General features: G+C 33.2%; 4 protein-coding genes, 3 long non-coding RNA genes, 1 other non-coding gene and 1 pseudogene across 15 annotated transcripts; 3 read left to right on the plus strand and 6 right to left on the minus strand.

Moving 5' to 3' along the window:
• Positions 1-21,479: 21,479 nt before the first annotated feature.
• On the plus strand, positions 21,480-24,557 carry LOC128295423 (uncharacterized; annotated as a pseudogene).
• A 4,467-nt stretch (positions 24,558-29,024) lies between these two features.
• Positions 29,025-33,524, minus strand: LOC108459720 (myosin-binding protein 2-like). Of its 4 annotated transcripts, none has more exons than XR_008286091.1 (4): positions 32,538-33,524; positions 31,123-32,318; positions 29,688-29,794; positions 29,025-29,173 (listed from the first exon to the last, which is right to left on the minus strand). XR_008286091.1 is itself a non-coding variant. In XM_017759134.2 (3 exons), the coding sequence occupies exons 1-3, from the start codon at positions 33,121-33,123 to the stop codon at positions 29,786-29,788; spliced, it is 1,791 nt and encodes a 596-aa protein (XP_017614623.1). In that variant the 5' UTR covers positions 33,124-33,524; the 3' UTR covers positions 29,025-29,785. The 4 variants fall into 4 exon arrangements, 2 of the variants coding, with proteins under 2 accessions (XP_017614623.1, XP_017614615.1); XR_008286090.1 differs by having other exon boundaries at positions 29,688-29,799; XM_017759134.2 differs by having other exon boundaries at positions 29,025-29,794.
• A 975-nt stretch (positions 33,525-34,499) lies between these two features.
• LOC108470564 (probable LRR receptor-like serine/threonine-protein kinase At5g48740) lies at positions 34,500-39,918 on the minus strand. 2 transcript variants are annotated; one of them, XM_017771924.2, is made up of 16 exons: positions 39,261-39,895; positions 38,497-39,040; positions 37,961-38,412; positions 37,768-37,885; positions 37,619-37,687; positions 37,454-37,522; positions 37,306-37,374; positions 37,137-37,208; positions 36,980-37,048; positions 36,655-36,890; positions 36,371-36,576; positions 36,006-36,132; positions 35,840-35,908; positions 35,455-35,644; positions 35,254-35,386; positions 34,500-35,061 (listed from the first exon to the last, which is right to left on the minus strand). In XM_017771924.2, exons 1-16 carry the CDS (start codon positions 39,334-39,336, stop codon positions 34,843-34,845), a joined length of 2,718 nt encoding a protein of 905 aa, XP_017627413.1. In that variant the 5' UTR covers positions 39,337-39,895; the 3' UTR covers positions 34,500-34,842. The 2 variants fall into 2 exon arrangements, 1 of the variants encoding a protein (XP_017627413.1); XR_008285921.1 differs by having other exon boundaries at positions 34,928-35,061; positions 35,550-35,644; positions 39,261-39,918.
• Positions 39,919-41,598: 1,680 nt separating this feature from the next.
• Positions 41,599-41,680, plus strand: TRNAS-UGA (transfer RNA serine (anticodon UGA)). The gene has a single exon. It is a non-coding gene; the product is annotated as a tRNA-Ser (tRNA).
• A 1,124-nt stretch (positions 41,681-42,804) lies between these two features.
• Positions 42,805-44,652, minus strand: LOC108466893 (60S ribosomal protein L13a-4). Its single transcript, XM_017767250.2, has 4 exons — positions 44,209-44,652; positions 43,861-43,977; positions 43,671-43,758; positions 42,805-43,093 (listed from the first exon to the last, which is right to left on the minus strand). Exons 1-4 carry the CDS (start codon positions 44,478-44,480, stop codon positions 42,950-42,952), a joined length of 621 nt encoding a protein of 206 aa, XP_017622739.1. The 5' UTR covers positions 44,481-44,652; the 3' UTR covers positions 42,805-42,949.
• Positions 44,653-59,561: 14,909 nt separating this feature from the next.
• LOC108470215 (uncharacterized) lies at positions 59,562-70,497 on the minus strand. 3 transcript variants are annotated; one of them, XM_053031289.1, is made up of 8 exons: positions 70,007-70,497; positions 69,558-69,785; positions 69,212-69,303; positions 67,630-67,653; positions 67,397-67,492; positions 67,122-67,279; positions 65,307-65,489; positions 59,562-59,889 (listed from the first exon to the last, which is right to left on the minus strand). In XM_053031289.1, the coding sequence occupies exons 3-8, from the start codon at positions 69,214-69,216 to the stop codon at positions 59,882-59,884; spliced, it is 474 nt and encodes a 157-aa protein (XP_052887249.1). In that variant the 5' UTR covers positions 69,217-69,303; positions 69,558-69,785; positions 70,007-70,497; the 3' UTR covers positions 59,562-59,881. The 3 variants fall into 3 exon arrangements, 2 of the variants coding, with proteins under 2 accessions (XP_052887249.1, XP_052887248.1); XR_008286139.1 differs by lacking the exon at positions 59,562-59,889 and adding an exon at positions 65,749-66,574 and having other exon boundaries at positions 65,120-65,489; XM_053031288.1 differs by lacking the exon at positions 59,562-59,889 and having other exon boundaries at positions 65,120-65,489.
• A 6,731-nt stretch (positions 70,498-77,228) lies between these two features.
• Positions 77,229-83,853, minus strand: LOC128295169 (uncharacterized). The gene is made up of 3 exons (XR_008285497.1): positions 82,314-83,853; positions 78,169-78,241; positions 77,229-77,480 (listed from the first exon to the last, which is right to left on the minus strand). It is a non-coding gene; the product is annotated as an uncharacterized LOC128295169 (long non-coding RNA).
• A 12,477-nt stretch (positions 83,854-96,330) lies between these two features.
• Positions 96,331-97,434, plus strand: LOC108481240 (uncharacterized). The gene is made up of 2 exons (XR_001870746.2): positions 96,331-96,807; positions 97,127-97,434. It is a non-coding gene; the product is annotated as an uncharacterized LOC108481240 (long non-coding RNA).
• A 2,057-nt stretch (positions 97,435-99,491) lies between these two features.
• Positions 99,492-101,220, minus strand: LOC128295546 (uncharacterized). Of its 2 annotated transcripts, none has more exons than XR_008286048.1 (2): positions 101,014-101,220; positions 99,492-99,969 (listed from the first exon to the last, which is right to left on the minus strand). It is a non-coding gene; the product is annotated as an uncharacterized LOC128295546 (long non-coding RNA). The 2 variants fall into 2 exon arrangements; XR_008286047.1 differs by having other exon boundaries at positions 100,924-101,220.
• Between the last annotated feature and the right edge of the window lie 42,959 nt (positions 101,221-144,179).

Below are 144,179 nucleotides of genomic sequence, written 5' to 3' on the forward strand. Positions count from 1 at the left end.
TTGCCTTTGTCGTGATTTTAGTTTGTTTAATAACCATTAGAAGGAAACATTTGAGGTAATAAAAGGATGCACCAATTAGTTGGACTCGATGAAAGAGCAGCTTAAGGAATATGTGGTAGAGGATCTCAATTCCAATATGGATATGATGAAAAAGGCCATCAATGTTGCTATGGATAATCAAATTGAGAAGAATGATGCTCGAAGCCATGGTAACAACATTAAAAGAACAGATTGCGAAGCTCAAGAGAGAACTAACTATCTACAAGGTTGCTTTTGGTAATTAGGTGTTGGTTGTGTCACCCAAGTTTATGGTAGATCTCTCAAAGCCAAAAGAGTTTACAGGGACGAGGTCTACAAGGGATGTGAATAACTTCTTGTGGGGAATAGAGTAATACTTTCGTTCCATATGCATCATGGATGATACTACTAAGGTAAATATTGTTATTATGTATTTCACTAATATCATTCTCTTATGGTGGTGTCGTAGGTCCACGGATGAGAAACAAGGTTGAGCTACCATTGGGACTTGGGATGAGTTCCAAAAGCAACTCAAGGGGCAATTTGACCCAAAGTATGTTAAGGATGAGCCTCGGACTAAGTTCTATTGACTTACGAAACAATACATAATTAGGGAGTATATGAAAAAGTTCAGTAAAATGATGCTCCAGATTTTTTTATTTGGGTTAGAAGGTATTTTTCTCCTTTATGGATGGGTTGAATCCTTGGGAAAAGCAAGAGTTGAAACATCGAGGGGTCAAAGAACTTACCAAATCCATGACCATAAAGACAAGTTCGAGTCTTCCAAGCCCAATGAGAAGGGTAATAGTGGGGGAGATAAAGAATGATAGGTTAAAAACAACAATGGTGGCAATAGTGGTAACAGGAAACCACATAATCAGAAATGGAATCCCAACAACAAACTGAAGGAGCCAATGAAATGCTTCTTACGTAGTAGTCTGCATAGGATGCCCACAGTGATCCAAGCTATCCGCTATCAATAAGAAGATGAAACGAAGCCTGATAAGGAAAGGGCATTAAAGCTTAGGTCAATGATACTCAATTCTGTAAAGTGAAGAGGGATCGGTTTTGATCTTTGTGGACATCAACATCACAGGCTAAAGGAGGAGTGCTCTCGTAGATCTGATTTGTTCATATTGAAAAAAGCCAAGGGTATCCCGGTTAGAAAATTGACTAAGAATATCAAGACAGTAAATTCAGAAAAAGTCTCCACTTTGGAAGTAGCACAATTAGTTAAGCTACGAATTGGTCAATGGAAAGGCAAGGAAGACTTCGAGGTAATTCATTTTGATGATTACGACTTCATTCTTGGCTTGAATTTTCTTAACAAGATTAATGCTCTATTGGTTCCTTTTGTTGATTGCATATGTATTTTGGATACTCATCAACAATAATGCATTGTGACAGTGAGTTGTGATGAGAAAGATGGAACCAAGGTATTGTCAACAATCCAATTAGCCGAGGATGTTCATTGTGTCAAGAACATTGAGTTGGTAGATCAAAGTGCTACAAAGACCCCCTTGGAAATGTTAGATGTGTAAAAAACCGATATGAAGTCTGTTGAGTTATTAGTGGAGCTATCACCTATGAGAGAAGTGCGTTGAGCATCAAACTTTGGGGGAAACTTAGGGATACAAACTGATTAGTTAAATAGATTAAACACTATGAGTGAGATACATCTCAAACTCTTTTTTAGTGTTTTTTTATTATGACTTACCATTGGCTAAGCAAAGATATAGGGGCCCTTTCAGAGTTCTGAAGTGGCTAAGCTGAGGGGCCTATAAGCCAGAGTTGGCAGCAATACTCAATTAGGTGTGTTGAAGCCTATTTGTAAGGATCAAGGAAATTCCAATCAAGGTGAGTCACAATGGGAGAATTTAAGAGTGGTGGCCTCTTACAATCAAGATGTATAAAAGAGAGGAACAATTCAAGTTAGATGATACAAAGACATAAGCTGAGACAAATGTTTTGAAGGGAGAAACTACCCAACATAGAGAATGGTTGGGAATCGGCCGAGGCATCATGGCAGTTTTGAGACAAGTTGAACCAGTGTCATTATGAGGACACGACGAGGGCGTCGCAAGAAAAGGTAGGGGAGAATATCACAGTCTATAGATCGAAGCCCGTGACTAATGCACACATATTGGATCTAGTGCCCTAAGTGTAGTATTTTCGTCTAAGTACAATTGTAATTTTTCAAATAGATTGGTTAATAAAATTATTAATGAATTACATTAATACTTTGTATACTGACCTCACATGGTTTTTACATGCAAAGCAAAATGAAAGAAAATGAAAGAAAATGTTGCTTACTAGTTGTCTAATGTTTAACTAATACTAAGCGGTATTACGTGGTTAGATCGTAATATAGAAATACAATTTATATTAATAGATGAACCTAAACATATTCTTCGTATAACAAAAATGAGAAAACATGTAACATTCTATACCCGGCCTCGTCACCTGACCTGAGATATAAGGTATTAAAACTGTTAAACATCTATATCATTCAATAAATTGACATAAACAATCAACTATTCCATATTAGTATATTACAATATAAATACAAATATCCAATGATATTCAATCAAAGCCAAGTCTTAATTGAGCTTACGAAGCTCTTAAAATAACCCAGGAACAAATTAGGACTAATCTAAAAATTTTATGAAAAGATAGGTAAAAAGTGAAAACAGGGGTCACACTGCCATGTGACACGGCTGAGACCATGTGGTTCTATGACTTGGCCATGTTGCCTAACCATGTAACAAGCTGATGCCGTGTAAGCTAGGGTCACATGGCCATGACATCAAGCCATGTAACAGACTGTGGTCATGTAGATCAAACTGTACCTAAATTCAATAGACCATATGGTTATGCCCTGCAACCGTGTATGGCACACAGTTGTGTGGTAGATTGTGCACACCTAATCATACCTTCTAAACCAAGCAATCAAACTTATAAACACTTAAGCCACAAGTTATGCAATGTCAACCATTAAAACTATAAAAAAATACATCAAAAACCTGTCAAAATGTACCAAATAACAAACATCCTACGTGTCTAACCAGTATGCCACAATTGGCACCACAATTCAAGCATTTACGATTAACATTCAATACCATTCATACCATAAAGGTAAAACCTAACTAATCATATAACACATTGTTTCCATTGCTAGCTAAACACCAACCAAAGTTCATCATGTTACCTAAAATATATATAGAAATTCAACAATCACTTATGCATTTAGATGCCAAAATATGCCTATGCCATCAAACACTTCAACCAGCCAAAGTAACCATCAAAGATTACATCCAAATACATATTTCTTACTCAAGATGGCATAAAATTTAACTTAAGTTTTTCTATACATACATTACCACAACCCCATTTACATGCCACTTATAACTGGGCCAAAATAAGTAAATAGCTACCAAAAGAGTTGAAGGGTAGTGTGATCTCCAAAAACAATCCAATCTACAGCTCAAATCTGACAATCTACAATGAAGAAAATGAAACGAGGTAAGCTTACTTAAATCTTAGTAAGGTCGTATAATTAAACATCACACACCTGTCACTTAAAACATAGTAATTGAAACTAACATAACATAGTAATTGAAACTAACATACAACTTAATATTCCTTGCCAAGTTTCACTTTTCCTTACCATATCAAATGGTTAGTCTTGAATGTATAACATTATCATGATCTCAGGATAACATAATTCACATACCAATTCATAATCAATAAGTGCATAACCTTTCATGCTATTAAATTCCATTTCTATTCATTTCATTAAATATTTTTCCTATGGAACTATAGTAAATTAACTTTGGTACGTGGGAAAATAATGGTCATACAAGTTGATAATTGGGACATTAACCATTACATGATACTGCTAACACAAGCTGACGAGAGTCTGCAACAAATGCTAGATTCTAGCCATCGGTATGGTATCCACGACTGGAACATAGTACCTGATAAAATAAAACCGACATAGAGTGCCTGAAAATTGTAACATCAGTACAAAACACCTGATAACTATAACCACCGAAACATAGTCCCTGGAACACCCTAGCGACATGTCGTTTGAACCTTAATCATTTACTTAGCTCACATGAGCCTTAACTTATTTCCCATAGCTTTTCTCATCTTTATAACATAATACCATGTTCATCTTAATCACATACATTCCATAGGATATCGTAATTTAATTCAAACATGAACAATTGTCATACTTTACAAATCAATCATTCATTTCCATTTGCAAAACTTACCTCAATTAACCATTTAACTATAAACACATACATATACACATATATATTAGAATTCAAACCATCAACAAACATAAAAAAACCTAATACGGACTTACCTAAACAAAGCAGCTACCAACACCACAACGAGGACTACTCGACAACTTTTCCTTTTCCATGGTTATCGATTGGTTGATCCATTTCTTGATCTATATATAATAACTTAGCTCAATTAACCAATTCAATAACTTAAAATATCTAAATTCATGTATTTGACCTTTTAATGACATTTTATCTCCTATTCAATTTAGTCTCTAAAATCAAAACTTACATATCTATCACAATTAAACCAAAACCAAGCTAGTCAAGTTCTCTTATATACATTTACAACCCATAATCATTGAAATTTCCTAAGAATTTTATGCTAAATTTATTATTTTATCATTTTAGTCCCTAAACTTAAAACTAACCAAAATTTCTTTACAGAATAGTCTTAATTAACAACCAAACTTATAAATCTCTCATTTAACTTCATAAACACCTAAAAACCATCTATGTTAAATTTCAAAATCTTTAACAGTTTTACGAATTAGTCTTTGGGTTAGCTAAATTAAGCTATAATGATCTCGAAAATATAAAAATTACTAAAAATGAGCTTGAATTTCATATCATGAAAGAAGAAATTACTTGGACGAACCTTGATGTTCTTCAACTATGGATTTTTGGTGGAAATAGGTTGAAGATGATGAAAAATAAAATGGCTATTAACATTGGTTTTTTTATTACAAATTAAAATTATTTTAATATATAATAACATATAATTTTATGCAAAAAATCATTCAATAACCGTCCACCATACTTGACTAAGGGTTAATTTCGTTTTAAGCCCTTATACTTTAACTCGTTAAACCATTTAACTAATAATAATATATAGCAATTGACTTTTTCCACTTTTATGATTTAGTCCTAATTAACTATCCAAACATCTAAATTATTGAATCAAATTATTGGAATTGTGGTCCCAAAACCACTATTTTCGACACCACTGAAAAATGGGTTGTTACAAAATCGATTGAAAGACTAATATGTCATCTATCAAGTCCAATTTGGGGGATGTTTTGTCTTGGGCATCAAAGCGGATGACTCCCAGAAGATAGAGACATAGATGTGACTGCTCAGACTGACAAAACATCATACTGGACCTAAGAAGAATAGATCTTAAATTCATTTATAGATTTGTTCACTTGTGACAGTCATAGTGTGGCATACCTAAATCCTGAGTGGATGGCAGACTATGTATACATGACTCGTACACTTTGATGTAAGTAAAAGCCTAAGTTCAAATATATATATAAGAAATTGAAAGCTAGTGCGTAGGGTGTACGACTCCTATAGTATGTAGCGTCATTCACAAATTTGGAGTTCATAGCCCGAAACGTGGCTAAATAATATCCTCTCATTGGAATTACATGGTCGTTGAAAAGTAAACATGGTCACGGGTCATTCGTCTTTGTTATGGATGACTTCATCATTATTTGATGGTGATTGACTTTTCATGAAGGAAGATGTAATGGTTACCAAGAGATAAACTAGGATCATATTCGGAGAACGAATATTATCTCAAAGAGATTAGAGATATCCTATAAGGACAATACATTATGACAAGGTCACTAGACGGGCACTAATCGAGTTGCTTTCATAATGGTATGGCGTTGGGGAGAGCTCAGTCATGATACTGTAGTGGAATGATTTCGTGACTAAATTAGTTTATAATTAATAAGTGAAAAGCTGGAACTTAATTATAAATAATTTGCGAATAAATTGCATATGTCCAACCAGCCCCTCGTTAGCTCGTTAAAACCAGAAATGAATTGAATGTTTAAATAAAAATGAATAGAAATAATGAAATGAAAAACATTCAAAAATTATTATGGTTTTCTCTTAAATAGAGAAATGGACTTGTTAGAATTAAGTGACCCAAATTCTTATTTAAATAAAATACGATGGAAAATAAAATAAAAGTAAAATCCATATAGAACTAGACTTCTTTTATTTTATTTTAGAATAAGGTTTTTAAACCTTATTAAACTCCATCTATTTTATATTGATTAGGATAAGGTGTTTCAATCCTACTAGAATATGGCTTTGCAAGCCTATAAATAGACATAGTCTATTCCTCTTGTATTTGTGTAAAAATTTTTTCGACATAGTGAATTTTCTTCTCTCTCGCCTCGTGGTTTTTTTCCGAAAGGGTTTCACGTAAAATTTATGTGTTCTTTATTTTTATTTATTTTATTCTATTTTATTTTTCACAAATTGGTATCAGAGCTTCCGGGTTATTCATCTCGATCACGGTAATGGCGTCTTTGAAGTATGAAATTCGCTGTTGGATCGCAACACCGATTTGCGTTGTGGCAAATTAAGATGCAAGCGATTCTTGCAGATGGATCTAGAGGATGCCCCGCTAGGATAGATAAGATGCCTTCGACATTAACAGATGAAGAGAAGAAGCGTAAGGATCGAAGGCATTAACACAATTACATCGCATTTGTCCAACGAAATTTTGCAGGATGTGATGAAAGAAAAGCGCCATTGCATTATGGAAGAGGCTAGAACAAATATGTATGTCGAAAACTCTAACAAGCAAGTTGCATATGAAGCGGCGTCTTTATGCTCATCGTTTGGAGGAAGGTGCGTCAGACACGAACACTTAACAAAGTGTTTAAAGAAATTCTCTCAAACTTGGAGGCCATGGAGGTTCAAGATGATAAGGAAGATCTAGGGTTGATTCTACTTTGTTCGTTGCCCCGTCTTATTCAACCTTTAGAGACACGATTTTATATAGCCGCGAGTCTCTCACAGTTGATGAGGTTTATGATTCTTTAACCTCGTATGATAAGATGAAGCATCTTGTGGTTAAACCCAACTCTCGTGGAGAGGGTCTCATTGTTCGTGGGAGACAAGACCGGAATGTTGATGATGATCGTGGTAGAACACAGGAACGGAATCCTCGTAGTAAATCTAAGGGTAGATCGAAATCTTCAAACAGAGGTAAAACTTGCAACTTCTGCAAGAAGAAAGGGCACATTAAATCTGAGTGCTATAAGCTACAAAATAAGATTAAAAGGAGGCTGCGAATCAAAAGGAAAACAGACCGGAAAATTCGGTGAAGTCGATGTTGTAGAAGACTACGGCGATGGTGAACTTCTAGTTGCTTCATCAATGATTCTAAAGTAAGCGAGGAGTGGATACTTGATTCAAGCTGCACCTTCCACATGAGTCCCAATCGGGATTGGTTTACAACTTATGAAACAGTATCTGAAGGTGTTGTTTTGATGGGAAATAATGCTTCATGTAAAATCGCAGTGTTGGAACAATTAAAGTTAAGATGTTTGATGGAGTTGTCGAACACTTAGTGACGTGCGGCATGTTCCGAATTGAAAAGAAATTTAATTTCGTTGAGTACTCTTGATTCAAAAGGCAGATATACACAGTGAAAGTGGGGTTTTAAAGATTTCAAAGGGCCCTTGTTGTGATGAAAGGGCAAAGAAAGATTGCCAAGTTATATGTTTCTGTGGTTCTCTCATATCTTGGTGATGCAATTGTCGCTTCCTCTTCCTTGTCGATGATGATATTACTAAACTTTGGCATATCGCCTAGGGCATATGAGTGAGAATGGCATGGCGAATTAAGCAAAGAGGACTTCTTAATGGGCAAGGAATTTGCAAACCGAATTTCGTGAGCACCTGTGTTTTGGGAAGCAAAGAGAGTTCGATTCACTAGAGGAATCCATAACACGAAGAAAACGTTGGAGTATATCCATTCGATCCGTGGGGCCGTCGAGTGCCTTCGAGAGGTGGAGCTAATTATATGCTAACCTTTATTGATGATTTTTCCGAAAAGTTTGGGCGTTCTTCCCAAGCGAAAAGCGATGTGTTTTCCACATTTAAGTCTTGGAAAATTATGATTGAAAAACAGACGGAAAACAGATAAAATACCTCCGCATGCACAATGGCTTAGAGTTCGCTCGATGAGTTTAATAGATTGTGCAAGTCGAAGGGATCATGAGACACTTGACGATTCGTCATACTCCACAAAAAACGGCGTTGCGAGCGAATGAACGAACGATCATGGAGAAGGTTCGATGTATGTTGTCAAATGCCAACTTACCGAAGTCATTTTGGGCGTAGCGACCTCATCGCATGTTTTTGATCAACCGATCTCCATCCGCTGCCATTGAGAAAAGACTCCACAAGAGGTATGGTCCGTAATCCCGCTAATTATTCGATTTAAAGATTTTTGGGTGTCCTGCGTATGCTCATGTTGATAATGGAAAATTGGAACCGAGATCCATTAAATGCGTTTTCTTGGTTATAAAGTGGTGTAAAAGGCTATAAGTTATGGTGTCCGAAAATAGAAAAGTTGTGATTAGCAGAGATGTTGTTTTTGATGAAACCGCTATGCTACCTAACTTATCTCTTAAAGACTCTTCCAATAAAGAAAACCAAAAGCGGTGGAGCATCGATTAATACAGAATCAACTCCTCAAGCCAATACAAAATTGAGAATAGAGTTGCTTCTTCACCGCAATACTCTATCGCCAAAAACAGGACAAGAAGAGAAATTAAACCTCCAAAGAAGTATGCCGAGGTTGATCTAGTTGCTTATGCTTTAAATGTGGTGAAGATATAGATGCGAATCAAGAGCCATTTAATTATTTCGAGGCGATTAGTGTGAAGACTCGAGAAAAGTGGATGTTTGCAATGCAAGAGGAGATGGAATCACTCCACAAAAGCGAACATGGGATCTTGTAAAACTTCCTAAAGGTAAAAAGGTCATTCGTTGTAAATGGGTGTTTAAAAGAAAGAAGGGACTCGGGAGTTGAAGAACCTAGATATAAAGCAAGGCTTGTTGCAAAGGGTTACTGATCAAATTCGAGTGGACTTCATGATGTGTTCTCTCCGGTTGTTAAGCATAGTTCGATTCGAGCTTTGCTTGGTATTGTTGTCATGCATGATTTGGAGCTTGAGCGGTTAGATGTAAAACGCATTTTGCATGGAGAACTTGAGAAAGATATTTACATGCAACAACCGGAGGGTTTTATAGTCTCAGAAAAAGAGGACTATGTTTGCTTGTTGAAAAAGTCCCTTTACGGTTTGAAACAGTCACCAAGACAGTGGTACAAGAGGTTTGATTCCTTTATGACTTCTCATGATTTCAAAAGAAGTAGTTTTGACAGTTGTGTCTACTTTAAGAAAAACAGTGATGGTTCTTTTGTGTATCTACTTCTTTATGTTGATGACATGTTGATAGCAGCAAAAGATAAAAGAGAGATAAGAAAGGTTAAAGCCCAACTAAGTGAAGAATTTGAGATGAAAGATTTAGGACCAGCAAAGAAGATACTTGGTATGGAGATTCTCAGAGATAGAAAAGCAAGTAAATTGTACCTAAGTCGGAAGGGTACATTGAGAAAGTTCTTTGAGTTCAATATGCAGAGTGCTAAGCTCGTTAGTACTCCTTTAGCGACCCATTTCGGACTTTCATCGGCCTTATCTCCTCAATCGATAATAAGATTGAGTACATGTCACATGTTCCATACTCTAGTGCGAGAGGATCTCTCATGTATGCTATGGTTTGTTCACGCCCGATTTATCATATGCGATCGGTGCGGTTAGCGATACATGGCGAATCTGGTAAAGAACACCGGAAAGCGATTCGATGGATTTTAAGATACTTACGAGGCACTACTAATGTTTGCTTACGTTTGGAAGAACTAAAGATGGAGTTATAGGGTATGTTGATGCTGATTTTTTGGAGACCTTGATAGAAGAAGATCTCTCACGAGTTACGTCTTTACAATCGGAGGTTGTGCAATTAGTTGGAAAGCCACTTTGCAAACTACGGTCGCTTTGTCTACCAATGAAGTTGAGTACATGGCGATTATTGAGGCTTGTAAAGAAGCTATTTGGTTGAAGGGACTATTTAGTGAACTCAATGAAGACCTTCAAATCAGCACGATATTTTGTGACAATGAGTGCCATCTTTCTTACAAAAGATCAAATGTTTCATGAGAGAACAAAACACATTGATATTCGGTATCATTTTGTTCGTGATATTATTGCTCGTGGTGATATTATTGTGAGCAAAATTAGCACTCATGAAAATCCTGCAGATATGATGACTAAGTCACTTCCTATAACCAAGTTTGAGCATTGCTTAGACTTGGTTGGTGTTCATTGTTGAAGTTAAACCCTTAAGGGGTTTTTTGGAAGAGGTGAAGAACTTGTTTATTGAAAGTTCGCGATTAAGAACTTGTTCATTGAGAATTTGTGTCAAGGTGGAGATTGTTAGAATTAAGTGACCCAAATTCTTATTTAAATAAAATACGATGGAAAATAAAATAAAAGTAAAATCCATATAGAACTAGACTTCTTTTATTTTATTTTAGAATAAGGTTTTAAACCTTATTAAACTCCATCTATTTTATATTGATTAGGATAAGGTGTTTCAATCCTACTAGAATATGGCTTTGCAAGCCTATAAATAGACATAGTCTATTCCTCTTGTATTTGTGTAAAAATTTTTCGACATAGTGAATTTTCTTCTCCTCTGCTGTGGTTTTTTTCCGAAAGGGTTTCACGTAAAATTTATGTGTTCTTTATTTTTATTTATTTTATTCTATTTTATTTTTCACAGGACTTATTTGAAAATGAATGTAATTTTCTCAAAATGGAAATGAAAATGAGAAATTATTCATTTGCAAATGAACATGAATTACTTAGAAATCATCGGAAGAATGAGTTTAGGTTTTTTAGCTATTTTAAAGCGTGAAAATGAAAATAAACCATCCAGTCATAGTGAATAAGTTGAGTAGTGAAATATTAAATATATTTTATCAAAAGTTTTACTAGAGGTAAAATCTTTATAATTTTACTGGGATAAAATTGAGATGAGAAAATTATTTAATATAAATATTAAAGTTTATTTTTTAGAAATAGAAAAATAAATATTGGGTTGGATCAAATGATAAAGTATTGGGTTAAAAGCTCGAAAAGTACTTGTAATTGGACCTGATATGGAACAGGCCCAAAAGATGTTGTCGTCATCTATACTCCTAATTAGACAAGGAGTTCATTTTTCTAATTGAAATAAACATCTTTAATTCAACAAGGATTTTACCTTCTCTCTCTATAAATAGATGACATCGATAAGGCTATTAACACAACTTTAAGATATTGTTACCCTGTCGAAAAATAGAGAGAATTTAATCTCAAATATTAAATATATTTTCCTGAAATAACAATTCTACCGATTTCTAATTGAGAAGAGAATTTTTCTTTCCACATAAAAGAAAAGAATTTCTAGTTCCATATTTTGATTCAATTGGTTCGAGCCCACACTTGAAGCAGTTCGTGGTATGAGAATAGTAGAAAAGATTGTTTGGTTGAAATTCAAGAATGAAAAATATCTATCTATCCATCTATCCGAAAAAACAGGTACGATTTTTGTCTAGGGTTTATTGCTATAAATATCACAAATCAGGTCGATTTTCAAAACTTTTATTTTCCGTCGTGTAAGAAAACCATTTTCAAACCAGATTGTTTCCAATACACAAAACATCCTATGGGATCAACTAATTAAATGGGGCTCATTTGACTCACTTAAACTAGTCTAATTCGTGAAGCACATGGAGAAGCTCATCTACTTGAAGTCTTGGTAGCCTAATGAAACACTTCGGTAAAACTAGAGTTACCGTGGACAATATTGTAAGTCCTAAGTGATAAGATTGTATAGATTTTAAATCCCTTAAGACTCCCATCTTGTAGATAGGTATTAATCTCAACTATTGATGTAACTCAATTTGTATTGTTGGATGTAGGAGAGCTAAACTATAAATAGAGTCTTCTCTCTTCATTGTAATCACTTCATCTCAAACATTTAGTGTGCGTATGTAACACTATATACTCGGTCTGGTCACCAACCAGAGCTATATAGTATTACAGCTATAAAATTGTAAAATTATTCATAATTTAATCAAACATAACCAAAATAAATCATATGCAATCATTTCCATGCTATTTATCAAATTACAACCTAAATACATCTGAAATTAATTATGGGTTAAAATGAAACTTTTACAAAATTTCGAGAACAAAGTGTAAACAGGGGTCACACGGCCATGTGGCAAAGCCGTGTGAAAGAGACCAGCCCGTGTGGCCCCAAGCATAGCCATGTGGCTACACCACACACTCGTGTTCTCAAATTGTGTACCATTCGAATTTAGGGTCACACGGTCGTGTCGCCAGGCCGTGTAACTCTTTAAGACCATGTGGACAATTCAAGCACCAAAAATTAAAAGATGTGGGGCATAAATTTGTGTGACACCCCATGTCACCAGCCATCTGTGCCCAAAACAACCTTCAAAATGAAACCATTTCATATCCAAATGCTTGGGCTCTAAGCTATGCAATAACCAACAATCAAACCTATCCAAAATGTGCCTAAACAAGCCAAAACATACCAATTCACAACCAACCTATGTGCCTAACCAATATTCCCTCATTGGCACCACAAGTTAAACATATATACAACAATCACTCAATCAAAACATGTGCACAATTGGGTTTCATTCAAACATCCTTTAAACTTTAGATAGCAAACATCAAAGTTCATCCACAAAAAAAAAACCTTTAAATATTCAAATACCTTATTCCAAATGCATAACATAGCATAACCAATTTGACCATTCATCAAGCTTCAAACATTCCAAATTGCATATAAACCTAAACATACCAAAACAACCACTTCAAACATTCCAAATTGCATATAAACCTAAACATACGAAAATAACCACTTGTATGCATCTAGTGTAACAGCCTGTTTTAAGTGAAATCGAAACAGTGGTTTTGGGACCACGAATCCGATGAGTAAATTTTTATTTTTTTATTATTGTAATGTCTATGAGATATTAGTAAGGTAGTATCAAAATTTTGTTAAGAAATTTTGATGTTTGTATGATTAATTAAGTGAAAAGGACTAAATCGTAAAAAGTATAAAAGTAGAGCTCCATTAGTTAAAAGGGTCAAATGGCTATGGAACTTTAAAGTGAGTGGACTTAAATGGCTATTAGACCATTTCTATAGTTAATGGATATTCATGGCAAGGTTTTACTGAAATTTTAATGATTTTAAAAGGTTATTTTGGTAAATGGACAATTAAGTTAAAATGTTAAGTAAATTAAAGACCAAAAGATATCATCTTCTTGCTTTCTTTATGTCAAAATCAAAAATCACCATTGAAGATAGTTAGGGTTCAGCCAAGCTTAGTTTCACTTGCATGGTATGTAATTTTACCCTGTTTTTATTGATTTTTATGTTTTTGAAGTCGTTTTAGCTTAATCTAGCTAGCCTGTGGATCAACTTGCGAAATTGTTACAGGTTAAAGGTTATTCCATGAATGTTCTTGTATAATTCTTGATGTTAAATGGTAGATCATGGATCCTTGTTGATAAATAAACAAGTTTTGTAAAGTGATTTTTTATGAAATTTACATATAATGATTAATTTGTAAAAATAGTAAAAGTTCATGTTAAATTTATGAAATGATGGTTTCTATGGGTTGATATAAGTCCCTAATAAATTTTATTAGTTCGAATGGGGGATTAAAATGCTTAAATTTCAATTTATGAGCTTAAAGACTAAATTGTGAAAAGTTAAAATGTTACGGGCAAAATAGTAGCTTTTGCATAAATATGAAATGTGGACTAAATTGAATACTAGTGGTTTTAAATGGATTGAATTTTTCTATTTAGATCAAGATAGACACGTACAGACCTAGATCGAAGCAAAACAAAAGCTTGGGAATAACTCGTTTAACTTCTACACCCTCGTTGTCGAGTTAAGTTCGTATAAATGATTATCGAATTAATGTTGTTTAGTTTGAATGTTTACTATGTTATTTTTAATGTAAATGGATTAATGTATAATTGTATCAACGTTATGAAGAAATGACGGATGCTAAGTCCCGGTTGAACCTTAGTAATTCGTAGGATACAAATGACATATCATTAGGGATTTCATATTTCGGGTGCTGGTCTTAAATGTCCTACCAATGGCTAAGGTCCTACATTTGTTGCGGATACTCCACAGCTCATGTGAGTAGCATCGTGTAGCTTACATTCCAACTCACAGCTCGTGTGAGCAGGCCCATTTCACAGCTCATGTAAGCAATGATGTAAAGGAAATGTTATGGTTATATGTTTAAGCATAATTCGTGTGGCCTTTCTCGAGTATCTGATGATATTCTAGATGGTTCATCGGGTATGAAAAGGAAAGGAAATGGTAAGTGTTCAAATGGAATGTACTATGTACTTATGAAAAGGAAATGGTGACCTAAATGAGATGAACAAATGAGCAAGTTAGTTGTTATTGATAATGCTCTAGAAAAACGTATTTTTATGTATTAATCATGTGTTTATTCTGAGCTTGATCCTACTAATTTGAGCTATTTATGTCTTTTTATCTTTTAGGGACTGATTTGGAGGCAAAAGAAAAATTAAGGGACAAAAGTGCGAATTTGGAGACACATTGGGCTGATATGCGACACGGAAAAAGATTGTGCCAAAAGTGCGGCGTGGAAGACACAAGGACTAAAAAGCAAAAGAAGAGATTTTATTCTATAAGACTCCATTTTATTTATATTAGGATAATTAATATTAAGATAATTATTAGGATTATTCAAATTTAGGATTTTATTTTAATTATCTTTATTTATCTTTAATTAAATGTATTTATCTTTTTAGAATTTAAGTTCAATTAGACTATCTCCCTAGCACTATAAGTAGGGGGTGAAATAACTCTATTTGGGGTTCATCCTTTTCTGTAAACACTCTCCCCCTGAAAGTCTAGGCTTTTGTTTCTTCATATTTTCTTTCAATAAAATCATCTTTTCCATTTTTATATTTATTTCCTTTTCCACCATTATCATGAGCCACTAAATCCTATCTAGCCGAAAGTTGTCAATATTCTCCAAAAAGGGTTCTTGAGGCCTAGAATCCATACTTAGCCTTCTCACCAAGTATTCATCGTTTCTCCGCACTATGGGCTGACGCTTCTGTCCATGGCCGTTAAGAATTAAGCTTTTCAGCATATGCAAAGGCAGCCGCTTCGTATGTTTTGGAAGGATTACACAGTCAGTTCGTTAACTTACTACGTCAGAGGTTGGCAAGCCAAAGAGACAAAATGGCGTGGGATTCGGCATTGAGAAGCGTTGATCTAGCATAGATTACTGGCTAGAGTCAGGTTCCCTAAAAATCGTAACTCTAATCTTTGGAGCTGGTGGTCGCAGGCGTCCTCTTCCACTATAACTGGCTTACTTGAGTTGAAGGGTTATTTAAAATCCGAGGATTGAACCCAATGCGGAATGAGACAACTGGAGGCTGGAATCTACCAATAAGAATTTCTTTTCCTTTAACTCTCTTTATTATTTTTATATATTCTCCATATCAATTTATGTCATTTATTTAATTTTGCAATTTCAATTTAATTTAAATACTATTTTTATTTTTCCAAATCAAAATTCTTAGTTCCGTTTTTTTTTTTGTTTTCAGGAATGCAAGTTTCTTGGCCAAGAAAATGTCCAAGATTTCAAGAAACGAGCATTCGTACAATCCGGTACTTGAGGATTCGACCTTACTTCCCCTTTACTATTATTTTTATTATTTTTCAGGGAATAGGATATTTTTGGTGCTCTCAACAACCGCATCAAATTTTGGCGCCGTTGTTAGGGATCGGTAACGTACTAATCTTGTTTTTTGTTTCTTATGACCAGATCTGTAACACCCCAATCCCGTGACCGTTACCGGAAATCGAATACGAGGTGTTACCGAGCTTACTTCATTTATTTCCCCTATTTATTTTTTTTTTTTGTTCCAGGCAAGCTGGCTAACTGTATCGTAGTCGCTTTAAAAATCATATCTTGAGTGCTGAAACTCGAAATCCAATTCCGTAAATTTTCTCCGAAACTAGACTCATATATCTATATGGGGGAATTTTTTTAGAATTTTTGGTTGGGCAAATTAGTACAGTTTATTCATTAAAGTCTCCCCTGTTTCAAGGTTCGACTACACTGACCTCTGTACCTTACGATTTAAATATCTCCCTGTAAAGGGCTTCAATGCCTATTCCGTTTGTCTCTAATGAAACTAGACTCGACGAATCTGTACATATAAGGCACGACCTCTAATTATCTCGATAAAATTTACGGTGAATTTTCTAAGTCGAAACAGGGGATCCAGAAATCGCTCTGGCCCTGTTTCATAAGAATTTAATTATCTCCTATCATACAGCTCATATGGTAGTTTCGTTTCTTCCATATAGAAATAGACTCATCAAGCTTCGATTACATAATTTATTCACTATTTAATTCCATTTCTACTATTTTTAGTGATTTTTCAATCTCACACCATCTTCTTTGTCAAGATCATTACTAAAGCAAACTATGCCTATTTTAGGATTTTTCCTTGATCTAACTAATAATTCATCATACATATTACAAATTATGACCATGACTAGCCATGCCAAAGGTTAATCATCACCGAGCATCTCCCTACTACACTATTACCAAATCATGAATTTAACACCGAAAATAATCAGCCATGACATATGGCATAATAATCGAGTAGGCCTCAACTAATACTCAACCAAAACCGAATTACCAAGACTTGTGTCCAAACATCATAGAACCAAATCCAACCGAACATTATGCCATTTTCGCATGGCTAAAGTTTACATACCAAATTTCAACAAAACATAATAGCCTATACATGCCGAAATGTTCTCCTAGACCAACTAAAAAGAAGATACCAAAAGTTGCTAGCCGGTGTGATGACTTAGATGACGGTCCGAGCACGCAAAAAGACGAGTCCAAGGAACCTAAAATAGGTGACAAGCAAACACCGAATGAGTATATAACTCAGTAAGTCATAAGCAATGCACTACCATCCATTAATAACATTATCACAAGAGGAAACAAAATGGAACGAGGCTAATTACTCCATCCAAACCGAACTATACCATAGTTCCTTAGACCTTTCGATTCAATCTCATACCAAGTTACACATTCACATTCCATATACTAATCAATAGGATATTTGAGGCATTTTTATACATCATTTTGTTTTCGTTACAATCATACAACTAAATGACCTTTCACTTATTCCACGATAATTCTTATGTACGTGACTTCAATTAAAATTGTCACATAGGTTCAAAACTTACCAAGCTCAACTCCAAATATAAACATAGCGCCTATTGGCCATGAACTCAAGGTACTTACCCGATCCGTTGTCCGTGATCAACTCAATAATGTCACACACTTAGTGTCAATAGTGATTCAAAAGCATATAGTGAGTCCGCACACTTAGTGCTATATAATCAACTCGCACACTTAGTGTTATATAATCAAACTCGCACACTTAGTGCTGTACAAATTTTAAACCCGCACACTTAGTGCCAATCTCATGATCATAAATGTTTATACCCGCACACTTAGTGCCGAAATCAACAACTCAATACATCTCACCTCTTTTCTTTTCATTCAATACTTTCATCACCACATACATACATGTATATAAATTTATCATTCCTTTCGGCATAATTACATAGACATTATGTCTATTTAAATCAATACAAAATATATGCTTAGTGACCTACCTTGTGTTGGGTAAAATAGTTCCAAGTCGGCTACTCGATGACCTTCGTCTTTCCCTTGCTTGATTCTCCTCCTTTAACTCCTTGAGCTTAATCAATAAATCAACTAGTTTAACCATCTTGCTAGACATTCATAATTCAATTACACATGCATATGTATGTTTGTATATTCGGCAACCATCCTCACTAATTACCCATTTAGTCGATTATACACATAATTAAAGGTAACATCACGAACGGGCATACTTATGTATATTTATATATATATATATATATATATACACTTCCAAATGGGCATCACAATTAGATTTAACACCACCTTCATACTCAATTAGATGGCCGAATGTATGTATATATATACAATGTCAACTATAACATCTTTTAAACACCTAATTTCATCTCATGAACACTTAATCAAATTTTCCTAATCTAGCATATATTTTCACATCTATTTGTAACATCATGTAAATTCACATATAACTACATTTCTTAAGTTCTACATCTTAATGCCCATTATAGCCACTCCCATGGTCTAAATCTAACAATCGGCAACACCTACCTTTTCACTATGTTAGTTGAATACTCATTCTCTTCTTAGTCCTAAATTCGCACTTCCAACAAATTAGCTTAACAATTCCAACTTTCATGCTAACATCCCAAGCAACTTAACACATCCATATAACTAGCATGCTAATAACATCAAGGTATCAACCAAAATTTTAGGCTCCTTAGCCAAATTCTAACTCTCCATCAACCCCAAATCCAACCATGAGATAGATAGAATTTAGACTCATCACCCAAAGGTTGTATATACTTCCAAAGATACCCTTGAACATACCTTAATCTAGAGGACCACCTTGGCGAATCTTCCTTCTTCCCTTCCTCTAGTCACGGCAATTGCAAAAGAAAGAAAACATGAACACTCCTTCTTCTTCTCAAGTCACGGCAATGGAGAAGAGAGATGAGCATTTTTTCTTTTTCCTTCTTTACTAACATTATTTTATTTCCAATAACCCAATTTCTTATTATAATATCTAATTAAACATATGTATTGCCCATCAACATTCCATCTTGGCCGCCACTATAAAGAAATTGGGCAACTTGACATGCAAGTCCACCTTTGTGTTAACATGCACTAATAAGCCATTTAAAATTAGCCTATCATATTTCACTATGTCTCATATTGATCCCTATTTAATAATTTCTCATGCAATTGGCAAAATTAGAGAATGAAACTTCCACATACTCATGTACACACATAATAAGCATAGAATATAGCAATTAATTATTTTTATGACTCGGTTTTGTGGTCCCGAAACCACTTCCCGACTAGGGTCACACTAGGGCTGTCACAAGATCTGCTCCAGGAACTCTTGCGTTTGATTCGGAGATTGAAAAGACTGCGAGAGCTAATCGCAAGGAAACAAAGCTAAGAAAAAAGCAGTCAACGATGGTTAGAACTCAAAGCAATCCACCGCCAGAAATCAGAATCGACGACGAAGCAGAGTCTAGGGTTAACAAAAACCCTACTCAAACTTTTGAAAGCGAAAAAGTCAAAGTCGATTCCCCTGAAGAAGTGTTTAACACTAGGGTTGACGAAAACCCTAATTTAGCACCTCAACCTATGGCTCAGACAATTCAGCAACTGGCTGAAACGCCGACAGAACAACCGCCACTATGCATCACGTATCCTACTATGGATACTGATTTTGAATTAAAGTCAGGCTTGATTCAGCTACTGACAACTTTCCGTGGATTACAAAATGAAAACTGCCACAAGCATTTAAAAGAATTCCATATGGTTTGTTTGAGCATGAAACCACAGGGGGTAACTGAGGATCAAATTAAATTACGTGTTTTCCCTTTTTCCTTAGAAGATTCAGCTAGGGAATGGTTATTTTATTTACCTCCTAGATCCATTACAACTTGGGCTGATCTATCTCGCTTATTTTTTAACAGGTTTTTCCTTGCATCACGAGCGGCTGAGTTAAGAAGAGAAATCGTGGGCATAAGGCAAAAAGACGCAGAGACTTTGTACGACTATTGGGAGCGATTTAAGAAGTTGTGTGCAAGTTGCCCACAACACGGTATAATGGAACAGTCTTTGCTCCAGTACTTTTATGAAGGCCTAAAACCCATGGAAATGAATATGGTAGACGCCGCAAGTGGAGGAGCGTTGGTCAATATGACTCCACAACAAGCAAGAGACTTGATCTCCACGATGGCTGCAAATTCTCAGCAATTCTAAGCTAATCCTGAACCCCCTAGAAGGGTTCATCAGCTAAGTAATCCAACCTTAGAAGACAAAGTTGATAGAATTGCTAATATTTTAAATTCTCTTGTTGCAGAAAAAGCAAAGACAGCCCAGTTATGCGGAATATGTGCTACCCCTGAACATACAACTGATGCATGTCCCAATTTGGATGATGATACTATGGCCCATTTAGATACTGTGGGAAATTTTCTTGGGCCACCACAAAGGCGATACGACCCTTACGCAAATACCTACAACCCAAGATGGAGGGATCAACCTAACTTAAGTTATGGGGCCAACCCACGATATAACCAACCATACCAGAACCAAGTTCCACAATAGCCATGAGATTCAGGTAATTTTCTAGAAACTTTGGTCAATAAATTAGCAGCTAACATGCTTGATTTTTAACAGAAAATCGAAGCGTCTATAAGAGAATTGACCACGTCAATTGAGAAGATAAACTCTCAAGGGAAGCTGCCATCGCAAACAGAACCAAACCCCAAGCAAAATGCAAATGTAGTAACGCTGAGAAGTGGAAAGGTGCTAGAACCAATTCCTGGCAGAAATCTTGGCCAAGAAAGTGCCTAGGAAAAACCCGAAAATGATGAACAGGTCCCAGCGAAACCCCCACTGCCGAAAATCCAACCTCCATTCCTAGGACAATTAAATCAGTGTCGAAAAAGTAAGGAAGACAAGGAGATCCTCGAAACATTCAGAAATGTCGAGATCAATTTACCACTATTAGATGCCATCAGACAGATTCCGCGGTATGCCAAATTCCTCAAAGAGCTTTGCACCAACAAACGAAAACTAACAGGTAATGAAAAGGTAAGTGTTGGTGAGAATGTTTCCATGAAGCTACTGTGAGAAAATACCGGTTAAATGCAAAGATAGGGGTATGTTCGCTATTCCATGCAAAATTGGCCATTTAGGAATTAAAAAGGCTATGTGTGATTTAGGGGCCTCCATAAATGTAATGCCTTATTCTATTTATGAATCACTTAACGCAGGTTTTTTGACAAAGACAGGTGTTATTATTCAATTGGCGGATAGGTCTATTGTGCATCCCGAAGGAGTCCTCGAAGACGTCTTGGTAAAAGTTAATGAACTTATTTTCCCTGTAAATTTCTACGTAACAAAGATGGAGGAGGACAACACTACTAAATCTTCAGGCCTCCTGTTGGGCGGACCCTTCCTTAGTACTGCTAGCACCAAAATCGATGTCTGAAGCGGCACTCTTGCGATGGAATTTAATGGGGAAATCGTGAAATTTAATGTTTACGATGCCATTAGCCATCCAAGCGAAATCTTGAGCGTAAACCGTGTCGACATGATTGACTCATTAGTAGACGAGACTTTTGAGTCAACTTATGAAGACAAATCTGAATATAGATCTGATGATTATGAATTTGTTAATACATTATTTTCCCTATTAGAAACTAAACTTCTACCTTCTGTTGTGCAGGCTCCAGATTTGGAATTGAAACCACTTCCCGCGCATCTTAAATATGTATTTTTAGGAAAAGGTAATACCTTACCCATTATAATTTCAAATAAACTCTCTAAACCCGAGGATGAAAGTTTGATCCAGGTACTAAAGAGTCATAAGGAGGCGATTGGCTGGACCATTGCTGACTTGAAAGGGATAAGCCCTTTAACATGCACCCATAAGATTTACTTGGAGGAGAACACGAAACCAAGGAGAGAGGCACAAAGACGTTTAAACCTAATATGATGGAGGTGGTAAAAAAAAATAATTAATTTGCTGGATGCTGACATCATCTTCCTCATTTCTGACAGTAGATAGGTAAGTCTGGTACAAGTCGTGCCCAAGAAAACAGGCGTGACAGTAAAGAAAAATGTTGAGGGTGACTTAGTACCGATCCGAGTGCAGAACGGGTGGCGTGTCTGCATCAATTACAGGAAGTTGAACGTTTATACTAGAAAAGATCATTTCCCTCTTCCTTTTATAGATCAAATGCTTGAACGTTTAGCTGGTAAAACTCATTTTTGTTGTCTTGATGGATATTCAGGTTTCTTCCAAATCCCTGTTGCGCCAGAGGACCAGGAAAAGACCACTTTTACATGCCCTTTTGGTACATTTGCATACAGAAGGATGCCATTTGGACTTTGCAACGCACCAGCTACTTTCTAGAGATGCATGATGAGTATATTTTTCGAATATGTAGAAAAAATTATTGAAGGTTTTATGGATGATTTTACCGTGTATGGAAACTGTTTTACTGAATGCCTTGAAAACCTTACGATAATTTTGAACAGGTGCATAGAATTTAATCTTGTCTTGAACTATGAAAAATGTCATTTTATGGTAGACAAAGGTTTGATTCAAGGTCATATAGTCTCATCTAAGGGAATTGAGGTTGATAAGGCCAAAATTGACATTATAAATTCTCTACCATATCCCACTACTGTTAGAGAGATACGTTATTTTCTTGGCCATGCAGGATTTTACAGGCGTTTTATAAAAAACTTCTCAAAAATAGTTGAACCATTGTGCGAGCTGTTGCAGAAAGACAAGAAATTTGAGTTTGACCCAAAATGCAAAGAGGCTTTTGATACACTTAAGCAAAAGTTGGTAACCGCCCCTATAGTACAAGCACCAGACTGGAACTATCCCTTTGAAATTATGTGTGATGCAAGCGAACGCAGTGTGGGAGCCGTATTGGGACAAAAGATAGCCAAGGAGACTCATGTCATCTGCTACGCCTCAAAGACCCTAGATGCTGCACAAAGTAATTACACAACCACAGAAAAAGAACTTTTAGCTATTGTGTTTGCTTTAGATAAATTTCGATCATATTTATTGGGATCTAAGGTGATTATTTTTTCTGACCATGCAGCTCTTAGGTACTTGATCGCAAAGAAGGAAGCAAAGCCAATGCTCATTAGGTGGATTTTACTGCTTCAAGAATTTGACATCGAGATTCGTGACAAAAAGGGGTGTGAAAACCTGGTGGCCGACCACTTGAGTAGGATAAAAACTCCATTTGATGATGTTCCCATAAAAGATGAGTTTCCTGACGAAAGCTTATTCTCAACCGAGGTTCACTATCCGTGGTATGCAGACATAGTTAATCTCTTAACCACAGGATCGTTGTCCACTGAGTTAGCTCAATCCGTAAAAAACAAGCTTAGACGCGAAGCTCGGAATTACATATGGGACGACCCATACTTGTGGAAACATTGCTCAGATCAGATAATACGACGATGTGTTCCAGAAACTGAGGTAACCTCTATCCTTGCTTTTTGTCATACAGAATCTTGTGGAGGTCACTTTGGCCCTAAGCGGACAGCTCACAAGGTATTGGAGTGTGGGCTATATTGGCCCACAATCTTTCGCGACGCGTTTAACTTTTGTAAGTCTTGCGATAAATGCCAGCGTACAGGTAATATCACTAAACGAAATCAAATGCCCCTATCCCCGATTTATGTATGTAAGATTTTTTATGTATGGGGCATTGATTTCATGGGCCCCTTTATTTCTTCGTTTGGAAACGTATATATACTTCTTGCAGTAGACTATGTTTCTAAGTGGATAGAAGCAAAGCCTACTCGCAATGATAATGCTAAAACTATTGTGGAGTTTCTAAAACAAACTATTTTTTCTAGGTTTGGCACACCTCGAGCTTTGATAAGTGATCGTGGTACCCACTTTTGCAACAAGGTCATGGAGGCATTATTCTCAAAATATGGAGTTCATCATCGTATAGCAACAGCCTACCATCCCCAAACGAATGGCCTAGTAGAGGTTTCAAACAGGGAGATCAAGTCAATTTTAGAAAAAACAGTTCGACCCAACCGTAAGGATTGGAGTCTTCGGCTCAATAACGCGCTTTGGGCCTATCGGACGGTGTATAAGGGACCAATTGGCATGACCCCGTATCGACTTATTTTTGGCAAAGCGTGTCATCTACCATTAGAGTTGGAGCATAAAGCTTATTGGGCTATTCGACAATGTAACATGGAGTTAGAGCCCGCAGGGTAGGCAAGGAAATTGGACATTCAAGAATTGGAGGAAATTCGCAATGATGCCTACGAGAATGCTCGAATTTATAAAGACAAAACAAAGCTGTTTCATGACAAAAATATAGTTCAGAAGAATTTCTCGGTAGGACAAAGAGTTTTGCTTTATAACTCCATATTAAAGCTATTCTCAGGTAAGCTTCGATCTCGATGGCAAGGACCTTTTATTGTGACTAAAGTATTTACGCATGGTGCAGTTGAAATAGAAAGTGAAGAATCAGGGAAGCGGTTCACAGTCAATGGTCAACGGGTGAAGCAATTTTACAAGAATTTCTAGGCCCACACGGTCGAGGTCAGTTAGAACCATCTTTCAAGGCATCGAGCTAATGACGTTAAACAAGCGCTTGTTGGGAGGCAACCCAATTTTTTTTTTTTTATTTTATCTTATTATTTTATTATTTATTATTTTCAGATATTAATAAAATTCTCTTCTTTTGTCTAGGTAAACCGAAGCAACAATAAGGAGAACTCATTACCATAATGCGCGAATGACAGTAACTACACGAGGAGTTCTTCTAAACGTTTCTTCTACCTATTTATTTATTTATTCCACATCGAGGACTATGTGGTTTAAGTAGGGGGGAGGTAGTTGTTCATGTTGTTTTAGCTGCTGAATTTTTATTGTTGCTGCTGGTTTGGTTGTTGCTATTGTTGTTGGCTCACTATTTTTTTGGAATATCTTGCCTCTTTTCATGCCCAAGAATTTAACCATGACTTTGCCACTGTTTGACTTTCATGCATGATTCTTGCCTTCTAGGGAAGTTATGATTTTTCCTATAATTGATGCCATCTCCACTGTTTTATTTTTATTAGGCTAAAAAAAATTATGATTAATGGAGTTAACTCTATCTTGCTTTTTGTAAAATTAATCAAGTTTAATCTAAAGTGAACACTTAAAATGATTGCATGCTTAATTAATGTTCATGGCTATTAGGTGATTATTGAAACTTGTTATTGACACTTAAATTGTTTTTCCCGAAGTTCTCAAAATTTTAATTTCATTGTTAATAAATTTTCCGTGGTTATGAGTACAACTTAGAACGTGACTGACTGGGTAACCGGGGTAGGGTGCTTGGGTTGTCATTCTACTTCGCGTCAAAAGGTTGTGTGACGTGATAGTTAAAGCTCCGCTAATCGAAATTAATTCTTAAGAATGCGTTGGGCTGAGTAACCGGGGTTTGGTGCTTGGGTTGTCATCACTCTTCGCGTCAAAAGGTTCGACATGTTCTTAGGAAAAATAAAAAATAAAAAGTATGTTGGGCTAAGTAATTGGGGTTTGGTGCTTGGCTGTCATCACTCTTCGCATCAAAAAGTTCAACATACATACACACATACATAAATAAAATAAAATAAAAAGTAAAAAAAAAAAGAAAAAAAGAGAAAATATATGTAAATAAATAAAGTTTGGGACTAAGGAAGAAACAAAGAGGGTGTCTTGGTAGGTTTAGTAATTCACCTAACTTCCATGAAATAATTAAAATCGATTTTAATTTTTGTGTGTATTAATTGGAAAACTTTTTCTATTTTACCTAAAGCAAGCTTAGGGTTCTCTTTATTTTTTATATGCATTTTTAACTATTTCTTATAAAACTTTGGAGTGGTATTTCTTTTATGGCAGAATCTAACTTTCACTGTGGATAGGAACCATACTTGAGGGCAAGCATGAGCTAAGTAGGGGGAATTTGATAATGCTCTAGATAACATATTTTTATGTATTAATCATGTGTTTATTCTAAGCTTGATCCTACTAATTTGAGCTATTTATGCCTTTTTATCTTTTAGGGACTGATTTGGAGGCAAAAGAAAAATTAAGGGACAAAAGTGCGAATTTGGAGACACATTGGGCTAATATGCGACACAGGAAAAAGATTGTGCCAAAAGTGCGAGCGTGGAAGACACAAGGACTAAAAACGCAAAAAGAAGAGATTTTATTCTATAAGACTCCATTTTATTTATATTAGGATAATTAATATTAAGATAATTATTAGGATTATTCAAATTTAAGATTTTATTTTAATTATCTTTATTTATCTTTAATTAAATGTATTTATCTTTTTAGAATTTAAGTTCAATTAGACTATCTCCCTAGCACTATAAATAGGGGGTGAAGTGACTCTATTTGGGGTTCATCCTTTTCTGTAAACACTCTCCCCCTGAAAGTCTAGGCTTTTGTTTCTTCATATTTTCTTTCAATAAAATCATCTTTTCCATTTTTATATTTATTTCCTTTTCCACCATTATCATAAGCCACTAAAACCTATCTAGCCGAAAGTTGTCAATATTTCCCAAAAAGGGTTCTTGAGGCCTAGAATCAGACTTAGCTTTCTGCCAAGTATTCATCATTTCATCAAGACTACTGGCCGATTTGCCCGTCCATGGCCCTTAAGAAGTAAGATTTTCAGCATATGCAAAGGCGGTCGCTTTGTATGTTTTGGAAGGATTACACAGTCGGTTCGTTAACTTACTGCGTCAAAGGTTGGTAAGCCAAAGAGACAAAATGGCGTGGGATTCGCCATTGAGAAGCGTTGATCTAGCATAGATTACTGGCTAGAGTCAGGTTCCTTAAAAATCGTAAGTCTGATTTTTGGAGCTGGTGGTCGTAGGCATCCTCTTCTAATATAACTGGCTTACTTGAGTTGAGAAAGGTTATTTAAAAGCCGAGGATTGAACCCAAGGCGGAATGAGACAACTGGAGGCTGGAATCTACCAATAAGGTTCAAGGCGGAATGAGACAATTGGAGGCTGGAATCTACCAATAAGAATTTCTTTTCCTTTAACTCTCTTTATTATTTTTATATATTCTCCATCTCAATTTTCGTCATTTATTTAATTTCGCAATTTCAATTTAATTTAAATACTATTTTTATTTTTCTAATTCGAAATTCTTAATTCTGTTTTTTTTATTTTTTCAGGAACGCAAGTTTCTTGGCCAAGAAATTGTCCAAGATTTCAAGAAACGAGCATTCGTACAATCCAGTACCTGAGGATTCAACCCTACTTCCCCTTTACTGTTATTTTTATTATTTTACAGGGAATAAGATATTTTTGGTGCTCTCAACGACCACATCAGTTATAAATGAAATCATTTGAACCATGTATAAATGCACTAACTTGAGTATTTGGTGATGTTTGGTGATGTTGTATAGGCATTGTGCCAAGCTTATGGTATTAGTTGGTGTTATAATTATGCTATTTACATTATGCAAATGAAATGGTAAGTTGTGTTTATGTTATACGAACTTACTAAGCATTAAGTGCTTACGTAGTTTCTTTCCTATGTTTTATAGATTATCGGTAGCTCGATCGATTTGGAAGCTCGTCAAAGATCTATCACACTATCCAACATAAATATCGGTAGTTTTTAAATGTTTTAGTCAAGGTTATAATGGCATGTATAGGTGGACTTTTAATGTTATTTTGGTGAATTTTTAGTTGGGATTTGTCGTGTATAAGTTATGGATGTTATCTTGGTTTGACAACATTTGATGCCTACTAGATTGTGTTGTTGTAGTTATCTTATTATACATGTTTTCGAATGGCTCATATAGTATGTTTTGAAGTAGCTTGATCATGTTTAAACTATGGCATGTTTTGAAAGGTATTGAACTAGTAGTTGATGAATGGAAAGTGGTAAAATATGCATGTTTAGGTAAGTCTTGATGATTGCGTTTGAGGTGCCTTGAATGGCATATTGGTTAGTTGATTTAGGACTCTTGAATTGGTCATTATATGTATGTTTTGATAGGGTTTTGGTGCCTTGATTATGTGTACAAAAGGCTTAAAGGATTATGCATGAATTGGTGTTATGAATGGCTTGATTTCAGGCAAATTTTAGATCCACGCGGCCTGAGACACAGGCGTGTGACTCAGCCGTGTGTGGCACACGGTCTGGTGACACGACTGTGTGTCTCCTATAAGTTCCTTTGTATGCAAGTCAATGAGTTACACGACCTGGCACGCGGCCGTGTGACCCCTGAATCCAAATTTTTGCAACTTTTTCCTAGACTTACCAAATGTTTCTAATTTGGTCTCGAATTGTTTCTAAATTACTTCTAGGGCCTCGAGGGCTCAATTTAGGAACTATATGTATGTGAATGGTTAATAAAAATATTAAAATACTTGAATATTATCTCTTAATTAATAAAATGAAATTCGGTAAATTATGATATCATCCCATCCCACCAAAGTAAACTTAATTTTCTCAAGATTTCAATCATTAATTTTCAAAACATATCAACTTTCCCATCAAAGAACGATATTCTATTAGAATCATATAATACAAAAGCACCAAAAGTAGCGCCTAAATTCGGATGAAATCTCAAAACTTGTTTTTTTTTTTTTCAAACATGTATTCTTATATTAACTTTTATAAAAGTTTACAAATAATTCTAAATAATTTTTTTATCAAATTAATAATAATGATCTCGAATTTAAAAAAAAATAGGTCATAAAATAAATCTACCGTTACTTGGGTACAAAACATTGCATTCACTTTTTGGTGAGCATAATATTTCCAGCTAAGGTCCCATTGCTAAGGGTGGGTTGGTAAAGGCCGAAAGCAAAAAGCTAAGAACTTTAAGGCTAAGACATCCTGGTGCGCGGTTGGGTGCGTGGCAAGCAAAGGACATTGATTCATGTCTTGGTTTTCAGGCACATGAATGATGAAAAGATATGGATCAAGAAGAGCCATTCAACCATAATAATTACCTAAACTTGGGCACACATATGCATCCAATTCCCTTACTTTCGACTAATAAATAAATAAACTATAATTTTAACATTTATCATTACAGTTTAGGATTCAAAGTCACAAATTTTAATCATTATGACTGCTATAGTATTAGAATCAATGAACTACATCTTCACCTATGGTGGAATACTTCACTTCTAATCCTGAAATTACAAGGTAAAAGCTTAAGTCGACGTGATCCATCGGGGCTCAGGCAAATAAACAAAGTCAACCATGGAATATAGTCCTAGCTCCCAACTACATTCTTCTAATCATAAAGATTGCATCGAGAAGATGGTGACCACATAATGTCAACTTTTCTTGTCCTTTTCTGTTTGTACATTTTCCTTTTCAAAGTATAATTAAATCCATAGGCAGCTCCTTGGCCTAACCCGTTGTACTCGAAGCCAAGAAAGATGACAAACCAGTGATCAAAGTTGGCCTTTGATTATTTATTTATAGGTGGGACCAACATTTGAGGGGTCAACCAGAGACAACTTTGAAGCTACCCTAATTCAATTGAAAGTAACATAATATTTAAAGGTTTACATACATTTTTTTCAGCAGGCAAGGCATCAAACACCCAACTAAATCAACTACCTTCCACACGCTAACTTCTATGTTTTACGGATTTTACCGACAACTTACGAACTAACTCAAAAAGGACTGAAGGCAAACCTTGGAGCAATTGGGATGATTTTTCCGAGCTGTGATAGCAACTGTACCTGGCTTAGGCACTATCATCGATTTTGACCAATGCATTTCACCTGCGTCTTTTAGTGGAGCTGAGCTGATAGTACACGAATGGTTGTTAGCAACTATGAAAGAAATGGCTGAAAAAACATGACACAATTCTGACAACAAGATTCATGCAAGGATTACAGTTGTTCTCATTTTCTGCAGAAGATTGAATACTAATTAAACCCGGTTCTAACGACCTATATAAAAGTCCACCAACATTCAAGGCAACAAAATCATTTAAACTCTTTCCCCTTAGTTGGAAGTTCACATATAAATAACAAGAAAAATCTCAATTTGAACATATTAAATAGGTAAGCTACATGAATCCACCTAGAATCCAAATTTCTAGTCCTCTGCCAGTTGTAAGATATAAAAATTATCAACAAACTTGTTATTATATTACTCCCATTGTATTAACTTCATATGGTTGGTCCCTTTTAATTCACCAAAGCAACAGCTTTCTTATGGATGATTTTTAAATGAAAAAAACAGCCTTAACATCATCCTGACAGCACACAATTTAGGTGACTTTGGAGGTGTTTTGACAATAAAAACCAGATATTATCTCGAAAACAACCCGAATAATGGAAGGTTAAAATATTCGCATAAGAAGCTCCCCATAGAGAAGGACCCTACACTTAATGATATTGGTATTAGACCTCAAACAACATCCATACTACCTAAACAGAAGCAACTGAAGTAAGTCCTAAGCAAGGAATGATGTATAGACACCTAAGTAGTCAATAAGTTCTGTAAGAAAATAGTAGTGGAAAAATGAAAAACAACATTCTTCAAGATATATTTTCCGATCATCATCATCATGCAATTGACCAACAGAATTATACTTGAAGGAAGAAATGACTCTTTGGGATCACACAATATTGATTTTCAAAGAGTATTTTTTTCACTCCAACCCCATGAAAGCAAAAAAAACACTCTTGAAATGCGTTCACAGATATGCTACTAAGGAAATAATAATAAATATGGCAGTATCATGCAACTGATGTTACGGAAAATTGCAACAGTCATTTCTCAATATTTTTATGCTTAATAAGTAGGGTTACATCTGAAAACTATGGTCAGTTTTGTCTTACACATACACTACGTTTACTCGGTTGACATTCACTCACTTGAGTTGTCCACTTTTCATGCAGATATGGAACAATGATTTTACAAAGATTCTGTATCGACACAAATTATCATGTTTTTGTTGATTGTATAGAAGAAAAACTGGATTCTTGATTTCTCCCTGTCAGGAGCTCAAAAATGGAAATTTGATGCAAGCATAAGAGCAGATAGCTAACAAGCATGCAAACAAAAGTTACCCTTGGTTTATAAAATGATAAACTGTCAAATTGAAATGTAACACTACCTTAGAGGATGGAGATAAAGGAGGTAAAGAAGTCTGTTGAACAGGCTCCTTTAGCCGCTGAAATTCTCGAAGCTGCTTCACCTGTTCCTTGATGAGTTTCAATAGGATATCTATCCTTTCCCTCTGATCGGCAGAGGAAGTCAGCTTCTCTTTTTCTCCTCCAACTATTTGTAGCCTCTCTGTAAGGTGTTCAATTTCAGCATCAATCTCCAGCCTCTCGTTACTGACTGCAGAAGAACTCCTCTCTAAGTCATATAGAAAGGTTTTGTGGTCTGATGCAGAACCAATTGGCAGTTTACTTTTTTTACTATTCTCCTCCTTAGGACTTTCTTTGTTATCATCAATAACATGGACATCATAAACAGTTGGTTCCATATCAAATGTGGAATTGTGTAGATTTCTGCCTAGTGGCTCACCAAAGTCTGAATTTCTCTCAAGCTCATCTACACTTAAAGAAGTGCCACCAGAACTTGGGGCAGTTTTTCTTGTTATTGCTTGGCATACTATGGCATCATCATCATCATCATCTTGTCCCTTTCCTTTCCCAGTTAAATTAACAACCACAGTATGACTTAATTTCTCAGATGATGAAGTCTGAAATTCCGAAGGCCAACTAGAACCTTTTCCCACTTCATTCTTCCTGGTGGATCCACTGTTTCCCATCAGCAACGGATCTTCACCTAATCCAAGTGAAACTGAAGGAATTTGTCCCCCTTTATTTGCATCATGTCGAAAAAAATCACACTCCTCTGGCTCATCTCTACGTGTATCCATCTGCCTGTAAGCTTCAACTTCTTTCTCCAAAAGGTGATTCTCCTTCTCCCTCCCGACAAGGGCCTCTTTTAGAAGGTTCATCTCTTCTTCATCATAAGCAAATTTTTCTTCTATTATCCTTTGATATTGCATTGCTTCCATTTCTATCGATGCCTTATCCTCTTGAAGACGCAAAATCATTGCCATAGCTTCATCAGCAGCAGAAGCAGAAGCGGCCCTTTCTTTCTCCAACTCCAAATATAAAGCAGCACATGCAGCTTTTTCTTCTTTTATAGCTTGTTCCAATATTTTGATCCGATTTTCCCCATCTCCAGTAACCTCAAATTTTTCATTAGTGTTACCTTTTCCCTCTCCACTGCTCAGTTCAAAACCATGCCAGGTTGCCTCACTCAAATCATTGCCAGATTGAGTGTTCTTATCATCTAAAATGGCAGGTTTCACATAGGTCAATACAAATGTAATGCTAATAAGAGAAGATCATCATTTAATAGTTCAATATTCAATAAAAACTTCATGTCAATGAATGATTCCTTAACTTACTAAAATGGTTAAAAAATAATCATAGAACCTCAACCAGTTTCAGAAGCAGCAGTTAAACTTCCCATAATGCAAAGATATCACATTAGATACGTTTTACTTACCAGGAAAACAATCTTCTATTCCACTAACTAGACCCCAATTTTCAATCATTGTTTCACCTCCATCAACAGAAGAAGCATCTGCAACTGAGAAATTAGCAGACTTTCGATAGCCAAAAGCAGCTATCCTACCTCGTTGAACTTTAGATTTATGCTTCAGATATATACTTTTCTTTCCCTTGGTATCAGAATCACTCTTTTTTTTATTCACTATAGTTTGCAATCTTAAACCTGAAGGTGAAGTAGGGCATGCTTCACCCAGCAATTCAATGGACTTGGCATCCAAATCCCAGTCTTGATCGTTGAACCAAAGTAAGTTAAGAGGGAGCCTATTGAAAGGCAGTTTAAGAGCAGAATGAATGTTTGTTACTGGGAATTGAATGAGAAGGTTATGCCAGCACAGGTTGCTATTTTGGTACCCAAGAAACCCAGAACAAGGACAAGGCAAGTAAAGTCCAAAAACATGATAAAGTTTCCAAGTGAAAAACCCCAAGGTTGATCCACAGAGAAGGACAAAAGCTAAAGCAAGGCCGAGAAAGGCTCTTATAAGACCAATTAAGGTCCACGAAGTAAGTGTAGGGGAAACCATTACAACATGAAGAGCTCAAGAAAGGCAGAGAAATGGAACTCAAGTAGTAAAAGAAATACAATAACAACACGGAATTGATCAAACATCATGAAAGATAATAGTGAAGTTCAAACTCAATGAAAATTTCCAGCTGGAATTTTCTCGGCCCTGGGTTTTCCTGGAATGGGAAAGTGGTTGACTGTCTTGAAGAAAAAGTTGAAATTGGAAACCATCGCCGCCTTTCACTTCTTGTCTGATGTTTCGGACAAAGATTACAGCTGTGTTTTTTGGAGAGTCCGTTGAGACAATATCAACATTTTCTTTTTGTTGAATCTCAAGACTTGTGTTAATGTATTAACATTTTTCAGTTTTCGGTACAATTTGCGTGTATTCAATATCAAATCAATTCTGCTATTATGCTCAACTTTAATTCTTGTTTTTGGAATATCAGTTTTAACTTCAATTATAATTGTAATTATGCTATTAATTTTGTATCATACATTTATTTTTGATATTTTTTGAAACATTAATTTCATCATTTTTTAAAAATTGATATAATGTTATATATGTAATCATATATGTTTACCGTATATTTTGTAAATAGTAAAAATCAATAATATTATTTAAATCTGGACTAAAATTTTAAACTTTTATAAAAATCAAGTTAAAATGACATATAAAAATATAAAATTAAGATTAAAATTTTAAAATTTATAAAAATTAAGTTAGAAATGACAAATAAAAAGTATAAAGATTAAATTCAGGGAGGAATGAAGGGTAACATTCTTATGATAAGTCTCCCTGAAGAAGGAGGAGGTACGGAGGGGTAACAGTCACAATTACTTAAAGCATTGAAGTTAACAGTAAAATTTAACTTTTTTTAATATAGATATTCAAATATAAATGTTAGTATATAACTTTTCAAATATATAAAAGATTAAGAATTAAATATTATCATATGTTTATATTCAACAATAAAATAAACTAATTCCAACAATATAATATAGTAGAAATCAATACTGACGAATCTTAGTATTAAGTTTTGAGTATTTAATTAAAATATTTAAAAAAAGAATTGATAGATCTAATTAAAACTTTTTATAACAAAAAAATGTTTGGAGCATTTTAATTAGAATTTTAAAAATTTTAAAGATTTAATCAGAATTTTCATAAGGAATAATTATTTTTAAAATTTTAAAACATAATTAAAATTTTCAAAAGCTGGCCTCTGAAACCAACAATCATCATTCAACATCTTCTTTGTCGGCTATGCTCTAATTAACTATTGAATAGTCAAAATTTCTTTTCTTGAATGAATAATAAGTCTATTACTCTAATAATGTCATCTGAAAGCAAATAAATTATTTTTTTTCTTTCTTTTTGCAAGAACAACAGCATTTTTCCGCAGGAGAAATAATATAGCAGTCATTTTTTATTATTGGATGGTTGCTTCAAAATCCAGTATTTAGTTGAATACCAAGCCCCACTCACTGCTTTCAATTGATTTGCACATGTTGCAGGGACAGAAACATGTATGAAACATTGTGTCCGAACATGTTGGATGGTTTGGCAAGTTTACCCAAAAACACTACACGACACTATTATTGCTTGCCATTGACAGAATAGATACATATAAGCAGTCTTATACGATGTCTGTTTTTGAAACAACTATATATACCTCATCTCGTTTTAAATAGTGGGCAGGAAAAGTTTTCAAAGTTGGAATAGGGTTGATGTTGGTTAACCTGAGTGTCCCAAAGATGCAAGATATGCAAGCTGAAGACTGTAGGCTTCTTTCAGCTCACCCAACACTTGTGCAATAGTGGGTCTCCGTGATGCATCTCTTTCCACACACCGTACGGTGACTAAGGCTGTTTTTCTCATGCTTTCGACATCGAAGGTTCCCTTTAAGTTGTCATCCACTATCTCCAATGCACCTGCCTGCAAGTACGGCTTTGCCTGCGTTTAAGTCAAATATGATCCAGTTGCTTAGAGCTATGTTTCAGGATATTGTATTAACATGCTTAAACTAATTAGCCTTCTTCAATCCATGACTCTCCAGTTAGTTGACAAATGCAACAACATCACACCTTCATGCTCCTTTTCATACACAAGAATAAGAAATTAAAAGGAAAAGGAAATTTTGGTTACCCATAGCGCTAAATTGAAGGAATCTGGAGTTCCGGAATGAGTCAGTGGTTCTCTTCCGCATATGAGCTCTAAAAGAACAACCCCAAAACTATAGACATCACTTTTCTCAGTCAGTTGTTGGGTGGAATAATACCTGCAGTTAATAAACGACATCAATGATGGTGTGCGGTGCCGTAAAGGCACAATTTAAGGAAGACATACTCAGGATCTAGATAGCCAGCAGTGCCCTTGACAACAGTGGTCACATGAGTTGCATCTGCCAGAGTTACTTGCTTAGAGAGGCCGAAATCGCAGACCTTCGCATTCATCTCACAATCCAAAAGGATGTTACTGCACTTGACATCACGGTGTATGATTCTTGGATCGCTCCCATTATGCAAATAGTCCAGCCCTTCCAAACAATCAAGGCTCAATGATCAGAAGCAATAAAATGATAATAGCATTTATTATGCCAAAAACATTGGACCTCCTGCTGTTTCCACTTATAAATGTGAAAGTGAAACTATACCATTTCCGCAAACAAATATGGCATAAACTCTACACATTCCCTTAAGGGATTCCTTTAATGCTAGACAATTAGACATACCTTTTGCAGCATCAACAGCTATTTTCAGTCTCCGAATCCAGCTTAAAGAAACTTTTTGACTATTCGGACCTGAAACAAACATCAAGAACAAGCTATAACGGTTTAAAGGACATGTAGCTAAAATTACAAAATGAAAATGTTAAATCTTTTATTCAGGAAAACATACCATACAGGTGATCTGCCAGAGATCCACCTGGTAGATACTCATAGACAAGTATCTGATGCTTCAATTCATGACAAAATCCTTCCAAGCTCACAAGATTTTGATGGTGAATTTGTGATAAGAGATGAACCTGCATGCAACCCTACGAACAATGAGGCAACTTTTGCAGGACCGATGTGACTGAAAATTAGATGTAGCAAGAAGCCAAACATCATACATAAACTAAAGAATCAAGCTCCAAAACATTAGATATAATAGACTGCATAGAGTCCTCCATTAAGATCACAAATAGAATACTAAAAAAATTAACGAGCTCCTACTGCTTTATGGTTAAAGAAGAAAATCATAGAGAATTTTAGATGATAAACCTCGTTAATAAAAGAATCAGCTCCCAATTGAGTTTTATCAAACCGCACTTTTACAGCAACCGGTTTGCCATCCGATAGCTTTCCGAGGTAGACGGATCCAAAGCTACCGTGGCCTATAACTTCCTTAAAGTTATTTGTAGCTGCTTTTATTTCTTTGTAGGAGAAGATTCTTGCTGCATTCCAATTTCGCATATCAATTGCTGCACCTGATATAAGAAAAATGCGTGTATAAGAACCATGTTGCTGATTTCACGGTAACAACAATGTGAATAACTAGTACATACTTGTGGTATATGTGGCTTCAGTTTTCCTCTTATTTATGTACAATAATACTAAAAGAGAAGTAAGGAGTAGAGCAAATAAGGTTCCCCCAGCTGCACCAAGTATAATTGCTAAATGCCTATGCCCCCTGTGCTTCCTATTGGTAACAACAGTAACTTGTGGTGTCTCAATTGAAGGATTTGACGAGACATCATTGCATGCCATTGTCGAGAAGGAAAGACACAAGTTTCCTGATGTTCTGTATGGAAGTTTATCTATCACGAACGATACATGAATAAATAGCTAGAGCCTAGAGAATAAAAGGAGAATATTATATGAGTGCCATACCTAACTTCCAAACTTTCTCGATTCAAAGATAGGGGAAGGGTACCTTGAAGTTTGTTGTTCTCCAGATTCCTGGAGAACAGAGAACACAGTTTTTCATCAGGTGAAACACAAGGCTGCGCTACGACAAACAAACTGCATATTTATCAAAGTCACTTACAGTAGATGTAGATTTTTTAACTCTCCCAAGCTGTCTGGAACAATTCCTTGTAATCTGTTATTATGCAAGTCCCTTACATGTAGAAAAATAATAACAATAACAATAATGCAGCATTAGTTCAATTATCGTTTATCATATAAAGAAATAACAACATAGGAAAACAGCTTACAGAACTCGAAGGTTAACCAAGCTGCTTATATCAGAACCAAAGGATGTAAGCTGATTGAAACTCAGATTCCTGAGAATTTAGTCAAGATTATATTATTAGTCCTGCTAGAAGATACGGTAACGGGTGAGTACTTTTTGACAGACATTACAGTTTCTCAAGGTGCTGCAGGCTGCCCAGATTTTGTGTTGCTCCTGAAAGTGATGTGTTATGCAAATTCCTGAAAACCAAATCACAACATTTAGCAAGTGTTTATTTTGAGGATACCAGCGATATTAATAGTAAAAGAAACATGTTGCACAGCAAAAGGCATTACAGTATTTTAAGATCCAACAAGTCACCAAACGTTGGACTAATTGACCTCAAGTTGATGTCCGAAAGGTCCCTAAGATGATAACCCGGTATGAGTAGTTCTCTATGGTAAGACTAAGAAAATTACAAAGTAACAGTTTAATAGATACATACAATGATGTTACTGTACTTCCTTCACATTCAATATGATCCCATGGGGTTGGGAAGCATGGATCATCTTGCCACCCAAGATCAAAACCGGTAGCCTGCTCAATAACTTGAAGTGCTGAAACTGTAAGTTCAGGAAGAATGGAATCAGCACTAGACAGCAGAAAAAAACCATCAGATATACAAAAGAAAATGTTACCTGTAGTTGAGGAAGTCTCAGGTGGGATATCAACAATTTCGTAAACCTCAAGCGCATTAATTTGAGGGTAGAATATGATGCTTCTAAGTGCAATATCCAGATTTATGATTCCCTTCTGCTTAAAATATAGAGTACTGGCTTCTGAGGATCTTATAGTGAATTCTGATAGCTCAACGTCCCCGTTGATTAATATATCAAAAGAAGCAGACACAGGAAGGATGCTGGCAAAGTAGAGTACAATGTAGTAGTCCCCCAACTTATCTAGAGGTAAGTTATAATGTAACACATCCTGTCGTGCGAGAACTCGAGCAGTCTGCAACACATCCAAAGGAGGGCTCTCTTTTAGACTTGACAAATTGAAGCTAAGAGGAATGTTGAATCCAGGCGAGGCATGGAAGGGTGTATAACTTTGGTCAGCATCCCAAATGCGGTCAAATGGGTCTACAGGGTACCTGTTTAATTCAAGTTAAATCACAGATATCCTGATACACAAAACAGAATCCTTATATGGATAAGGAATAATGAAATGCTTTTACCTCAAGGACCCGTTAGTGTAACCACTATTAATTCGATAACTTTTACGAAGTGACTTATTGGTAATATCATCCATGCCACTTTGGTAAGCGCCTCGAGGAAGTGGTCGAACTTCCAGTGATGAAATAACAGGAGCTCCACCATCTGGAATAGCTTGCAAGCAAAATGAGAGTGTATCCTTACTCACTGGCCATAAGAACTCGTCGATCCATGGATCTTTGTGGGTTAGGTTCACTGTGTTAACTATAGCTCTGCCAAGAGACACCGAGAAAGCTGGAGGTTTCTCAAGTCCATCGTAGTTCTTATACACAAATTGAGCCCTCACAAGAACAATGGAGGACATATTCTCTACCGGTAACCTATAGCAATTGCGGCCTCGAGGTTCCGGGAAAAATCGAAGTGCAATGCTGGACGAGGAGGAGGTACCTTCAGCATACTCAACGGTAGTTGTGTTGCCTGTGGTTATGAATGTATCATCTGACACCCATTTTATCTTAGATGAATCTACATAACTCTTTGCTCCACCACAAGATAAGCTCAAGAAACCTGTCTCACAGAAAATCAAATGTAAATCCAACAAATTCAAAGCTTCAGCATTCTGTTTCTAACATTTTGTTAGATCATGCTGTTCCATGGTGATATGAAGGTCAGAGCTTTACAAGCAACAAGAAAATGATGTTGCAAATTAAGAACTAAAGCAAATGTAGCAAAAACAGGCCATTATAATGAGAGAAAGAATCCAAAAATCGAAACAAATTATGCATACCATCTTGATCACAGAAAGCAACAACCCAAAAGCCGAAGAATAACGTGAAGCTGACCCAGAAGAGCTTCAGGGCCATAGAATCCACTAGCGTCCTGAAATGAAGGAAATTTCTTAGTCCCTTAAACCCTTAATGGAAGGTTAATGGAATGGGATTAAAGGGTAATGATTGAATTTTGTCTCAGAAAGAAAGTTAAGGCATGCAAGTAATGGAGGGGATTAAAGAGACAGGTGATAATGATAAAGGGGGTGGCAACACTGGCATTCATTATTATGGTTCTGGTTTGGTGATGATTTCTTGGTATGGTATATAATATATAGGCACTCCAACGCCACTGACAGTAGCAGTAGTTGAAAGCAAAGCAGCTGAAAGAGCAAGGGAAAAAAATGGCAGCTGCTTCCTCTCTCTCTTTTTTCCTTGTGGACCAAAGTCGTTAAAATTTCAACTGGAAGTGGAAACCATGAATCATGTTATATCTTCTTGGCTTTTCGTATAATTTCGTTTTGGGCATTGCATTGAAAGGAGAGGGGGGAACAAAAGAGTTACAGAAGATGCCACATACATATTGTGTAGTGAATGTGGAATTAAATTGAAATAGGTGGAAATGTAATGCAAAGGATGGTTAGCGGACCCGCCTGAGTGCAATTATCACCTTTGCTTGCAAATTAATTTCCCACTCCCACAAATGTATCTTCTTCTTAAAGAAAACCAACCTGCTTTTTTACTTTCATAACCCAAAAACTCAAATATTGGTTTGGAGGAACCTAAAGCAAAATGCACCAATGCCATGCATTTAGAAACTCTTTTTTTTTTTTTTTTAATTTTGAGTATACTGTGTGATTGATAAAAAAAGATTAGATTTGAAGCAGCTATGATGAAATGTTTGAAGTTCTAATTTACTTTTAGATTAAGCCATGTAGAGGAAAATGCCTTTTACTTTCCCTTTTTGGTTAGAAACCACATTCATCTCCTTGTAAACTAATTGATATCACTTTACCCTCTTTCTTCCTTTCTTTTTTCTTTCGACTTACATCTTACAAAATTCATAAAAACGTAAAATAAAATAAAATTATAAAAAAATAATAGTTACACGTGACAACTTTCAATTTAATTTAATATTTTTCTCATAAAGAAAAGATAAAAATCATAAAAGAAATTTATTAAAATATGAAAATATTAAATATTAAAAAATATAAAATTGATATAAAAATATAAAAATATAATAAATTTTAATAAATTATAAAAAAATCATTAAATTAATAAAACATATTTAAAACATTATAAAAGCTTATTAAAATTCTATAAAAATCATAAAAAATTAAAATTTATATAAACTTATAAAATTTATAAAAAATCATAAAATTTGAACTGGATTAGATCAATTGGTTGAAATGATTAGACTGAAATCGACAAGGGTATCATTTCGGATAAAGCCATTAGATTAGTTGACTTGAGAATAGGACAATTGAACTAATTTTTTTTTTTTAATGTTTTATTTAATTGAACTGAACTGATCAGTCGAATAGACAAATCGATGGTCTGACTGATTCGACCACCTGTCCGATTCTAAAAATCTTGATTAGAATATTTCATTTTGACATAAATTAATAATTAGATAATAATATTTTGGTTTGATAAAACTATTAAAAAATAAAAAAAAATTGATTCAACCGCTCAGTTCCCAAGTCAACTAGTCTAATGACTTTCCTTGGCCAATATCCTTGCCGATTTCGAACTAACCGGTTCGGTTCAAGTTTTATAATTTTTATAATTTTTATAAGTTTATATCATTTTAATTTTTTAATTTTTTCTATTAAGTTTTATTAATTTTATAATTTTATAAGTTTTATGATTTTAATAAGTTTATATCAGTTTTAATATTTTTGTAATTTTTCTTATATTTTATAACTTTTCTTTTTTTATAATTTTTATTTTTAATTTTTAAAAGAAAATTATTAGATTAAACCAAAAGTTACCACTTGTCAATATCTAATTAGCTATCAATTTATTTTAAAGGTCAACTTAATTAAGAGAAAAGCTTAATTGGATAGTATTAATCGATTTTTTACATTTTATTTAATTCAAACATTAGAAGATGTTGTTGACATTTTCCATCTGGTCATACTATATTATTATTAGTAAAGGTTTCATCTTCTCCCGTTTCCATTTTTATTTCGTCTTGTCGGCCAACTCCCAAAGATGTATGTAAATCAACCAACCCTTTCTGCTCTGCCCAACTGGTGACAACACAAATTTTATTTTGGCAGTTATCTACACTCCTCTCTTTAGGGTTGGAACTTATGATTAAGTAAATTTTAAATGAAGCCATTCCTAATCAAGGTCGATATGTCCGAGTGGTTAAGGAGACAGACTTGAAATCTGTTGGGCACTGCCCGCGCAGGTTCGAACCCTGCTGTCGACGGTTTTCTTTTTCATTTACATTGTTGGTCACTCAATGTTATTGTAGTCATTTTAGTAGCCCAATTTTAATAAGTTTTCATTTTATCTTTTTAAAATGTAATTTGTTTTTTTCTTTTTTTATAATTAATTTGAATTATTTTCCGATAAAAAGGAAAACTTGGGATTTTCTGAGTTTTTATAGGAAAATTTTGGATTTTTACTGGAAAAAACTATGAATTATTATCCTATATATTGTTAATGGAGTCTAAAAATTGATTGGTTGTGTGCGAATATTTTCTCATAATAAAATAATAATTAAATAATTAAAAAGACACTTGGTATCATTTTATATATGTTTGTGGAGTTTTTACTCCATTGTACCGAATAATTATCCAAAAACTAATTTATCTTTTTAATTTATTTTATTTTTAAAAATTAATTTTAGTTTTCTCCCATAAAAGGAAAACATGATATTTTATATTGAATTATCTGGGCAAAATGGAAACATTTTATCTTTTTAATTTTCGATATTTTTTGGAATTAATTTTTAAATTGTCTTTCTAGTTAAAAGGGAAAAACCGGGTTACATAATAAAGAAAAGTTGGATTTTTACAACGAGTTGAGTTACAAGGAAAACATGGGTTCAGTCTCCACAACTAAATAGCTCAAATTTCCTACAAAATCTCAGGATTTTTTTTTTTTAAGAAATAAATAAAATTCTAAAATATAAATGAGTGAGCAAAATGAAAACTTATTAAAATTAGGGTGATTAAATGAGTGTACAACAATATTGAATTAACGGGAGTGACTAAAATGAAGACTTATTAAAGTCAGATGACTACAATAAAAAAAATTGACTAACGATAATACCTACTTTGTATTTTCGACCCACTCTTTTTTTTCTTTTTTTTCTTTTTGTAAAGCAAAGCAAACATATCAACAATGTTGATCAGCTACCGTCCAACCAAACCTAGTCCAAGTACAAGGATTTGTGGAAATCGAACCCAGAAGATTGTCTTTCTAATAAAACAATCACAAACTTTCAACTTCGGGCCACTGTCTAATCTCCTCTTTCATGTTTTGTAGCCATTGGAGATAGAACATATGTTTTGTAGCAATCTAAATAATAGGAATTTAATGCACTCATTGGAGATAGAATATATGTGAAATATATTGAGAGGATTACTGTCAAAATTCAACAATCCCGTACAGAATAAAACAGTGAAACCAAATCCCATACAGAGAGAACTTGAACAAAATTGTAAGAAAAAACTAGCTATCCACTACAAATTCAGTACTTAACGGGGTCAAGCACGTCTAGTTGTGAACCAAGTTTCTCCTCAGCCGTCTTCTCAGCCTTTACCCTAAGCTTGTTCAGCTGCTTCTTCCTCTCATATGCAACCTGAGCCCTCTCCTTCCTCTTCTTCTCCAGCTCCTGAAGTCAAATCTTATTATTAGACAGTAGAAACATAATCTAAACACAATTTTATAATTTCAAGAAATAACCCTTAGTATAATACTGGGGGCATTTCCCATTAGATATATATTGACAATTCATTATGCACCAGATAGCCTAGTGTTGTTTGTGCATTGATACCAGTACTCGCAAGACTTACATATCAGAAGGATGATAAAACCAAAGCCCAATTAGACCCACTAAAATGACAAAATGTATAACAATATGCGCATGATCTTTTTCCTTGGTGCCTAAGAAAATTCATACAGCTCTTAGTCGATAACATCCTATCCTAAGAAGGTACTAATTCCTCTGCAGTTGTTTCATATTATCGTAGTTCCTAAAATCACTAAGAAAAAAGAACATTCATGCCCAAGTTGATGGATGTTTTTCCTCAACAACTAAACAAGCAAATATAAAGTTAAATAAACAACTTAAGCCACAGTTAAACCCCCCCCCCCAAATAGTTCCAAAAGGTGCTTATCACAAAAAATAAGGGCATAGATTGATTAAAGGACAGTCAAGGGCAAAGCAGCGAATGATAAGATAAACTCACCCTGATGGTGTCGTAGTGGTTCCATCCAACCTCTGATGACAAGCGGCCCAACAAGCAATGCTTGTGCCCTTTCTGAAGCCTCAAGACCCTAATCAAAAGTTATAAGAAAAGATTAGAACAGAATCACGGGAATTGCAATAGCAATAGCAATAGCAATAAAAATCAAAGAGAGTGTAAAACATAAACTTACTTAAGTGCATCAGGGATGACCATCCTCTTAATCTTGTCAAATGGGGCAGGAATACCCTCATAAGCCTTCAAACGAGCGAGGGCAGCCGCTCCACGCTTAGTCTTATGGGGTATCATTCTACAAAATTCATTAACCTTAAATCTCATCAAACTCAAACATTCTTCTAACTAATGCTCAAAATGCAAGCAATTTACTATTTGGGTTTAGCCTCATTGCTTCGAAGATATAAACAAAACATAAATTTCGACAAACCCATTTCACTTGAGCTCCTCATTTTACAAAATCAGACCCAAAATAAAAAAAAATATGTATATAATGTAGATTAGACTGAGAAAATTAAAGACTGACCCACGAACGGTGCGCCAGAAGATCTTGGCGGGGGCACGGAAATGGATGGGACCATGAGAAGGCTTGGTGTTCATACGTTTGCGAAGGAACCGCATGTACTTCATCTTCTGGCGAACGAGTCCGCCCGACATGCAGATTTCCTCGCATCTGACAACGACAACCTTTTGGCCGTTGAGCAGCTCCTTGGCCACGATCGAAGCCAACCGTCCCAGCATGTGGTGGCGGGCATCCACCACCACTTTCTTTGCGCATATCCCTGATCCCGACACCATCGTCTTTACCTTAAACGTGCTTCCTTCTCTCTCCGAAAGAGCCGCTAAGCGAATAAGAAAGATGATTTATACACCAATCACGACAACTTTGCTAGGGTTTATTAGTAAGAAGAGTTATCCTTTGTTTGTTTTGTGATTCAGCGCGGTCAGATGTATTGGGTCTTGGCTACAGCCTACAATAAGGATAATTGCCGGTACGCTTAATGTCAGATTTGGTACCTAAACTTTATCAAATCTTTTAATGTGGTACTTTTACTTTTAAAATGTCTATTTTGATACCTATAATTTTCTATTGTTTATCAATATAGAACCTCTGACTTAGACGTGCAAAGGTCAGCCCAAAATTTGAGAGGATTTGGGTAAAAATATTAGGCCCAAAAAATAGACTTGGACAAAAAAAATTAAGCTCGTTTAAAATACATTTAAGGCCCAAGCCTGGCCCATTTTAAGTTTATAATATTTTATCTTATATTTTTATATATTATGTAATTTAGAACATATTAAAAAATAAATCTATACTAAATATATAATACTATTCTAATGTAAACATTAAAATAATATTAAGATAATTATATAAAAAATTTCAATAAATAAAAATGTATAAAATTATTAAATATTAAAATAATATAATATAAATATTTTTTAAAAATTTAAAAATAATAATATGACTGGCCTAAATGGATTTAGATTAGTTTTTAGAAAATATGGGCGAGTTTTGATAAAATTTTAAGCTTATATTTTGGGTTGGGCCAGACTTGGGCAATCATAAAATATGTTAATATCATGTTTAGGCTCGGCCCACGAGCACCTCTACCCTAACTAATGGTGTTAATTTATGACTTGTCAGGACACATGGACTAATAGTAAGTGTTGTAGGCCAATTTTAGCCCATTTACATCAAAACCCAATTTAGCCTTACCTAACCCACCAAAATTAAACCCAAAACCCAAAATATTAACTACCCAAAGCCCAATTTACATCAAAACCCCAATGGCCCAAACCCTAAGCCCAAATCAAAATAAAAAAACCCTAGCCCACAACCTAAACTTTTCTCAACTAAATCTTAGCCTTTTCCACCACCAACTCCATTAGCCACTCTTTTTCCACCACCAACTCCACTAGCCACACCTTTTCCACCACCAAATCCACTAGCCACACTTGCTCCATTACCTACTCCACTAACCACACTTGCTCCACCACCACTTGTACCTACAAATGAAGACATAAATAATAAAAAAATATTTTGTAAATGGCTATATAAGCCTTCTCATATTTTGTATATGGGGGGAGGTTTTTTGGGAGAGTTTTTGGGAGAGAAAGTTATTGTAAATGATTTTTGAAGAGGTTTCTTTTTAAAGTAATCAAGGAGAAGAGTTATTGTAAAGGCTAGTTTTTGGAGAAGCTAGTTTTTTTTGGAGATTAATCAAAGATCAAAGCAAAAGAGGTTTCTTTGTCTATTCTCGTTTAAGTTCTTTGTTTGCTTATCGTTTTTCTTTCAATCTTATTTTGTTTCTTTTATCCAAAGTAAAAATAAAAGGAGGAAGCTTATCCATTTTTACCGAAAAAGTTTTTGAGGTCCCATTTTAGTGTCTGGTAATGAGGTTTACGGCAATGGCAGAATGGTCCCATGACCGGACGGTGGTCGACCTTGTGGTTGAAATCACCCACCCTCTCCTCTCTCTCCTTTTTGTTATTATTATATTTCTTAATATTATATTATATATATTCTTTTAATATATTAGGTATATTTTAAATTCTATATTACGTATATATATTATACTATTTTATGTATATATCTTTAATATTATATTATTTATATTTTTTTTCTACATGTTATCTTATGTATATATCTTAACTATATTATGTATGTATTTTTAACACTATATTATGTACATATTTTTAATATTATCACTTATTTATTTTTATATATGTACATATTTATGTAGTATTATTAATAGTATTGTTTTTTAAACATCATTATTATTTCTAATATATATATATTATGTACATTTTTTATTTCTATTTTATTTTTATTTGTCAATATTAATTATTATTATTCTAATATTTTGATATTTTAATATTTTATATTTTATATATTTTATTATTCACATCATTATTCGCATTTTTTACAATAATATTCTTGGATTTTTTACTATCATTTTAAAACTTTTTACATTTTAATTTTAAGAATAAGGCAATGTACCGATTTTAACATTAAGTCATCGATTTCATCGCTATGTTGGGTGAAATTAACTGCTCGTGTTAAAAGCGGACGTCCTTCTAAAAACAAAAAACTTGCAACTTCTCATTTCCTTCTATCGGATCACACTTAAATGTCAAATTGAATTCATATTTTTGAAAATCAAGACAACATGGTTTAATAAGATACCAATTTTGGGCGTCGCGAGAGGTGCTAATACCTTCCTCGCAAGATAACCGACTCGAACCCTAAATTTTCTCGGATTTTAACGTAGACCTAAACTCACCTTTTATTTGTTTTAATAAGAGATCTAATAGGTGTCCGATCACACCTAGAAAAAAGGATCGGTGGCGACTCCCTGTTTATTTCAAAAATCAAACGTCAAATTTCAAACTTTTTTCCAATAAATCGCCACAATTAGCGACCAAGCTAAGCTAAAATTTTTATGTCGCTACAGCTGGCGACTCCACTGGGGACCCTTTTTGAGAGTCGAGTCGAGTTAAGCATGTGTTGTTAAAATTTGCAAAAATTCCTTGTTCAAAAACATATTTAGTCGTGATCCTTAAAATTTTAAATTTCGAAGAATCATTTGTATCGTGTTGTAAATATTTTTCTAACTTGTTTATCATCCATTTTTCAGCTCTAAGTTTTTACGATTCTAGTTTTTAGTTTTAAATAAAGAGAAAAGGTTTGCGAGTTTCTCCCCACACACCGTGCACGTGCATTTTTTTTTGCATAACATGAGCTCTATACCCGAGCTCCATCCCTTTTAAGTGAAAGTAAACGCTACGCCTTCGTGAGTTAACTCGTTCCTCCGCACAAGCTAGTGAATACTTTCGGATTATATATAACTTATGCTTTCGTGAGTTAACTTGTCCCTCCGCATAGGCATAAGTAAATGTAATCCCTCGAATTGATCTCGTAAGCCTATGATGGGCCATGACCGAGGCTCTGTACTAATCTTAGTAGATGACAGTACGGACAATTTGAGTACCTATCTAGAACCAAAACTGCATATAGTGAACCGTACGAGCCACTTAACTAGAGTCATGCCAAACCTCTGTCCGTTTACTAGTCACCAAAATAAGTACACGGGAAAAAACACATCTTACCTTCTATTTCTTTTACATTTATGCTTTCTATGTAAGGGAATCGAGTCCATTGGACCAAGTAGCTTAATTTGTTAGATTTTCCACAGTTTTTCTCTATTCATATGTGTTGTGCTAACCAAGGTTGTTTGTCTGTATTTTTATTTTTCATCATGCATTAAGGCATCTTGTTAAGAAGGTGTTGATTAGAGATTGGTTGCCAAAAACGGGTTTCTGATGGAGGAGTCAATTATACGAGTGACCGAAATGTTATGTAATAGACTCTTTTGATTAAGGAAATGCCTAAATAGGGGCTATCTTGAAATTAACACCAAATTTTTGCATATTCATGACTGACATTCATCTGCCATTTATTCATTCATCAATTCATTGCATGTACATGTCCCTTAATCATTCACTGAGGCTGAAACTGTATGATCTACAGTTGTGACGCTACGAGTCTGGAATCACGCCATTCATATAAGACGCGGCTAAGAGCTAGAACTATGGAGGCTGAATTCAATGAGAGAATTGAAAGAATGGAAAAGGCCCAAAGAGAATTGCAAGAACAGTTGGATAAATCACAGCAGGAAACAAGAGATCTGATGGTAAGGTCTCGAGAGGAATCACTCAAGCAAAGGGATCAAATGGCCAAAATGATGGAGATGATGTCAGCTTTTGTTAAAGGGAATGGACTTATGCAGAGTCCTGATGTTATAGAACCTTAGTCAAGAGTTAATCATGATCAGGATCCGTTTTATCCCCCAAGATTCACCCCGCCTCACGTTCGTGTAACGCAAAGAGGATGTCCTCAAAAGGAGCCTGTAGGCTTGAAGCAACGACCTGTACCACCTACTCATTTAGGGCAAGGTATATCTGTATCAAACCCCGGAGTTAATCCTGTTGATCCCAATATTCCAGATTGGGATGACCCAGTAGAGATAGCCAAGTTGAAATTAGATGATCATGATGTTTGGGGTAAGTATAGGAGCTTAGAGGAAAGACTTAAATCAATAGAAGGCACCGAAGTCTTCTTTTTACTAGGTGTTAAAGAACTCAGTTTGGTACCCGATCTAATTCTGCCTCCGAAGTTCAAGGTGCCTGATTTTGAAAAGTACGATGGGACAAGATGCCCAAAAGCGCATCTCATCATGTTTTTCCGGAAGATGACCGGCTATGTGAATGAAGATAAGCTACTCATACATTGTTTTCAAGATAGTCTAGTGGGATCGGCTCTTCGGTGGTACAACCAGCTTAGTAAGGAAAAGATCCGATCCTGGAAAGACTTGGCGTCAGAATTCTGTGAGTAGTACAAGCATGTATTGGATATGGTGCCTGATCGAATGACTCTACAAAGGATGGAAAAGAAACCAGCAGAAACCTTTAGGCAATATGCTCAAAGGTGGAGAGATATCTCGGCTCAAGTGGAACCACCATTGACTAAGACTGAGATAATAGTCATTTTCATCAATACTCTGAGAGCACCATTCTATGACAAGTTGGTAGGAAGTGCTACGAAAGACTTTGCGAACATTGTGATATCCGGGGAACTTATAGAGAATGCCATCAAAAATGGAAGGATGGAATGCCCTGAGAGCTCAAAAGGGTAGCACCCATGAAGAAAAAAAGAGCCAGAAACCCATGTGGTGGGAATAGGAAGCCACTATGCTTCTAATTCGTACCCAACTCAACCATGACCTCGATATCACCCACCTCCAAATTTCACATACTTGGGAGTGTTTTGAACAATGGGATAGTGGAAGAGATCCGTGTACTTTTAAAGCTAATCTAGAGTAATATTCAAAACATACTTATCGCCTTAAGACCTAGAGGTGATAAGTCTTCTTTTGGGAAATAGGTTCCGGTCCAAGATTTTTATTTCAATGAAATGCATCTTTTTGAGTAAATTTTATTCTATTTATAGATTCTTTTATTATTTGGATTTTTATTCTTTTATTTTACATTCATGATCATCCTATACAAATAATCATCCTTAGAATCATTTATTCTCTGGAATTTGCCTTCACACCCACAGCAGGTCCCCAAATATCAATGTCACGAGCGACGCTGTTACCAACTCCCTTTGGAGCAAGATATGTGTCTAGAAGGATCTCTGGACTTTGAAGATGACAGAGATTGTGTCTATCTTACGATCGTGAAGATGATGAGAATGAGACAAAAGACAGACCCTAACTTACAAAGGGTCGCTGACATTGTGAGCTTAGGAAAGAGATCGAAACCTAGCCCACCGCAGAAATAAGGCAAGACTATTGAGTTATTTTCAAGAATTCAAGGATGTTTTCGCACGATCATATTAAGACGCACTTAGGAACATCTTGAAAGAGGTCCATAAGGGTGTCTAAGGAACACATGATGATGGTTACGCAATAGCCAGTGATCAATGAGGATCGGATCATGTTGGTCCACCATGGGAAGGGAATGGCATCAGTTATGACATCAAGACTCACGTGCTTCTTTCATCTCTTCACAAACTTTTCAATAGGTGGGGCATAGATGTTCTGGGGATGATCTCGTTAAAAGCTTCCAGTCGACATCATCGTCGTGGCCGTCAATTGCTTCACTAAGAAGATGAATGTAGCTTCATATGCCAATATTATAAAGTCGACAGTCATGAAAAGAAAAAGAAAAAAACAAAAAAAACAAAAAGAAAAAAAAACAAAAGAGAGAGATCAAATGCCAGAAAGAATCATGTTTTAATGCGTAACTGTACAATGTCATATCACAATGCAACAAAGGCTGCCAAAAGAAAAATACAAAAATCAAGAAAAGTTATAGAATGTGACCGAGACTTGTAAATATTGGCATAAGAAGCTACCTTTTACTCTTTGTGCTTATTAAAGTTGACCAGGACCTTCACTGGGGCATTAGAGGTGGTTCTGTCCATGGAAATTAAGATTCTTTTTCTCCAAGCTTTGATTTAATCAAGAATTGGATGAAGTAAAATGTCTTCATTAAACTTGACTGCAAAAAAGGGTTTGAAGGTTAAACGCGTATGATGCTGAGTTATGACGGAAATGGTTCACCCAAAGGAATTTCATAGTAGGAACTTGGTATTGCAGAAGATCCTTTCTATACGAAAGGATTTCAAAGGGAAATGGATTCTTAAGAACTTTATAAGGTAAAGGAGGCTTTCCCCGAAAGAACACTGATCCAATCCTAAATTCGGATTCAGTCCAGAAATACTTGAAAAGGAGTGGCCAAGGTGAAAGCCCGCAAAGGGCGCCTTGTGACCTTCATTCATTCAAAAGCAAAAAAAAGAAAAAAAGAAAAAAAAATGGAGAGGTCAAGGTGAAAACCCGCAAAGGGCACCTTCAGACCAAAAGGGTTTTGAGTTGAAAACCTGAAAAAGGCAGCTCAAATTTTGTTCAAAGGTGGGGCATATGGTAGTCTTGCTATACTTGAATTGACAGTGAAGAAGTATGCTACGTCTTGGGGCATCGACAAAGTACTCTGAATCCCTTAAACACATGTTGAACTCAAAATGGTCTCAAAGGAGTTTGTACAGAGAAGCTCAGGCTGCGATATTTGGGGCACTTAGCTTTCCATTTTACCCATTTCTGAATTTATCTTTTATTATCTTATTCTTTTCAAAATGGACTTCCAATAAACTTGCATTTACTCTCATTGTTCAACTTGTTTGTTTCGAGCTATGCTCTTAACCAATTTTCTTCTTGTCCATCAGTTCGATCCTTTTCAAGCATTTCGCATTGAAATAATGATTAATGGACTAATCATACTTTTATAAAAGGAATTTTGCATATTACTCTGAAAGCTTCTAAATAGTACAGGAACCTGAAACCAGTCGGTTGTTCAAGAGCTTACCAAGTGTAAGGGTTGGAAATATTTGAGCTCAAATTGAGTTTATCTCCTCAGATTTTCTATCAAAAAATATCAGCCAATGGAACAAGTTACGATCATACACCCTTGAGTTACTGAGAGATCTGATCCTCTGACCGAGAATTGCAGTGGAATGGTTTAAGGATAGTGCCAACCTTGTATCCCCAAATTACAGTGGAATGGACCCTGAAGTTACGGTAGGGCAAGTTGGTTGAGCAAAAAACGATTATTTCTTCAAATTTTGGGTCAAAATACCAAACGAGCAATAGGGTAGCGTACTACGTCAGTAATAGAGCCCTGATGGGCAATGAGTGATGACGCATTAAAAAAAAAAGAAGAAGATCGAGATGAAAACCTGAAAAGGGCGTCTTGATAAACAAAAATTAGGATGAAAACCCGAAAGGGCGTCCTAATGAAGCAGGTTTGGGCCCAAGGAGTAAAAAGATTCAAGAAGTGAGTCAAGCAGCAAGACTACAATATTTGAAGGATTTTTAGCAGCTCGAAAATTTATACGCAAGAAGACATACTCAAAAAGATTCTTGATTAAGAAATGTGGAAGAGTTCATGCGTTGAAGATCTAGATTATTTTGAAATGACATGCTCCAAACAAAAGAAATGTTGAGCATTACCTGGATGAGAATTTGATAAGTACAAGAGCCTCAACGTAAGGACAAAGTTCAACCAGGGGCAAGAGAGTGATAACTGAGAAACGCAGATTACTCGTGAAGCTAGAGGACGGGTACAGGGCCTGAAGAGAAAGTCAATAGTCAAATCAATGAACACAAATCATCAAAAATCATGACGGAAAGGGACATACGACAAACATGCCTAAGGCGCATAGCATAATCATGTAGGCATAAAGGCATTTAAGATAAACATGTGCACATCATGATAACATCATGCATGACATATACAGGTACTCCAATAGAGCAAGAGTATGTGATGATAGCTGTATTGAATCAAAGGAAAAGACACCTGAGTTCCACCAAATGACAGGTTTTGGTATTTTGATGTTTCAATTTCTGTTTGTCAAAAATCAACTCATATTGTGAGAGGTGAGTTGAGCCTCAGGGCACGCTGAGGTATTTTTAATTTATTTTTCAAAAATCAACTCATATTGCGAGAGGTGAGTTGAGCCTCAAGACACGGTGAGGTATTTTCAATTTCTGTCTTTCAAAATAAAAATAAAAAAAATCAACTCATATTGCGAAAGGTGAGTTGAGCCTCAAGTCACATTGAGGTATTTTCTATTTATCATCAAAAAATCTACTCATATGGCGAGAGGTGAGTTGAGCCTCAAGACATGTTGAGGTATTTTCGATTTCTGTTCAATTTATGTTTTTTTAAAAAATCAACTCATATTGCGAGAGGTGAGTTGAGCCTCGGGGCACGCTAAGGTATTGTCAAATTTCGTGTTTTAATTTATTTTTCAAAAATCAACTCATATTGCGAAAGGTGAGTTGAGCCTCAAGTCACATTGAGGTATTTTCAATTTATCATAAAAAAATCAACTCATATTGCGAGAAGTGAGTTGAGCCTTGGCTCACGTGCTGAGCTATTTTCAATTTCTATTTTTAATGTCTAGTTTTAAAGAGTCAACTCATATTGCGAGAGGTGAGTTGAGCCTCGGGGCACGCTGAGGTATTGTCAATTTTTGTGTTTTAATTTATTTTTCAAAAAAATCAACTCATATTGCGAAAGGTGAGTTGAGCCTCAAGTCACATTGAGGTATTTTCAATTTATCATCAAAAAATCAACTCATATTGCGAGAGGTGAGTTGAGCCTCAAGACACGTTGAGGTATTTTCAATTTCTGTTTTTCAAAAAAATCAACTCATATTGCGATAGGTGAGTTGAGCCTCAGGACACGCTGAGGTAATTTCAATTTTTGTTTGTCAAAAATCAACTCATATTGCGAGAGGTGAGTTGAGCCTCAAGACACGTTAAGGTATTTTCAATTTCTGTCTTTAAAAAAAAATCAGCTCATATTGCGAGAGGTGAGTTGAGCCTCAAGACACGTTGAGGTATTTTCAATTTCTGTCTTTCAAAAAAATCAGCTCATATTGCGAGAGGTGGGTTGAACCTCAAGACACGCTGAGGTAATTTCAATTTTTGTTTGTCAAAAATCAGCTCATATTGCGAGAGGTGAGTTGAACCTCAAGACGCTGAGGTGTTTTCCATTTCTGTTCTTCAATTTCTGTGTTTCAAAAAAAAATCAGCTCATATTGCGAGTGGTGAGTTGAGCCTTGACTCACACGCTGAGGTATTTTCAAATTCTGTTTTTCAAATATTATTTTTCCAAAAAAATTAACTCATATTGCGAGAGGTGAGTTCAGCCTCAGAACACGCTGAGATATTTTCAATTTCTTTTTTTTCAATTTATGTTTGTCAAAAAAATCAACTCATATTGCGAGAGGTGAGTTGAGCCTCAGGTCACGCGCCGAGGTATTTTCAATTGATGTTTTTTTTTAATTAATGCTTTGCAAAAATCAACTCATATTACGAGAGGTAAGTTGAGCCTTGGCTCACGTGCTGAGCTATTTTCAATTTCTGTTTTTAATGTCTAGTTTTAAAGAGTCAATTCATATTGCGAGAAATGAGTTAAGCTCAGGATCACATGCTGAGTAAAGAATAAAGACTGGAATTAATCGAAGACACAAATTTTATATCCCTGAAGTTACAGTGAAGCTAATTGAAGTTGCAGTGGAGCTGATCGAGGATATCAGATCTTGCCTTTCTAAAAGTTGCAGAAGAGAAGACCACAAACTTTATCTGACTAAAGCGATGGAAGAGCAGATTGAAGCTGTAAATCTTATCTTTTTGAAGTCACATTAGAGTAGATCGAAGCTACAAGGCATATATCAGAAGATGCAGTGGATTTGATCAAGAAAACAAGATACAGCGGTTTGGAAAGAGACTACCTGGATGAGAAGAGCACCAAAGAAGTCCATACTTAGTAAGACCGGGCAAAATTGGCCTTTCTTTGTGTCTTTGCTTTATTCTCGTTACACGATAATAAGCAAAGAGGGGTAGCTGTTGTAGGCCAATTTTAGCCCATTTACATCAAAACCCAATTTAGCCTTACCTAACCCACCAAAATTAAACCCAAAACCCAAAATATTAACTACCCAAAGCCCAATTTACATCAAAACCCCAATGGCCCAAACCCTAAGCCCAAATCAAAATAAAAAAACCCTAGCCCACAACCTAAACTGTTCTCAACTAAATCTTAGCCTTTTCCACCACTAACTCCACTAGCCGCTCTATTTCCACCACCAACTCCACTAGCCACACCTTTTCCACCACCAAATCCACTAGCCACACTTGCTCCATTACCTACTCCACTAACCACACTTGCTCCACCACCACTTGTACCTATAAATGAAGACATAAACAATAAAAAAATATTTTGTAAATGGCTATATAAGCCTTCTCATATTTTGTCTATGGGGGGAGGTTTTTTGGGAGAGTTTTTGGGAGAGAAAGTTATTGTAAAGGATTTTTGGAGAGGTTTCTTTTTAAAGTAATCAAGGAGAAGAGTTATTGTAAAGGCTAGTTTTTGGAGAAGCTAGTTTTTTTTTGGAGATTAATCAAAGATCAAAACAAAAGAGGTTTCTTTGTCTATTCTCGTTTTAAGTTCTTTGTTTGCTTATCGTTTTTTCTTTCAATCTTATTTTGTTTCTTTTATCCGAAAGTAAAAATAAAAGGAGGAAGCTTATCCATTTTTACCGAAAAAGTTTTTGAGGTCCGGTTACCGTGTATGGTGGGGCCGTAGGGGTAATAATGGTCCCATGACCGGACGATGATGGTCGACCTTGTGGTAGGAAATCACCCACCCTCTCCCTCTCTCTCCTTTTTGTTATTATTATATTTCTTAATATTATATTATATATATTCTTTTAATATATTAGGTATATTTTAAATTCTATATTACGTATATATATTATACTATTTTATGTATATATCTTTAATATCATATTATTTATATTTTTTTTCTACATGTTATCTTATGTATATATCTTAACTATATTATGTATGTATTTTTAACACTATATTATGTACATATTTTTAATATTATCACGTATTTATTTTTATATATGTACATATTTATGTAGTATTATTAATAGTATTGTTTTTTAAACATCATTATTATTTCTAATATATATATATTATGTACATTTTTTTATTTCTATTTTATTTTTATTTGTCAATATTAATTATTATTATTCTAATATTTTGATATTTTAATATTTTATATTTTATATTTTATATATTTTATTATTCACATCATTATTCGCATTTTTTTACAATAATATTCTTGGATTTTTTTACTATCATTTTAAAAACTTTTTACATTTTAATTTTAAGAATAAGGCAATGTATCGATTTTAACATTAAGTCATCGATTTCATCGCTATGTTGGGTGAAATTAATCGCTCGTGTTAAAAGCGGACGTCCTTCTAAAAACAAAAAACTTGCAACTTCTCATTTCCTTCAATCGGATCACACTTAAATGTCAAATTGAATTCGTATTTTTGAAAATCAAGACAACATGTGTTTAATAAGATACCAAATTTGGGCGTCGAGGGTGCTAATACCTTCCTCGCAGAATCGACTCGAACCCTAAATTTTTCTCTGGATTTTAACGTAGACCTAAACTCACCTTTTATTTGTTTTAATAAGAGATCTAATAGGTGTCCGATCACACCTAGGAAAAGGGATCGTGGCGACTCCTGTTTATTTCAAAAATCAAACGTCAAATTTCAAACTTTTTTCCAATAAATCGCCACAATTAGCGACCAAGCTAAGCTAAAATTTTTACGTCGCTACAGTAAGATGCCACGTGCAAGTGTTTGTAAGAAAAGGGTCAAGTCAAGGGACCTAAAAATAAATAAAATAATAATAAATCTTAAATATATTATTTTTATTTTAAAGGTAAAAAAATAAAATAATAATAAACCTTTAAATATCATATAAAATATACTTAATTTAACATAACTAATAATATTTTTTAAAAATAATTAAAAAAATGAAAACCCAATTTTTTCCTTTCTTTTTCATTTTTTTTTCTCCAATCCTCGTTTTCTTTCTTTTTCCCTTGAATTTCCTTTAATTTCTCTCTATTGTCTATTCTTTGTTGTTCATGTTCATCCTTAACTAAGGAAGAAAAATCCAAAATTTATGTTTAAACATTTAAATTTTCCATTGAGATTTGCAATCAATGAGATCAAATTTCAAATGAAAAATTATTTTCATGACATTATTTATTAATCATTTATTAATAAAATTATCAAAACTAAAACAAAATTTTCATAAAACACTAAACCCAAAAAAAATCATAAAACACTTAAATGAATTTCTAAACCCTAACAAACATATACAAACAAACACCATCTATATTTGATAATGAGAAAAACCTCCTTAGGGATCCTAAATAAAAGAAATACAATTGCTCAAGCCCTAAGAAAAGATACATGTGTTTGGAATTTTCACACACAAAAAAGGGAAAATTGCTTAAACTCTAGCACAGAGTTTTCAAGTCAAGGAAATAAGGGAAGTGTATGGGTCACTTTGAAACATTGCCCTAACACCTTTTCCATCAAACTTCTTGGGCTTGTACCTTTTCAATTCTAAAAAATGTCAACATTGGAGAAATGGTGACAATCGAGGAAAAGGACTAACTCGACGATAGTGAAACAAAGGACCGTAGGCTCAACAAACTTGATGGGACAACTATTGATCTTGATCAAAACAGTTAGATAAGACTAATCGAAGGCTGTACATCAGTTGAATGACAATGACAGCTCAAGTTATTCATGAAAGAAACAAGAGGGGAAAAAAGAACAAAAGAAGAGAAAGAGAATATAAAAACTTTTAATTTAACTGCTTTAATAAAAATAGATTTCACAATTTTTTATCAACTCATTCTTTAAATTGTCATTAGTTTTTTTATTGTTTGTTATTGTTTCTTGGGCTTAGGAATTTAATTTATCAATAGCCTTGAGAATGAAATCCTCAATTCTAACCAACAAATTCACAACCAGAGTTTATTTAAGTTAGATCGCATGCCAACACTACACCAATAATCATGCAGTCGTCACAAATAATAGAAATCAATCGATCGACTAATTATCTAATTAAGAAAACAATTATTCTAAGTTATAAAATACCGACTCAATATTTAACAAACCTGAACAACTGTAATTAATCCATAATACATGCGAATATTAAATAACAAATAAAAAATTAAGAGTAATTATTAGATCTCACAAATTTTAAAGAATCAAGCTTCAATAACCTTCGACTAGAAAAGAAGGTTTAAAAACTCATAAAAAAAAATAAAACACAAAACCAAGATAAAAACTAAGAACGGTTATTCCCCTCTTTCAACCTAATAATATCTATTTATAGGGGAAAAATAATATAATGGAGAAAATACAAAAGTGCCCTTGATTACATAAACTAGAATTTTTCTTCGCGTCAAACTTTAGGCTATTTTTAGGTGCCTTCTTGACATTTTTTTTGCTAGAATCATGAAATCACTTTAGCTAGATATTTCAATTCTATTCAAATCATTATATTATGGACCCAAAAAATGGAGGTTTGTAGCTCAAGATATGGCCAAAATACTAAAACTACACTATGTTGAAAATCCAAACCACAAAAACTACCAAAAAATAAACTTTAAGCTCATTTTTCTTCAATTATTCCCTAAATTGATAATAAATATAATATAATTAATATAATTAAGAACATAAATAGCATAATTTGATGAGAGAAATATCACAAACAATTAGGAAATTATGCACTTATTAAATTCCCCCACACTTGAACCATGCTTGTCCTCAAGCATGAAACTAATGCGAATGAAAATTCAAATGTAACATCTCTCACCCGGTCCAATCACCGGACTCAAGTTTCAGATGCTACTACAGTTATTGAAACATTTACATGCAAATCATAACATTGAATTCAATTTAAATCATCAAGTTGCTCTAAATACATACATAATAGAAGTTATGAACCAAACAGAGGCTAATTTGAGCATACAAACATAGTTTAATAGATTTAAGCATGATTAAGGACCAATCTAAAATTTTCAATATTTGAAACTAGGTATTGATACAAAGGGAACAAGTATTGGTATTTTTATCAAATGTATCGATACCAAAAATTAGTATCGATACTATTTTGGCATTATGCCATTTTCAAAACACTGTTCATTTTGGTCAAATATCGATACTTTGGTATCTAGTATCGATACTTTTACCTAGATGGTCAAAATTATAAGTTTAATAGTTCATTTCATACCCAAATCAACTACCACATTAAGAATGCATACAAACACACACACAACAACTACATGAACTTATTTAATACATCCGAAACAAACATAATTCAACCATTCAAACATATTCCTTCAATGATACTTTAACATACACACTCGTCTATACATGCTATACCAAAGTGTTAAGCATAAGTTTAATATATATATATATATATATATATATATATTCATCCTTACTAACCAATGAGCACCAAACAAGTTGTCCAAAGCGTTTCATTATGGACATCTATACTCACATACAATTTTCATCAATTGCAAAACATACACTTTCCAAAATTCAAATGAATACATGCACCTATCAAGGGCTAAGTGCATACTATGCCCCATTCAACATATATATACATTTCATTCCATCATCAATCCAACATCCACTTCCACCAAACAAAACACATACATACACACGCACATGCGCGCGCACACACACACATACACATATATATGTGTGAACATGTCCTTAAACATATTAAAAGTAAATGATTAATTTCATATGGATCAAGACCATTTACATTCAAGAGAAGTTTTTGTTTAACATTCAACCTATATGCATTTATAACTCTTTATGCATGCCAAAATATCATTTATCTCCCCTTTAAAAAAACTAATTCAACATTTCAACAATTTGGTATTTTTCAATCAGGTAACCAATATGCCTCAATAGGCACCAGAACATACCAAAATCACTAATTCAAACTATGTCTATACTTTCATACTTTCAAACCATTCCACATCAACATATACCATAATTCAAATATTATCCAAATGCAAACCAAACTATGCAACCAAGGTAAACATATATAAGTACACCTATACACATGCCACAAAACCAAGCTTTGAACGATAAAAAGACTACTGAATCAATACCGAGATAGTGTGAGCTTCTTGATGATCTGCCTAACATGTTCTGCAGGTTAGCGATCTACAAGAGAAAGGAAACAACAAGGTAAACATATCAAATGCTTAGTAAGTCCATATGAAAATAACTAAACATACTTTTCCATTTCAACTAGTTAAAGTAATTTGAAACACAATTGTACAAAATATGACACTCTTTTAGCATCCTTATGCATACATATACAACTTCAAAAATTCACCACAAGGTTAGTTTATTTATAAAATAAGATCATATTGTCCAATTCATATGCAAGTACAATCATGCCATTCAACTTTGCTTATTTATAAACATAGCAATCTCATAACTTGGTACAATTTAGCTTAACATCGCATTTTACAATATTAAAATTAGTTCAACGTATAAAAGTTTAATATAGCCTTATAACATGTAATATATTATTCAATATTTTACCATTATTATCATTTCTTCATCATAAAACCAATTGAGTGTATGACTCGTATTATTTCATAGTCATTTCTCTTTTTTATTATTCTGGTAGCCCGATGAACTATAATAAACAACTCAGATACACAGGTAGCTACACCACACCAGAATGCTTGTAAGAGCTTAAACTACAACACACTAGAACACCTAAATGCAAAGCCCGTGCATTACATAATCAGTATCAATACATTCCTTCGCCACACCAGTATAACTCGGTAATCCACAACAAATGCTACAGTCCGTTATAATCAGTAATATCTCTATATCAACACATGTATCCCATACAACATGCAATAACCCTATTGCCATGCCAATTGTATCCTATCCTTTAATATGTTCACTTGGGCATTTTTACCATATATAGTTCATTACGATCTCAATAGCCATATACACACTTTTCACTTTTCAAATAGAAATTCGTTTACAATTTTAACCTTGTAACATCAATATAAACATACTCTCCAATCATATAGCAATGTCACATTCATTCGATGTCATGTATTTATCCATATTTGCCATTTAATTTATATTTTACGATTTAGTCCATTTGATGCCAAAAGACAATAATTACATAACAATTCAAACTATAAGTAAAACAATATAATATAAACATATTATGAATTAAGAAAGTAGGTCTCATATGAACTTACCTAACCAAAACAGCCACAAACACGACTTTGAGGACTAATTCACTATTTTTCCTTTTTCGTGCTTATCTACTGATTAGTTCAAATCTCAATCTATAATATAATGTAATTTAACTTATCAATTTCAAACATCTCAAAATAACCTGTTGTATCGTATAATAATTAAATTTCATTTTTCAAATGTGCCCTAAAATTTTACATTTTATTCAATTTATCCCCTAAAATCAAACTTATTATATCTTCCAAAATTGAACTTCAAATTTTAAGCCCACTTCAATTATGTTCATATACAACCTCCTATTATCACAACTTACAAAAATTCATACCAATTTCAATATATTCACAATTTAGTCCCTAACTCAAAACTAACAAAATTTATTTAATAAATTAATCCTAATTAATTTCTAAGCTTCAAAATATACCATAAACATTCAAAACTTCAAATAAAATCAATGAAAACTTTTTAAATCTTTAACACTTTTAAAAATAAAAATACGAGTTAACTGGACCTAATTGTAATGATCTAAAAAATATAAAATTTACTAAAAATGGATTAAAACTCACTCACCTTGCAAAGATGAGAGCTTAAATGAATTCATGGCTTCCATTCAGTGGTGAGAATGAAAGAGATGAAGTGAAAATGGCCATCTTTTACTCTTTTTTTTTTTATGTTTTAACTTATTTTAATCTTATTTTTATATTAATTTTAACATATAATATGATAATGAATCATGCATTATACCCTCCACTATAATTAATATGGGCTAATTGCATCATATACCCTCCAACTATAATTTTATAATCCTTTAGTATATATAAACAAATAGTGATTAATTTTTGCATTTTTTACGATTTAGTCATTTTTCCTTAATTAGCTAACTAAATGCCAAAATTGCCAGACCAAACTTCAATCTACTTATATAATAACTTCATAAATATTCAATAATAATATTTATGAGTTGGGTTTATGGAAAAAGGCTCTGATACCTCATTTTTCAAAATTACTGACTTTCGATACACACCATTTGTACCTTGACTAACTGTCCAATTATCAAAATTATCATATCAAAATTCAATAAAACATTATAATAGACTCATAAATATTATTAAATAATATTTACTAACTCGATCATCGAATACGAGGTTTTGAAACATTGTTTCTAGTACCACTAAAAAACGAGTTGTTACAACAAATGCATATGTGACCTAAGAAAATACTCAACTTAAATTAACAATTAAAAATATCGTTATATACTAATGGAACAAGCAAACATGCTTTCATGAGCACATTCAAAATTCTATATGCTAAACAAAATATAGCAATAACAATAATTTATACAATTAGGAAGAATTAGAAAAAAATAGACCTTCATGCTCGTGTGTGGTTATCTTCCCTAATAATATGCCATGTATAAGAGATATTAGAAAAATCAAGAAAATATTTTCAAACTTCATCATGCTTTCAAAAGTCATTAGGTTTCCAGAATCCACAATTTCAATTGAGCATAAAGTATCGAATTTCTTTTCCTTCAACTTCATCATAGAATTTTTTTTATTAGCATGAGATAGAAGAATAATTCAAGTAATAATATAATTAATCTCAAATTTCTTTTCTTATCTCTCTCGTCTTCTTTTTTTTTTTTTTTTGAATTTAGGATGATTACCTTTGAACGCGAGTGCAAATGACAACCCAAGCACCTAACCTAAATTACCTAGTTAATCGAATCTAAATAGTCTTCGACTTTACTCATATCTACATCAACGAAGTATACTAAGAAACACCAAACCTTTTGACATGAAGGTAAATGAAAATCAAGCAGCTATCTCTGGTTAGTCAGTCGGGTCACTAGTTCTTTTTTAAGCTCGTGAAGTAGATAGCAAAGTAATCAATTCTCATGATTATTATCAAAATCCAATTAAGCACATCCATGAATAGTCAATCCAATACTCAAGCTTGAAACATATCAAAAATTCACCTAGATCATTCTTTGCAAGCATGTTTCAATCCATATAATTCTCTTGAAAATTCTAAATTCGATTATAAAAAACGTGTCAATAGAAAATAACAATGAATTAAGACCATATGGAGCATCTATTGTTCTAACAAACATCCTAAAAACATCAATCAATGTTGCAAATTCTATATAAAATCAACATTTAGGTTTCAAATATATTCATTACGACAAGTTTCCAAATCTCAAAGGCATATAAAAATAATTCAACATCTCATCAAGTTAAGATTTCATGCAAATTGCATGCATCACATAAAAATCGAAGAAATAAAATATGCAAAAAAAAATCATGCAAACTAAATTAACTCGATTCTCCCACACTTTAATCGAACATTGTTCTCTATGTTCCAAAAGTAAGCAAAGAAATAGGAAACTTCTCCGTTTATGCGCTCAAAAAATATATTGAAGTAGACCTATTCTTTGTTCCTCTCGAAGCATCAATGACTTGTTCTATTAAGTGGAGTGATATTGAGTGTAGTTCAAGAATTAATTTTGTAGTCACTTATATCTCTATTGTCCATGTGTTCAAACAAATAAGTCTAACAACAACGAGAATTTAATGAGAGAAAAAAAGAAGAAGCAAATAACAAATTAAAACGACTCACCAAATTTTGTCTTTAATTAATTTTTTTAAAAATTTCAAAATATTTTTTATATTATATATATTTAATAGTTTTAATGTTGGTGTGTCATTCACACAGTAATCCGCATGTATGTCATGTCAGGAAAGTTAAAAAAACAAACTTTTCCATCCATTTTGAGGTGTTTCAACCTTAGAAAAGAAAATTTTAATTATCAATCCCCTTCTGGTAAATTCGATTTATCAAAGCTTTTCAATCTTATTATATGATTTTATTACTAGGACTTCCATTTATGTCAAGTGATTTCTCAACAAACACAATAAATTTAATGGATTGATTTTTATTTTGAAATTACAACTATATTAATAGTTTCAATTTAATTTTTTATTATAAATACCGAATTAAATAATTACCTTTTAACTCTAATTTTTCATTGGAAAAGTACTCAACTCAAACAATAAAATTTTAACTTGGAATTCTCAATACTTATATAAGGAAGATGAATATGAGCATGGCTACTACAAAGGTAAATTAGTGTGCTTTTGGATGGTGGTAAAGTTAAAAATAAAGATGGTAATAAAATTAATTACTATTAAGTAAGAGATTTCACCGCATCACAGCTACCATGACTTAATTCCTTAGCCCATAATTCACTTACACTCACTAGCTAACTTATTATTATCCTGCTTGCCAACCAGTTGCAATTTATGTGTTTTGGACTTAAAATACTCAACATGGTGTATGATAGGAGAAGTAATAATATTGCAGACCCTACAAATTAGAACAAAATCTTGGCATCATTTGCATCTTAAATAATATCTCTTTTTACGATATAAGGATACATATTTATCCCATCTTAAATATATTTGCACAATTCAATCACTACAGCAAAATTGACTTTTAGCGGCGTTTTTTCAGGCCTTTAGCGGCGCTTTTAAGTGCCGCTAAAACTATTTGCGGCGTTTTTACAAGCGCCGCAAAAAACGCCGCTAAAGTTTGCGGCGTGTATTTGAAAAAATGCCGCTAAATGTCGTGAAATTCAAAAAAAAATATTATAAAATATTATAAAGGTCATGAAAATATAAAATTTAAAATTTATTATCAAAATATTGAGAAGAATAATATCCATGATATAAATATAAAATTTTCTATTAAAATTTTAACTTTAAAACTAAATATAAAAATTAATGAATTTAAATTTAGATTTAAAATAATAAATTAATAACACAATTAAAATCCAAAAGTTAGAACTCAAGTTATCTTAAATATTAAAATAAAATAAAAATTTAGAATCAAAACTAAAATAAATAATAAAAACTAGATTAAATATAAAAATATCAATAAAATAATATATTATAATGAAGTTACTTAAATTAAATAATGACTTAAATCATAGCCATATAAAATATAAGATTTGAATATCCATTCCCAAGTGAAATATCAATATTGATTATTTAAGTGGTAATGAATATTCTATTTTCTAAGTCAAAATTACAATTCATGTTTTTCTTCTTTAAACTCAAATAAAAAATTGTTGAAAACAAAACAATTAAATTAAAAAATAGAATAATTAGTTGACATGAGATTATTATTAAATATATGCAAATATGCAAGTAGACTATTACAAAACTGGGTGTAGTTTTTGATCAACTAATTAGTTGATCCTACTACAGGTTCTAACTATAATCTACTTAACTAACATACAAACATATGGCACTCTAATACTTTTTTGCACATAAAATATCTGAAACTCACACCTGAATTCGGATTCAAAGCACATACGGTGTCAACTGCATGTTGATCAATATCATTCTTATTCGCTGCTGCAATGCCTCCCATATGCATTTGTAGAGGTAAGAGCGAGCCAACCATTATGTGCCTTCTGCAAATTGTTCTTGGACTGCAATCTAGTGTAATACATCCAAGAACAGGAAGCTGACCTGTAAAGGAAGCATTGCTCAGTCCTGCATTAATTAAAGATAGAATGGAAATGTCACAAGAACTAATAACAACCGAAGTTTTGAGGTAAGCACGTAAGATACAAGCAGCTCCTGTCAAGTTAGAATCTAACAAAAATCCCCTGCAATTATACCAGAGATATGACAGTTGCCACAAGCATTCACTTCATCAACATTCATACCAAAAAAAAACCTGGTTCCATAAACTAGAAAATCTACAAGTCTGGAAAGATGTACAAACCTTAACCAGACCATCGTAGTCATTTGAAGCCAGATAGTTCTTGATATAGTTATTCCAGCAAACACAACTAAGCTTTGATTTGTTTAACATCTCAATGACTGGATAATGAATATCAACAGAGTCATTAAAAAGTGTATTAAATTAAAATATCTTTATTTTATTAGAGATACCAGCAACAGCAAAATAATCCTCATCATGATCAAAACTTAAAGAACAGATTACATTCGCAGAGTTGTTGAACTCCCCACTTCTCATTATCCCACGGACTTCAAACTTGCTATATCGAGCATACTTACACAAACCATCAAAGAATACTCCAAGGCTATCAGGAGGACTCGATATTTCTTCATTGTTTTGTGTCAAATGCCCATTGTCATGATTTTTCAGTAAATCCTTATCTGGCCGTCTCATAGAATCGGTCTCATGAAAAGGGACTCTTGACCTCATAGAGAAATAAGTAGATTCAAGCTGATTGATATTTCTCATTAACCTCATTTCATTGTCACTGGAAAACAGGTATAAACTTGAATGCATCTCTGAGATTGGAGGTTCTTTACTATGGTGCCTACATTCCCTCGCATTGATGGAAGAGTAAGTTAAAGGTTTTCTAGAAAAGTGCCTTCTTTTCTCAACCTCTTTAATATCTGCTTCCAAGCAAGCAATATCTTCCATTAATTTCGAGGCATGCTTCTGCTTTTTCTCTTTTGATAAACCAAGGAAATGCAATAATAATTTTGATTCAGTATCATCTCGGTTAATGGATGACTACAGTTCTTCTGCAAATACTTCCTGGAATCCATTAAGTACTTCAAATTGTAGGATATCCCTGATAAATATCAACAACTATAAACTTAGAATCCTATATTGAATTATAAATGGACATCAGGGTCCTAAGATTTACAAATACAAGCACAAAGAAAGCAAGTTTGTACTAACGTAAGCATTAATGCTTAAGACTTAGTCATAAAATAATAAAGCCGAAAATGGTTTCATCAACATACCGTTACCTGAAATTTAATTCCATGCAGATCTCCAAGATGTGCCTTACCTGGTGCATTTTAACTACTTCCACATTTTTGTTTTTTATAGTTTGTTAATTTTCTATTCTTATTCTTTCCACCAATAATAAATGGAATATAATTCTCCAATCAATTCATCATCTGATTCACTGATGCTTTTTGCAAGATACATAGGTTATCATAGAGATATAGCTTACTAGATATATATATATATAATTATCATAGTCTAATCACTAAGGCATTTAAAATTCTAGCCTACACATTGGCATGCTACTTTTTCAAAGTCTCCATATCCAACGTCAGTTATAAGATTCTAGAGCTTCACATTTAGCACCGATGAACAATTTGTAGTACCTGGTTGTTGGGCGCAAAGAAGGTTCTGGGTGAAGTAGTCTAAGACAAAATCCAGCTTCCTTGAGATTTTCTGATAGAAAAGTTGGAGGAAAAATCCTATGGCGTAGATCCAACATTGCAGCAGCATGTGCTCTCTCAGATTCAAATTGACAAAGCAACTGAAAGAAACAATCAAATTGCTTTTTAGAACGAATACAAATATCCACTCTCTTCCACGCAGATCAAAAATAGATAAGAAAACAAATAAAAGATAGAAGAACAATTGGTTTTTGTACCTCAAAAAGCAGCATACCCAAACTGTATATATTAGATAAAATTGTGCAAACACCTTCATTGATTTCCTCTGGACTAGCATACCACTTCTCTTATAACTGCTCATTCACAGAGATTGACTGATGCTGAGCTGAATTAGAAGAATGAGAGCTTCCAAAATTGCTAAATTGTGTATGGGAGGCATTGCTCAGTCCTGTAATTACATCCATCCATGACAAAGAAACAGGAAACTGACCTGTAAACGAAGCATTGCTCAGTCCTGCATTAATTAAAGATAGAACCATAAAATTAGCTTAATTCTGCTGGGCAAAATTGCCAAAGATCAGATAATTAACATTTCCAAATACCCAATTGCCATCTTTAATAAAAATGGAAACTTGGAACTTTGCAGAGCAAGTAGCACAGAGAATGCTAATACAAAGCAACAAACATAATAGAAAGAAAGGCTAACAACAGCTTGCCATGCATGTAAGCATTCATTAAACAGGCATGAGTTTCAACTTTCAATAAATAGCTGCATAACTACCAAGCAAAACCCCATAGCCAAGGATATGGTGTTCTATTAATTGACAACAGAAACAACATTGATAAAAATGCTAAGTGAAAATAGTATGCCTTTGGGGGAAAATTATGTGATTAAAGTGTAACAAGAAAGAAAATTAATTTAATATGATTAATTAGTAGATATTGAACTTTTATGATAAAAAAATTAAATTGAAAAGTTATGAAAATTTATTAAAAAAATATTTGATAAGTGAAGAATGTAGTAGAGAATGTAGCATCTTAATGTTTTGATCCGATGTTCGGGTCAAGTATGAAGATATTACAGTGGATATAATCTTAGCAGTTTGAAAAATATCTTACGAAAAAATATTTGATAAAATATTTTACAGGAATAAAGAGGTAATTTCACATTAACTGAAAAATCTTTTACCTTGACCATCCTATTTTACTTTAAACAAACATTCAAAAAGACATTGAAAAAGACAGAATATTTTCCCTAAGCATAAATGTTGAAACCACCTATAACTAATGAAAAACCTTATTTAATAGACAAAAGTGGATAATAAGGGTAGTGGCTCTGTATACTTTTATATAAGCGCTTAGCGTGAAACAAGATCGAACATGGCTCAATCCGTTACATCATTTTTTTCCTCCTAAACAGAGAGTGGTTCAAAGATGAAAAAAATCAGTTGTCTGTAGAATTTATCAGATGAACTTAACTAGGATGCAGAATGCAGGAGAATTGATAAGACCGACATTTTGGATATAGAATAACAATTAACAAGGAATCACTTCCACACATGCATAAAAAATATATTCAATAATAATAATAGAAATTCTATTTTGCATGTTCACAAGAAAATGTGGTTGATGTATAAATATTAGTAGTAAATGACACAAATAATTTTCATAATGAATCCAATACAGAAGTTTGTCCAGTATTGTTTTTCAACAAGATTCTCTAAGAAGAAAAAATCAAGAAGATGAGTGAGAGATATTGAGATCCTGTCAAGCAGACATCCAGAGATAAACTTTTTACTTCTAATGAAAAAATATATATCATAACTGAATAACAAGTATCAAATAGGCAAGACCATGAAAGATTATTGAATTCTTAGCCCAAAGCCTATGGACTATTTGTTAGGATATGTGAAAAGCTTTAAGTGGCTACAGTAATTGTCTAAAATGGGGATGATATCCAGAAGAGTCTGGAAATTGGTGTTTAAGAAAAACTCATAAAGTCAATTCCTAAAAGGAACGAAGAATTTGATACAAAAAACAAAGAAAAAAATATATAAGAAACCAGACATTACCTCATCTTGAAGCAAAGTTGGGAGACAGTCTGTAGATGTAAGACCTTTCATCTCTGCCTGTAGCTTCTCCTCTTTAAGGCCCAACCAGGTATCTTGAGGCAGTGCAAAAAGAAGTACTGTCAGACCATCCCCTATTGATGGAGGTATACCAGAACAACTATTTTGGTCAAAATCAAATGAACAATTATTCTTTCTATTACTTTCTCTTCCAAGTCATGGAAAGAAATCAGAAAAAGAAATATTTGAACAAATGAAGCTGCAATTGAAATTCACTCTTTGAAAGGAGGAATTAACTAAAAAGATAAATGGTAGTTGACTGAAAGATAAACAAATATGCCCATCATACCTTGAGTGCAACCCTTCCTTTCTCATCTTCACTTAAAACGGTACTGCCATCATCTTATCTCCGAATCTCTGTAATCCACTTGATGAAATCCCTCAAACTAGAAGGTGCTGATCTAAATACCATACATAATACATCATTAACATCTTTTAGATTCTTGGAAGTGAGCAAAAGGGGAAGATCTTCCGTTAAGTACTTAGCGACTACATTCCAATTCTCATATTTACAGCTCTGCATTTGATACACAATAGCAGTATCGGTTATCACCTCTTTGAACAATAAAGCTCTGGCAAACATAAAGAACATAGAAAAAATAAATCCGAAACAAATAACTTTTTATGATCAACAACAAACCCTAGAAACAAATAGCTAAGTCCGAAAGCCAAAATCGTAAAAACTCGAAACCAAAGTAAAAGGAGAAAGATAAAAGAGTGTCAGAATCGTAAAATTACATCATAAGCATCATCGACGTTTTATTCATGGACGGCTCCATCATCTTTGTCGGAGGCGTCGGCGGAACAAGCAACAGCTTCAATCTCTTCCTCATCATCTTCTTCGCCGTTGACATGAGCGTTCATTCGCTCCTCTTCGATGAACTCGAAGCATTGTACAGTTCTTCATCAGAGGACGCTGGCTTCAACGATTTTACCATCTCTTCTTCAAGTTTATCAAAACTTTTTTTTTCCTCTTTTATTTTCTTTCAATGATAAATGAAAATGAAAATGAAAAAAAAAAAAAATCAAAGGGACTTCGGCGAAAATCAAAGGTATTTTGATTTGGGGATTTTGGGAAACCGATTTGAGGATATCAAATTGGGGAAAATTTTAGGGGATTTGGAGATTCAAAGTTTGGGGCACCAGACGTTTGGGGATAATCTGAATTAGGGAAAGTAAAGGGAGATGTTTGTGGCGTTTTTTTGAAAACGACGGTAATTCATATCTTTTGCGGCGTTTTTAAAAAACGCCACTAAGTATGCAGCCCAATAATTTTTTATTTCTTTTTTTCCTCTTTATTATTATTATTATTATTATTATTATTATTATTATTTACTAAAATGGTTAAATTTTAATTTGGTCTCTAATATATTTAAATTTGATTTTTTCATATACTTTAATTTTTAATATCATTTAGTCTATATATTTTATAATATTATTAATTAATCCAAATAGTTAATATTATTAACTTTTTGATTAAAACATTACATGATAATATATAATTGGATAACATGAACTCAACCTATAATTTTACGTACAATACCAAGACTAATAGCGAATTTAACCAAACATATATAATTGCTATCATTTGAGTGATCATGACTAAAATTTTAAATTTTGAAAAGTACAAAAGATAAAATTGATCGATTTGAAAAATACAGAGACTAAAACTAATCAAATTAAAATATAAGGACTAAATTTTAAGTTTTAATTTCACTTAAATAAATTAAGTGTAGAGGAATTAATTTGAATTGAATTATTTTTAATATATCAAAATATTTTTAGATTAAATCTTAAACCATAATATATATATAAAGTTTATCTATTATCTCTTAAATAATTTAAACTATAATCATAAGTTTAATATATTCAAATTAATATTATCCCTTTTACAATTATATAAGAAATCGTTTAATATATAAATAAATAAAAACTAATTAATCTAAACCTTAAACCTCTTAACCCCTATCCTATAAACACTAAACCCTAACCCCCTAAACCCTTAACCCCAAACCCTTACACCTTAAACTCAAACCCTAACCCTTAAACCCTAAATCATAATCCCTAAACCCATAATTCATCATAAACCTTCAAATACTAGTTAACTCCTAAACCTTAAACCCTAAACCATATATCTTAAACCATAGTTAACTCATAAACCTTAAACCCTAAACCATCTTAAACCATAAACCTTAAACTATAATGATAATTAATTTAGTATTTTAAATTCAATACTATCTCTTTTACAATTATATAAGAAAATATTTAATATATTGTATAACCATAAATTTTAATAATTATTGCTTTAGGGGTTATAGATTAGTGTTTATAATTTTTCTGGGGTTTAGGGGTTATATGACTTTTAGCGGTGTTTTACCAAAAGCGTCGCTAATGCTCTAGATTTTAGCGTTGTTTTACCAAAAGCGCCGCTAATGCTCTGGTTTTTAGCGGCGTATTTCCAAAAGCGCCGCTAATGCTCTGGTTTTTAGCGGCGTTTTTCCAAAAGCGCCGCTAATGCTATGTTTTTAGTGGCGTTTTTTACTAAAATGCGGCTATTGCTCTGTTTTTAGCAACGCCGCTATTGCTCTATGTTTTACAATTTTTGCAGTGTTTTTTGATAAAACGCCGCTAAAAACGCCTCTAAAGCCCTATTTTCCTGTAGTGAATGATTTTATTATTTTCTTAGGCATCTTCTCTTTCTTCTCTTTCCCATGCACCTATCCCTACACATTACTAACATACCTTCCTTTATTTTCTCTCCAAATAATTCTTACTTTCACTAAATTTATATTTATATTTCATTCAGTCAAGTTATTAAAATATTATATTTTGGTCACTCTTTCATTAATTTCCATTAATGTAAATAGATAATAACCAATTTAACCCTTAAACTATTAATTTCATACTTTTAAATTTTTAATAATTCTATAAAATTTAAAGGGTAAACTACTCAGATAGTCACCCAAGTTTTAATGTGTTCCTATTTTGGTCATCAAATTATTTTTTCATTAATTTAGTTACTTCCATTAGATTAATTTTCATTTTCGGTCACTCTACTATTAAAATACCTTAGTCATGAGCGAATCTTGACATGGCGTCTTTCGATTTGTATAATAATGAATTTAACCCTTAACATTTTACACATTCTATAAAGTTTGTCCTAATTCTAGAAAAATTCAACAAATTTAAGCCTCAAAGTTTGCACATTTTGTCAATTTAGTCCAAATTCAAAAAATAAAAAAACTATAATTTTAAAAACTTGAAAATATTTAATTTATTATAAAAGACATAAAATATATATAACTTTACATAAAGACTTAATTGTCATTTGGTCCTAATTCTAAAAATTCAACAAATTTAACCCTTAATGTTTACACATTTTGTCAATTTAGTCCAAATTCTAAAAATTCAAAAAAATAAAATATTAAAAATATAAAACATTCAAAAAAAAGTCAATCAAAACCCATAATCGAAATAAGTAAAATTTTCTTAGTTATAATTCAAAATCATTAGAAACCCACAAAACGCTCCTACATTTGACATATGCAACTGCATAACACCGCGATTAAAAAACTACAAGAGAAAAAGTTCAAAATTTTCTTTCCTATTACCAGATTTTCTAGTCAACCAAACAAAAGAGAGAAACTTTGAAAAACAATATTCTTCCCTTTATCTCCTTCCCTGTTCATCTTCAAAATTCCTATTGTTCTCATACTCTTGCCTAAACCTCACAATATCAAATACCATACCAAATCCATAGCCAAATTTACTAAACCCAAACTCCATCATCACTTCATCATCGCACTCACCATTAAACCCACACCCGAAGTCCGTTTTTTTTTTTACAGATACATCCAAACTTAGTTTTGTGTTTTCTTTTAATGAGGAAAAATTGATCAGTGAAGCTTCACTTAGACGTAAGCATTTGAATCTCTCACAACCCTACACTTTGCTGTTGAAATAGAGCTAGAGATGTTTATATAAGTAAAGGCTTTCCAATTTGAATCCCTCAACCAACTGTTTGATCATGGTGTTGATTGGATTTGGTAGTGATTAGTTTAAAAAGTTAATTCAAAGGTCTTTTTTAGCTCGTTGGGTTTAAAGAAAAAAGTGGAAATATTGGTTCAAAAAATTCAAGAGAAATTGAGGGTTAAAATTTGTTGAATCCCTAAAAGATTTTGTTAAAATTCAAGAAATATTGATTTGAATTCCTCTACCAAATTAATATTTAAGTCTTTATTTAATCTTATTTTTAATATTTTATATTTTTATGTCTTTTATAATAAATTTTATATATTTTCAAGTTTTTAACATTATATTTTTTGAATTTGGACTAAATTGACAAAATCCACAATTATTGAGGGTTAGAGTTGTTGAATTTTTAGAATTAGGAACAAATTGATGAATGTGTAAAGTGTTAAGGTCTAAATTTGTTATTTAACCTTTAAATTTTTAGAAATATTATTAAGAAAAATTTTAAAAGTATCAAATTGATATTTTATAGTTATATTTTAGGGCTAAATTGGTTATTAACCTTTTAAATTAACATGCCATATTAACGAATGAGTGAACAAAATGTAACATTTTGATAAGTTTAGTGATAATTATGTAACTTTTAAAAGTTGAGTGATTAAAATTTAATTTTAATCAAAGTTTAGATGCAATTAATATAATTTACCCAAGAAGTCTAAAAGAATACTTGGATTCAAACATATTTATATTGAACTAAAGCGGGCCTTTGAAAATCTCACACAAAAGATTAGGTATAATAGGCTTGACTTTTAAGAAAATATATATCAAACGATTTTAAAATATTAATATTAGTATTTTTTAAAATTAAAATTTCCTTATGTTTTAGGATAACTATTACGTTCAAAATTTTAAACCAAAATATGTGAATTTAGGAGGTTATAATGTGATATTTTTATTTTGTTATAAGCACACAATAAAATATTTTTGAACCTACTCGTGGAGGGTATATTTTTATTTCTATAAGTCAACAAAATAATTATCTTTATTTTTTAAGCATAATTTTTTTTGACTTTCTAACTTTACATAGAAAATCATTTTAGCCCGCTATTTAATTTTTCGTTTCTTTAGCTCTTGAATTTGCATTTGTTAAATCACCCTAAAATGGATGAAAAAGTTAATGTCGATTAACTTTGCTGACGTGGCATCCACGTGGAAGTGTCACGGGAATAGAACTTTAGTTTGACAAACAGCACGACGTTATGCAATTTCTTTGCTTCAAAATTTTCAAAGTCAGCCTAATTCTCGAAAATAAGAATTCACAAAGAAAATTCTCTAAGGCGCCGAAATAAAACAGAAGCAACTCAAAGACAAAGGAACTCGAATCAAACAGAAAAGCCATAACAAAATAATAACACACTAATTGTTTGAATAAATGCTCTCAAAAATATTCTATTACTCAAGAATGAAGTGATTACAAATGAAGGGGGAGGACTCTATTTATGGTTGATCTCCCCTAGACCCAACGGTAGAAATTGAGTTACATCAATTGCTGAGATTAGTGCCCATCTACAGGATGAGAGTTCTAAGGGATTTAAATTTTATACCTTCTTATTTTTTAGGATTTACAATAATTATCTTGGTAAAAATATAAGTTATTAGAGTGTTTACATTTTAACTAGGATCCAAGAAGATGGAACTTGAGTCTTTTCCAAGCAATGGGCCAGTCTTGTCGGGCCGAATGACCCCAAATAAACATGAAGGGTCTAAAATGTGTGCATTAGTTACAGGCTCCTTTGCGTGGCCCGCGACATTAAGGCTGTGCTTATCAGAAAACATAAATCCGTATTCAGTTAAGGTTTATTGCTATAAATATCACAAACTGATTTAGTTTTTAGTAATTTTTTTGCTAAGTAAGAAAACTGTTCAATCTGGATATTTTTCTAACAACTCTCTCATGCGAATTCTGGAATAGGCAAAGGCTATAATAAACCAGTTGGACTTTTTAACTTTACCTTGTCTTGTTGGCACACTAGACAATTTTTCACATAGGTCTCAATACCATCACCCATGTGAGGCCAATAATAACGGTACTTCAAAAAAGCCAGTGTGTGGTACATTTCGAGATGGCCAACCCATCTCATATCATGACACTCTTTCATGATTTCCTTACGCAATATTACATATTTAGGCACATAAATAAGATGCCTCTAAGTATACAACAAATCTCTTTCAAGCCAAAATCGTCTTATTTTCCCTTTTTTGTCAAGTTCAATCAAAGTTTTGGTTGTGGGACCATGAGACAATACCTCTCTAATGCACTCTAATAGAAACTATTAGGTTGATTAATTTTTACAAACTTTATTTTTCGGCTCAGTGCATTAACCACTACGTTGGCTTTCCCTAACTTATATTTCAAGCTAAAATCAAATTTTACTAAGAAAACTTGCCAATGAGCCTGCTTGGAAGATAAATTTTGCTAAGTTAGAAAATGACTATTTGCAATATTATTCCTAAATACCACGAACCTAAAGCCCAACAGATAGTGTCCCAATGTGTGCAACTAATACACCATTTTGGTCACCTTTTTCTCTTGAAACTTATACCTCCGCTTAGTATCATTAAGCTTTCAACATTTGAAAGCTATAAAATGCCCATCCTACATCAGTGTTCCTTTGATTACATAGTATGATGTGTCCGTATGCACCTAATACAGTTTAGTATAATCCGACCAGACAAGCACGGTCTATTTGGTTATTACTTGTTTCATTTGATCAAAGGCTTTCTGCACTGTTCGTTCCAATCCCACACAGTACCCTTCTTCAATAAATCTGTCAAGGGTGTGGTGATTTTGAAGTAGCCTTCAATGAAGCATGGGTAATAATTTGCCAACCCAAGGAAAGATAGCAACCTTGTTACCTTGGTTGGTGGCTCTCAATCAACAATAGCCCAAATTTTGTCACCTCCCACAATATGACCTAAGAATGGTATCTCACATTTAGCAAATGAACATTTTTCCTCCTTGAAATAAATCTTATTCTTTTGTAAGGTTTGGAAAACTTCTCTCAAATACTCCATATGCTTCTCAAGTGACTTGTACACCATAATGCTGTTAAGATAAACAACCAAAGAATGATTTGAGAAAGGCTGAAGTATCTTATTCATCAGTGTGCAAAATGTCGTTAGAGCATTAGTCAATCCAAAAGGCATAATAAGGAACTCATACAAGCCATAGCGTGTCACACAAGCTATCTTTGGCTCATCCCATTTGACTGTTTTGACTTAATGGCACCCCGATCGCAAATCTAACTTGGTAAACCAACTTGCGCTACCAAGTTGATCAAATAAATATGCAATAAGTGGAATTGTGTATCTGTTCTTCACAGTGGTCTTGTTCAATGCCCGATAGCTGATGCACAATCTCAATGACAATATTGTTGTACCATATAGGGCTTTATATGGTGTAATGAACCCAAAATTTAAGAGCTCCTTCAATTATTTTCGTAGTTCCTCCAATTCTGGCGGTGATATTCAGTATAGGGACCTGGTTGACGGTTTAACATTGGGTATTAACTCAACCCTGTGATCCACCTCCCTTTTAGGAGGCAACTTCTTGGGTAGCTCGATAGCCATTACACCCCGAAAATATTATAACAACTGAATCACCACTTTCGAGATCTCATTAATAGGCTTATGAGTCTCTTTAACCTTCAAACTTGCTAAGTAAAAAACTTCATGTAACATCCATTAGCCCGTCAAGAATACATGATGTGTATCATTCAGCCAGACAAAATACCCTAACGGACTGGAGCATTACAGACAGGTTCAAATCTTTAGGCTTAACTTCAATATTTGTTAAGACAGTTATGAAGGCTTCCTTTTTAGTTAAAAACTAATATTTTTCTTTTGTTTTGTAATGTATTATTAAATAAAGTAATAGGAACTATCTAAGAAAAGTCTTATTATCCAACCATTGCCAAACTATGGTGTATGCATATAAAAGATAAGTTCATTAACTACAATTCAAGGGAGTTTGGTGTACACTTTCATAGTAAAGGGTAATCTTCTTTTTAAGACAAAATAATACAAATTACAAAGATAATTTCAAAAGTAGATACAAAACGTATGTATACTTCGTTCACCAAATAGCCATGCATGATACAAAATAAACAAGTGGCTTACTCGTAACTACAGCTCTAGCATAGTCCCCATTCAACTGATTCTTCTTCTATTAGAAATACACCTGAGGAAGGATAAGTAATGGAGTAAGTTCAATTGAACTTATTGAGTTCCAAAAATGGATGCAATAATTTACAGAAATATCACTATTAAATAAGCATTGATACCCATAAGAAAAATAGGCTTATTCATGAGATTCTATCGTACAAACACAATACATCAATAATATTATCTAGTTCACTAGCGAAAACAGTTTGCCAATTTAAATATAACACACACAGTACATGGGCTTTTATTGTCCGCCGGCTCATGCGTACCTTTCATAATCATGCATGTTTACAAATGACCCTTTCTTATGCTAACCTTGAACCCATAATTTAGGATTTAGAATCACAAATTAGTCATATTCATATTCATATTCATATCATTCCTGTTAAGTTGAACAAGTGTTCTCCTATAAGGTCGGGCCGTGATCTGTCAATCCGATTTGCAATATAACTGCCCTACCGGAGGCATTACAAACAAATTTCCTTCCCGTATTTTCACATATCACAATTTGTTTGGTACTAGGTTCGTGCAACAAGGAGAGTGTTTTTATATCGACAATGGTCATACTCACACATATAATACTAGTTTATTACACACGCAACTAGACACAACACGTTGACTTATTTACAGTAGAGACAACTTACCATACACAAGCCACATATTACGGAAGCATCATAACTCAAAGGAAGTAAGAAGAAACTCACCAGCAAGTTTTTTAAAAAATCTACTCTACTGGCCCTTTGCCTCAATTGCTCAGACCTTCACTAGCTTCTTGAGCTAAATAAGAAACAATTATAACCATCAAACCATTTATCTAATTTAATCATGCATGCACTAATGCAAAAACGTAAATCCCTTCAACAATAATTGATATGTCACTGAACTAACTAAAAATTACAACTAAGACAATCGCACCTATCGAACAATAGTATAGCTATGATGAGTAAAGATATTGTATACACGAGGACTAAAAGTATTAGTATTTATTGTTTTTTTATTATTTAGCTGACAAATTGGAGTGATGAGTTTTAAGCTAAAATTACTAAACTAATTTAACTAAGAACTCAACAGAAAAGGAATCAAGGAAATAATCGAACGATAACCAATGAGAGAGACAATACCCAGGAAAGAATCCACCTAGACTTTATTTATTATTATGAATATGATTTAAACGATTTATTCACTTGGTGTCTTGATCCATAGAAATCCCTAAATTTTGCTAATATTTATTTCGAGAGTAAGAACTACTAACCCTAGGTTGATTAATTGAAATATCTTTCTCATTAAAACCCCTATTATTGTATTAATTCGATCTATGAATTCCGCTATTAGATTTGACTCTAATCCTGTAGATTTATATCGTCCTATTTCTAGGATTGCATGCAACTCCACCTAATTATGCTAGATCTACTCTTGAACAAAGACTTTTGCTCCTTTGATTAAGCACATTAAACATGAATTAATATCTCAAAAATATTAAAATAAGAAATAAGCACACATACTTGAGAATAAGAATCAAGTATTTATCGTATAAAACAGAAATTAAATAATAGAATTCATCATAGGTTTTCTCCTCCCTAGGTATCTAGGGAATTAGTTCATAATTGTGTATAAAAATATCTCAAAGTCAGAAAAAACACAAGGAACGAAGAAACTCATAAAAACTTCAAGAGAAATTAAAAAGAGATCTTCAATCTTGATGGAGATTCACTTCACAGTTGGCTTCTAATAATGTTCTTTAAGTGTTTTCTTTGATATTCTCTGATGGCTCCCTTTTTTCTTCTTCTAATTAGTATTTATATACTTTAGAATGCCTAGAAAGCTTAAAAAATGCATTTTTCAGTGCATTTGGGATACGAGTTGCGAAATTGACATGGCTTGACACATGGCCATGTGCCCAGCTTGTGTGAAAAAGGTCCAGGACATGTGGCTATTGAAAACAGCTCTATTTGTCCGATTTTGACTCATTTTAGCTCCTTTCACTCCCAAATGTTATCCTAATTATAGAAATATGAATTTAAAGGATTATGAGCATCGAATTTTCCAATTTGCATAAATAATCATCCAAAACCAAATTAAGAATGAGATTAAAATACGTTACTTTTATAACTTATCAATAACCTAAGAGCTTTCCAGAAATTACCAGTAAGCTGGTACTTAATAGTGGTGTTTTGACTAGCTACTGAAACCTCCTTCTTCTTCTCAAATGAAGATACCTTAAAAATTTCCAGAGACTCAAAAAAGAACATAGAGAAAAACAAATGTGAAACATGTCGGCTATCGACATCTTTATATAGCGCAGGCAACAAGGACAAAGCTTAGTGGGAGGGTTAGAAAATCTCACTATAGCCCTTGAAACTTGATAATATACTTGCTTAAAATTTTTTAACCTAATCATCTACCAAACATAACTACTACCACTAATTAGCTTAATGAGTAGTAAAACGTTACTTGCATACTAAAATAAGTCAACTAAACAAATAATTCAGCTACCTAAACACATCAAGTTGTATTCTATAATACTCTAGTTCAATCCCAACTAGGTCTCAACCAAACTCTAATGATACTCGCCAAGTTATCATTTTTATGCTAAAACACACAAAAAAAAATTATCAATCCACAAACTAACTAGTTCACCCCAAAATATTTAGGGTTGACGGATTATCTCCCAAAATAATTTGTCAAATGGTGAATTCCAGTGAGACGTTCCGCAAATGGGTGCATTGTCGAATCCACGCAATACACCACCCCAACATTTAACAGATAATTCACCAATCTCATCCCCTAGAGAAAATTTTCTACATCCCTCACAAACCTCATCCCTTTAAACTTTTTCAGCTTGGGGATATCCATTTTACACTACTTAGTGACCAAACTAGCATCTATTTACTCACATCTGCACACAATGAGCACCCCTCGAGCTCCTCAATTCTCGATATCATGACTTCAGTTTGCTCCTTCAAAGCTAAGATCATAGCTTTAAAAGCATTATTCCTCTTAGTTAACTTCTCTATCTGATTATCCATAGCAATATTGAGGGCCCCTTTCATTGCATCCGAATTGGAACTAAGAGTCTGTGCCACATATTCCCTAAACTGCTCTTTCATCGAGTCTAGCTCATCGATGCGTCCCTTAACTACCTCGAGTGTTTCATTTACACCACTCATAAATTTTTCCAAAGTGGTCACCCGACCTTCTAAACCTGGCAGAGTATCCCTCGATCTACTAGTTTTTCTTCCCTTCCTATGGGTCTCCTTAGACCCAATCTGCTCATTTATTCCTTTCGCCATCTCAACTGGTGCCTTTGAACCTTGGCTTGGGTACCAACTGTAACAAAGCTGAAGCTTTTGTTTGGCAAACTGCGCGGTTTTAGGTGATTTCTTTACAGTTAGCCTAACTCTTGATAATTAGAATTCACAATGAAAATTCTCTAAGATGCCGAAATAAAACAAAAGTAACTCAAAGACAAATATGAACTCGAACCGAACAGAAAAACTACAAGAAAACAATAACACACCAAGTGTTTGAGTAAATGATCTTAAAAATATTCTATTACTTAAGAATGGAGTTATTACAAATGAAAGGGAAGGGCTTTATTTATAGTTGAGCTCTCGCAAATCCAACGGTACGATTGAGTTACATCAGTGATTGAGATTAGTGTCTATCTATTATTATATGAGAGTTTTAAGGGATTTAAACTCTATACGTTCTTATTCTTTAGGATTTACAATAATTATCCTGATAAAAGTACAAGTTATTGGAGTGCTTACATTTTAACCAGGATCCAAGTAAATGAGCCTTGAGTCTCATCTAAGCAATAGGCAGTCTTGTCAGGTCAAATGACCCCAAGTGAACATGAAAAGTCTAAAATGTCCACATTAGTTGCAGGCTCATTTGCGCTGCCTGTGACATTACTCTATGCATATGTCACATTAGCAAGTAATTATTTTTTTAAAATTGAATTTTTTTGTACTTTTTATACTTCTTTGAATTTTTTATATTAAAAAAATAATTAATTATTATTGTGGCATCCACATGATAATATGTGACTATGTCACATCAACAAAGTCAATATATATTAACATTTTCACCCATTTTGGAGTTATTTGATAAATGGAACAAATTTTAATGCTAAAAAAGGTGAAAAATTAGATGGATGATTAAAATGATTCTTTTTTTTTTGTTAAGTTAAAGAGCAAAATAAATTAGATATTTTAAAAATATTTTTTAGCGGAATATCATCTGATGCTGAATAAAGTCTACGAAGCTTCATTATTCGAAACGTTTCCATTTCCATCTATTAATTACTCATTTCATTTATTTATTAATGTTTTCTTAACCATCCCGATTTATTCAAATTTTAATTAAGTTGTTGCCATTTTGCTTAAATCTGTAAATCTTATCCTATTAATATAAAAATATATATTAATAATCAATTTACAAGGTCTTGCGAGTGTTTATCGGCTAAACTCCCATTCATCCTTCAATTAAGAAACTAAAGCAATTTATTAATTCTTTTTTCATTGCACTTAAATGTTCTTTTTTATTGTGAAGAGCGTAAAATGGGTTCACTTAAATGTTTTCTTTCATTCTATAAATACAAAAAAAAAAAATTAGTAAAAGACAATGTAATTACATACGCGATGCCTTAAAGAAATGAAAGAAGAAGTCATTTGCAACTACAAAAGTTATAAATATCTAATATATAAATTTGGAATAATATATATAATATATATTATAAAAAAATTTGTGTGCAATTTAAATATTAAAATTATGGTTAAAATAGAGCAAGACAAAGTGAGTAAAACAAATTTCTTTGAATTTGACAGCCATAATTACAAGTACTAACCTCTCAGTTTTCACTTTTCACTATAAGTTGACCAGTCTCTGAATTAAAACGCTTCAAAGCAACCCCAGAAAATGGTTGAAATGAAGATGTTTTAGAGCCAAAAAAAGAAAAAAAGCATAATAATTAGTTGCATCAGAAAAAGCATAAGATTGGGTAACATTTTATTCAACAACAGAGGCCAGAAAAATGATACAGTAATAATTATCAAATCATGACTTTGGCATCTCTATTTTCTCGATTTATGTGCAAAGCAGGAAGACAAAAGCTATGTCCCAATTTACTGACCCGATAAAATTTCTTTTCAGACAAAACAAAACAAAAGATGTTGTGGTCATCTCTTCTTCTCTGCTGCTCCCATTTTGGCCTAGCAGCCACCCAGATTCCCTTCTTATCTGCCTTCCTTTCCTCCCCCAAGGAAAGGAAAGGAAAGGAAAGGCCATGCACTACACTCTCACAAAAACCATGCTTATCGCCCATGATTCTTTAACTTTTTACCAGGAGGGGGCATGGTTTTTCACCAAATTAGAAACCAACTCACTAGGAGTCATGCAGATTTGAATCTCTACTGAATTAATTAAAAACAAGATTATTCATATATATCCCACCAAGAATCCATATGGTATAACAGTGAATACAAGAAATCAAAGTAACTTTATATAAACCATACCCATAATCATCTATATATAAAACAAATAGCATACATACATAGATGTAGAAAAATATAGAGTATCTCTCTTCCTATACATTTCTAGTTCAAAAAAAAAAGTAATGCTAGAGATGATGACGATGACAAACAAACTCCTCACAGAGAGGACAAGCGGTATTAATGGTGGAACTAAACAGTACTCATAGAAAAGATATGACAAAACACATTAACAATAAAGTTTCGCTGTCACGACTCTTTCTTTATCATCTTCACCCCATATGTCTCCACAAAATCACACTTACCTACCTGTTGGAAATAGGGTTTGGACCGCTAGGAACTTCATGAGCTTCGGCTCCGAACGAAGACGCGGAGGTGCGGGGATGACGCCTTTGCTTGGGGGGCAAGTTCATGGTTGATGATGATGATTTCCATGAATTATGTAAGAGGAGCCTCTTGAAAGGGATGGAAGGGGTGACATTGGATGAGTTGATAGGGTTTGAAGAGGGGTTAAAGAGTAGAAGGAAAACCAAGAAGACAAGGGTGAGGAAGAGTAGGAAAAAATGGGGTTTTTCATAGGCGTGTGAGAGCGATGATGTTGATTTAGGTGCTGCCATACAATCAAAGAAATAAAGAAAAAACCACCCCCCAAGAGCCCACAAGGGTTCAATATCCATGAACCAGCACCAAGGCTTTAGATTAGGAGGAGCAGAGGGGAAGGTGAGAATAAGAGAGAAAAAAAAAAAGGTTCAGCAAAGGTGAATGGAAAGTAAGTTTTGAAATTCGATACACATTTGTTGAGGAACCAATTTAAAGAAGGGAGGGGGAACCTACTTACCATGTAAGTTCATATGAAAGGAGTGTTGGGTTTTGGTTGGATGAATTAACCAAATAGCCCTTTCTCATTTATTTTTATCAATTATAATATTAGAAATGGAGTCCAAAATTGCTCTTATTTTTAGTGTAATGTGTTTAAATTTTTTTTATTTTTATTTTATACTACAATATTGTTATAATATTTAAATTCATTGTCACCATTACTTTTATACTAAATGCATATAAATATACTGTTGATTCAAATGAGATTTTAAGTCTAAATTAATTAGAATAGTACATGAATAGTTATTTTAGTACGATCACAATAACCTTAAGGTTAAAGCTTGGTTTAGAAATTTTTGCTTTTAATGAGACATGCATTAACTAATGATTACGTACTACCAAATCCCAAAATCATTGCATTGAAAGAAAAAATTATTGTTACTTGATCTATTCAATCCTACATGCATGCAAACTTACCCCCTAAAATATGAGAGAATTAATTTCACAACTTGGAAAAATTAAAATTAAATAAATTCTATTATTATTTTAATAAAAATAAGACAATATTATTTAAAAGACAAATATGAATCTCAAAATAATTAAATTTTACGAACCATAAAAATATTTTATTTATAAAAAAAATCTCAAAAATCCAATTCTATTTGTTTCTGATTTCTTGATAAAATACAAATCTTTCCATGTCTGTATATATATATATATATCATTTGAAAAAGTATAAGATTAGTAAGCATACTAAAAGCCAAAATTACTAATAAAGAGAAAATGAAGCTAAATTACTTGTTTGAAAAAGAAAACAAATAAATCAATACAATCAGTTTTATATAAAATTAAAGGTTTTGTTTAGTCCATGAAAAATAAATTCATAAACACGAGTTAGATGATGATAAATTTTCATTAAATTATATTTAAAATCTAAAAATATATAAAATTTTTAAATAGAAAAGGACTAAAAATTGTTTTGATTATTTTAATTTATTATTAACTTTCTTAAAATAATATGAGATTTAAATTTACTCTTTCAACTTTCTAATTTTGCATTCAAAAACATAACATGAAATTAAGTTTTGAGAGCTTAATTACAATTAAAATAAGAGAAGTTTAATTAAAATTTTCAACAATTTTAGATGGTTTACTTGAAATTTTTAAAACTTTTGGGAGAATTAATAAGAATTTCCAAAAGTTTTGAAGGATTTAATTGAAATTTTCAAAACTTTTAGAAAGTTTAATAGAATTTCTAAAAATCTTAAAATTTTAAAGAAGCTCCTCTTATCACTCAGGAGTGTAGGGCAGGGTCGATCCATTTTTATTTAAATATTTTAAAATTTTAAATTAGTAAAAATAAAATTGTACTTTAATCTTTTTAAAAATGATAAAACTTAATTTAATTTATTAAAATTATAAAATATAAACTATTAAAATAATAAAATTATATTTTTATTATTATAAATATTACAATTTAATTTCTACCTATAAATTTTATTTTAACTTTACCGCTGATACCACTGACATAAGTAAATAGATGTTTTCATTAATTATTTAATATAAGTTTTAAATAAAATTAAGTGGGCAACTAGAAATAAAAAAAAAAGAAAGAAAAAAAGAGCGTTGATGTCAAATTAACGGTAATGCGGCATTCAGACATTTAATTAATTTCATATTGCAAATCTCATATAAGTTAGAGGAATAATTTTTATTGAAGGTAAATAAGGTGTGTGAAAATCAGAAAGCGGTTGTGGTGGCGATGGCGGTGGCTTTTCTTTGCTTGGTCGGTTCCCCAAGAAATGTTCCTTTGACATGGATGAACCCTAAAGTGGGGGAAAATAGACCAATGAGCTTTGCTTTGCTTTTTTCTGCAAAGATGTGGGGTTTACGCCCTTCCTTTCGGCGCGTGAACACGCTTATATGTCTATGAGACTGGTATTAGTTTGAAGAAATTAAATACTAACCCAAAAGGTACTGTCCAAAAGTTGATACATCATTTTATTTACGTACAATATAAAATTATTATACAAAAACTCCGTATTAATATATCAGTTTAGCATTAATTTAATATTTTTAAATTATTCAGCAAAAGGAAATATTCTTTTATTTATTTTAAGGAGCTCTTAATTTTATTAAAATATTATTTCATAACTTATTAAAAAAATTAAATTAGATGAAATTTAGTTTTTTTAGTTTGTTTCATAATTCATAATAAAAACCGTAAATTTTTTTTATAAAAATTATGAAAAATTATAAGTTTTAGAATTTTTTATTTTAATATTATATTATCCTTTAAATTTTATTTTATTTTAATATCATACTATCCTCTAAAATTATAGATTTAAATTTTGGCTTTGTTTGAAATAATGATAAACCTATAAAAAAAATTCATAATTTAAATTTTAGATTTATCAAAATATAATTAATTTTACACTTAAATTTAAGTAATATATCAAACTAATTTTATAATTTAAAAGTAATACTTAAGTTTTTCAATGCTTAACTTTCAACATTTAATTTTTCAACTTATCAAATAGTTACTAAGTTTTATACATTTTTTAATTTTCAAATTTAAATTTAAATTAATTATTTTATATTATATTTATTAAATATATATATATATATAATTTATATTAATACATGTTTGCAATTCAAGTAACTTACGAAAGTTTTATCATTATAAAATGGATTACGAATTAAAAGCATTTATGGATGGAAATGTATGGTTGAATGAATTCATGAAATTTGAAAATTTTATTATTTTAAAACATTTATTTCTTTTGGAACAATTTTAAAACGTTTCTATTAGTTGATATTTATATATATATATATATATATATAATAATTATTATAAAATTTAAATAATGTTATTAAGTAAAGGTTTCTATTAACATATTTAAACTCGTTGCAATAGGTTAATTTAGTCTTAATTCGATTAGTTTTGACATTGTTATTTATACAAGAATACGTGATCCGAGTGTGCTAATATTATATCAAATAGAATAGTTATAATCCAAACTTATCATTACAATAATAATAATTAGCAAAAATGCTGAATATAAGAAATTATCAAAATAAAGATTCAGAATATAATATTAATAATCAGATTCTACTTTCAAAGAAAATAAACTGACTTGGTTAAAATCTAACCGCTATGATCCAATGGAGCTCATTAAAAAAAAAAAACCTAAAGAAAATAAGAATAAGAAGCGAGAATGATGCAGGCAAAACGCCTTGAAAGGAGGAGTGTGGGTCTAAATTTGAAAAATAGGAGAGGGAGTAAGCAAAGCATCGCATTCTCTTTCTTTAGTTTGATGAGGTGCAATTGTGTGAGCTTTGCAAAGGCAAAGTCAGTGTCTCCCATGATGGGTGATGCATGGGCCCTTACTGCCTCGGTAACATGCCCATTGCCCAACACATATTATTCATAATATAATATTCTACGAGGTAAATTGTTAGGGTAAAAGTAGAATGTGATTTTTGTATTAAGAGTTAGATTATATTTTATTTTTTATATAATAAATAAATAAATCAATCATTATAAATTAAATTAAAATTTGATCTATTTTATTGTTAAAAGTGACGTGATTGATGAAATAACTTGATAATGATATGTGACGCCACATATACTTGATGCTGAAATATATGTATTAATTTTTCACAAAATAAATGAATAAATTTTTTAACAAAAGACCAATTTACTCTTTAATATAATATATTAAAATTAATTTACATATTTTTTAAATAAAAAAATAAAATGTAATTTAAATCTTAATATAAAAGTGTTAAAATAAATTTACAAATTGTTAGGTAGATGCGTTTTTGCTGCCTCCTGCCTCGTTCCAATAAATGCCTCATTCATTATCTTGTTTGGTTCTTAGTAGGGGATACTACTGTGCAATTCGTCGGCTAAAGAAAAGCTAAAGCTGATGTATTGTTTTTATACTATCCATACATCTCTTGCGAATAATAATTATAACGTTCGAATTAAAATATTATCTCCATAAATAAATAAATAGTTTTTGTGATTTGTGTATTTTATTAACATGTTTTGACTGGATTACATTATTATTATTTATCTTTTAAGGATATTGAACAATAATCTTCATCATTTTCAGATATTTAATGAGTTTTAGTATCATTTATTTTATTTAAAGAAATACAAAAGATCAAAGAAGTTAAACTAAATAATCTCTCTTTATCTCATATCATAATAAGGAGTCTAATTGAGGCACAATTTTAGTGTTCTATGCAATGGTACTAGCTCAAATATACAAGTCTAATAATGCTCTTATATTGAAGACTTGGATATTATTTTATGTACGAGTTAAGGAGTATTCTTTTATTCATTAGGGGAATTTGTAGAGTCCATATTGTGATGCAAATAAACCATTTTGATTAGATTACGAGTTTGTGATTAAGCTTTTGAGGAGAAAAGACTTAGTAGAAGAATAAATTTAGATAATTATATAAGATTGAGGCTATAACATAGTGAGTGAATGGAGCTTAAATTATGTCTTATACTATTGAATTATAAAAGATTAATCTCTGGATAAGGTCTTACAAATATAGAAAAGAGTTTCAAACTACGTAACCAATTCATGCGTTCATTATTTTACTTTTTCAGCTTCAATTGTATTTTTAGTTGCAACTCATAATACTGCTAACCAACAAATCAAGAAGAACAATTTTTATTGTATCAATATTATAGTAATACCCGTGACTGAATTAAGCGTCATAAGTCAATTTAACACTAATTCAATTAAGAAATTATTAAAAAATTATGATTTTTACAAAATATGTGATATTATTATAATAATATTAGAACATTATAATTTTTAAACTATTAACTTTACTATTTCAATCAAAACTTTATTTAAATAAATTATAAGAATATATAAATTATGTCAGAGAAATAAATAAGTTGCTTGAGCTGTTATTATGAAGTGGGTATGTTATATTCAAATAATATATTGTAATATGTAATAAATTTAATTTATAACCAAATAAAAATATATGCAAGGAAATAAAGAGGGGGGCCAAGGTCCATGACAGAAAAGACTAAAGTTGGCTACATAGCCATAATTATGAGGAAGCATGATAACTGATTAGACCTTATTGAAATAAACTTGCTACCCGCTGCCTTGTCAAATTAATCTAAAATTAAAGTTTCTTCTTTTCAATTTTTTTTTCAAGAAAAAAAACCCAATATTATGTTATTGCTTTAGTTAGACTAAAGAAAGCTATGCAAAGTACATCACCATGAATCACTTCATATGTCTAAGTTGATCATAATTTCCTTCTGAAATAAATAAGCAATTAATCAAATATTGAAGTGGTGGTGTTTAGTTTTTTTTTGACATTATAATATTTAATCTCATCATTATCATTATTTTTATATTAATAGCAAGTAAATGTACCATCCATTCAAAGAAACCCTTAACCTGAATTTTGGAAAGAGAAAAGAAATATTTTAAAATTTTTCATTTAAATCCAAATTGGTTAAATTAAGATGGTAATAGTTGTATTTTTCTGGTTTGATTGTTGCAGGTGCTTCTACTATTGTGGTTACTAATCTTAAATTAGTAACTATGTGGAAAAAATGTACTTTACAAATTAGGGAAGAGATTACATGAATAAAGTTTAAATTTTAATTATTGAATGCGAAATAAAGAATTTAATGATTGCTTTTTTATGTTATTGGCAATAATTATAAAATATTTTATTAATCTAATTTAAATAACATGAAAATTTTATAGACTAAAGATAATTTTAAATATATTTTAACTTATTAAATATTTAATTAAATAGATTTGCCAATAGCATAAGGAAGCAATTATTAAGTCTCCCAATGATCAAATTAAGTTAAACAATGTGTTGACGTGATTGAAAAATCATAGAGTAATATTATGAAAAAATATTGAATGTAATTGTAATTAAAATGATACAATAACATTTAATTCAATAAAAATTTAAATAAATACATTTAAATTTAATTATTAGAATGTAATTAAATAAAAATATCATGTGCATGCATGGAATGCAAGGAGGGCAAAAGTCAATGGATGGACCTTGAAAAGCCTTTATATTAGTTGCTGTTTAAGTGCCAATAAATCATGAATAATTTCAACATCTTTTAAAGATAAGACAGCCTCTATTTATTAATGCATCTTTTTTTCTTGTGTTAGGTGAGCAATATTGCTTGTTTGCAGCAAATCCAAGAGCATACTATTCTCACCAAATATGTCAACTAATTGAGGTAAGCTCTCAACCCCTCTTTCTACCATTTGTTTTGTCTTGATGTTTTAATTTTCTTTTTGCCTCTTTGTAGTTTAGCTATGAGTATGAATTATTGGGAATTTTAGTAACATTTTCTCTTTTTATCATGGGTATGAAACAGTTTTAAAATTTATAAAAATTTTAAAATATATTTTTTTAAAAGGAAAGATTTAATAAAAATATATACATAAATGTCTACATATATACAGAAACGTATGATGGATTTAACTCTATAAATCAGAGTTATGGCAGCTAAAAAAGAAAAAGAAAAATATTCAGCAACCTTTTTTTTTTTCTTCACTAATCACCACTTTAGCAATTTGATGCCTTTTTTTTTCTCCTTTTGCTTCCAACCAATGAATAGAAAATCCAATTCCTATTCTTCCAATCTATGTAGAATTAAGGAATCACTTTGTAAAGCACATAATAACAATGTGTTCTTATATTCCTTTCCCACTTAATTTATGGTCATCAGTATAAAGTCATTGTTCTTTGAGTATCGAATTTTAAATTACAATCTCATTTGTATAAAAGAATATCTTAAAATTCAAGAAAAATTAAGTTTATTGTTTTAGTTGGTGAAATGACTTCACTCCTTTCATCCTTTTTCCAATTCTATTAATTGTCTCGTCACGTTTCTTCTTCTTTTTTTTTTTTCTTCCTTTTTCAGGTGCAATATGCTTTTGCTTTTCCAAAATCTTATAGTAAAAAAAATGTTTTTTATTTGATTACCTTAACTAGTTTACACTGTAGGGTCACCTCGCATGAAGTTAGTAATGGGTGACATCAAGGTCTGTCAGATGAGTAAACCCTACCAAACATATAGATTATATCTTCTCTCCCCATTTTAAACCCAATTGAGCTGAGGCCTGAGAGTTGGGACCATCACCCACTGCAGGTTCCAAGCTCAGCCTTCTGATCAACTTAAAAGAAGCTGTGGTGGAATTAGGGAACAAACTTGATTTCAAACATTGGCTTTCTTATATTTTTAAGCTAAAACATCATTTTGGGTTTATGCTAGCAGAGGACCAAAAATCCACTTAGCTATGCCTGCATACAGGTACGATATAGAATAGCATGTTGCGCGGTGGTAAAAGTATCCTACTTAAACAAGGTTACATTAACCTCTTCATATTATATTAAAAAATAAATTAGTCTTTTTAATTAAACATTTTTTTCATTTGTATTGTTAAAAACTAATGTGACTGATGGAATAATAAGATACAGACATGTGGCATGTCACGTGTACATTATACTGACGTATAAGGATTAGTTTTTAGCAAAAATGGATGAAAATTTTAAAACAATATCAAATTTACTCTCTGATCTAACATGCTAGGACTATTTTACTTATTTTTTAATGATGCCACATTAAGTAGGAAGAAATATTATATCAAACCCACATGTATATAATAAGTCTATATTTAGGGAATATATTATTGTAACTCTCAAGGTAAGCTAAGTATAATAACTTTGAAGATGGTATAGAATCTGGGACGTACATTGAGCAATATAATGTAGTGAATGCATGTTTGTGGATGGCTATGGTAGATTAGGACACTCCTTTCGGCTACTCCCAAACAGTTGTAATTTGTAGAATAAATACAGGGTAGCTAGGTAGGCATGATTCTATTCCTCTTATCTTTTAAGATTTTTTGTTTTAAACTGATGTGCCATCATCTCAACCCTTTAATTACATTATTATGCTTCCAAATCCCAATATTGCGATTAATAATAATAATGCCTTCAAACTTGGAGGATGGCAGTCAAATAATCATTTCTTTTCTAATCTCCCAAAGGTGTTTTTGTTCGTTTCTTTCCTTTAATTTCTGGGTGCGTGGGTCAAGTGCACCATCTCCAGGCTCATATATATATATATATATAGTCAAAATTGCAGCAGAAAGGAAAAGCAGTATGACAAGGCGACTTTAACTTTGGATAAGTTTTGATTTCTCTCATGCAAATTCAATATTTATGCTATATGAAAAAGTTGTAAGACCACATATGTATGTAATTGTGTGTGTATAACACTTTCCAAATTTTTTAATGAGTAAAGGTTGCTCATCTTTGGCAGCTTTTTTCTTCTAAAGTAAAAGTGCAGCCTTCTGCACAAAGGGTTGCAGCAAGTTTGAAAGGTCAATTATGAAGTTTAATTATTGAAAGTGAATAGAAGAAATTTGGAAGTAGATATCATGTGATTCATGTCGAAGAAACAAACAAGAGGGTTGTGAGTTGAAGGCCCCCAAGTCAAGCATATCAGATTCTTGGAATAACTTGGTACAAATTCAAGTGTAGCTTAGCTGCGATTAGACTACACTTTTGTTTTCATCCGAGAGACGTATGTATAAAGAAATCCAGTTTAAAGGCGCCATGCACGTAAAGTAAACATGATAATATAATTAATCTCACGCAAGAAGGATTGAGAAAATGGAGAAAAAGCACGCCGCAAATGCAGCTCTTCACTTGTCTCATCGTTGATTGCAATTAAATCAGTACGTAGGATTTTAAAAATATTCCATTCACGTCTTACAAGCTTATCAGGTTTTGTTTAAAATCTTATCAATTTTTAATTATTTCAATTGTGATGTGAAATGTTGAAAAACTATACAATCAGTTTACACTAATTGGAGCTATATATTTAGGTTTTCAAGTCCTTTTTTTATGTCTTTGAAAGGCTAATATCACAGTGTACATATATGGCAGCTTGAAAAGTATTGCTCATGTGTTTGTGCAACATGACAAAGAACTAGACTGAATCATTATTTCTGAAGTCCAAGGAACAAAAAAAGCCTTACTATTTTAGTTGTGAACTCCACTCATAATAATTCTAACATTTTGGTCCTTTAAAACAAAGCTCCCACATACATTCAACAACATAAGCTCCGTAACAATGGACTTTTTGCGTACCTTTTCGGAAAGCTTTTCTTTTTTAATGCTAAAAACTTCTTGTCGAAACCATTATTTATTTTGAAAAAACAGGGATCGACTATTAAAAACGAGGTATAGAGTCGCCACCAATCCTTTTTGTTTAGGTGTGACCGGGTCACCTTGTGATCAATTATTTTAATAAAGCATTTTGGTTTATTAAAACAACGCTTTTGGTCTACGAAAAATAAGAAAACGGATTCGGGAGTCGGTTACACGCGAGGAAAGATTAGCACCCTTGCAACACCCAAAATTGGTACCGTATAGATCAATTAGCGTCCTAATGTTGAAAATTTGGAAAAATATTTTAAAACGCAATTCCTTTAAAAATGTTTAGATATCTTGAATTGGACATTGAGATTCTCTCGCTCAGAAGGAATAAAATATTATATTCAGCACGATAGGATACAACATTTCGAACCCTCGATATAAGATCATTTCATGATTTCCAAAATTCATGCATTTGAAATTTCAAAAGGACATTTGGCTATTTGGTTAAACGGTAAATCGAAACCCAATACGATTGGGCACGATTTCTCGGATTTCCAAACATAGAACATTGCCTTTATTTTTTAGAAATCCTTATCTCGGGATACAAAATGTCATATCCAGTGAGTTAGGACACAACACCTCAAATTCTTGAGAATAAGCTTTTATTTGAAACTTATACGTTTTGATTGAAAAAGGGTACCTGGTTACTTAGATTCAACGAGGAAAATTGGAACCCAGTAAGTTAGGGCACAATCTTCTCGAAGATGCCAAATACCGAGTATTGCCTTATTTTGAAAACTTTTGAATAAAATGATTTTAAAACTTAAACGATATTAAAACACGACCTTTTAAGCGAATAAAATGCGATGGAATAATAATGTACAACATAAAGTAATAATTCATAAACAAAATGTTATAATAATGGATCACAAATAACAAATAAATACAAAGTAAGAAAATCTAAAATAAAATATAAAACAATTCTAAGCAAATAATACATAAAAGGATTTAAAATGGATGTTATAAAACGATCTAAAATATATAAAATAATTTTTTTAAAAAAAATAGTATCCATTCAAGATAAAATAATATATAAAACTTCTTTAAAAATAATTGTCGAAACCCTTTTTATTTTGAAAACAATGGGGATCGACTTTTGAAAACAAAAAATGTGGAGTCGCCACCAGTCTCTTGATTTAGGTGTGATTGAACCACCTACTAAAACACTTTATTCAATGAAAAATAAATTTGGTTCATGTAAAATAAAAAAAAATGGGTTCGGGAGTCGATTACGCATGAGGAAGGGTTAGCACCCTCATTACGCCCAAAAATTGGTACCAAATTGATTTGATGTTGTCCTTATATCAAAAGCTTTTTAAAGAAAAGATTTTCCGAAGTATGATTTTTTTAAAATGTTTGAATAGCTCAAATTAGGGGTGAAAAATCTCTCGTTTCAAAGATATGCAGTATCATACCCAGTACGATTGGATACGATCCTTTATACCTTTAAAAATACGATTGATTTTTGACTTTTGAAAACTCGTACACTAAAATTATAAAAAGGTTATCCAAATATTTGGTTCACCGAAAAATCATACCCAGTACGATTGAGTACGATTTTTCGAATTCCCCACATATTGGATATTGCCTTATTTCAGAATTTTTGAATGATAAAGAAAATTGGAAATTTGCTCAAAACGTGTTTATCTATTTTAAAATGGAATGCTTAATGAATTGTATCAAAACGTTTGCATGAGAAAGAATTTACGAACATGAAATAATAGGACACAACAAATCATAATTAACAAATCCACAATTATGTACAATTATTCTAAGTAAAATGTGACAAATTCTTAATCATGGACAATGAACAATCAATAAAAATGATATACAACAATAATTCACATGACATAATATAAAATTATCCATAAAATATGTACAAAATGCAATAGAATTAGAACTTTAGTATAGTATAAGATATTTTTAAAATTGATTAATTAATTAACATATACTATATATAAGTTGACAAACTTGTATAAAAACTAGAGATTTATTTAAAATAAATATTATAGAATAAAATATTTGAATCAAATAATATACGAAATATTTTAAACACAATTTAGAGATTTACAATGTGCATGATAACTTAAATAATATATAGAATATAAAAGACAAATAAAACACATGATAAGATATAATGTTATTGCAAATTTATAAAACATGTATATATAAATAAATTTGAAAATAATTATTTGTAAAAGATAGCGTGAAATTAATAATGTATATAAAAAATAAGTAAATATATAAATTATACATGTAACTAATTTTTTAAAAAAAATCTAATCATACACACAAAAGGTAAAAACTATATTTACAAAATACATAAATTTGGTGATGTATATTCATAAAACTATATTTATAAAGGAAATTTAAAACAAATAATATATAACATACTTTTACATGTAACAAATTAATTTGGATTGATGGTACATACAAATAATGCATACATGAGGATAATAAAATATGAAAATATATACGATAAATAAATTGTACAATTTAAAAGGTGGTCCTTAAAAAATATCTTATACGCATAAATAACTTTAAAAGAAAATATATACATAAAAAATATTTACATAAAGTTATATGAAAATAATAACATGTACTATAGTAAAAATAATTTAAAATGGGTAATGTACACATGAAGACATTTTAAAATAATTGAATATTAAAATAGTATGGAATAAAAAATATGAATTATAAAATTAATTTATAATTAGCATAAATTATATATATAACAAATAACGTAAAAAAAAAACTGCAATTATATATAAATTTGCTAAAAATTATATGTATAAAATACTAATATTTAGTAAATATAGATAAATTTAATGTATACCGATGGTTTTGTATACATATAGTTAGAATTTAAATAATGTAGAAAACATATGATTTTATTTTAACCAACAATTACATATATAACATAAATTGGTGAAGGAAACAAACAATTAACTGTACATATAAAGCAAATTACAACATTGTATAAAATTGTGTGCAACATGTGGAGATGCAATTACCTAAATTACAACCAATAAATAACCAATAATACAAATGATACAATTAATATGAACATTATAAATAATATAAATAATACAAAAAATAAAAATAAAAAATAAAAAAATATATTAATAAAGTAACTCAAAATGTACGAATAAATAAATCCAAATTTAAAACTATAACATAAATCTAACGAATTACTTAATGAAAATCAAGGTAAAGAAATAAAAGAATAATTTACAACTAAAATAAGCTTCTAATAATAAAAGGATCCATGTTTAACATGCGTGAATTCACAGGGACTAAGATTGAAATTATCCCTGATCCTGAAACACTGCATTGAGGCATGGACTAAGATGCAACATCAAAAAAACTTTAGGGAAGATTTTAATAGAACCAAAACCAATCAGACGCAAAAAGGAGTTAATCGCAACGCAGCGCGATTAGGAAGGGCCAGCTGCACAAATAATCCATTTTAGGCGCAAAGGGGTGGATTCGGGTCTCCAAGCGGGTTGACGCGCGGACCCTACCCCCTTTTGGAACGACGCCGTTTCTGAATCTGCTGTTAAACCCCCCTTTTTCAATTGCTTTCTACTTAAAACGCAAATCCTTCAATTTAAAGTAAGTTATGCTATCAGCCCATTCCCTTAGGGCTTCCTTTAGCATGCCGCCGCCGATGATAGAACTACTTGGAACCAGGAAATCAATTTGCAGCCTCAAGACCACTCCTCAGACTTCGATTTTAGCGAAGCAAAGAAGAATCCGTGGCGATTTTGCAAAGTAAGACCCCCCATTTTGCTTTCCTTCTTATTTTCAAATATAATAACGAAAGATTGAAAAGAAAAAAATAAAATGATTCAATCGAAAAAATTAAAGTAAGTAAGAAACTGAAAATCACCTCTGCAAATTTGCTTTTGAAATACTTTTTCTCGTATTTAGTATGCGTGCGTAAGTGTATACTATGCGTAAAAAATCGAGGTACAAATAATGGCTTTTTATAGCCAAATTTACAGAATAAATGAAAAATAAAAAATACATTTTCCTTCTGTCATTTGGCTGTATATTCTATTGTTGCTTCTTCTCGTATATTCTTTTGCAGGTATGGAGAAACGACCGTACGGAGAAAGTCGCTCGTGAAAGCCGTGCGTGAGCTCGATTGCAGCACTGGTGTGTTCTAGAAACCCTTAGGTTTCTGGCATTTCCAAGCAGCTGGGCCTTTTGGGCCGTTTGTGAATTGGGCTGCGAGTTTGGGTTATTAGTTATTAGGTTTTAGGATTGGGTCAAGTTTTATGTAACTGGGTTAAGTTTATATTAAGGGACTTTGGGTTTAAGTTACTTTTGGCCCAAATATTTGTAACTGGACATTGGACTTCTGATTTTGGGCTCTTTATTTGTGTGTTTTTTTTATTTTTGTTTTATTTTTGAGTTTAAATTCTATTTTTATTCTAATGGGCTCGGTGAAATGGCCCTATTACAATAATATATAAACAATTCAAAATATATAATGTGTAAAAAAAGTTTGAAATACATAATATATAAAAATATTAAAGTAAATAATGTATAAAAATTGAAATGAGCGTTATATAAAAAGTTAAAATAGATAATAACAAAAATGTAAAATAAATAAATAAATAAATAGAATGATAATAACAAGAGTAAAAAAATATATAAGAAAAATAATAATGAAAAATAATATTAGTATATAAATAAAATAAAAATATAATAAATAGAAATATAATAATAGTATTAGAATAACAAAATAAAATAAATATAAATATAAATATAAATATAAATATAAATATAAATATAAATATAAATAAAATAATAATAGCGATAATATATTAAATTAGTTAATTTGATAATAAAATAGAAAAATAAAAAGGATTAAATCGAACCTTAAAGCAAAATTTTGGGGCAAATCAAAAATAAATAAAAGGAAATGGACCAATTTGAACGTGCGAATAGCAATGAGAGACCAAAAGGGAAATAATCCCCACCCTCCAAAACAAACAGCTTCAAGGAAGACCAAAATGTAGTCAAAATAAATTTTAGGGCCAAAATTAAGAATAATGAAAACTTAATTGCAAAACAATAAAAAACGGAAGGGCTAAAAGCAATTGGACAAATTTAGAAAAAACAAACAAATTGAAATGAAATGGACAAAATTCCCACGTAATTGAAAGAGAAAAGAAAATAATTAAATTCCAATGAAAATAGGAAAAGAGAGAATAATCTAATTCCAAATTGAAGTAGGAATACCAAAAGTAATCGATTCCCTACCAAAGAACAAAATACCCCTATTTATATACACAGGGTTTACTAAAAATAGCCTAACTAATTTAATAATAAAATAAAATAAAATAAAAATAATATTTAAATAAATAAAATAAAAATAAAAATCATATCTTCCTATTTTTAGCATTTTACCAAGTCAACAAATTTTGGTAACTCCTTGGCTTTCTCCATCTTTTCGATTTGGCTACAATTTAATGATTATCTTTCAATTTGGCCCTTTGTGACTGTTTTCGGGCGATTGCCCCCTTGGGCTTCAGTTATTATTTTTTGGGGCCCAGGTCAAAATTAGCCTATTACACTTCTAATTTAGAAATTGAGCAAATTAGTCCCTCTCAAAAGTGTTGGAGCATTTTAATCTCTATTAATTTCAAAAATAAGCAACTAAGGATAATTAATCACGATGTTAATGTCTTTCATCAATTGTACATAATTTTGATTGATATAATAATAAATTTAATCTTCAATGTTGTTATATTTTATCATTTTGGCTTTAATTTTAAAATAAATTAAGCCTTAACATTTGCACATCTGCACAAATGTTGCGGGGTAAATTTATTAAATTGGGACCAAATTAACAAAATGTGTAAAATTTGAAGGCTAAATTTGTTATTATCAATCAAAATCATGTACAGTTGATGGAAAACATTGAAGTTGTTTTCCAAATTGATCGAAGAAGTCTTTTTAGCAAAAATATATGATTTTTACTGAAAAAAAAGGGGGAAATTTTAGTTCATATATGACATTCCATTCCATTCATCTTTTTCAAACGAAATATATGATATGTAATGGCTTAGAATAGGGCATGTTTTGATAGCATAGAACTTAGGCGAGAGAAATCTAAGGGTGAAACAACTCATAAAATATTAGTTTACTTGATATGAATGTTATTTTTCCTGCTTAGTTTAATGAAAGGGTGAAACCATGCATTGTCTCTAACTCTTAAAAGAAATTCATCAATGGAAGTTAAAAGATAGGGTAAACATTTAAATCCAGAATTGGCAGAAAGGGAGAATATGAGAACTCACCTCACAACAACTACTCCAAATTACCACCCATTATGACAAAATTAACTGAAGTGAAAGGACAATGGTAGATTGTGAGATGAAGGCAACTACTCCTTTTTTTTCTTCGATGAAATCACTTTCATAATCAAAAACAAATCACAACAGTTCCAGCTACCTGCTGCCTAAGTTATTTGATGAAAGGTTCCTTTCACCACCATAAATAAATAAATAAATAAATAAATCAGAAAGTGGTGAAGGGTCCACACACACACACAAGAAGAGAAAACAAAATAATATCTTACATATTTGATGATTCTACAATGATAACACATAAAAAGTTTTCACCACAGTTTTCAATGAGAAAAATACCCAGCCTTGTATCTTGAAATATGCTTTTTCTTTTCCCCCTCTTCAGTTTTGGATGGTGATGCTTCATCATCATCAACCCTTTTTCACTTTCAATCCCACCCCCTTAATTTGCACACACTAGCAAAATCCCATGGCAAAGAGGCAAAAGCTTTGCTTTATGCATGAAGGGCTTAGTTTAATTGATTCATGCTATAACCCTTGAAAGCCAACACTCAACAATGTTCCACTATCTGCAACCCCTTCTCTATTTCCAAGCTGCGCCTTCTTTCTGTACCTAAAAAGAAAAAAGAAAAACCTTTGCTTTATAGAAAGTAGTGGACACCATATATTGATTAATGTATAATAAGAGGTTACTAAGCAAAAGAGATTATCATGTAAAGATGGTAGGGCACAGGGATTATCTTCTGAAATGTCTTTTGCTTTTCTAAAGTATTATAGTCCATCTCTATGCCTGTCACTTTCCCATGTCTGTGTTCCCACCATTTTTTTCATGGACATTAAGAAAATTCAGAATACATGCAAAACCAGCGGCAGCCAATCAAGAAACTATGATGTGATTACAAATACTAATTATTCTTTTTTTTGACATGTACCTTTATAGCAATTATTTTGCAAGAGGTTAACACACCTTAACTTTAAACGGGACACTATAAGAGATTATTCAACCATTAGTACTGAAGGCATCTTTATGATACATTAAAGATTTAACAGTCACTGCAATGCAGTTGAGGGACTTTGACTAGTAAACTAAACCCCTATAGTTCAAGTCTATGGGTAGCAAAACAGGGTTCATAGACCCAGTTACAAAATCTCAGCCAAATCTAGAAAATTCCCCTCATCTTACTTAACCATACCATCCATTTATAAACTTTCATTTCAGTATAGCAGCGAAACAGACTCGAATCTTCTTCTATATTGAACTCAAGTATAAACACAAATCACGCTGCATACATGAACATGATATAAGCAATTTGATGCCATATATGGTTCTAAAGCCCAGGGTAGTTTCCACACAAACAGCAAGAACACAATAAAAGGAGGGGAGAAAACTAATAGGTGGGTACATTCCACATTAAATGGGCACACATAGGTTGCATAAAGGCAAACAAACTGAGGTTTTAGCATAGCAGTGCATAAATCACATTCCTATAAACTGCTACATCAAGCAAGTATGAATATAATAGAAATTTGTGATAACAAAAAGAAAAAGATAGAATTTATATCTCACTTGCAGATGAGGGACCACCAATTCTAGTATAGATGAGTCCTAATGATCTCCAGTCAGGCAAACTAAAAAGAACGAGAAGCCATTGCTTACTTTGTAGATGATAGCCCTAAGCGAAGGCATGCTAATGTCAGGGAGCTCAAGGATCAGGCTGAAACAGTATGCCCTGTAAGAACTGAAGCCAGTATCAGATAACATCTGAAACATGGCAAAATTGTAGAAATGAAGTACAAAGTCATGGCATTAGTTAGCACAAAGGAAGACATTTGTTTCTTAAACCTTTGGGTGTATATTAAACACTAATACATGCTAATATATTCACATATTCATTAAATATACATGTAAAGCATTGGAAGAACCTTTTAGTCAATTAGTATGCGACACTTGTATCCCTAAAACCCACAACTTTAGAGATTACTGTTCTATGAAGATTTGCTAAATGTGAAGATGACATTAGCCATGGCTCATCAGTGATTTTCCAGCTTGTGGAGAGGGAACAAGGTTTTCGAACTTCAATTATCATACCTAGAACATATCAAATTGAGAAAGTTACTGTTTCATACAAGTACAGAGCCTAACTCTGCTCCCCAGGCAGTTTAGATATAATCACTCGGCTGAAGCATTAAAATTAAAATTATTAGAAAAGAACACGAGCTCACTGGCACGAGGGTTAGCTGTATGTATTTGTGCATCCATGCATCTGTGAGAGTGTACTTTCATCAAGGCTAATAGCCTTGGCCACCATGTACGCTCTCATACTTTATGCCATTTTATTGCAAGCTATCCTTGTCAGAATTCAACATCAAGAACTTCCTCAATCTAAACATCCTTAAGTGCCAAGTGCCAACTATTGACATAGACAAAGGTTCACCAGTTCTAACAATATTTATTATCCACGTCATGAATTCAATCCACCAGATCATGCTTGCAGAGTTTTTATACTATCCACACCATTTGAGATGATACAACACCTTCATGCACATAGCAAGTGCAACAGAGGCATATGAATACTCCCCAACACAATTATAGAAAGGGAGCACATCCCAGCCACCAAGATTAACAGATGGAAAAAATACAACAGATAAGTTCCATAAAGTTTCTTCGTATCTAACAAATTTCAGTGTTACTCTAAGGTAATCTACACCCACCAAAAGGACTGCAATCTAAAGTAATATGAAGGAAAAGAAAATTATCCATGTGGGAAAGAGAATTGAAACATACCACCCTGTCAAGGCTCTTAATTTCTAAGTACGCTTTCCCGGCATTGAGAAATGACAAATCACAACATAATGTAACGAAGGCGAGACACTTTAATATTTTCCTAGATTAAGTTCTTCCACCGATTATAGGTTTCAGTGTAGTCGCTGTAGTTTTCCTCAATGAATTGGATTTAAGTAGAGGTCAGAGCCATCCTCATATATAGATACAATTGCCTCCAGATTCAGATACAACCAGTGATTTAAATCCATAACCAGCACATTTGTTAAAATCTTGATTTAATTATAACCAAGAGTCCCAATATCTCAAGAAAAGATCTATAGCAGTGTTCTCAAAGGCACAAGGGGCACTATAGATGCCAGAACCCTTATATTTCCATCAGCACAAGGCGCAAAGGAAGCATTCACTTGAATGGAGTAAAGTGCAATATACATGTGTCCCTATGCATATAAATAAAATAAGCTTAAGGTTAATAAATCTGACAATAAACTCTAAAGAGCGGTTCAGTCTATCCAGCAAACATGCAGAATTTTCTTTTTCTTTTGTTGATGAATATGCATGATTTCTCTATATTCCCATGCATGTTTTTGAAAACTCAAACTCAATTGAGAAATAGAGAGTTCATAATTACGTCTTTTTCTATTAAAAAAATAAATATCAAAGAAATCGACAAGAAATTCAATCAAATGCATTTTTTGCATCTACTGTCCAACAAAATGCACCTATGCGCACTTGATGTGCACCTTATCAAATGCGCCTCACCCAAAATGGTCTGGGGTGCTTTCATTGTCTAGCAATAAAGCGCAAAGCCTAGATATGCCTAGACGCACACCTTAATAACACTAACTCAAAGTGCATTAAGGTGAACTTAAATCTTCTCATAATGTATGTAGACATTATCTCACTTAAAAACCTAGGGATCATATAAACTTTTAAGAAATTAATGAGAAACAATTCCTTCCTTAACACAATTGTTGTGAAGTGGCTATTCATGCACTGGCGAACTCAGATTGCAAAGCTATGAGCTCACTTGAAGTTGTGAGCTAAAACAATTCTACGAGCTCTACACTTGCGAGCTCATCAAAGCTGCAAGCTCAACTCAAGTTGCGAGCACGTCAAAGTGTGAGCTGTTAAGGTTTTTGGTGAACCCCCAGATGAAGTGCAAGAAGGTTCACATATGCTGAAATTGATGTTTTGTAATTAGCCTGCTTATTTTAGTTTACTTGTCAAAGCAAGCATAGTTAGTATTGATTTGATGTTTTTAGGTATTGATTTACTTAATCATTTTGCATGTAAGTTTTAATTTTGCTTTTTCAAGGTGTTTTAGTGGGATTTGTTGATTATTTGTAACCATTACACCTATATATTGTAATTCATATGGAATGAAAAAGATGAGAATTTGATAGCAGTTCAAATTCTGCTAAGTATTTTTCTTGTTTTTATTCTCTCAATTTCTCAAAATACCAACAACTGGTATCAAGAGACTAAATCTTTTAGAGCCTTGTGTGTGTTTTTTTCTTATTGAAAAGAGTGTTGATTGTATCTTGTTTGTATCACAATGTCGTATGGAAGTTTTAGACCACCTCCACCTCCTATCTTTGATGGAGAAAACTACCATATTTAGGTAGGGAAGATGAAAACGTATCTTCAGGCGTATGATTTGTGGGAAATTGTTGATTCGGACAAAGAACCACCACCTTTGCGAGCTAATCCAATTATAGCTCAAATTAGACAGCATAATGATGAGGCTGCTAAGATGTATAAGGCTTTATCTTGTCTTCAAATCTAATGTTATTTTCACAAGAATCATGGCTTGTGAAATTCCCAAACAAGCCTAAGGTAAGTTTAAAGAGGAGTTTCAAGAGATTGAGAAGACAAGGCAGCAATAACTTTTGAATTTAAAGAGAGACTTTGAAAACTTGAAGATGAAGGAGACTGGAATGATCAAACAATACGCAGACATGATCATGTCCATTGTCAACAGCGTAAAGTTGCTTGACGATCAGTTCAGTGATCGAAGGGTTGTGGAAAAAGTCATCATAACATTGCCAGATAAGTATAAGTCCAAGATCTCATCCTTGGAGGACTTGGGAGACTTGACAACAATCTCTTTGTTAGAGTTCACAAATGCTCTATATGCTTAGAAGCAAAGAAGAGCAAACAGAGAAGAGGGGCACGCAGAATGTGCTTACCAAGCAAGGAACAATGAGAGTCCATATTCTTCAAGCAATAAAGGCAAGAAGAAATGGAATAAAAAAAATGCCAAAATGAGATGGTGAGAAAAAAAAGTATCCACCATGCTCAAATTGCAAGAAGATGGGTCATTCAGAAAAGTTTTGTTGGACTAGACCTAGTGTGCAATGTAAAAATTATAAGCAATTTGTCCATTATTTTAGAATAAAAACAAAGTGCAGCAACAACAGCAGTCTAATCAGGCTTAACCTGTTGATGAAAGTCAATCTCAGGAGAAGCTCGCATTCACTACTTCATGCTTCGCAACCAAAAACTATGACAAGAAAAATTGGTTGATTGACAGTAGTTGTACAAACCATATGGTTTCAGATGAAAGCATATTCAAGGAGATTGACAGATCATTCAGTTAGAGAATTAGAGTTAGAAATGGCCAGATCATTGAAACCAAGGGAAAGGGAGATGTTCACGTTAGCACTCTTGTAGGTAAAATAGTTATTACTGCTGTTCATTTTGTACTTGATATAGATCAAAACTTGCTCAGTGTTGATCAGCTTGTTGAGAAGAATTATTCTGTTGTTTTTGAAAATAATAACTGTGGGGTATCTGATTTAATTGGTCATGAACTTATGTCAGTTAAAATGAATGATAGGAGCTTTGTTTTAAACTGGAACTTAGTTACCTTTAAAACTTACTCTAGTTCAACTAATGGTACTGACTTGTGGCACAAGAGATTGGGGCATGTCAATTACAAATCACTTGGTATGTTGTATAAGCATGATTTGGGTGAGAACATGTCTGAAGTTGTTAAGCGAACTGCAGTGTAACGATCCGATAGTTAGGGGTGTCAAAAAATGTAGTTTTACGACCCTATTTTCGTAAACTGTGTAACACCCCTAACCTGAATCTGTCACCAGAATAGGGTTACGGAGCATTACCAGGCAAACAGAATATTAGACCATTCAAAACATACATTAATACAAACATAATCAAATTTCATTAAAATACATCGATAATATCCCTTAATCGAGCCCTCAAGGCCCTAAAAATTCTATAGAAACAATCCGGGACTAAATCGTAAACATTTAAAAATTTTAGGAAAAAGTTGAAAAATTTGGACTGTAGGGGTCACTCGGCTGAGACATACGCTCGTGTTTCAGGCCGTGTGGACATTTGAAATAGGGACACATGACCGTGTCTCAACCTGTGTCCGTACCTGTGTAACTCACTAACTTGGGTCACACGACCAAGCCACACGCCCGTGTGCCAGGCTGTGACAGCCCAAAATTGACCCTAGTCAGAATGTGGTTTCGGGACCACAAAACCGAGGCATAAAAATAATTAAAAATTTATTTTGATGCCTATGATATGTGTTAATTTGTGTGTGACATTTTTGATGTTTCGATTTAGTGTTATAAATGCGAATTTCACTAGAAAGGACCTAGTAGTGAACTTTGAAAGTATGATGGGGAAATGTGTGATGACTAGTTGCTCATGCATGCAAAAATAAGGGATTTGCATGTCAAATTTCCCCCCTCAACATAAAGTGGCCGCCATGGCAAGAGAGGATGGGCAAAACATGTCATGAAACATGTTTTGTTGGTGCATGAGGAGAAATAATAAACAAAGGTGTATGGGTAAGAAAAGAATGAAAAAAAATGTGTGTGAGTGTGGTATTCCCCCTCCATTGCCGTGAGTTGTAGAGAAAGAAAGAAAATTTTGTTCATCCTTTCTTTGAGCCAAAACTAAGGAAGAAGGAGGATTTTTGCTTCATGCTTGGTTTGGAAGAGATCTAGAAGGAGATTTGGCTAAGTTTGCATCAAGATTAAGGTATGTATGAGGTTGTGTTAGGAGTTTCATGCATGTTTTGGTTGCTAACTTGATGAGCATGTTAGCCATGGCTCAAATCTTTGTTATGCCATGGAAATGGTATTTGGCCAAAGTTGTTATGGTGATAAAGCCATTGCATGCTAAGTGTAAAGCTTGATGATGATGCATGCAATGATGGATTGTCTACTCTTGAGTAAGATTTTGAGTTTTCTTTTGTTTAATCATGATTGAAGTTGAAAAGGAGCATGATTGTCATATTCGCCATGATGCATTCATAAGCATGGTTCATGCTTCTTGCATGTTAGTTAAAATTTGTGTTTTGGATGGCTATGGACACCTTGAAATTTGCCATGCTCATATATGTATATATATGTTTGTACATGATGTTTTGGTTATGAACTAAGTGATGAATATGTTGGTTTAAAGAAGAAGATGTTGAAGAATGATTGTGAAATCGCAAGCACATTCGCCTAGCACACATATGAGTGCTTGATGCTATATTATAAGTTTTGAGCTACAATATGCAAAGCATTAACTAGTAAAATGCATGCTGTTTTTGTGAGGTATTAAGTGCATAATTGGCCTCAACATGGACATGAATATTCGCCTTGGGTAGCCTATTGAAGGCCTTAGCTTTTCCTTGATGCTCGAATGAATTGTATTGAATTGCTTGATGTAGTATAAAATGTGCATGACCATTGTGTATTCAAGCTAAAGGTTGGCCATATGACCATTTAAACTCCTTGTCATATTCGCCATAAGCTAGCACAATGAGGTTTTAATAAATTGAATTTGTTTGAATTAGCTCAAGAGCTTAGAGGGCCACAATTGGACAAGGGAAGGAAAAAGTGATCGAATAGCCGTAAAAGCCGTTCGACAACATCCGAGGTAAGTCCTCAAGAAGTGACCCTACTTGAATTATGTGAAATGAAGTATGGATGTGTATTGATTATTGACTATGTGTGTATGAGTATTTGAATGATACCGGGCTAAGTCCCAAGGCGATTATGCTAGTGATTATAATTGTGTTTGAGCCTTAGTAACGAAAATGAAATATGTATGTCCAATGATTATTGATGTATGTGCATGAGAACTTGAATGATATCCGGCTAAGTCCCAAGACGTTAATGCTGGAAATTATATCCGGGTTAAGACCAAGGCAATTGTGCTAGTGGCTACATCCGGGCTAAGTCCCGAGGACATTTATGCTAGTAATTATATCCGGCTAAGACCAAGGCATTCGTATGAAGTCATTCTATCCGGCTAAGACCAAGGCATTTGTGCAAATCGTGATATCCGAGTTAAGTCCCGTAGGCCTTGGTGCGGGTTACCATAACCGGCTATGTCCCAAGGCGATTGAACGAGTAGCGATATCCGGTTAAACTCGAAGGTATGTGATTTGAAAATTATAAGCTTGCTGGAAAATTTTAGCTAATGCACTTGTGAAATTTCCCAATGACAAGGTAAGTGTGGTGTGTGCTTTGCGCTAGGAGTAAGAGCGTATGAATATCCGCTCCTATGATGGAACGAGTTATCGGCCTTAACGAAGCCGTTATTTGTGTATGAACATAAGAGTTGGGATGGTGAAGTAAGTATGATTATGTGAACGTGTATTAATGAAATGATGCATTTGGCTATGTGAATGTATTGCTTTAATTAAAGCTGAATTTATTGCTTGAGACTTACTAAGCATAAATATGCTTACCCGTTGCTTTGGCTCTCGGTTTCTGATTTTGCTCGATGGCAATCGGATTCGGGATCATTAAGGTCAAGTCATCGACACTATCAAAGCCTCCATCTTGGTATAATTTTGGTTGGAATTTGAAATGGCATGTATAGGACTACCCTTGTTGGTTCAATTATGTTGTGATGTATATGTGTACGACCATGCGAAAATGGCTCGTAAAAGTAGAGTACTGGACTTAGACCGTTTGTGGTTTGTATATATATATATATGGTGTCATGATGTGATTATGGATTGGAAATGGGAGTGTTGGTCACATGATCAGCCATTGGTATGGTTAAAATGATCATATATGAACCTTTGTATGGCAAGACTAGTTGGTTCATGGAGACTACAAAATAGGTAAGACCTACCTTAAAAACAGAAGCTGCCAGCTGCAGTGACGTGAATGTGAAAAATCACCAAAATTTGTAGGAATGGTATTAAATAGTGAATAAGCTATGTAAATGAACCTTGATGAGTCTATTTTCATATGGAAGAAACGAAATGGTCATAGGAGCTACATGTTAAGAGATATGAAAGCTATTGTGAGACAGGGCCAGAACGGTTTCTGGGTCCCCTGTCGCAACTTTAAAAATTTACTATAAATTATACAGAAAGAATTAGGAGTCATGCCTTATATGTACAGATTCCATTTTGAGTCTAGTTTCATTAGAAATAAACGGCACCAGTATTAAAGCCCTGTACAGAGAGATATTCAAGTTATAACATGTGAAGGTCAGAGCAGTCGATCCCTGTAACATGGGTGATTTTAACTAATAAACTGTACCAATTGGCCCAACCAAAAATTCTAGAAATAAATCCATGGATGGATATATGAGTCTAAATTCAGGGAAAATTTACGAAACCAGTTTCCGAGTTTTGAAACTCGAGATATGATTTTTAAGGCAACGGTGACGCAGTTTTCCAGCCTGACTGGAAATGTCAAATTGGTGGGCAAATATGTGGTCTTGGCTTGTTAACCCCTCGTGTCCGACACCGGCAACGGTCTCGGGTTCGGGGTGTTACACAGGCCGTGTAACAGCCTGACTTGCATGCCTTGAACGTACAGGGGACACACGGCCATGTCGCACAGCTGTGTGCTACACATGGCTGAGACACACGCTCGTGTGGCTTCAAAATGAACCTTAAATCACAAGTTTACAATTTCAAATTGCTTGGACCTTAAGAAACTCAAAAACTAACCAAAATACCAAATCAAAATGACATTAATCGGGTCAAAAACACATCAAAACCAACCTAATATGTGCCTAACCAATGTACCCTCATTGGTACCACAATTATATACAATTTTACCTCAAAATACACATTAATTCAATTCATCAACTCATTCAAGCAATACCAAATCAATATACCTAGAAAAGTTACCACAATTACAACAATTCAAATATATGTAAGGCACACATACTAGCATAACAATTATACCTCATTCTCATACCATTTACAAATTGATTATTTGCATAAAATATCATTCATAACATTTACATAAGCCAAACATTAACCGAAATAGCACAAGAGCCTATACATGCCATCTAATTCGAATTGAAACGTTTCAAAAACTACCGAGATAAACTAGATAGTGTGACTTAAGTGCCGGTCCAATTGTCCAACCTTCCGAAAATATACAATGACATTAAACAACACAGGTAAACTTAATAAAGCTTAGTAAGTTCGACGAGTTAAACGATACATCTTACCGAACTAACTATAATGATTCAAATAATAAAAATCATCAAAGAGAACTCCTTGTCATTCACAACTTCAATCGATAAATACATCCGTATTCAAATCAATATAAAAATAACTAACATGTCTTTCAAATTCATTAAACAAGTTACCTTACCGAGATTTGTAACATCCTTAAAACCCCCTTGGTTGTAAATAATATGAGATAATATCTTAGTGAAATAAGGTATAAGATCAAAGAAAATGAAAGTTGCAAAATATCAAAAGAGAGTTAAATTGAGAAGCATGACACGATATATAATTGATTTCTCGATAAAATGAGAAAAAAAGATATAAAGATGATAAAAGAGAATATTGAGCAGTATTAAAATAATAATAATTAAGAAGTAGGTTTTAGTATATTGATTTAAAGTAAGGACTAAATCGTAAATATGTGAAAAGTTTTTAGCTCAAGTGTAAATATTTAAAATTTAGGGGATCAGAGTGGAAAAATAAGAAAGTTGAAGGACCAAAAGTGAAGATAATCCAATTTACTATGATATGGAATTGGTATGCAAGGACCAAATTGAATAGGTGAAGAATTGTGAAGGACTAAATCATAATTTTACCAAATTAAGTGATGATTCAAGGATGGAATTTTAAAAGATCATAAAGGGAAAAATGGTCAATTAGAAAGAGAGAGAACTCTAAAAGGCAATGATGATGTTGGAGATATTTTGAAGATATTTTATAATTATTTAATTAGATAAATATTACTTTATTAATATTTTAATGAGATATTTTTATAAATATTTTATTATAAATAGCTAGTATAAAAGGAGAGAAAGAGTAAGAAAAAAAAAGAGGACCTCCCATCATTCTGACGTGAGTGAGGGGGAGCGAAGAAGAAAACTTTGTTGTCTTTATAAATCCACCATTTTCACCTAGAATTTCAAGAAATTCTCATAACCACCAAAAAATAGAAGGGATAAGGAAACTATGGAGAATAAGAAAATCACCTTGGATTCAAGAAAATAGAAGTTGGAGGAGAGAAAAACTCAAGTTAAAGAGAATCTCAAGTTAAAGTTTGAAATCAATAAGCAAGGTAAGAACATCAAGATTTCAATATATTTTTAAGTTTGATATTATTGAAAAAAACATGAAAATGATGTTAAAGTATAGTTTTCTTATATAAGGTTTTATGTTATTAATATGTTAGTGAAGGGGAATAAGAGGAAGCGATGGGAAATACTGTAGAGAAAGATAAGGAGGGTGTTATAAACTTGGTTATCAACATTTTGCACTAAAACAGTTTTGGACAGCAGTAGTAGTGTGACTTTGAAAATTCACCAAAAAATGTATAAATTGAATTAGAGGTTAATTAAATTATGAAATTAAATCCTATTGAGCCTAGTTTTACATAAAACAAACGGTGTACGAAAAATAATTTCATATTATGAGATATATGAATTTTTGTGAGACAAGTTTAGATTGATTTCGGGTTCCCCTGTTCTGAATTTGGAAAATCATCAAAAATTGTAAAAAAATTATTAGGGGTTTAAATTTATATGCTTAAATTATTAATGAGTCTATATTAAAAAGAAACAAATTGAAACATCATCCAGACCCCGTACTAAGAGATAATTAATTTTTAGTAAAGAAAGGTCGAAGCTGCCAGGCAGTAGAACATGGACAAATTTGAAGAATTTACTGTACTTATTAGCTAAATTATAAACTCTTAAATTTTTATGGTAAAAATATATTTGAGTCTAGTTTCAAAAACATCAAGCAAATATTAATTTTGAATTCTGTAGCTCAAGATATAAATAATTTAGTGACTATGACTCAAGTGGACAGTTTTGATATGAACACATAAGTACATAGTGAAATTATAGATAATGTTACATATAAGCACGTTATATATTAAAAGCTAAAGATTCTAACAAATATATACATAAAAGATGTGGAATGGAGAGGGAAGGAGGAATATGAATGTATATATATTGTAGATGAATTTGAAATGTTTCGAAATGGTTGTAGGTGATGGAATGATTAATACATGTGAGTATGTTTTAAACGAATTGATAAAATAATACGTAAATAATCGTTAATTGATGTGATATTGAATTCTTTATTAAAATTTTATGGAGAATTAAATTGATTGGCACAATTTAGAAATAAATATGAAACATTTATAATGTCAATAAACTAATTTTGCAAGTGCAAGTCCTCTAATGATCTTATTTGTAAAACTTTAATATTTGTGTTAATTTTATAAACTTTGTTATCTATAATTGAATATCATGTTTTATAAGGACTTGAGATTAGAAATAAATGTAAGTGGATGATATGTAAAATGAAGTGACGATTATGACATTTGAATACAGTTCAGGTAATGATATAAAATAAATAAATAAAACTAAAGTGTGAAACTTGTAGGAAAATGGAGACGACGTCACGATGACAAGTTTGCCATGTCATGACGTGGAAACCCTAATGTCACAACGACGGTTCAAAAATCTTTATGAACTTTACCAATTGGCATTTGATCAATTGTGAAAATTTTAATGAGCTCCTTTAACTCATAATTAGTTCTATCGTTGTTAGAATTAAGTGGCCCGAATCTTTATTTAAATAAAATACAATGGTAAAATAAAATAAAAGAAGAATCCATATAGAATTACACTTCTTTTATTTTATTTTAGAATAAGGTTTTTTAAACCTTATTAAATTTTATCTATTTGATATTGATTAGAATAAGGTGTTTTAGTCTTACTAAAATATGGCTTCACAAGCCTATAAAATAGACATAGTCTATTCCTCTTATAATAATTCAAATTCGACGTAGTGAATTTTCTTCTCCTCTGCTCGTGGTTTTTTCTCGAATCTACGTAAAAATTTGTGTGTTCTTTATTTTATTTTATTTTATTTTCACAAATTGGTATCAGAGCTTCCGGGTTATTCATCTTGATCACGGTAATGGCGTCTTTGAAGTATGAAATTCCACTGTTGGATCGTAACACCATATTTGCTTTGTGGCAGATTAAGATGCAAGCAGTTCTTATGCAGATGGATTTGGAGGATGCCCTGTTAGGGATAGATAAGATGCCTTCGACATTAACAGATAAAGAGAAGAAGCGTAAGGATCAAAAGGTGTTAACACAATTACATCTGTATTTGTCCAACGAAATTTTGCAGAATGTGATGAAAGAGAAGACCACTGCTGCATTATGGAAGAGGCTAGAACAAATATGTATGTCGAAAACTCTAACAAGCAAGTTGCATATGAAACAACGTCCTTATGCTCATCGTTTGGAGAAAAATGCGTTTGTACGCGAACACTTAACAGTGTTTAAAGAAATTCTCTCAAATTTATAGGCCATGGAGGTTCAGTATGATAAGGAAGATCTAGGGTTGATTCTACTTTATTCGTTTCCCCTGTCTTATTCAACCTTTAGAGACACGATTTTATATAACCGTGAGTCTCTCACAATTGATGAGGTTTATGATTCTTTGACCTCGTATGATAAGATGAAACATCTTATGGTTAAACTCGACTCTTAAAGAGAGGGTCTCATTGTTCGTGGGAGACAAGATCGGAATGCTGATGATGATCGTGGAAGGACACAGGAACGGAATCCTCGCGGTAAATCTAAAGGTAGATCAAAGTCTTCAAACAGAAGTAAAACTTGTAACTTCTGCAAGAAGAAAGGGCACATTAAATTTGAGTGCTATAAGCTACAAAACAAGATTAAAAGAGAGGCTGCGAATCAAAAGGGAAAATAACCAGAAAATTTCGGTGAAGCTGATGTTGTAGAAGACTACAGCGATGGTGAACTTCTAGTCGCTTCAGTCAACAATTCTAAAGTGAGCGAGGTGTGAATACTTGATTTAGGCTGCACCTTCCACATGAGTCCCAATTGGGATTGGTTTACAACTTACGAAATAGTGTCTGAAGGTGTTATTTTGATGGGAAATAATGCTTCGTGTAAAATCACAGGTGTTGGAACAATTAAAGTTAAGATGTTTGATGGAGTTGTCAGAACACTTAGTGACGTACGACATGTTCCAGAATTGAAAAGAAATTTAATTTTGTTGAGCACTCTTGATTCAAAAGGGTACAGATACACAGCTGAAAGTGGGTTTTAAAGATTACCAAAGGTTCCCTTGTTCTGATGAAAGGGCAGAGAAAGAGTGCCAAGTTATATATTTTGTAGGGTTCTACTGTTACTAGTGATGTAGCTGTCGCTTCCTCTTCCTTGTCAGATAATGATAGTACAAAACTTTGGCATATGCGCCTAGGGCATATGAGTGAGAATGGCATGGCAGAATTGAACAAAAGAGGACTTCTTGATGGGTAAGGAATTTGCAAACTGAATTTCTATGAGCACTGTGTTTTTGGGAAGCAAAAGAGAGTTCGATTCACACAAAGGGAATATTGGAGTATATTCATTCTGATCTGTGGGGGTCATCAAGAGTGCCTTCGAGAGGTGGAGCTAATTATATGCTAACCTTTATTGATGATTTTTTTAGAAAAGTTTAGGCGCTCTTCTTGAAGCAGAAAAGCGATGTGTTTTCCGTATTTTAGTCTTGAAAAATTATGATTGAAAAACAGATGGGAAAACAAATAAAATACCTCCGCACAGACAATGACTTAGAGTTCTATTCTGATGAGTTTAATAGATTGTGCAAGTTAGAAGGGATCGTGAGACACTTGACAGTTCGCCATACTCCACAGCAAAATGGCATTGCAGAATGAATGAACAAAACGATCATGGAGAAGGTTCGATGTATGTTTTCAAATGCCAACTTACCAAAGTCGTTTTGGGCCGAAGCAGCTTCTACTGCATGTTTTTTGATCAACCGAACCCCATCCATTGCCATTGAGAAAAAGACTCTGCAAGAGGTATGGTGTGGTAATCCTGCTGATTATTCTGATTTAAAGATCTTTGGGTGTCTTGCGTATGCTCATGTTGATAATGGAAAATTGGAACCGAGATCAATTAAATGTGTTTTTCTTGGTCATAAAACTAGTGTAAAAGGGTATAAGTTATGGTGTCCTGAAAATAGAATATTTGTGATTAGTAGAGATGTTGTTTTTGATGAAACTGCTATGCTACCTAACTTATCTCTTAAAGACTCTTCCAATAAAGAAAATCAAAAGCAGGTGGAGCATCAGATTAATACAGAGTTGACTCCTCAAGCTAGTACAAAAATTGAAAATTGAGAATAGAGTTGCTTTTTCACCACAATACTCTATCGCCAAAAACAGAACTAAAAGAGAAATTAAACCTCCAAAGAAGTATGTTGAGGCTGATCTAGTTGCTTATGCTTTAAATGTGGCTGGAGATATAGATGCAAATCAAGAGCTATCCAATTATTCTGAGGCGGTTAGCTGTGAAGACTCAGAAAAGTGGATGTCTGCTATGCAAGAGGAGATGGAATCACTCCACAAAAACAGAACATGGGATCTTGTGAAACTTCCTAAAGGTAAAAAGGTTGTTCGTTGTAAATGGGTGTTTAAAAAGAAAGAAGGGACTCTAGGAGTTGAAGAACCCAGATATAAAGCAAGGCTTGTTGCAAAGGGTTACAGTCAAATTCCAGGAGAGGGCTTCACAGATGTGTTCTCCCCATTTGTTAAGCATTGTTTGATTCGAGCTTTGCTTGGTATTGTGGCCATGCATGATTTGGAGCTTGAGCAGTTAGATGTAAAAATTGCATTTTTGCATGGAGAACTTAATGAGGATATTTACATGCAACAACCAGAGGGTTTTACAATCTTAGAAAAAGAGGACTATGTTTGTTTGCTAAAAAAGTCCCTTTACGGTTTGAAACAGTCACCAAGACAGTGGTACAAGAGGTTTGATTCCTTTATGACTTCTCATGATTTCAAAAGAAGTAGTTTTGACGGTTGTGTTTACTTTAAGAAAAATAGTGATGGTTCTTTTGTGTATCTACTTTTTTATGTTGATGACATGTTGATAGCAGCAAAAGATAAAAGAGAGATAAGAAAGGTCAAAGCCCAACTAAGTGAAGAATTTGAGATGAAAGATTTTGGACCAACAAAGAAGATACTTGGTATGGAGATTCTCAGAGATAGAAAAGCAAGTAAATTGTACCTAAGTCAGAAGGGGTACATTGAGAAAGTTCTTTACAGGTTCAATATGCAGAGTTCTAAGCCTGTTAGTACTCCTTTAGTAGCCCATTTTAGACTTTCATCGGCTTTGTCTCCACAATCAGATGATGAGATTGAGTACATGTCACATGTTCCATACTCTAGTGCAATGGGATCTCTCATGTATGCTATGGTTTGTTCACATCTAGATTTATCATATGCAGTCAGTGCAGTTAGCAGATACATGGTGAATCCCGATAAAGAACACTGGAAAACAGTTCAGTGGATTTTAAGATACTTATGAGGTACTGCTGATGTTTGCTCATAGTTTGGAAGAACTAGAGATGGAGTCATTGGGTATGTTGATGCTGATTTTGCTGGAGACTTTTGATAGAAGAATATCTATCAAAGGTTATGTCTTTACAATCGGAGGTTGTGCAATCAGTTGGAAAGCCACTTTGCAAACTACAGTTGCTTTGTCTACCACTGAAGCTGAGTACATGGCGATTACTGAGGCTTATAAAGAAGCTATTTGGTTGAAGGGACTCTTTAGTGAACTCAATAAAGACCTTCAAATCGGCACGGTATTTTGTGACAGTCAGAGTGCCATCTTTCTTACAAAAGGTCAAATGTTTCATGAAAGAACAAAACACATTGATGTTCGGTATCATTTTTTTCGTGATATTATTTCTCGTGGTGATATTGTTGTGAGCAAAATTAGTACTCTTGAAAATCCTGCAGATATGATGCCTAAGTCACTTCCTATAACCAAGTTTGAGCATTGCTTAGACTTGGTTGGTGTTCGTTATTGACGTTAAACCCTTAAGGGGCTTTACGGAAGAGGTGGAGAACTTGTTCGTTGAGAGTTCGCGATGAAGAACTTGTTCATTGCGAATTCGTGTCACGGTGGAGCTTGTTAGAATCAAGTGATCCGAATCCTTATTTAAATAAAATACAGTGGTAAAATAAAATAAAAGAAGAATCCATATAGAATTACACTTCTTTTATTTTATTTTAGAATAAAGTTTTTTAAACCTTATTAAATTCTATCTATTTGATATTGATTAGAATAAGGTGTTTCAGTCTTACTAGAATATGGCTTCACAAGCCTATAAATAAACATAGTCTATTCCTCTTGTAATAATTCGAATTCGACATAGTGAATTTTCTTCTCCTCTGCCCGTGGTTTTTTCCCGAAAGGGTTTTCACGTAAAAATTTGTGTGTTCTTTATTTTATTTTATTTTCACAATCGTAAATTCAGTTATAACTAAAATTAATTAATGATCTACACTAATTAAATAATATGATAAATTGATCTGAAATTTTCAGTAGTTGCTTCGGCAACGAATGTGACATCCTAATGCCTTGAGTCGGGGATCGGGTCGGATATGGGGGTGTTACAAGATTTTCCATTTGAGAATGACTTACAGGTAAGAGTACATCGTCAACAGAAGCTTATAAGAGTTGGTCCTCCCGAATATGCCAATAGAAGCGCGAAAGCTAAACAGAAGCTCGAAAGCTGAACAGAAGCTTGTGAGAGCTGATCCACCCAATCACGCCAAACAGAAAGAAAACACGAGAGTTTGCAACAAATGCTAAACCCTGGTTTCCTTGGGTAAAATGCCGATATGTCCCTCCAGTACATTTCCACTCCAAACCCCCGTCATACACCAAATCACAAATGTAGTCAAATCCCGCGTTCAATCCAAACTGAGTATTAAATTCGATAATATGTTTCCAACAATAATTCAATTCCAACAATAGAACATATATATAATACCAATCATCTATTTATACAAATGTTAGATTTTAACCGTACGAACTTACTAGGACTGAAATGTAGTAATTGTAGAAGTTTAGGGACCATTCTGCTATTTTTCCTTTTCCACGAGTATCTAAGGGATCTTGATCTAAAATATAAAATTACTTATTTATTAGCATATATTTCATTTCCAATCCATTTTACAATTAATACCCTTTTATTTTTTAAATTTGCATAATTACCCCAAACTTTTACCATTTTTGTAATTTAGTCCTTTAACTCGAAATTCATCAAATTAATTAATTTTCTCCAATAAATAATATATATAAATATTATATGCCCTCAAAGAGCCCCTAATAAACCTAAATTTTACTATCAAACCCTAATATTTTGACATTTTCATAATTTAATCCGAAAAAAAAAATTTAACAAAATCACTTTACAAAATCATTACACAACATAATAAAAGCTCGAAATACATGATATTCATCAAAAAAATCCAATATTTATCAATGGAAACTTCCAAAATTTTTAACAAAAACGAAAGTACGAGCTAACTGGACCTAGTTGTAACGATCTAAACAACATAAAAATTTTAAAAAACGAGTATAGAAAACACTCACATACAAGGTAAAAGACTTGGTCGATTCTCCTAGCTTAAACCATATTCAAGTTTCAGCTATGGCAAAGAAAGAATGAAGAAGAAATACTTTTTCTTTACTTAATTTTGTTTTAATTTGGTTTTATTTACAAAAATGCCATTAATCACTTAAATTTTTAATTCATTTAAACCGTGTTGTCGTCCAACTACATTAACTAGGTTTATTTCTACTTGAGTCCCTCATCTTTTACTTTTTAAGCTATTTAGTCAATTAAATACAATAATTACTAAATTTTGTACCTTTTAAAAATTAGTCCTTTTCTTTTAATTGACTATCTGAACGTTAATATTTCTAAACCAAATTTTAATATGGATATAATAATTCTATAAATATTCTAGGAATAATAATTATGAGTTAACACGAAGGAAGTTTGCGGTCTCGAAACCACTTTTCAGTCACCACTGAAAATTGAGCTGTTACAAATTGAACTGATAATTATTTAATTAAATATTAACGAAGTTAGTTGGGTAGCTAATTAATTTTTGGAATAGTGAATTTTGTGAAATTTGGAGTTATTAAGGTATAGGGACTAAATCGCATAAGGGTTAAAAGTTAAATTATAGATTAAAATAAATTAAAAGGACTAAATAAGCAATTATGCCCTTGTGTCATTTAAAGTGGACGGTCATAATGAACATTTATGGCATGTATATATATTATATATTATGTTAATATAATATGTATATATGTTATAATAAATTGTATAAATGTATGTTTATTATATAATAAGAAATAATAATTGTTATAATAATAATAAAAAAGAAGGAGAAGATTCATTCTCTGTTACATGCAATTAAAAAATAAAGAAAGAAAAGAAGAATACTCACACACGACTAGGAAATTTTGGGTTCAAGCTCAAATTGGTTAGTGTAATTTAGTCCCTATATTTGTAATTTTTATGTTTTTAGAATCTCGATACTTAGGGCTACCCGACCCATGTTGTAATTTTTAGTATTGTTCAAGATTTTAGATGTTGACATTGTTGAATAGTTTAAGTATTAGGGATTAAAGATAGCTTTTTAAGTTAGAAATGAATAAGGGCTAAATTGTGGAATTAATTGTTGATTTTGAACAATAGGGACTAAATTGTAAAAAATTTGAAATTAAGGGGTAAAATTGGAAAATGGGAAGCTAAACGTGGTCTAGAGTGAACTTAGTATAAAAATATGAAGATAATTGTGAAGGTTAAAATTAGTCTGGGTTTAGGGACTAAATTGAAGAATAAACAAAATATAGTGTGAAAATTAAAATTTAATGTGAAGTTAAAATGTGCAATATTAATGTGATTTAATTGTTTTATTTCATAGCTACTATCGTATCAGAATTCTCGAGTAAAAAGGAGAAGGATAAAATCAACATCGAATAACTCAAAAATCACTGTTTGTGTTTCTATAATTCACATTAAATATTAGATTATTGCATATATAATTGTTTACATATGGTAAGCATTTGAAATGAAATGAATTGATTTTGTATATTATGAAATATATTGATTATGATTATATGTGTATTGAGAAAAAATGTGATTATTATCAAATTGAATATATGCTTATATATGATGATATACATTCATGAAATTGAGACATTGGTTGTATTGAAAAGTGAAATGAATCCCTATTAACTGTATTGGGCTGAGTCAGATATAAATGGCATGGCATGGGATAGAAAGAGTTTAGGGATTACTTCGACCTCGAGTCGATGAGGCACTGGGTGCCAATTTGCTTCGGTCTATGTGATGAGGCACTGGCTGCCAATTTGCTTCTGTTTATCAGATGAGGCATTGGGTGCCAATTTTATATAGTGCTGGTCCCAGTTATTACTTCAGATTTATTTGATGAGGCACTGGGTGCCAAACTGGTATGTTGGTTGGATCTGTGTATCCGCCCGAGTCCGTGTCGTGTTAATAGGGGAAAGTAAAATAATAATGTATATGATTGATATTAAAATGGAAAAGATGAGAAATAATAATGAAATGAGAAATGAGATATGAAATGATGAATTGAGATGTGAAAGTTGAATGAATTCAAGTATTGATCAAAGATATGAATCATGCCATTGCATGAGTTAATGTATTCAAATGTTAAATGAAATGCCATCGATATATACTTATATATTTGAACATGTGAAAATCTTAGTAGATGTGAATAAGGAATGATAAAAAATTATACTATTGAATTGAAACACATGAACATAGCTAACTTGTTGCATTTTGCATTTTAAATACTTATATCAAGTTTATATTATTTGGATTATAGAAATACCACTGAGTTTTATTCAGCGTGCAGTTTTGTTTTCCGTGCGCAAGCTAGGTACTATTTGAATTATAGCCGACTCAGCATCAAATCACAAATCCCAAGCTCAAGTGTGGTGATATTTCATTTTGTAATGGCATGTACCTAGGGAGTCTTTTGTTGATATTGTTTATAAGATGTTGTTAACTTAGTTTCTAGTGAAATGATGGTTAAATGTGTATATGGTTGTGGTTGAGACTATGTTGGTATGTGATAGTTTAAAATTTTGTAGCTTAGCATAATGCTCAGTATGTGCTTAGCTTCATATTTGGTAGCTTTAGAAGTTGAAAGTTAGTTCAAATATGGTAAATGTGATATGAATGAAAGTCTTGAATGTTTGATGTGTTGTTGATGTATTTGAACATATAAAATGTAGTGCTAATGAGGGTGCATTGGTACGCATATTAAGTGATGAATTTGGCGTATTTTGGGCATGTTAAATCATGTTTTGAATAGGTTAAATGATTGGTAATTGAGTTGCTTAGTGCCCAAGTAAGTAGGAAATGGTAAACTTGGTTTTTAAGGTACTTTTGGGTGCACACGGCTTGGCCGCACGGGCGTGTGTCAAACATAGGCAACACATATGGGAATGTGTTACACATGTGCAACATACATGGGCGTGTGATGTAACATCCCTCATCTGTATTCAACGCTGAAATAGGGTTACGGAGCATTACTAAACTTATAAAACATTTAAATATTCAATTCACATATAATTTCACATTTCATGCAATAATTATTCAAACTCAAGCATAATGTCCCTATAACGAACCTACGAGGCCCTAAACATGCTTTGGGAGTGGTTCGGGACTAAACCGATAATTTAGGAAAATTTCACAAAACCATAAAAATTTTTCTCAAAATAACGGGCATAGAGCTGTGTGGCCCAACCCTTTCTCTCACACGGCCATAGACACACCCGTGTCACAGGCATTGTGAACATTCGAAATAAGAGTACATGGCCGTGTCCCAGCCCGTGTACGACCCCGTGTAACTCTCTGACTTGGGTCACACGGCCAACACACACTACTGTATGATTAACCCGTGTGCCCTAAAAATGGCCATACATTCCTGTGTACCAGGCCGTGTGCTAGGCCGTGCCAAACCTGTAGGGTATACTGACTTATGCCATAGTGCCAAGTCACACGCCCGTGTGGAGCATACTGACTTGATTTTAATTTCAACGCCAGGGGACGTACGGCCATGTAACATGGTCGTATGTCACACATGGCTAAGACACATGCCCGTGTCTCTGCCCGTGTGGACAAAAATAGGCTATTTACCAAGCCAATCTGCCACCCAAATTTGTGCTCGCCTACACAATTCAAATGGTACTCATTCATAGCATAAATGAACATCCAATTCTACCACAATCAATGCTAAGACATACCATTTCAATACCAACAACTAACATGCTTATTTTCTCATGTTTTCCCCATTCAAATCATACCAACTTCACATTTACAAATCAACTAATTAAACTTTTCCAAACAGACATCATCATTCACCAATTCACAAGCACATAACTTCCTAATTATCAACCCATTGACATTCAAATTACCTATTATAAATAAGCACCATGATTCCAACCTTAATCAGACAACATACGTCATTTGTATACATATAATATAACCAAAAACAACCAAAATAAGCTAACTCACATGGCCAAAAATACAAACCATACCTTAGACATTTACAAGCCAATTCAAATGGTCAAAATCATAACCAAAACATAACTAACATGACCAAAGTTTCTATATATGCCATATACTTAAAATACCAAAGTTCATAGGTACCAAGTGATAGGTGGATAGTGTGAAATGATCTCCGACGTACATACTTGTACATATACAATAAACTTACTTCAATCTCAAGATTATAATACAACAATTTGAATATATCAACATTTAGCGTATATTAGCTAACAAAACTTTCATTTACACAATTATGATATCAATCACATTCTTCACAAGTTTCTTCAAACCAAAACTTATACATGTTACGTATGTACCTGTACCATCTCCTATCATTCTCATACTCAATCACATCTTTCATTTACCCATTGAACCATTCGGAATAGAAGTCGGATACTCAAAAGTCTTGCACACTAAGTACCTATACCATGGCCCGAAGCCAAATCAAGGTAACTTATATTCGAAATACTGATATCATGCCCCGAAGCCAAATCAGTTGATATTTATGGCCCGAAGCCAAATCGGTATAACTCGCACCCGAAGTGCTAATATAGTGGCCCGAAGCTAACTCAATATATACTCCAATGACATGTCACTAGTATCCTAAACTATTCCTAAGGTTCAACCGGGATTTCGAATGTCCAATCATTGTGAAATCACTATCGATCATATCCATAGTCTCATATTCACAATTTATGCAATATCAAAGCATACGAAATACATTTTATCAAAACTTATAATATACAAACTTACTTCAGACTTAAAAATGATGAAATAGACCGATTAATCCAAAACTTTATTTTTCCCTCGATCTAGATCCGAACTTTATTTTTCTCGATCTAAATATAATCAAATTTAACTTATTTAATCATTTCTCAATTCAATTTAATCCAAAATTCACATTTAAGCAAATTTACACTTTTTCCCCTAATATTTCACATTTTTCACAATTTAGTCCTTATTTCATAAAATCACAAATTAATGAAATTCAAAATTAACCCATGCTAGCTGAATTACTATTATGCCCCTAGTAGTCCATATTTTTCCTTTATTTCACATTTTAACCACAAAGTTTCCACATTTCACAAATTAATCCTTAATTTGCATTTTTACTAAAAATCACTTAACAAAACTTGTATATCTATCAACAAGCATTCTTAATCTATCAAGAAACTTCAAAAGACATGCTTATTCATCAATGAAAAAATATAAAATCTTTAACAATTTTTCAAATGAATCCCTGGGCTAGCTAGACCTAGTTGCAACGATCTCAAAAACATAGAAATCATTAAAAACGGAGTAAAAAATACTCACATGCAAAGCTAAAAGTGTAGGCCAAATTTTGAAGCTATTCCCATGGTTTTTTTAGGTTAATTTTTTTTAGATGATAGCCATTTTTTTATCATTTTTACTAACTTTAATTATTAAATTACTTAAAAACCTGTAATTAAAACATTAAAATTCACTTAAACTATGTACATAAATGTCCACTCAACTAAATAATGGTCAAATAACCATGAGGACTTCCACTTTAAAGTTCTATAGCTATTAGATACATTTAGCTAATAGAACATCACTTTCGCACTTTATGCAATTTAATCATTTTTATCAAATTGACCACTCAAACAGTAAAATTTCTGAGAGAAATTTTCACATAATCATTTTATCATGCTGTAAACATTAAAATAATAATACGATAAATATTTTGACTTCGAATTTGTGGTCTCGAAACCATTGTTCTGATTTGACTAAAAATAGGCTGTTACATGTGACCCAAGTCAGAGAGTTATATGGCCTGGCCATATGGGTATGTGACCCTTGAAATCAAAATTTCTGTAATTATTTCCTAAACTTCTAGAATTATTTTAATTTAGTCATTTCCTATTTTTAAACTAATTTTAAGGTCTCGTAGACTCGAAATAGGGGCAATAATAGTAATTTTTATTCTGTATTGGGGTGGATCAACAAACCTCAATTAAGTGCATTCCACTAACATCATCAAAGATAAATTAAAAAGATAAGCGTAGGCGGAGTATGGACTAATAGTTTGACTCTAATAATTGGAATAGTCTTGTATGTATCTGAATTTCGACATTCAATAAGAGATAAATAGTGATAAGAATGTAGGCAGTGGTAGACCAAGTTTAGCATTGCATAGCATGAATCATTATTCGATTGTATAATATTTTAGAATGATATGATATGATTGTTTGTAACCTGCCCTTGTATATTATATTGTTAATGGCTAGTATAAATATGTAACTATGATTAATTAAGTGTATGACGTGTTAGTAATGCCCGTGACCCTAATCTAACGATGGATAGGGGTTAGAGGTGTTACATTTAGTGGTATTAGAGCTATAGGTTTAGTCAATTCTCGAACTAAATCGAGATACATGTCATAGTTGAGTCGGGATTTGGATGCTGATTATAATTATTTTTGTTTTTTAGTTAAAAGATGACAAATGAATCAGATATTAAAGTGGAACAAGAGTTTTACTATAGTGATGAGCATATTGATGATTGTGAGGCAATGAAGTTATTAACTCCGAAGTTTAACCCAACTGGTGCTCAACGTCCTAATGTTGAGCAAGATGATAATGATGGACTAGGTGATTCACATTTACTTAGAGCTATCACTGATGCATTTCAGTGTGTGTTGTGTGAACTATGTCTGCTACAGTGCCTGCACCTACCATTTGACGAGCTCAGATAAAAGATCTGTGTGACTAAGTTTTTGGGGTTGAAAGGGGTTGATCCCTCAATAGTAGAAGTTTGGATTAAATCCACTAAACGTGTTTTACAACAACTTGAATGCAACTCACGCAAAAGTGTAATTTGTGTTGTTTGTTTGCTGCAAGGAGAAGCGTACACCTGGTGGCAGTCAATGACATGCCACGTCTCTATTGAATAAGCCAATCGGGAATTCTTCCAAAAAGAATTTGAAAAGAAAAAAGTTAAAGAATTGTACATAGAAGATAGAAGGCAAGAGTTTTTACTGTTAAAGTAGAGTGAGATGTCAATGGTCGATTTTGAATGGAAGTTCGTACAACTTAGTAAGTACACTACTAAATTTGTACCATCTGAAGTTGAAAGTTGTAAGTGATTTTTACGTGGGCTACGTGATGAACTTCGAGTACATCTTGTATCACATCGAATTACAGAATTTATTGATCTAGTTCAACGAGCAAAGCTGGTAGAACAAACCTTGGGACTTGATAAAAATGACGAGGTTATTCTCGCTTCTAGGAAGCGGTTTGGAGCTGCTAGCTCGCATCTACAACCAAAATGAACTAAAGAATTTCGCAATGGCTAGAAATTGACTTTTAAGTATGATAGATTTGATAAAAATCGTGATTGACAACTGACTGTGTCTACGGGTAGTGTGCGAGGTCCGTCTAGGGATACTGATATTCTGAATTATGAATATTGTGGGAAAAAGCACTGTGGTGAATGTTGAAAGTTAACTCGAGCTTGTTTTCAATGTGGATCTATAGAGCATTTTGGTTGAGAGTGTACAAATAATGAGAATGCTACTCTTGTTTCTTCTAAGAGGTTTATGCCTACATTTAGGGGCCACGAAACAAGTCGAGGCAGTTTTTTTGCTAGAGGTGGTGCTAGAAAGGGAAGTGATACTGTTACTCATCAAGTAAAGGCTAGAGCGTCAGCATGAGCTTATGTAGTACGGACACGTAAAGATGGTGATGCTACCAACATTGTGGCAGGCATCTTTTTATTGCATTAAAAACCTGTTTATGCTTTGATAGACCCAGGATCTTCACACTCATATGTTAATACTGAATTAGTTAACTCAGAAAGTTTAAAAGTGAAGACGTCTAGAGTATCGATAGTAGTGAAGAAATTTGTGGTTCAAAGTGAAGATGGTAACATAATTGAAGTCAATGGTGTTTGAACGAGTGGATGAACTGGTATCATTTCAATGATTTGAGCTAATAAACTTCTCAATCTAGGATGTGAAGCTTTTCTAGCCTATGTTATCAGCTCGAATTATGGTTCTAGTCAGAGCAGTCAGATTCGTACCATTTGTGAATTCTCTAATGTGTTTCTTGAAGAGTTACCAGGATTACAACCAGATCGAGAGGTTGAGTTCGCAATTGAAGTGTTTCCTAGAATAGCTCTAGTGTCCATGTCCCCTTATCGTATAGGACCCACAGAGCTGGAAGAATTGAAGGTATAATTATAAGATTTGCAGGATCGCAACTTTATAAGCCCTAATATATCGCCTTGGGGAGCTCCAGTGTTATTTGTTAAAAAGAAAGATGACTCGATGCGACTCTGTATAGACTATCAGTTGATGATTAAGAATCAATACCCTCTACCTCGTATCGATGACTTGTTTGATCAACTAAAGGGAGCTTCTGCCTTCTCTGAGATCAATTTGAGATCTGTTTACTATCAGTTCAAAGTAAAGATAGTAAAGTTCCTAAGATAGCGTTTCGTACGTGTTATGGCCATTATGAATTTTTGGTGATGCCTTATGGGCTGACTAATCCTCCGGTGGCATTCATAGATCTCATGAACCGTATTTTCCAATTGTATTTGGAGTAATTTGTGGTAGTTTTCATTGACGACATCTTGATCTGTTCGAAATCTAAATCCGAGCATGAGCAACACCTCAGAATTGTTTTGCAAGTGTGATGAGAGAAACAGTTATATGGAAAGCTTAGCAAGTGTGAATTTTGGTTATTAGAAGTTGTGTTTTTAGGACATGTTATCTCGGCAGAGGGAGTTAGAGTTAACTCGAAAAAGATTGAAGCTATTGTTCAATAGAAAGCACCAAGAAATGTGTTAGAGGTTCGTAGTTTTCTTGGTTTAACCTGATATTACAGAATACTCGTAAATAAATTTTCCAAGATAGCTTTTTTGATGACAAAGTTGTTGCATAAAAATGTTCAATTCATTTGTAACAATGAATGTCAAGAGAGTTTTGAGAAATTAAAACAGATGTTGATTGAGGCACCGGTTTTAACTCTACCTGATTCGGGAAATGATTTTTTGATCTACAATGACGCCTCATTGAGTGGCCTTGGTTGTGTCTTGATGCAATATGGAAAAGTGATCACGTATGCATCTCGTCAACTAAAAACGTATGAACGTAACTATCTGACGCACGACTTAGAGTTAGCTGCTGTGGTCTTTACTTTAGAGATCTAGAGGCACTATCTGTACGGTGAAGAGTGTCACATTTATATCGATCACAAGAGTCTTAAATACCTCTTAACACAAAAAGAGTTGAATTTGAGACAACGACGTTCGGTCGAGCTTCTAAAAGATTACGATTGTGTTATTCATTATCATCCTGGTAAAGCTAATGTCGTAGCTGACGTGTTGAGCAGGAAAACAACCGTTGAGTTGTGAGTGATGTTTGCTCAACTTAGTATCAATGATGATGAGAGTTTGTTGGCTGAGTTGAAGGTCAAGCTGGTGTTGATTAATCAGATTAAAGTAGCACAGTTAGATGATGTCAAGTTTATAAAGAAAAGAGAAATGGTTCAAGATGGCGCAGTAAAAAGTTTCAATATTGATGGTTGTGATTGTTTGAGATTTCAAAATTGAATCTGTGTTTCAAAATTTGTAGAATTAAAAGATTTTATACTTCGCGAAGTTCATGATGTTCCTTTTGCTTTGCATCTTGAAGGAACAAAAATGTATCATGACCTGTGAGAAATGTATTGGTGGCCAGGAATGAAAAGGGAGGTAGTTGAGTTCATAGCTAAATGCTTAACTTGTCAATGAGTTAAGGTAGAACATCAGGTTCCCACAGGATTTCTTCAGCCGATTTTTATTCCTGAGTGGAAATGGGAACGTATCACGATGGATTTTGTAACGTGATTACCTTTATCTCCGAGCAAGAAAAATGTTGTGTAGGTGATTATTGATCGACTTACAAAATCGGCCCATTTCATTACAGTCAGGACTAATTGGTCATTTCAAAAACTTGTTGAAGTGTATATTCAAAAAATTGTAAAGTGGCACGGTGTCCCTATGTCGATTATCTCCGATTGAGATCGGCAATTCACTTCAAAATTTTGGAAACAGTTTTATACTCTTGGTACGAGACTCAATTTTAGCACAACCTTTCACTTGCAGACAAACGGATAACCTGAACATGTTATTTAGATTTTGGAAGATATGTTTCGCACTTGTGTAACAGATTTTGAATTAGGTTGGGAACGGTATATCCCTTTGGTTGAAGTCGTATACAATAATAGTTTCCAATCGAGTATTCAAATGGCTCCGTGCGAAGCCTTATATGGTCGTTGGTGTGGAACACCTGTTTGTTGGATGAAATTGTGTAAAAGAAAATTTGTTGGGCCAGAATTGATTCAAGAAATAGAGATATTAAGTTTGCTATTGGTGACAAGGTGTTTATAAAAGTGTCACCCTGGAAGAAAGTTCTACGATTTGGCAGAAAATGGAAGATGCGTCCTCGTTTTATTTGACCGTATGAAATTATTGAAAGAGTGAGACCAGTTGCGTATCGGTTAGCATTACTAGAGGAATTATGGAAAATGCACGACATTTTCTATGTGTCAATGCATAGAAGGTATCGATCAGATCCATCTCACGTTATTTCCACAGAAGAAATTGAGATTCAACCTGATTTGTCTTATGAAGAAGAATCGGTCAAATTTTAGCTCGCGAGGTGAAAAAATTGTGTAACAAACGTGTTTCGTTAGTAAAAGTTCTATGGTGTAGCCATAATGTTGAGGAAGCGACTTGGGAAACCGAAGAGATGATGAGATCTCAATATCCCCACGTCTTTTCAATTAAATTTTGGGGATGAAATTTAATTAGTATGGGAGAATTGTAATGACCCGATAGTCAAGGGTGTCGAAAAATGTAGTTTCAAGACCTTGTTTTCATAAATTAGGAGTTATGAAAGTATATGGGCTAAATCACGTAAGAGTTAAAAGTTAAATTATAGATTGAAATAAATTAAAAGGACTAAAGAAGCAATTATGCCCTTGTGTCATTTAAAGTGGACGGTCATAATGAACATTTATGACATGTATATATAATATATTATGTTAATATAATATGTATATATGTTATAATAAATTGTATAAATGTATGTTTATTATATAATAAGAAATAATAATTGTTATAATAATAAAAACAAAATAAGGGGAAGATAAAAAAGAAAGAAAGAAAAGAAGAATACTCACGCACGACTAGGAAATTTTGGGTTCAAGCTCAAATTGGTTAGTGCAATTTAGCCCCTATATTTGTAGTTTTTATGTTTTTTGAATCTCGATACTTAGGGCTACCCGACCCATGTTGTAATTTTTAGTATTGTTCAAGATTTTAGATGTTGACATTGTTGAATAGTTTAAGTATTAGGGATTAAAGATAGATTTTTAAGTTAGAAATGAATAAGGGCTAAATTGTGGAATTAATTGTTGATTTTGAATAATAGGGACTGAATTGTGAAAAATTTGAAATTAAGGGGTCGAATTGGAAAAGAGGAAGCTAAACGTGGTCTAGAGTGAAATTAGTATAAAAATATGAAGTTAATTGTGAAGGTTAAAATTAGTCTGGGTTTAAGGACTAAATTGAAGAATAAGCAAAATATAGTGTGAAAATTAAATTTTAATGTGAAGTTCAAATGTGTAATATTGATGTGATTTAATTATTTTATTCTGTAGCTACCATCGTACCGGAATCCTCAAGTAAAAAGAGGAAGGATAAAATCGACGTCGAATAGCTCAGAGATCACGGTTTGTGTTTCTATAATTCGAATTAAATAGTAGATTATTGCATATATAAATGTTTACATATCGTAAGCATTTGAGGTGAGTACTTCGGTACTTGGGAATTGAGTTAAATTCATAATTGAAATGAAATGGATTGATTTTGTATATTATGAAATATATTGGTTATGAATATATGTGTATTGAGAAAAAAATGTGATTATTATCAAATTGAATATATGCTTATATGTGATGATATGCATTCATGAAATTGAGACATTGGTTGTATTGAAAAGTGAAATGAATCCCTATTAATTGTATCGAGCTGAGTCGGATATGTATGGTATGGCATAGGATAGCAAGAGTTCAGGTACTATTTCATCCTCGAGTCGATGAGGCACTGGGTGCCAATTTGCTTCTATCCGATAAGGCACTGTGTGCCAATTTGCTTCAGTTTATCCGATAAGGCACTGAATACCAATTTTATATAGCATTAGGTGCAGTAATTACTTTGGATTTATCCATAAGGCACTGGGTGCCCAACTGGTGTGTTGGTTGGATCCGTGTATCCGTCTAAGTACATGTCGTGTTAATAGGGGAAATAAAATAATAATTTATGTTATTGATATTGAAATGAAAAAGATGAGAAATGATAATGAGATACGAAATGAGATATGAAATGATGACTTGAGATGTGAAACTTGAATGAATTCAAGTTTTGATCAAAGATATGAATCGTGCAATTGTATGAGATGATGTATCCAAATGTTAAATGAAATGCCATTGATATATACTTTTATATTTGAACATGTGAAAATATTAGTAGATATGAATAAGAAATGATAAAAAATTATACTATTGAATTGAAACACATGACATAGCTTACTTGTCGCATTTTGCATTTTATATACTTATATCAAGTTTATGTTATTCTGATTATAAAAATACCACTAAGTTTTACTATAACACCCCTAACCCGTATCCATCATCGAAATAGGGTTACAGAGCATTACTGAAGATTGCACTTCAAACTATCCAAAAACTATAAACATTTAATATCACAATATCAATCTTAGCAAAGTCTATCATTAACATACATATTGTCCCTTATACGAGCCCTCAAGGCCTTCAAAACACATTAGAAACAAGTCGGGACTAAATTAGAAACATATAGAATTTTTGAAAAATGAAAATTTCCAAACTGTAAGGGTCACACGGCCGTGTGACTCACATGGCTGAGACACACGCCCTTGTCTCTGGCCGTGTGGACATTCGAAGTAGGGACACACGGTCGTGTTCAAGCCCGTGTTCGTGCCCGTGTAACTCTCTGACTTTGGTCACATGGCCAAGCCACACGCCCGTGTGCCACGTCGTGTACCCTTTGAAGTGGCCTCATACGGCCTTACACGCTCGTGTGCCAGACCATGTGCTTGGCTGTGTAACAGCATGAATTGCAACCCTTTGAAAGTTACAGGGGGCACATGACTGTGTAACCTGGCTGTGTGTCACATATGGCTGAGACACACACACATGTCTCTAGCCGTGTGGACGAAAAATAGGTCATTTCTAAGCCATTTTTCTCACCTAAACATGCACACACCTACAATCAATTTCCCACATGTAAACAAGCATTCAAAATGCACCAAATTATGCATCAACAAGCTAAACCAATAAGGTAAATATTCATACAACCAATATGCCTGAAAGGCACATCAATCACAATAATTAAACATGTATAACCTTATGCTACATTTGGCCAAAAGTTAAACTCATTTATAACTAAGTTTATGCCAAATCATACCATTTTTTTTACCTATCAAATTCACATCAGAAAGTACCAAATATGCCATTTAAGATTTAGCACCAATAGCCGTACATATCATCTTTTACAATTATACCAATTCACCAAATTCAAACATATCAAATGACCATATATAACATGCCTTTTGAACTACCATTCCAAAATGTCATAAACACAAGCTAGAAACAAATGGCTAAATGATCAAACAAAAACACCTATACATTTCTACTTATATATGTTCCAAAATACTTATCTAGTTAAGTCCACGAGTAAACTATCTTTTACTAGCAACAAGCATATCATATCAAATTTCAATATTTCCATCCATACAAAACATCTAAGTACTAAAGACCCTTCCTAATACATGTTACTTAAACCAACTAGCAAGAACCAAAATGACTACCAAGATGTTGATGATAGTGTGCAAGCTTCCGAGTCGATCCAATCAAAGCAACGATTCCAAGTTCCTACAAGAATAAGTTAAACTATTAAGCACCAAAATGCTTAGTAAGTTCGACAATAGATTCTTTTATTAATTAACCGAAAACGATCAATTTAATGTAAATTTTCAATACACCAGCACTAAGCCTGCTAGGCACAGAGCCTGAATAAAACTGGCACAAAGCCTGCTAGGTGCATAGCCCGAATAACACTGTCCCAAAGCCTGCTAGGCACCTAGCTCGAATAACACCGGTACAAAGCCTGCTAGGCACATAGCCCGAATAACACCGGCACAAAGCTTGCTAAGCACATAGCCCGAATAATATTACATTTCTATTTTGTTGAACATAACCAGTTGAATTTCATTAATTAACCAATAATGGAATATCCAATAAAATTAACAATAACTATACAACAAACTTACCTGGACTAAATCGTAGAAATTGTAGAAGTTTGGGGACTACTCCGTTAATTTTCCTTTTCCTCGAATATCTATGAAATCTTCATCTAAAATGTAGAATTATTCAATTATTAGTATATATTTCATTTCAAATCCATTTTAAAATTCATACCCTTTTTATTTTTTGAATTTACACAATTACCCCAAACTTTTACAATTTACACAATTTATACCCTTAATTCGAAATTCCTCAATTTAACTAATTTTCTCAAGGAAATATTTATTCAAGTATACTAGGCCCTCAAAAAGATCCTAATAAACATAAAATTCATTATCAAACCCTAATATTTTGACATTTTCACAATTTAGTCTTAGAATCAAGATTTAACGAAAATCTCTTTACAAACTTATCCAATAGAATAGTAAAGGCTCCAAATACATGATATTCATCAAAAAAATTCAATATTCATAAATGGAAACTTCAAAAATTTTTAACAGAATCAAAAATGAAGGTACGGGCTAGCTGGACCTAGTTGCAACGATATCAAAAACATAAAAATTACAAGAAACAGGTAAGAATTGAACTCACATGCAAGGCTTAAATGCTTAGTCGATTCTCCTAGTTCTTTTCTATGGTGTTTCGGCAAAAGAGGATTAAGAATGAAGAAGAAAGCATTTTGTTTTACTTAATTTTATTTTAATTTCATTTTAATTACAATTTTGCCATTCAAAACACTTTTATTGCTATATTGGTCCCTCCTCACATGGTTAATAGGCCAATTAGTCATTTAATTAAACTAATTACAAACTTTTGCACCTTTTTAGTTTAGTCCTTTTTTTTAATTAAGTACCTAAACGTTAAAATTTCTCATTCAAATTTTAATACGACTCTAATGACTCAATAAATATTCTAAAAATAATATTTATGGGTTGACACGACAGACATTTATGGTCCCAAAACCACTTTTCCATCACCTCTAAAAAGTGGGTTGCTACATTTACTCAATGTGCGATTTTGTTTTACGTGTGCAGGCTAGGTAGTGTTTGAATTATTGCTGACTCAGCATGAAATGATAGATCCCGAGCTCACGTGTGGTGATATTTCATTTTATAATGGCATATACCTAGGGAGTCTTTTGCTGATATTGTTTATAAGACGTTGTTATCTTAATTGCTAGTGAAATGATGGTTAAATATGTATATGGTTGTGGTTGAGGCTATGTTGGTATGTTAGTCTAGTTTATATTTTGGTATGTGATAGTTTAAAGTTTGGTAGCTTCGCATAATGCTTGGTATGTGCTTAGATTCATATTTGGTAACTTTAGAAGTTGAAAGTTAGTTCAAATATGGTAAATGTGATATGAATGAAAGTTTTGAATGTTTGATGTGTTGTTGATGTATTTGAACATATAATATATAGTACCAATAAGGTACATTGGTTAGGCATATTAGGTGATGAATTTGGTGTATTTTGGGCATGTTTAATCATGTTTTAAATAGGTTAAATGGTTGGTAATTGAGTTGCTCAGTTCCCAAGTAAGTAGGAAATGGTAAACTTGAGTTTTAAAGTATTTTTGGGTGCACACAGCTTGGCCACATGGGTGTGTGTCACAAACGGGCAACACACATGGGCATGTGTCACACACGAGTAACACACATAGGCATGTTTCCCAAGTCAGAGAGTTACACGGCCTGGCTAGACGGGTGTGTGACTCTTGAAATCAAAATTTTTGTAATTATTTCCTAAACTCCCAAGATTGTTTTAAATTAGTCACTTCCTATTTTTAAACTACTTTTAAGGTCCCGTAGACTCAAAATAAGGGCTGTAAGAGTAATTTTTATTCTATATTGGGGTGGATCAACAAACCTAAGTTAAGTGCATTCCACTAACATCATCGAAGATAAATTAAAAAGATAATTGTAGACGGAGTATGGACTAATACTCTGATGCTAATAATTGGAATAGTTTTGTATGCATCCGAATTCTGACATTCAAGAAGGGATAAATAGTGATAAGAGTATAGACAGTGGAAGATAAGTTTAGCATTGCATAGCATGAATCATTATTCGATTATATAATATTCTAGTATTATATGATCTGATTGTTTGTGACATGGCCCTGTATATTATATTATTAATGGCTAGTATATATATATATATATGTGTGTAAATACGATTGATCAATTGTATGACATGTTAGGAATGCATGTGACCCTCATCCGACAACGGAGAGGGGTTAGAGGTGTTGCATGCAGTGTGCGAAGTATGTAAGTTTGGGAAGCAAGCAAGACTTTCTTTTTCTGTTAACAAGGCATGGCGAGCTACTAAGAAGCTTTACTTAGCAATAACAGGTACTTTATTTTGTTTATTGATGATTACACTAGATATTGTTGGATGTATTTTTTGAAGGCCAATTCTGAAGTTTCTGAGGTCTTCTAGGAGTTTAAAGTTGTTGTTGATAAACAAGCTAGTTACAAGCTAAGAATACTTAGGTCAGATAATGAAACCAAGTATACTTCTGAGAAGTTTGAAAATTTTTAGGAAGATGCTGTGATCGAGCATTTGTTGACAAACACATACACTCCTTAGCAAAATGATGCATGTGAAAGGAAAAATAGAACAATGATGGATATGGCAAGATATTTGTTGTTCAAGAAGAAGCTGCCAAACAAGTTATGGGCTGAAGCTGCGAATGCCTCTGTTTATTTGCTCAACAGATTGTCAGCAAAAGCAGTAAAGGATATTCACCTTTTGAAGGATGGTTCAGATTCAAGACATCAGTGTCACATCTGAAGATCTTTGGTTATTTGTGCGACGCACTTATTCCTGCTGTTAAAAGGAACAAATTGGAAAGAAGAACATAACTAGGTGTTTTTGTTGGCTATAGTAGTTGTAAGAAAGGGTATAAGATTTTTTATCCCTTCACCAGTAAAGTGTTTGAAAGTAGAGATGTTAAGTTCAGCAAGGAAGCCTTATGGAATTGAGAAGCTACAGAAGCAGAAATGGTTGAACAAAGTCAGATCAAGTTGAATGTGTGAACTGATGAAGTTCAAAACTAAGATGCAGATTATTTTGATGAATTACTAGTTAGAGACACCAAGCCTATATCTGAAGTATATGAAAGATGTAATGTTTTCATACTAGAACCTACGAGCTATAAAGAGGCAGCAAAAGAAAATGGCTAGATAGAAGCTATGGAAGTTGAGATAGCCATGATCAAGAATAATGAAACTTAAGAGTTGGTTGATAGACCGGTTCACAATAAGGTCATTGGTGTGAAATGGGTCTACACAAAAAAGTTAAATGTTGGTGGTTTAGTAAATAGACTCAAAGCTAGGCTAGTTACAAAAGGATTTAGTCAACAATATGGTGTTGATTAAGCTAAAACTTTTGCACCAGTAGCTAGGCTAGACACCATCAGACTGCTACTGACTATGACAGCTCAAGAAGGGTGGAAAATACATTCTTCAATGGTATTTTGAAGGAAGAAGTCTATGTTAAACAACCACAAGGATTTGTAGCTGGTTGCAAAGACATATGGTATGTAAGCTGAAGAAAGCCTTGTATGGCTTGAAACAAGCTCCGCGAGCTTGGTATGAGAGAGTTGACAAACACCTAGCGAGCTTGGGATTTGAAAGGAGCATCAACGAACCCACCTTGAATGTGAATAAAGAAGGGAAAGAGACCTCGCTGATAGTTATAAACTGAAAAATGTATAGGATTTTTCCTCTGTAATTTATCACCTTTTACTTAAATTCATTATTAAAACTAAGTAATTGTTTAATAAATTAAAAAATATGTGAAAATATGAAATTAGGACATAGAAATTATTAAAATGTGATTTTATGCTTTATTATATAGTTTTCATGCATAAAATAGCTTATTTTATCTTGATTTGAGCACATTATATTTTTAAGACATAAAATGGGCCATGCATAAGTAAATTAAATAATAAAATATAAAATTATATTTAATAATTCATTTTAAAATATTTCATTAATAATTTGGGTTTTAATTGTTATTTAAATTGGTTAAATTTTATTCTTTGGTCCTTTAACTTATTAATTTATTTTGGACAGGTCTGATAACTTTGTTGGATTACAAGACCGTCTAAATTGAAGACCAAGTCAACCCAAATTTGGCTACACATGGCTGTTCTTTTAAGCCATTCTTTGGTTTAATTACACAAGGTCCTTGCATTGTTGAAGAAATTAGAGATTTGCCTGAAGATTTATGATTGACCGAGTCTTAGTCTTAAGTTATTATGGCATTTAATTTGCTTAAAAATAAAGCAAAAATTAGCTCAAATTCCACTAATTGTGGCCGGCCATCCAAGGAAGAGATTTGAAGAGACTAAACCTAGCTATTTTTAGCAAACTACCCACCTCTCTTCACCTATAAATATGACCCCTTCATTCCGTCATTCATCATCCCTCATCATTCATCATTTATCATTCTCTCTTCTCTCCAAATTCTCTTAGCCTTTTCCATTCCCCACGCCTAGCATCATCTTAAAGAGCCCTTGGTCGGCCATCTTGGAGAGCCATCAGCAAAAAAGCAAAGCAAATAAGCGAAGGAGCCTAGTCAGTCAGAGTCTTGGGTGATAGCCACTTTGATTTGGGATTTATCTTTCCTTTCTTTAATTTAATCTAAAAATGTTTGCTATGTGTTTTTTGTTCTTGTTTACAACAATGTTAGCTTAATTTTATTTAAGCAAGGATGATTGTTTTGATTAAATAATATTTATTTGATTCATGCTTATAATGTTTGTGCCTTAATCGATTATCTTTTCAATTAAAATCAAGTTTGTATTTCGTTCATACATGATTGAAATGCACCTGAATTAGTTGAGCGATCCTAACCAAACGACGGCTAATGGACGTATAATTGAAATGTACATGCTCAATTTAAATCCTAACTCGATTAAATTGTAAGTTAAATAACAACTCTAACCAAGCTTTGTTATCTGCATAGTTTTTAGATTTGTGTGATTAAACTGTTTCAAACCTAACACATCCTTGTTACCTCACATAAATACTAAGAAACCCGTAGTAAATAAGGATCAGTAAAATGCATATTTACTAAGTAAATGATTTCGAAAGGACCTAATATGGTTTCCAAACTCATAAAAGATCGAGTTGTCATGGAATGTTTTTCTGAATGTTATTAAGCATGTTGATAATAAGTTGAGTTTAATTAAAGTATTTGTCCTAGTTTATTTATGTTATAATTGTTGCAAATTGTGTTTAATTTTTCTAAAATCTATTTCATTCATATAGCTTGCATACTTAGGATAATTTGCATTAGGGATCATTGCATTTAGTTTAATATATTTAATCATCACTTCTCAACTATATTGTTTTTTTATTTACCAGGTTGATAGTATAATTTTACAATTAAGTGATTTAACACAAATACAATCCCTGTGGAGACAATAACTCGATACTTACTTATTACTGATAACAACTGTGTACACTTGCACAAACCTACGCGTTACAATAGTATCTTTGAATGTTGACGACTTGAGAAGTAATTGGCAGTAGTGGAAACCTACTAATTGAGTTTAAGAAACAGATACGAGCTGAATTTGAAATGTCTAATCTTGGAGACATGACTTATTTTCTTGGTCTAGAGTATTTCAGTCAAATCAAGGTATATTTATCAGTCAAAAGAGCTTTGCCTTGAGGATCTTGAATAGATTTTGTATGGAAAATTGCAAGCCAACAAGGACACCCATTGCTTAAGGTGAAAAAATCTCAAGCTATGATGAATGTGAAAGAGTTGATGATAGTATTTATAGGAGCCTTATAGGATGTTTGCTTTATTTGACAACATAGAGGCCATATATTATGTTTTCTGTCAATCTACTTTCGAGACTTATGCATTGTTCTAATGTGGTTCATTTTAAAGCTACGAAGAGGGTTTCTAAGTATGTCAAAGAAACTCTGAGTTATGGAGTTGAACATGAGAAGGAAAATGAGCTGAAGTTGACAGGTTTCACAAATAGTGATTGGGCTTTTTTTGTTGAAGATTTGGTTAGCATTTTAGGGTATTTCTTCACTTTGGGACCAATTGTATTCAGTTGAAGCTCAATGAAGCAAGAAACTATTGCACAATCAACCGCTGAAGATGAGTACATTGCAACAGATACAACAGTAAGCCAAGCACTTTGGCTAAGAAAGTTGTATTGGAAAAAACGGGTTTGTAAAAAGCAGTGGGAAATAAATTTATGGAAAATATAATTTTAATTTTTTTTTCAAAATAAGATCTTGGTTGTGATATCTAAAGTAATAAACATTTTGTAACAGCCTAGTTTCGATAAGTCGAAACAGTGGTTTTGAGATCACGGATCAGAGTCCAAAAATAAAAATTATTTTAAAACTATTTTATGATCTACAGTATGATAATAATATTGTGTGAAAATTTCGTAAAGAAATTTTATCGATTACATGTTTAATTTGATAAAAGACCAAATTGCACAAAGTGCAAAAGTTGAGTTCTAATAGCTAAAGGGATTAAATAGCTATAGAACTTTAAATTGGAGGTCCTTATATGGAATTAGACCATTAAAAATGCTTAGTTGTTAAGGATGATGATTCATCCATGGAAAATAAAATAAAGAAAATGATGAAATTGGAAAGATGAAAAATAAAAAGGTGATAAATTAATTAAATAACAAAATATCATCATTTCATGTCATCCTTTTCCCCAAATACATGGAAACCCTAGGAAAGAGAAAGCAAGCTTTCTTAGCTCAATTGGCTAAGTAATCTTATCCTGTTTTTAGTAATTTTTATATTTTTGTGATTGGGATAACTTAATCTATCTATTTTGGGGGTTAATTTGTAAAGTGATCAAAGTATGAAAATTTTTCCATGGATGAATATGCTGAAATTTTGAAATCTATGGTAGAAAATGAAAGGTTGTTGATAGAAAACAACTTTTGTAAATTGAATTTTGATGAAATTATGATTTTAGGACTAAATTGTAAAGTTGAAAAATTTATGGAAAAATTCTAAATTTTATGAAATACATGGGCTGTAAATTTTACATGTAAAAGTTGGCTAGGCTTGGAATAAGGATTTAATTGCATGAATTTCATTTTCCGAGCTTAGGGGCTAAATTGTTATTAATTAAAAGTTTAGGGGTAAAATGGTAATCTTGCTTAAGATGTGAATTGGACTGAATTGAGTTTAAATTGTATGAAATTGATGTTAAAATTTACTCGTATAGATCCAAATAGACCAAATTCGAAGTTAGAACGAGGAAAAGAGAAAAATGTTGGATTAGTAGATTTTACGTACACGAACATTTGTCGAGGTAAGTTCGTGTAACTAAATTGTGTATTTATATGCTTGAATTAAATGTTGTAGCACCCCAAACCCGGTCTAGACATTATGGCCGAATCTAGCGATGTCACATGATAGGATGTTTGAAAACCGTACCATCTTGATAAAGCCATTATCCGATTAAATACTTTTCTTTATCTCTTATTAGCTTCTGAATCATGTTACTCATTTAGTCGGTGGTTTCAAATCGTTATTGGTTGCAGAAGCTTTTAAAACAGTTTAAGTAATCGTGTATTTCTTGACAAAACATTTGTTTCTTTTGAAAACTAAGGTTTCCTACGACTAGCAATTTAAAATCTATAAAGTAAAGAAGTACAAATACCCCAAAACTAAACAAAAGTCCAAATTACGACCCAAAAGTTTAACCAATAAAAATAAAATAGAAGTAAAGCCAAGAATTATATTTAAGTCCATTATAGTCAAAAACCGTGGTCACAGTCGAGTTCTCTACCGCACCGATCTGTCTAAATCTGGGGATTACCTGTGCACATTTAAACAAAAGGGTGAATTTATGTAAACTCAATGTGCAATCCCACAGAAAAAAAAACAATGGAAAATCATAGTGCACAGTTAAAACAGTCCTGGGCCTAAGCCCTTTTCAGTATCAGTAATAGTTCTTAGCCCATCTTAGTATAATATCAAATATGCAGTAGGGCTTTAGCCCATCACAGTATCAGTGGCAGTCATGCAGTATTCAGTAACAAAGTCCTACCCAACCAGCCTCTACACACCATCTCCGTCCAACCCTACACTCTATGTGGGGGTTAAATCAACCCACCCATCCCTACACTCCAAGTAGTACCGAATGCGGCACAAAACAGTAATTTGCAGCTGAGCTGCCAGTATATTAGGCTTAAGAGCCTTTCAGTACACTTCCTCCAAATAATATCAACCCAATCTAATGCAATGCAACATCAATGAATTGTCATGCTAACACAGGTTTGTCAGATACACATTCAGTTCTGTATACATGCTCGTATATAACATGCTCAGTACATAATACACACAATCAATATCACACAGTTAAGGGTCTAAGTAGTGCTTACCGACCCTACGAAAGGTTCACAGTCGACTTGTGTGACTCGTGCAACCTTAACAGTCGTTTCAGTAAAAATGGCCTCACACGCCTATGTGGCCTGCCCGTGTGGTCTCACACGCCCATGTGGCCCACACGGCCCATGTTGGCCTTGGCCATGTTGAAGGCCCAAGATCCCACACGCCCGTGTGGTTACCCATGTGGACCCACACACCTATGTGGCCCCCATGGCCCAAATCAGTTCAGCCCGTGTGTCGCACATGGCCTGCCTGGCCATCACACGGCTATATCATACGCGCACGGCCTACCTTGTCAAACATACACCCATGTTAGGGCACACGACTACCACATGGGCAACCACACACCCGAGTGGCATCGACAGTGGGGGTTTTTCAGCTTTTCACCAAACCCCGTTTTCTATGCAACCGAGTACACACCTGTATCGTTTTTTACGCAAAAGCCACTCCCGAGTACTGCAATGCCTAAAATCAAAATACCAATATCATTTTTTTTGCAATTTTTCAAGCGAACTCGATAATTAGAAACGAACAAAACTCGTCTTACCACTAATAATAGCTCCTTGAAAATGATACCAAGACACGATATACGCGATTTATAACCCACAACCTCCTCCTATGCCATTAACAGAAGAATAAATGCATTACTAAGTATGCATTATCAACCACGACGGAAGAGACGAGGGAGACTTACTGAACCCGAATCAAAATACACATTTACCGAGCAGTTTAAACTTACCTTCGATCGAACCACCGCGATTCTCACAAATCCAAAATCTTCGACAATCGATTATGAGTCCTTAAATCTTCCCGAAACTGACATTAACAAACTCCCATTAATCACCAACTTAAAAGTACCCAATAGAAACTCCAAAAATAGAAATTTACCGAAAAGGAGGAGAGAACCGTTGTACAAGAAGGAAGCAAAATAAAAACCGAAAAGGAGAAGAGAAGCAAGGCAAAATTTCGACAGTGAAAAGATGAAGAAAAAGGTCAAAAATTTCCTTCAGTAAGAGGGAGAAAACCGAAAGGGAATAATGGTTAAACTAAAACACTAACCCAATCCCTTAATTCCCTCTCTACACTTCCCATTACACATCCACCACTCGGCATTTTAGTTCAGTTCAAACCCCTACATAGCACAAATAGCAAAAGCACTTCCCTCGCACGCACAGGGTTCGAACTCAAGACCACCAGCATGCTAACACCGTACTTAACCACCAGACGAGTTAATGCAGCTAATGCAGCAAACTCTCGTATCTCAAGGATCCCAATTAACAGTTTGATTTCCTCATTCAGACCTTCCTCAAAGAGTTTACACATTTCTGACTCCGTTTGAACCCATTCAGTCTCATACTGATTTAGTCTTACAAACTCCTTTTCATATTCTGATATAGTCTTATTTCCTTATTTGAGTTCCAGAACTCCTTTCGCTTCGAGTCTAAGAATCTTTTACTGATGTATTTCTTCTTAAACTCCACTTGGAAAAATTCCCAAGTAATGTTTTCCTTTGGTACCACATACGGTCTTCCACTATCCTTTAGGAGTGATACATCACACTTTAAACACTCCTCAAGCGTGTACCAAAATTCGTCCAACACTCGTGTAGTATTCTCGAGCCAGAACTCATCTCGTTTAGCATCATCATCAATCTTAACCCTAAATTCTTCAGCCCCATACTTTCTAAGCTTGTCTACAGGGGCTTTACCAATTCTTACAGGTGCCATACCTCGTGGCACTTTCTCATCAGGTTGGTTAGGGGGCGGGGGAGGTCATGGTATGTTGGGGCAATTCCTCAAATAATCTCCAAACCACTCATCCATTATGTCAAAGAAGGCGGCTCTAGCCTCTTCTCGACCTTTAGACATAGGCCTTCTACTACTACTAGAAACAGCTCGTTGTACGGAAGTTGGAGCATGGCTCTCGGCTCCCTCGGACTCACCTTGTGCTTGATTGGAAGATATTTACTATATTAAAAGACAGTTAAACAGTTAGGAGATATCACACTATCAACGTTCGTATAATGGCATGTATAGCTAAACTCGATACACTCTACGATAGTTCTAGAACTAACTAAACCGTAACTCTGATACCTCTAAATGTAACACCAAATACTCGTACCCGATACCGGGACCAGATACAAGGTGTTACCAGGCATGTACTCGAACATTTTCGGGAAATAAGGGTTATAAAAATTTCGTTCCAATTTAAAACTAATCAAACAACATATTAGTGTCCCTATTATGGGCCTACAAGGCCCAAAACATACATTGAAAATGGTCCGGGACTAAACCGAGGACCTAAAAAAATTTAAGAAAATTTCTAGGTTAATATCTTACACGCCCGTGTGGAGACAATGCACTCGCTTCTGTGCTTTAGGACACGCCCGTGTCCCCTACCCGTGTGGAATTAATTGAATTTATTTCCTATTTCGAACCTACAGGGGTTTTCACATGGCCAAGCACACGCCCGTGTCCCTAGCCTGTGTCCTTCACACGGCCTAGACACGCCCGTGTGGTCACCCGTGTCCAAAAACACGAGCACTCTGTTTATGACATTAGCATGCATTTAGGGGCACATAGCCAAGACAAACGCCCTTGTGCTAGGCCGTGCCCTCCACACAGTCGAGACACACAACCGTGTCTCTACCCCTATGCATTATAACTTAAAATTTTTAGGTGCAGGGGACACACAGCCATATCACACGCCTATGGGGCGGTCTGTGTGTCACACACACTTGTGTGTCTACCCATGTGGACCTTGTTAGGCTATTTTCCAAGCCTTTGGTCAACCTCTAATGTTCATACCCACATATAGTTTTCAATAACACTTGACATGGTCTAATTATACTCTTAAATGACATTAATATACCTCATTGCATGTAAACCTCATCTCATCGGCTTTATACATGCTCATTATCCCCTTTATATTAAGGATTTCTATGACTGATAACTCAATTAAGCTTGGCCCATTGTCTTAACTCATTGCCAAATTGTGGCCTAACCACCCCATGTGATTTGGTCATATTACATATGACTAATTGTAACACACCATATTTAAACATCACAAGAACATTAGAACATAATCATGCACAATTTGGTACGTCGTAACCTACACCAAAATGAGCCAATCTCCATGGTCATATACAAGTGAATAAGTATACTTTTATAAGCCTTCATATTGGTTAATCAAATGACACATATAACAAAATAAGAAAAGCCCTATACATGTCATTGAACAAAATAAAAGTATCTATATACCAAAGTTAGAAAAGATGATAGTGTGTTGATTCTCCAACCGTCTTCCAACCTCTACGAGTCCTCGACCT

Source organism: Gossypium arboreum, chromosome 7 (assembly GCF_025698485.1).
Source record: "Gossypium arboreum isolate Shixiya-1 chromosome 7, ASM2569848v2, whole genome shotgun sequence".
In the NCBI taxonomy this organism is placed as follows: domain Eukaryota; kingdom Viridiplantae; phylum Streptophyta; class Magnoliopsida; order Malvales; family Malvaceae; genus Gossypium; species Gossypium arboreum.

Coding starts and splice junctions, on each gene's coding strand:
- LOC108470564 (XM_017771924.2), bottom strand. CDS start 39,336: ATGGCCCTGAAGCTCTTCTGGGTCAGCTTCACGTTATTCTTCGGCTTT. Junction 39,041..39,260: donor TGCTTTCTGTGATCAAGATG/GTATGCATAATT, acceptor TCTGTGAGACAG/GTTTCTTGAGCTTATCTTGT. Junction 35,387..35,454: donor GCTGGCTATCTAGATCCTGA/GTATGTCTTCCT, acceptor TATTAACTGCAG/GTATTATTCCACCCAACAAC.
- LOC108466893 (XM_017767250.2), bottom strand. CDS start 44,480: ATGGTGTCGGGATCAGGGATATGCGCAAAGAAAGTGGTGGTGGATGCC. Junction 43,978..44,208: donor TTCTGGCGCACCGTTCGTGG/GTCAGTCTTTAA, acceptor TGAATTTTGTAG/AATGATACCCCATAAGACTA. Junction 43,759..43,860: donor GTCATCCCTGATGCACTTAA/GTAAGTTTATGT, acceptor ACTTTTGATTAG/GGTCTTGAGGCTTCAGAAAG.
- LOC108459720 (XM_017759126.2), bottom strand. CDS start 33,123: ATGGTTTCCCCTACACTTACTTCGTGGACCTTAATTGGTCTTATAAGA. Junction 32,319..32,537: donor AATAGAAGATTGTTTTCCTG/GTAAGTAAAACG, acceptor CTGCCATTTTAG/ATGATAAGAACACTCAATCT. Junction 29,800..31,122: donor CTTTATCTCCATCCTCTAAG/GTAGTGTTACAT, acceptor GTGTACTATCAG/CTCAGCTCCACTAAAAGACG.
- LOC108470215 (XM_053031288.1), bottom strand. Junction 67,280..67,396: donor TGGGTATGCTGCTTTTTGAG/GTACAAAAACCA, acceptor TGTTTCTTTCAG/TTGCTTTGTCAATTTGAATC. Junction 65,490..67,121: donor TCTTTGCGCCCAACAACCAG/GTACTACAAATT, acceptor CTTCCTTTACAG/GTCAGCTTCCTGTTCTTGGA.